This window comes from Argiope bruennichi, chromosome 8, assembly GCF_947563725.1.
Source record: "Argiope bruennichi chromosome 8, qqArgBrue1.1, whole genome shotgun sequence".
Classification (NCBI taxonomy): Eukaryota; Metazoa; Arthropoda; class Arachnida; order Araneae; family Araneidae; genus Argiope; species Argiope bruennichi.
The window spans coordinates 115067306-115175248 of NC_079158.1; the positions used below are offsets into that span (position 1 = coordinate 115067306).

General features: G+C 29.2%; 2 protein-coding genes across 8 annotated transcripts; one reads left to right on the forward strand and one right to left on the reverse strand.

Annotated features, from left to right (window-relative positions):
• Nucleotides 1-2145: 2145 nt before the first annotated feature.
• On the reverse strand, nt 2146-49000 carry LOC129981912 (regulator of G-protein signaling 9-binding protein-like). 2 transcript variants are annotated; one of them, XM_056092968.1, is made up of 8 exons: nt 48925-49000; nt 39243-39435; nt 38216-38382; nt 26940-27079; nt 13089-13233; nt 8888-8979; nt 5462-5523; nt 2146-3978 (listed from the first exon to the last, which is right to left on the reverse strand). In XM_056092968.1, exons 2-8 carry the CDS (start codon nt 39429-39431, stop codon nt 3859-3861), a joined length of 915 nt encoding a protein of 304 aa, XP_055948943.1. In that variant the 5' UTR covers nt 39432-39435; nt 48925-49000; the 3' UTR covers nt 2146-3858. The 2 variants fall into 2 exon arrangements, with proteins under 2 accessions (XP_055948943.1, XP_055948942.1); XM_056092967.1 differs by having other exon boundaries at nt 48839-48983.
• Nucleotides 49001-49497: 497 nt separating this feature from the next.
• On the forward strand, nt 49498-86022 carry LOC129980859 (paired amphipathic helix protein Sin3b-like). 6 transcript variants are annotated; one of them, XM_056091295.1, is made up of 27 exons: nt 49498-49720; nt 60541-60642; nt 63132-63399; nt 63610-63748; nt 64889-65025; nt 65148-65430; nt 65511-65705; nt 66137-66223; nt 67914-68054; nt 69282-69431; nt 70315-70401; nt 71320-71438; nt 72083-72213; nt 73014-73111; nt 73767-73883; nt 74037-74194; nt 74610-74690; nt 75488-75671; nt 76637-76757; nt 77689-77802; nt 78157-78350; nt 78815-78998; nt 79747-79916; nt 80204-80383; nt 81875-82047; nt 82536-82815; nt 85068-86022. In XM_056091295.1, the coding sequence occupies exons 3-27, from the start codon at nt 63158-63160 to the stop codon at nt 85293-85295; spliced, it is 3993 nt and encodes a 1330-aa protein (XP_055947270.1). In that variant the 5' UTR covers nt 49498-49720; nt 60541-60642; nt 63132-63157; the 3' UTR covers nt 85296-86022. The 6 variants fall into 6 exon arrangements, with proteins under 6 accessions (XP_055947270.1, XP_055947272.1, XP_055947274.1 ...); XM_056091297.1 differs by having other exon boundaries at nt 60541-60608; XM_056091294.1 differs by lacking the exon at nt 49498-49720 and adding an exon at nt 56651-56978.
• The last annotated feature ends 21921 nt before the right edge of the window (nt 86023-107943 follow it).

Below are 107943 nucleotides of genomic sequence, written 5' to 3' on the forward strand. Positions count from 1 at the left end.
CTAAACTTACTTCCTATTTATTCTATCAAAATATTTTTATCTTTAATATTTCAAAAATTAGATTTTTTTTATATGAAGAAAAATTTAATATATTCATTAATTCCAACTTTAAATAGTTTTTTTTTTTTTTTTTTCTTTCATGAAAGGGAATTTTTTTTCAAGGTTTGAAAATGCTAATGTTATCTTTCCTATTTATAGATTCAATAATAATTTTTATATGTAAGAAAAAAAAAATGAAACACTCTAAGTTTTCTTCTTTCATAACTGATTCTTTTTAAGTTCTTTTATTTAAATGAAAATTGGATGTATTTTAAAATACTTGCACAATCTAGTGTAATATATTTTAGAATTTTTTTAAAACAAAATATGAAATGAAATATTAATATGTAAAAATACAGTAAAGCTTTATTTAAAAAAGAAACCTTGAATTTTTTTAAAAATTTAAACAATTGATGCAGTTTAAAATAAATTTGTTCCTATCTAATTTGTGGTATAATTTGAATGTTAGACAAAACACTATTAAAATTTTCTTTATAATAATTAAATGGAGAAAAAAAATTTTTATGAGTTACTATGTATTCTTGGTTTGTAATGAGAAACAAAGAATTACAAAATAATGCATATGATAAGCATCAATCAATAATGATTTTATCTAATGAAAACTAGAATTTCAACATTCCAGCAAATGATTTTATGTTCAGAGATAAACGGTATTCTTTCGAAAAGACAATCATTTTGATATAAATAATGAATAACCATAAGACAATAATGGAAGAAGTAATTAAACAACATTAAAAAATTTGCTAAAAAATAAATCTTATAAAATTAATGTTGTCCATCGCTAATTTACAGCTAACAATTATAATTAACAATGAAAGTGCTTTTTAAATTAATTGCTGAATTATGAAACAAGGAAAGCTTCATATTCATGCTGTCTGTCAAATACTTAAGAACACTTAAAATTTGGAAACATTAATTAATTATTTTTAAAGGGCAAAAGAATATTTAAAATGTAGTAATATTGTAGCATTCTTTTTTGTTTGTTTATTTTGATCAACAACAAAAAAAATTAAATGATGGCAACTAAAAGCAAAATAATGTATAACAATAAGTAACCATTCTAAATGTACACAACATATACTCTAAAACTGAAACATACTCTAGGAAATGAAATTAAAATATTATGTAAATAAAAACTATCCAACGAAGTAAACTTAACAAATAGATAACAATATAAATAAATGAATAACAACTCGGTACATTAGAGTACTCTAATCGAACCTCTTCAGTCCTTAATGCTATTTTATAACTATAAAATGAGTAATTCGTTTCAAATTGCCTTTGACCAGAAACGTCGTATTTACAATACAAAGTAAGTAGTCATAGTGTGATATGCGCTGTCCTATGCCAATTGTTAAATGGATCAAAGTATGCTAGTGGGATATGGGCTTAAATTTGATCAAGTGACATCAAAGCGAATCACACAATGGAAGAAAAGTCCAGGATTCCAACACTTAGCTTTAAAAAGAACTTTCTCAATAAAAAAACATTCCCCATTTTAGTTTATTTTGTTTATGAATTCAGAGAATTAAGCTTTATAAAGTGCTAATTGGTGAAGCATATCATTTTGAAATCAGGAAAAAGATAATTATTAAAATCTTAACAGCCAAACTGAAATCTATTATTGGAATGAAAGGCAGAAATTACTAGATGAATGAATTAAGAACTGAGATAAATTCTTTCATAATGAATTCTCTTCTAAAAAGATAAACCCTGAGATCTGACACAATGGAGAGGTATTCTTCATTGTATTTTAATAATCAATCAGTGAATAGTGAACAATTCAAGCTACCTTTTGTTGATCTTATCTGAAATTCTAATGATTTTTTTTCCCGTAAAATAATTTACGATAAAGGAAACTTCTTAAAATGTAATACAAAAAAAGTACGAAATTGTAGGAATAATACACTTTTATAAGAGATGATTTCTTTTAAATGCATATATATATATATATATATATATATATATATATATATATATATATATATAGCTATCTAAACTGAATTAACAAGAGATTTCTAGTAAAATGCTAAATGAAAGAGAGACTACAAAAATGCAGAAATATTTTAGCAATAATTATAATGTGAAGATTTTTTTTTAATTACTAAATTTGGTAGTTTTAGTTTTGGAATTTGGAAGATAATGCTCAAAAATGATGTCCACTTTTATCTAATCACTAAAAATATTCATTTTAATTTACAACAACAATTATAAGCGAAGAAAATAATACTGTGCAAATATTTTATTTTAACTAGGAATTTAAACAAAATAACAGCAAAAATCATTAATAATAGGAAAAAAATTTAATATCTGGCATCCAATTCAGAATTCATGTGAACATGAAAATGAAATAACAAACAAATAGATTTCACAAATGTTTTTACCAGAAGTAATCTGCCTTTTAAGAGATATAAGTCTTAACATTACAAACAAGAAGAAATATACTACAAAACTCACTGCATTAAACAAAAAAGTAGTTCTAAAAAATAATGTGTGAGGTATTAATTGTTACGACATTCCTTCTGAAAGATACCTGCATCATCAGTAATGTTTATCGAGTGTTTAAAAGGAACATGGGAATGAGAGAGAGAGAGAGAGATCTTTTTTTTATGAAGAGTGGGAACCTTGAAAATCCAACAAAGCAAACTTTGATCCACACACATTTGCATATCCTCACCCGATTATGTGAAAAGTTCTACAAAGACTGAGAAAACAAATTCAGACTTGAATACAGGTCCCATGACTAAGATAAATGCAATAACCTTTTTAAAAAAGTAGGTATATATTGGTTATCTCAACTAATATATTCTTAGTTGATATATTCTTATCTTAGTTAATATATTCTGACTTAGAAATGACAGTCTGCACATACTTCTGATTTCCTATTTTATCATGCCCCCCCCCAAATGTTTGATTAAAATCGTTATTTATATATATCAGAAATATCTTGTTTTCAACCCACATCTAGATTTAACTTCTTTATGATGGTTAGTTTATTTTGCAATATATTATAGTCCAATGAATAATAGTCCAGCATTACTTTTTTTGCCTAGTAAATAAAATTTCAACTATTTATCTCTTCTCTACTTATTTAACATTTAATAATCTTCTCTACTTATTTCTGCAATTGTATGTTAATCAATAATTAATTTTTTTTTTATTTAGCCTATAAAAACTACAGAGGCACCATGAAGAAAATATGAAAACCAGTAGTAATTGCACATCACACAAAGAACATCTATGGATAGGTGTCCTTTCCTCTGGTGCTATTTTCTTAGTTTATTTATTTGCCTCAGTTGCTTATAAAAGAATGTTTTGCAAGCAAAAAGTTGTTAAATGGTATTGTATTACACTATATTTTATCAACAAGAACATATAACTAGAGATAACCAATAAATACTGAAAACATTAAAATAAGTTTTCATTTGATCTTATGAGTTATATATGAAAATCTACAAATTCATATTGTAAACAAAAAAAAGAAAGAAAAAAATCTAATCTTAATTCAGACTGTAGGACTATAAAGAGTTCCACAAGAAATAAGACTACTTAATTTTCATGCAAAAAACACAACAGTTTGCAAAGTATTAAAATAAATATTTTTTCCATTTGATCTGGCTCGTCACATCTGTATTTTAGAAAAAGAAAAGAGCACTCTGTCGTTAGATTCATAGGGAGAAAAAGAAAAACAATCATTGTTGTTCTCTAGATGGGCGAGGAAGCAACTCAGAATTGGGAGGTTGCTGGACGGATCTCTTTTCTGCATAATAAGTATAGATGAGGCTCCGGTATCCAGATTCATTGGACCATCATGAAGATCACGCCCATCAAAACTCCCCCTCCAATGCAAGCTACTGCAACAATGGCTGCAATGTAACAAAAGAGGTTGCTACTTTTCCTGAATAATGTTTCTTCGTCCTAAAAAGATGAAAAGAAAAATTATAATTAAAAATGCTGTTTACATGAATGGAATAACAAACATAACAGAACAAACAATTATAGTAGCTGTTTTCATATTTGCATTTAGCTGTATAATATATTTGATATATATATATTAAAAATTTAGGTGCAATATTACAGTTTTAGTAATTAAAATTCTCATAATAGTGATTTGAATTAAACTATGCAATAGCATCAATGACAAATAGGGTGCATGGCACCACATTTGTGAAAAACTTCCAAGAACATTCTTCAAGTTGTCTATCTTAGAAAGACAACTATATAGTGAAATAAGGGATGCCACAGCAAGATTACAAAACATAGCAATATTTTGATAATAATATATATGTAAATTAATTTTTATATACATTTTTATTATATATTTAAATATTAATTTAAATCTATGATAAATGTTTGCCATATTTCTATTCTGTTTATGTGTTTAGCTTAAATTGCATTCAATAAACGTAATACGAAATATGTTAAGTTTGCATAGTTGAATATACATGTATTGAAATACCGCTTAATAAAAATCCCTATATTTTGGACTTTTTTAGGATTCTTGGATTTTTAATAAAGAAATAACTCCTTCCAACATAAAAAAATCCGATATATAAAGAAGCAGCATTGCTTGTATATATCAAATAAAATACCCACTCATATTCAATTATAATCAATGCAAATATACACTCAATCATCCCAAATCCAGCTGATAATGCAAGATGTCTACATTTAGCTTCAATTTAAATAACAACTGAGGTGCCTGTCGCTTTTTACTTTTATTGCCATAAAAAGTAATATTTTTTCATTTCCCTCGAAGAAAAAGGATTGTTTACTGTAAACAGATTATTTCAAAGTTTGAACACTTTTCATAGGCTGCCAAAGTTGCAGGAATTGCCAAACAATCCTAGACTGAATAATAAATGCAAACTTCTCTGTAATGATTGTATTTTGCATTATAGTAAACAATGTAGTAATCTGTAATGCATTAAAAATTATTTATAGTAATTTAAAACAAATAAAACATTTTTTTAGAAAATAAGACCCTGAATTTACAGTATTATTCTGCTTATTTATAACACTTTTAGTGAATTCTATCAGATTTTCAATGCATTAATGCATTTATACTTTTATGAAAGTTTATGCTTCCCATTTGCTTATCCTATACCAAGTAATTCTAGCAGGGGGAAAAAAACTCAAAGAAAAATAATGTCATAATCAATTAGAAGTGCTTCGAGAGAGTGATCCAGAAAAGGAGACAAGATGAAAATACTTTTCGATACTTTATAAATTTGAAAGGTAAATTAGAACAAAAGTAGGAATAACAAAAAATAACAGATTCATAAAAAAAGTCAGTTTGGGATTGCATATTTTATAAGTTGTAATAATTGCATTTTATTCCAAAACAAATGGCTCTCAATGTAACAAATATAATGTTAATTATTAAAAATTAAATACTTACACAATAGCCATCAGGAAGATCACTACCTTCATCTAGTGAGACTTTGCTACCAGGTATTTCCCCTGAAATACAAATACAAAATCAGCAAAAGGACAAGATGCTATTACAATGATATTGTTCAGAATCCGTTTAACAAAATAATGGAATTATCAAAAAATGAAGGTTTTAAAGCAGTGTCTGATACAAACGGTTCATTTGCTTATTACATATTTTCACAATTTAATTCTTATATATCTTGGCTAACATGTTGAAGTTAGACTTGAATGAACATAGCACATTGTCCCATAAATTTATTCGATTTTCACAGTTCTCATTCAATTTTCAAAATTAATACATTTAACAATACAAATTGTTTAGTACAGATATCCTATGTGAAAACTATGGATTGAATTGCAACAAAATTTTTTGAATATGTTTCCACTTGCATCTTTAATCTTGAAAAAGTGCCAGCAAAATGTGAAATAATTAAATTGTATATGCACTTAAGCATTATTACTATTATGTTCATTTGTTGTTGCTTGTACAATCATTGCAGTCATAATTTCTTTAGCTTTTTGCATATCATTTGGCCCTTCTTCAAGGTTTTATTTCACAAGTGCCAGCCACAAAATCATTAATTAGAGATTTGAGACGGACTATCAAAATGCTTTGAGAACAGCAGAAGCATTGTTAATTATCCGGCAAAAAAAAAAAAAAAAAAAAAAAAAGTGCTAAATGATGCTTGACTTGATGAAATTAGGGTCCTAATCACTAATATGATAAAAATTGCTTACTGCACAGTTATAATACAGAAGAATTTTAAATTCTTTCAATTTTATGCAAATTACTAGTGCCATTTTTTCCTTTTCGACCAATATTATATATATAATGTAAAACTTTTTTTTTTTTTTTTTTTGAAGCAGAGTCTTGGCAGAAGAGCGGGACACTTTTGAATTCTTTAAAACTTTGCTTTTATTCTATCCTGGCAGGCATACTCTTCATACAAGTAAGAAGAGATGAGATATGTCAATCCACAGCACAATACAAGAGAGAAAGTGACAGAAATATTTATCTCCAATGATTATATAGTGTGAGATTCTGATAGGGATTTCTTTACATGTATTGATTTAGGTAAGGGAAAAATAGGTATATTTTAAAAGAATTTGTTTAGATTGACAGATTTTTAATCCCTTCACTCAGAGCATGGGAACTTGTCGATTTCAGCAATTTTAGAGCTTGTGTAGCATTAATTAGATAAAAAAAAAAAAAAGATGGAATTGGATCAGGAAATAAGAAAACATTTTAGAATTAAGCTAATATGGGTTAAATTAAGATAAAAATTAGGAAATTAATTAGGATTTAATTTAGATTCAAGATATCATTACATACATATTATATATATATATATGTAATGATATTTTAAACTCTAATTTCAATTCTAATCAATTTGCAAAGTTTTATCTTAATTTAGCCCATGGTAATGTTATTTTAAAATATTCTCCTATTTCCTGATCCAATTCCACTTTCTCTACTTAATTAATTCAAGAGAAGCTTTATAAAATTGCTGAATTGGCTAAATGCTGACACTTCCACACTCTCTGCGTGAAGGGACGAAATACTGCTGACTTTACAAATTCTAAAAGATCCCTGTGTGTCCATTGCTTTTTGACTGGCATGCTATGGAATCCCGATTAAAACATCACAGTATATAAGACAGGGATAATTTGTTTCTTCCTCTTTTTATGCCACTTCTTGCCTAATCTGTTGTTGTGAGTGGACTTGCTTGTCTGTGTCCGCTTGTAAATAAATCATGCTTGCCTTCTGAGAGAAAATAAAGCGAACTTTAAAACTTCAATGAGTCTTTCTGTCTTTGAAACTGCATTCTTCTTCAAACAAAATAATGCTCATATTATATATATATTCTCTCCGAAATTGAAACTACATACTCAAGAGAATATGTGTACAAAATATGCTTGTTATTCAGCCTGTAGTTTTTGCATTGAAAATTGCTAAACGATTCCTCATTCATTTTGATCACAGCAGATATTTGAAAAACATTTCTGTATGGTATTCTCTTTCATATCATAACAGCAAAAGCAAAAAGATAGCACATTTTTCTTCTCAAAATTATTATGTTATGTTATTATAATTATTATGTTAATAATATGCCCAAACTAAATTTTACAGATGAATGTTTAGATGACACACACTACTATATTTGTCAGGTGATAGTGACATCATATGAATGAACCCCATTACATACCAATAATATTTTTAAAAGGTCAAAAAAAAAAAAATCTTACTAATAAAAAATGCTGCAGATAAGATTAAATTTCATAAATTTAATGCTTATTTTTCATAAGCTTTTCGGTAGAATTAGAATACTTACTGAACCAAGCATTTTCAATCTTAAATTTGGTACTTATAATTTACAAGTCAAAAAGTATTTATTATATTTTAGATTTTAAACAATAACATACCATACAGAAATCAGAAGGGGAGGGGAGAAGAAAAAAGAAAAGAAAAAGCAGCATTATGTATCTTAAGATCTTGTGCAAGCAGAGGGTGCAGAAATAACAAATGTTTATTGTTATTTGTGCACCCTCTGCTTGTTACAATACAATAAATAAAATATAAAAATATGTATTATATTTTATTTTTATTTTCTGACAATGCAAATATATAGTGTGTGTCTACTCTAGTTATAGCGCAATAAATAATTTCTAAGTATTAATGATAAGTATACATTTCCAAATGAATAAATGCATTAAATAATACTTTTAAAAATAGTATTACATTATCGAATAAAAAAAAATTACAAAATCTAAATTTTTAAATAAAACCCAGAATTATTGGTTCTAAATAGTTAAATAATTAACATACTAACATGTTAAACAAACAAACAAAACTTTTTTTTTTTTTTGACAAAATTTACCAAGTTATGAAGTTTTGAATTTCATTATTTTACATCAGTCAGCGGCCTTCTCAACAAAGCATTATACATAGATTGGTATATGCTTTCGAAGTGAAAGTGGCCATTCAAATGGTCTAAAATCATCTAATATTATGACATTCAAAGCTTCTTAATGCAGGAAAGTTTTTAAATGCAAGAGTGGATCATTTTTTCCTTTCTATTTGGAGCATTAGTGTGTCAAGAATATTTTATTAACTTTCTTTTATTAAAAAATAGAGATAGTCTAATTTTTTTTAATTGAAAACTGATCGACTCAAACAACAAAATATAATTTTGAATGTCAGTTTGAGTATTTACCAATTAAATGTGTATGTCTATCTTTAAATACTTAGAAATTAGTTACGAGGTCATAGTTGCAGCGATCCTTTTATAACATTTAGCATTCATTAAAATGTTTTCACCAAGCCAAGTACTGTGCACTCACACTCCCTCATAGGACAAATGTACATAATGTATTTTAATGAGCAACTTACCTGCAGGACAAAGAGTCAACAAATCCAAAATTGGACCCAATATTTCATCACGGTGTAATACTACATCTAAGTCATGAACTCTCAGGATTTCACTAAAAAACAAGAATCGGATAGTGAATGTAATAAGAAAGATGTAGTAACCATTTTTTAGGAAGAAAAAAATCCTATTAGCTAATTGGAAGATGATGGTGTATTCTATCAGGAGATAGAAAAGGGAGAGTTGGGATTTAGAACATCTGCCATTTCCTTTACAACTATTGAGCCTATGACAACGATAGTGGATGGAAGATATGCATTTCATGAAAGTTTTAAAATGAGTGCCACATGCATATGTTAAAAGATGGCAGTGCTTAAGACTGGAAACTCACTTTTCGTCCTATAAAGTTAAGCAATTGCATGTATTGAAAAACTTTCAGTGAAAGTTATTCACAACAACAAAGAGATAATTGGGCTAATTTTTAATTACCTTTCTATCTTTAATCATAAGAGAATTATAGACAAATGAATGTTAAAATTTTTGAGCTAGATGACCATTATGAAATTAGGTGAGATTTTCATCTCCACAACATATCCCTTGTTGGTTCAAATTCATTCAAAATTACTCTAAAAGTTTACATAACTTGAGCAGGGGGCATTAAAAAAAAAGGCAGTTTTTGAGTTTTAGAAAAGCAACATATTGGATCAGAGAAGATATGCAGAAACTTTCTAAAAATTGCAATAGGCAGAATTTCCTATAGCATGTGACTTAAAAAGTAAATAATAACTGTATAATCTAAAAAAGATAAATGATTTCTTAGCATTATATGGTAATCAAATTAGTTTAGAAACAGTAAGTAGAGCTGAAGCAACTTAATTTCATTCCAATCTTTTATGAATAGTTTTTAAATAATTCTAAACAATATAGTAGCAATTTTTTTTATACTACGACATTTAAAGAATATGTAGATCGGAAAAAAAGAGTATAAGCACAAAAAAAAGGGGGAGGGAGGAAAAAACAGTAATCCACAGGCTGCAAATAAGAAAAAAACATAATAAATTTTGAAATGGCTTAGTAAATCTTTAATCAAGAAAAGAAATTAATTAATAGAAGGCAATCATATAACTAAACTACTCATATCAAAGAATGATAAGATTATTAGATAAGCAATTAATTCAAAGATGCATCATGAGGTACAACAAGAATATTTAAGCAAAATCAAAGAGTAATTCATATCTTATTATAGAAGGCACTTTTTAATAAATATCAATATACATTCAGAGTCGTACATACTTTTTACTTTTTCAAATATATATATATATATATATATTTATATATATATATATATATATTATATATATATATACAGGGTGATTAAGAAATAACAGCTGGTGTTCGGGAGCTCTGTAGCGTGTTATTTAAAACAGCGAAATGTAATTGACCACCATACACAATAAAATATGCGGTTTCGATTTCTCAAGGAAAAAAAAAATTAATACCAAAACATCCAAACATTCTGGTAGGAAACATTCTGGCGCTGCGATCGAAAACTATATTATTATGTAATTTGCTTGTACGGGTACTTTTTTGACATGACACCGAAGATAAAAGGATGGGTTGCGGCAATTTAACTCATTCTGCAAGAATTCGCTCGTCGATTGCGTTGCCACTACGTGAACGCACCTTATTAGTCAAGTTGTTTTATCAGCGGGATGAAAATGCCAGTGCTAATAATCTTGAATACTGGTGGTTAAAACAGTTACGTAGAGGACCGATGACCATAACTAACTTACGAAGAATGGTTGAAAGATTTGAAACGACAGGAGTTCTTGGTGTGCAACCAGGCTGAAGACGTAAAGGTATCAAGTAGGAACAAGTTGAAGAAGTTGCAATTGCCGTTATGGATCAGGCGATAGCTAATAAGCAGAGTAGCAGAAGTGCACGTTCAGTATCACAACAAACAAATATCCCGTTTTCGATGGTGCAGAAGATATTGCGTAAGATATCCTGAAATTTTATCCGTATAAGATATCACCGATTCACTTATAACACTGATCTGAATCTTGGCGATTTCTAGTTGTGGGGCTATTTGAAAGAAGTTGTGTATCAAGGACACATTCCTGACATTCCTACTTTAAAAGGTCAAATAACATTATGCGTCAGACGAATAAATGCCGATATGCTGCGAGCCCGTCGAAAACCTCGTGTATCTCATGCAATTATTGGAATATCAAGTGGGTGGTCACTTCAGTCAAATTTGTAACTTGCTATAATAAACGTTTTTCAATGGTATATGGTGTGTTGCTATTTACTGTTTCCATTGGCAATTATGCATTCCTTTTTCACACATTATGCTCTTGCAGGGCCATGATTTCCTCTATCTGCGATTTTGGTAATAATTTTTTTTTCACTTGATAAATCGAAACCGCACGCTTTAATATATATGGTGGCCAAATTTTGTTTTATTTCGCCGGATACATAACATGCTACAGGGCTCCGAACACCTCCTGTTATTTCTCGATCACCCTGTGTGTATATTATATTATATATATATATATATATATATATATATATATATATATATGAGAGAGAGAGTGAGAATCGTTTAATCTTATAGTGGTTACAATAGAAGTTTATTAAGACACTTTTAAATTTATCTTTTATATTTAAAAAAATAAAATAAAAGTTCTTATTGATTATAAATGATAAATTCAAGCAAAACTGCAGAGAAAAAAATAATCTATTTTTTAATTACTTAAGTATTACATTTTTGATTCACAGATTTTTAGAAATGAACATACTATTAAAAAAATTATAAAAGCAATTAGAACATCTAATCCAACATTCTAGTCTCCCAAAAACTTTCTCTCGTACTCTTTAATATATGTACTTTTGAACCATTAAATGCATGTCACTGGCATGCAATGAATGTGAAATAGCCCGTTAAAGTTGCAATCTTGGGTGTTTTTTTTTTTTTTTTTGAGACTAATAGCTGGGATATGGTTAATATGCAAGCAAAACCCAGAACTACAACTGTAGTCACAAAATCCCATATCAAATTTCATAATATAAAAAACTTATCATAACTTAAAAAAACAATAATTTGATTATGTTTTTTTAAGTTATTGAGTTTAAATGTTACCAACAGATGATAAACTCCTTGACAAAATTAGTTTCAAATTTGATACCTGTCTACATTTTAAATGTTAAATCTCGGTACCAAATTTCATAAATCTAATTCTTTTCATTATACAGTTATGTTAACTTTATCCGAACAGCTGCTGGACAGACAGACTTTCTCTGAATGGATTTCGCACAAAATTTGACAGAACTCTTCAAATTTGGTATAAAGATCACATGCCAAATTTGGTAGCAATAGCACAAAGCATTTTTGAGTTATCGTGTTTACAGACAAATTTTTGAATATTACAATTTTTTTTTTTTTTTTTACTATCACAATATTTTCCCTTTGTATACTCTACTTTCTCTTTATACCCAACTGCTGAGCTATAATTGTCCAATGCGATATTTCTTGAAACTTCAAGACAATGGAGGGCAGATGACTATTCCTTCTATACCTATAAAGTTTTTTTTTTTTTTTTTTTTTTTTTTACTTAGGGAGTTTTAAACGTAGAAATTTATCGAAATCTCGAAAAATAAATAGGATTTTTCGAGGATTGTAATACCTTTTCTTTGCATAATTTGAAATAAGAAAGTAAAAAGGCATCAAATTTCAAAACAATAAATAAAAAGCTTTTCAAGTAACATTTATTAAATCATTGATCTGATCCATTTATTTATTAAATTAAAACATAAATTCTTGTTTCTATAAGAAATAGTACCAAAAATTGAAATTCCCCAGAAATTAAAAAATTATGTATTCTCAAGGCTTTAAAGAAAATACATTTTAAAACAGGTGTCTAATTTCATTGTTAAACACTTCTGTTTTGAAATGGCAATACTCAACAAAAGTTAACACAGTTTCCAATTCTGTTTTGTTTTATAAAGAGAGTGACATAAAATTAAGATTCAAAATAATTTAATACGATATAATGAAAAGTATTTGTAAAAATCATTAAAATCATCAAACAATACATTATTTCTTTAAAAATATCATAAGAAAAATCATCTTTATATTCATATTATCAGCGATATCTTCTTTAGATATTTTAAACATAAATACAACACATTCAAACAACAGACATTTGTATGACATGCACTCACTTTTCCAGTTCCTGCCAGCTTGTCCTCTCCTTGAAGTACTTTTCTGTAGGATTCGAGTTGAAATGAAATGACGCACTTCTGTCTTTTGTGCCCTCCACCTTCTCGGCATAACCCGTTTGAATGAAATGAGTTTGTCTAGTGCCTTCTGGAATTACATATAACTCTCAAAATGATATTTCCACATAAAATATAAATATTTGATTTTCCATAAACAAATTATGTGCTAAATTATTCAACTAACTGATATGCCTGATATTGATCGGAATGAAAACTTTTTTTAAATCTAAAAATAAATAAAATTTCAAACTTATTAAAGTAGCTTTTTGTTGCAACATCTTTCCCCGATCTTAATTGGCCTTCTCCCATATCATATGACCCTAAGAACATTTTTTTTTTCTTTTTTTTTTTCTGTACTTTGAATCGCCTAGCACAGGGGTCGGCAACCTATAGAAACGGAAGACCAAAAGCAACAGTTTACAAAATTTTCCAGTTTTGAAAGAGCCACTAAAAATTTTCGATTTAATATTATAGTATTTGCTTATATATATATATATATATATTTGATTTTTGATTTAAAATAAACGGCTTTAAATACGGAATAATCTTTATTCATATAAAAACACAAATATAGATAGTACATCAATAGGAGCGTTGGCTTTGTTGCCTTTTGAAAGTTTGATTAAATCTGGCTTACAGCTTGTTGTTTTAAGATTCAAGCACAACTCTAGATTTTAATTTGTTAGTTGGCTTCTAAATTTACTTTTTATTATATTCATGCAAGAGAACGCTTGCTCACACGAATTTGTCGACTCGAAGATCGTCAGCACTCCATATGCCAACTAATTACATCAACAATAAAGGTTATAATGGTTTTTGCTCAAAATTGTAAAACATTTCAATAACTAATTAGAGTTCTTTGCATAAATACCAGAATAATACGTTGCAGCACAAATATAAAAATAGTATAATTATAATTAGTATAGTAATATATATTTTAGCAAAGATTTACATGAAAATTATCAAGATATGTCTTCAGATCCTTTTTTAAACCTTAAAACATCATAAATTAATTGCTCTAATCAAAAACTTATGCTTTTATAAATGAATATAAAAGTATTTATTTCATCTGTTATTACAAATATTGCTAAACAAAAAAATATGAATTTACAGATAATAACTCCAATAACAAATAATTGCTTACTTATCACACTTGAAATGAAAAAAAATTAAATTCAAGATTGAAACATTAATTATTAAAATACCAATAAAATACTTGGTTTAACACAATTAGTTCTATATTAAATGAATTAAAAAGTTTTAAAAGTTTCTTTGCAAAACTGTGAGGCATGCAATTTCTTTTTTCAACTCTTAAACTCTCTTTATAAGCTGCTTCAGGAATTATTATTATTTGCTTTTAATGGGTACTTTTTTCTTTTCAAATTATTGCTTAATCCCTTTTCTTTTTTTCATCTTAGGCTTTTCAATTCTTCCCACTCAAGTTCAATTGTTTTGACACTTTAAATTGACTTATTTCACCATTTGCTTGAATGCTGTCATACGCAATAAGTGTTTGTTCTTTCATAGTCTTCCATAAACAATCTTATTGCTTGCACTTCTTATCATAATGAAACTGCAAAAGAAAAAAAAAAAAAAAACGCCATATCCTTTTTAAAAACTATTTTCCAGTTGCTATGATCGCTTTGGCGACATTAGACTTCAGATACTGAATATAAATGACTGAGAAATCGTCGCTAGCGCACATGTTTAGTGCAAAATGTTCTCATCGGCAATTTCTCCTCATTTTTAGTTATGCTTACGAATTTTTCTGACTTTTCGTTGATATCAGTAATTTTCCGTATGTATATATTATTCCTCAGTAATAAATGTTAGGTTTTTGTTAAGGAAAATAACTAGTTTAATGTAAATTGGTTTAAACGTAATATTTCGGTGTTTGAATAATATACTATATACAGGGTGGTTATAATTAAACTTCCTCTATAAACAGCATCCTACAACGCAAACGGGTGAACGGATTGCAACGAAATTTGGCACATAGACTATACACGAGATGCGCTCACGGAATTTCGAAAAAAAAATTAATATTTCCAAAATGTCCAAATTTAACACAACAAATGACCAAAACGGAATACAGAAACAATATTAACATTTATTGACTAGTTTCTGATCATCTTGTCATCGAACCACATTAAGTAAAGGCAAGGGGGGGAAAATAACAGTACGCTGTTTGGGGGGGGACCAGTTCAATTAGCAGATTAAGAAAATTGCCCAAAAGGAGCAGTTGTTAATTGTGTCCAGGACGATGTAGAGAAAGGTTGCTCCATGTGACCATCCTCATTCCCCAGCAAAATCTCAAGTCGGTGGTCAATGTGTTCAACAGCAGATAGTAACTGTTCAGTTGTGATGCTTCGCACATGAAGCGTTATGGAGTTTCCAACTTTTCCTGGTTTTTCATTTAATTACTCATAGTTCTTGTTCTGGATTGTTAATATTGTTTTTGTATTCCGTTTTGGTCGTTTATTTTATAAATTTAATGTTTTTTCGGAAAAGGAGCCCTCTGGTGGACATTTTGGAATTCCCCCCCACCCGAATTTCCGTGAGCGCATCTCCTGTATAGTATATATACCAAATTTCGTTGCAATCCATTCACTCGTTTCCGTTGTAGGATGATGTTTATAGGGGGAGTACCGAATTTCATTAATCTAATATCTAAAGAATCAAATTTTGGAATCTAAACTAGCATGTTTGACAAATAGATCTCAGAATATGATATACAAATCTTATATCGTTAATGTTCATTTTTTTCTTGTGGCATAGAGATAGACACATGTATTTTCAGCTTAATATTATAGATGCATATTATTACAGAAAAATCCGCCAGGTATGTGTACAGTGATCATTCAATAACAGATATCAATGCATTACGCCACAAGAAAAACTCAAATTTCGAGAAACAAGAACCTCAAGAGTTCACAAAGACAGAATTTGCAGAAACCAAAAACACACTAACAAACAGCAAATCGATGATTAAACAGTAGTACGGCGCAACTGCACTCGGAGTAAAATAAATCCAACTTCCAAAGAGAAAATTCATTAGATTGACTTTAATATTTCATTTTAAATAGATTTTTTTGATAAAACATCGAAAAATCTAGAAGGATCTCCGAAACTCGAATTCAAATAAAGATGTTGTCAAAATTCTTGTACGTTCGAGAATCTTCCTTTTTGTCACCAAAGTGGATCACTAAGTCGAGGGTAATGGACCTGATATCCAATCAGCAATCATTAAAATAAGTGTAAAAGTTTCTTCTATTATGAAAATAACTGCGCGGTAAAAAAATATTACAAACTCATAACAATATATTTTTGACTAGTTTCATGAAAGATAGATTTCGATAAGCTCTAATACTTAATCAATATGAGTAAAAATTAATTTTGCTTTTAATAATCTTATATTAATTAACACTAGAACGCCCGGGATTTCGATTACCTTTAAACGACCGCCGGTGTCGTTTCGACACCGCGATATAAAATATACAAAATAATTGTAATAACTAAATAATTGCAGGACTACTGTTCAGTAGGGTTTAGTTTTAAGACTTTTTAATATTATTTCACGTCATTATCATAGATTATGACTCTTTATATTATAAAAAACTGTAACAAAACAAATTACTTTATCTTTCAAAATGAAATAAAACAATAATATTCATAAATAATAGTATAATAAGCAAAATCGTAATTTTTCTGAGAATGCAAGTTCTTTAATCATAATTTATCGTTTTTTATGCATAATGTTTTGTACATACCTCATTTTCAATGGATACATTGATATTCAATTTTTCCTGTAGATTTTCCGCACACCATTTTCATGCAAGAGAGTACATCACGATTTCACATTTTTTTTTAGTTGTATTTCCATTACACTCTTTAATTTTGCACTTTTTGCATTTTAGCGAATTTGTAATTTCTTTAAATTCAGTATTTATTACTGGAATATTATCAATTTCATCTGCACTTTATTCAGATTCGTCGCAGTCACTTTCACGCAATTTTAAGCCTTCATCGGAATCTAAATTAGAACAAGATAGTTCGCCATCATCCGATTCATTCTCAGAGAGCTCTCGCAACAAATTAATAATTTCACCAGGGTTTGGATCTTTTCTACGAGTCATCGTTTCAGGGTGTCTGCTCTGCACAAAGTTCGAAAATGGAATGCAATTTTTTTATGAACAAATTTATGTAACGAAATACTTAGACACAACAATTTTAGTATAATTGGTTCATTTCCGTCAATAACACTGCATTAAAGGTCAAACAAATGTGCGATAGTACTTAGGAAATTTTGTTTTATTAATGGTATCTACTTTTTACTACGTACTACTACGCGCCCTGGCATAGGGATAGCGCGTCTATCCCGTGATCTGGGCGCATGGGTTCGAGTCCCGGTTCTTCATCTGTTCTGTCTGTGAGATGTGTGAATGTGCCCTCGTGTAAAAAGGGGTTGTGCAAACGAATGTGATGCGTGAGTAGCTAAAACGTACTCTTGGCCCTAGTTGACGCTACTAAAAATAATAGACGCTCCCTCGGCTTAAAATCGCTGATTTCGTCAGCGAGCTTGTCCATGGCAAGTGCCATTAGAAACAACAATAACTTTTTGTTGAACGACAGTTATTCATAATGATAAATTGCCTTGGTGTCGAAACAACAACAGCGGAAGTTCTAGGTGTATTTAGTAGCAAAATCTATCGGCGTATGACTCTGCGTTTTAAAGTGCAGATTGTAAACGCTCGATACATAAAATAAACATTTCTTATTTAGGATATTACGACCAACGATTGAAAGTGTTTTAAAGAAATTAAAATCAAAACAAAAACTACGTCAATTCCAAGTAACAGCGAGCATCTCACTCGTTCTATTTATTTTTACAACATAATCCTCGTTGCCAGATGCAACAGCAGAAAAACAGTTTGATTTAACACAAAATAATATATAAAATATTTTTGCTGCAATTACTTCAAAAACAAACATGAACAATTATAACAATTAAAAAAAAATACAAAACATTAACAATTATTTACAATATTTAGTCACATGTGAACCACAATGTCCTGCGATGATGAGTTGCGTTACTCACAAACTGTTCCTACAAATCTCTCCTAATTAAGCTAGAAACCCAAAACTTTTTCTGTGTAATGACCATGGAAAATGATTAAAAGTCACAAAACATTTTCAAATTCCCAGCAAAAATACGGAAAGGGGAATGTTCGTACCACCTGCTACTTGTTTCAATGTATGGTGTCACACCCTATATCCTGTTAGAAAATACTTCTCTTTACCAGTCCTACTCATACAGAGTAGACGTACTTTTACTTTCTTTGTAATTGTTGCCCTTTATTATCTATGTCAATAGTAATAAATTTATTTTTATAATTAATATGGATTAAATCCATTATTCTCGAACTGTTCACTATCGAAGAATTTATTACTTGCTGGCATACCACCAAAATTAGGTCTACCGCCGCCATAACATAAAATTGGTCCGTCCACGTGCCAGAGAAATAGCGTTATAAAATGTTGCCCATGGCTTTAAATAGTCAAAAAGGTGCATTTAAAACTAAAATCAATAAGATCGAAACCTTCATCAAGGAATTCCAGACTTCCGATGACTACAAAAAGGATACATAAGGAATCTCAAAGATTATTTCAACTAAGTTTGACAACGACTGAAGATCCCAAATTAGAAAAACTCTTTTCATTTTTGGAATTAAGATGTATGCAGCTAGAATCTGTTATTAAACCAGATTTCTCGACAAGAAATAACCCAACAAAATTTAAAATAACCTCCCGTTTCAGTGGAAATAATAATTCTTGTAGAATTAAATCTCTTTTATCCAAAAACAAGCAAAATAAAATATGGGTCATGAATGAATGTAATTTTTATCAACCCTGATATAAATGTGATAAATTTAAAATTCTTTCAATTCTTGAAAGGAAGGAAATTGTTAAATTAAACCATGTATGCAATCGCTGTCTGTCAACAAATCATTCTAACCCCAGTTCTTTTTTCTGTATAAACTGCAAAAACAAAAGTATTAACGCAATGCATAATATCTTACTATGTGAAGATAAATGTATTACTAATCAAAAAATAAATTCTGCAGCGAACAAAGGGTCTGAGTCATCAGTGACCTTGGCTTCCCAAAGCGTTTGTATTAGCGAAGGATTGCTTAATACTGCTATTATTTTTATTCATGGCCCAAAACGGAGAATAAAGCTTAGTTGCGTTTTTGACTTAGTTTCAGACACTAATTATTTAACTTTGAAGGCAGCAGATAAGTTAGGATTAAATAAAATAAAAACCAACTCCACTGTACAAGGCCTAAATTCTGTTTCAAGAATTAATCATTTTGCAAAGGCAGCTGTTTCGATCTTTGATGATACATTTCACTTCATGATGTTGACTTTTTCCTCATTCCAGAAGTAATAAAAATACATCCTTCAAAGAAGATAACTATTTCGGAACTTACAATTCCTCCAGATTGTGTTCTTGCAGATAAAGATTTTAATCAACCTTCAGAGATTTTTTGCTTGTTAGGAAGTGAACTCTTTTTTGATATTTTTGGTCCAAACCAAATAAAATTGCCTAACTGTAACTTCAAATTAGTAGAATCTAAATTTGGATTTATTGTCGCAGGATCGTATAATGATGAATCTTGCTATTAAAATCTTTGTTTCCTTTCAAAGGGTTTAAGTAACTAAGACGACACTCTACGCTCTTTTTGCAAACTAAATTTAACGATGAACTTTCATATTGTGAAAATCATTTTAAAAGAAGGCATATTAGGAAACCTTGTGGTAGATATTCTGTTTCACTACCATTCAAACCAAATATTGAAGAAAATGTAAATTTAGGGATTCTAGAACCATTGCGTCTAAACGCCTTGATCAACTCTGGAGACCTCTAGATCGTGATAACAAATTAAAAGTTCTTTACACATAATTTATTGAAGAATATCTTTCTTTAAATCATATGGAAGAACTTTTGGAATTAGATGAAATAAAATCTGACGATGGATTCTTTCTTCCACACCACGGTGTAGTTAGATCTGGATATCGCGCTCTTCCCTTAGGAGTAGTTTTCAATGGCTCACAAAAACTAATCTAAATATCACCGTTAATGATGTTCTGTGTAAAGGAAGTACACTTCAAGAAGACATTTTCTATAATGCTTCGAGCGCGTAAACATCGTTATTTCTTTAGCTGTGACATATGCCACATGTTTAGACAAATTGAAATAAATCCTTAACAGAGACATTTTCAAAAAATCCTTTAGAAAAAGGGTCCAAATGAACCAGTTCAAATTTATAAATTGAAAACGGTCACTTATGGAACAACACCCGCGTGTTACCTGTCTATGCGAATTCTAAAGCAACTCGCAATGAATGAGAAAGACAACTTTCCCATTGCAGCTAATGTTGTTCTGCACGATGTTTCCTTGGATGATATTTTAACTGGATGCTCTAGTCCCCATGAACTTGTTTTAAAAATCTGAACTTATTCTTCTCTTTAAAAGTGCAGGAATGAGAATACACAAACGGAGTTTTTCGCATGCAAACAGCGAGTCTCTCGATTTAAATTTCGATCAGTTATCTGATGAAACTGTAAAATCTTTGGATGTTTTGTGGAGCAGTTCTTCAGACACCTTTTGTTTCAAAGTTTCTCTTCCTCCTACCAATTCGATCTTCACGAAGGGAGATGTCGTCTCTCAGATCGCACGCCTATTTGACCCTCTTGGTCTTTTAGGACCTGTAATAAGCAAAGCCAAATTCTTCATGCAAAAATTATAGCTACTTAAATTAGATTGGCATAGGAAACTACCTATAGCAATTTTCAACGAATGAACTTCATTTGTCCAATCTTACCGGATTTAGAAAAATTTAAAATCCCAAGATTTGTCTTATTAGAGCATCCTGTAAGAATCACACTTCTTGGATTCACCGATGCCTTGGAAAAGGGATTTGCAGCTGTAGTAAATGTTTCTATTCAATCAAAGAATGGTAACAAAAACTGTCACCTTCTTCGTAGTAAATCAAGGATAGCACCTTTCAAGACTATTCATTCCCGGTTGGAGCTTTCGAGCTGCCTTCTGCTGTCTAAGCCGGTAAACAAAGTTGCGGCTGCACTCAAGACTGATCGTCCAGAAATAACTTTATTCTGATTCTACAATCGCCTTAAGCTGGATAAGGACTTCTCATCTTCTCCAGACATTTGTCGCTAATAGAGTGGCAAAAATACAAGAGTTAACTAAAAACTTATCGTGGCAACATATATCGTCAGAAAATAATCCAGCTGAGCTCCTTTCCAGAGATTTGAATGCCCCAGACTTGGTCAAGAGTGAACTGTGGTGGAAGGGCCCTTATCCTTCAAAGCTTGAACATGCTGAATATTCTCATAACTGTACTGATGACATTAAGAAGGAATTTAAAACTTCTGTGACTAAAACACTGCTACTCTCAGCTGGAATTGATTTATTTCATAATATTGTTTCTGTAACTAATAACTTTTGTAAATTAATTCAAATTCTTAGTTATATTTTCAGATTCATCAAAAATGCCAAGTCACCAAGTGATAAACGCACCACTGGACTTTTTACTCACAAGGCGCTTATTGGAGCAGAGATATGGTTATTAAATACTGTTCAAAAATAAAATTTCCTAGTGAATGTTAAAATTTAATTAAAAGTGAACCTGTATCTTGTCATACCAAACTTGCTTCTTTAAATTGTTTTATTGATGAAAATAATATTATTCGTGTTGGAGGTAGATTACAAAACTCCTCTTTGTCTTTCAATGAAAAATGTCCTATAGTGTTACCAAGTAAGAATGCTATAACTTTAATGATTATAAGATATCATCATAATTGTTATCATAATAAATACTTTCATGTTGGATCTAACAATTTTCTATACCATGTTCGTCGAAAATATTGGCCACTTAATGGTAGAAATCTTACATGCCAAATTGTTCACAATTCTATGATTTGTTTTAAAAATAAACCTGTGATATCAAATCAATTAATGGGTAATTTACCCAATGAAAGGGTAACTCCCACTTCTCCTTTTAACGACTGTGGAGTAGATTTCTGTAGTCCATTTTTGGTAAAATACAAAAATCGGCGTAAAGGAGTACTGAATAAAATTTATGTTTGCATATTTGTATGCATGGTTACGAAAACGATCCATTTGGAATTTGTGTCTGATCTTACTTCACAAGCATTCATTACCTAAATAATTTACAAGAAAGAAGTAAATTGAAATTTAACAAATTGAAATAGGAACTCTTGTTTCAGTTAAAAATGAAGCCCTTCTAGGTACCAAATGGATCACAGGTAGAATTACAGACATTTTTTCCTGGGAAAGATAATAAAATTAGAGTTGGGAATATTAAACTTCCTGATGGAAAAATAACTAAAATATCAGAGATGTTTGTATTGTGCTAATTATTAACTATCATTCTTGCATTACTCCTCAATTTTTAAGGGCAAAAGATATTGCTTTGTACATTTGTTCATTCATTTAAAGCATAATGAATCTTTAAATTAAAAACAATATATATTGAATATTACAGTTTTTGGAAAAATTTTGCAATATAAGAAAGCAAGTCTTTTGCAAAATATGAAAAAAATTGTAAGCAATGGTCAATGTTTATTAAAACATTTTTGTAGTTAAGTTTTGTTAAACGAAAATATTAATAACTTGAAAATAGTCTTGATCTTCTCTCATATAAGTTAAAATAGGGCGTCTCAACATTCCCCCCCCCCATCTCTCGACTCTTTCGAAAAAATAACAGCAGCCCCATCCACTGGCAGAAAAATAAATAAAAATTGGAAATTTTGAATTATGATGAATAATAAAAAATTATATTTTAAAAAATTCTATTACTCAGGAAAGTTTCAATAATCTTTTTTTGAACTTAAAATGTTTTTTTTTTCTTTCACTATTTTTTGTGATCTCGTGTTAGATCGCTCTGAGGTTATTAAATGAAATTGAATAAGCAATGTTCTATGAATGATCTTTGTTTCTTATTTTGATGTCCAACAAATCGATTGAAGTATAGAAAGTCAATGTCATCAATGCATTGTAGTAATTTTTAGGCAAATTTCTAATTATAATTCCTTTATTTAATACTTATTTTCTTTATTGTTTTTCTCCAATAGTAGACTTAATTAAATTCATTTGTTTGCAAACTATAATGAAAAACGAATAGATATTACTTGCATATGAATTTATACACATAAAAGAATTCCGGTAAATGATAATCAAATTATGCCAATTAAAATTATATGGAATACTTTAATTATTCATTAAAATAAATGTGAAATTTTTATTTAAAAAACATATATTAATCAAAATTAGATATATTGATTGATATGTTATACTTACACTATGAGCATTTATTTGACATTTTTAGAAGGAAAGCAAGAAAAATCAGTGGAAAAGGCCACCTACTGGTTTAATCAATCTTTAAATTATAATTTATCAATAACTAAAAATACAAATAAATTAAATTTCTTTAATATAATACAATTCAAGAAGCTTCTAAAAAACGCTTCCCTATGTTCAACCAAAGCTTGTTTTTACAAATTACATACTACTTATGTCAACCGTATGTAGTGTTGGATGGCATTTTGCAGCACTGACACGATGAGAACCTTCTTTTAACACACTGGACAATTTCATTTTTTTACTCAGTTTTAACTTAGTTACTAGTTTATTTTAGGTTAATTTTTTTGCTACATCAAGAAAATGCCTTTTATTATATTAATATTTAATCATTCAAGCTATTATTTAAATGGACACTGTTTATAAATATTGTAATAACTAGGCCAATATCATGAAATATATTGGAATCAGACAAATTATAATCAAGTATTACAAATTTATTTTATAGAATAATACTTTAATTATACCTTAAAACTTCTCAGACCAGTGATCCAAAATAGTAGCCAAGTTGGATATCTGCCAATGACTGTGTAATGTAATTGTATTTCAATAAGATTTCATTACATTTGGGTACATTATTATCTTTATAATATCAATGAATTTTAAAATATTTAACAAATCTTACTTTTTAAATAATTTACAATACTTAAATGATAATTATAGAGCTTTTATGGAAACAACACTTCTATGTATCCTATTTTCCATGTCTACTACATTAAATGCACTTCCCCATATAAGCTCGTTTCTTTGAATTTTTATCATGGTATCAAAGTAACTCTTATTATTAGATATACTTTAATTTTAAATATAAACCAAAAAGAAATATAAAATGTAAGCCAAAATCTGTCAAATAGTATATGACAGATATAATTCAAAATTTGATATGGGTCTATACTTCAGATGCTAAAATTATGTATCAAATTTCATTTACCTAAATCATTTATGTTTCAGAATTTACAGCATTCATGTCAGGGCAGACTGACAGACGATCAACCTCTTGACGGATATGGTTCGAAATTTGTATACAAAAATTTTAATTTTAGATGTTATAGAAAATTTTAAATGTTAGATGTTTTATCTATCTAACTCTTAAGATATTATTTTCACTTGTATTCAGTAAGTCGAACTAAGTACTTCCTATGAATAGATTTTGTTCCAAATCTAATAGAAATCGATAAATTTGGTGTAAAGAGCATCTACTGAATTTCATCCATCTAGTCCATAGTAATTCTGATTCACCATGCTTACAGATCGGCACATAAAATTCCTTTTTTTTTTTTTTTTTTGATGGAATGAGGTTTCAAACTTGAAGGCTAGTCAAAATCTCGAAGTCGAATTTGTTGAAATTACAGTTATTTTTCTTTGAACAAATCAAAAAGCGTAAACTTTTTCACTTTGTACAAGAGAAAGTAAAAAAGCAAAAAATATCTTTCTTATCATTTATCCCTCTTTGATTTGTTTGAATAACCTATAGTGGATTAATTTAGCATCATTCGAATTGTTAGTTTCACACCACTACAGTAATAAAAAAATAAAAAGCAATTGTAAATGCATTTAGAAGATTGTCAGACCAGGCCAAATTATCCATTTTTAAATATATTGTAGAAACATCGTCTTCAGCCAGCAAAAAAGTTACGTAAAAAAGTGTAGCAAATCAGCTTTCAAAACAAGCCAACAATGCAATCGTTGCTAAACAGTGTTTATATTAAGATAATATAAGTAAAAGGAAAATAAGTTTAAATTTAAAATTATTGTGAATCTTTTTGCTATGTTTTGCATGTAACAGAACAAATCGTGAACGACGTACAATCCAACTGGAACCTCTGTATCGATAACATACAGTTGTTAATCATTAGCAAATGCGCATCTCCATGTCGAAACTCAAATTTCCCAAAAACATGTTTTCAATCTCAGGAGAGTCTAAAACGTAGAGATCAAAATATCAAGTTCGATTTATTTATTTATTTTGACGATTACAATACTTTCTGTACCTTCGTATAAGAGAAAGTGATAAATTACCGAGGTCGTATTTTCTGCCCCACCCCTCCCCATCATACTTGCCTATAAAATGTTCAATAAATATTCTACTATTTTGCGTCCGTTACGGTTCCAAATGCTGATACGTACACATCAAACGACAACCAACACATCTACATATAACCCCAATGACTTTTATTTATATTAAGTTAAAAGTCCTATTTTTTAATATGGAATGTACCGTTCAATATCTGGGAATGGACGCAAAACTACACTATCTATATGTAAACATTTGAATTAAATCTTCTTATATTTAAATATAAACGCATATGCTCTAATCTAATATTCTTACATACAAGTCCCTCATGATGAATGCAAAAAGAAAAATGTTAACCCTTCATTGCATGATTTTTTTTCTTTCTTTGTGAAATAAATAATATAAAATAGTTTTAAAAAATTATGATGGAAATATCCATCATCATGGAAATTTACATGTTAAGCTCAGTACAAAATCTTCATTGTCCCTCTCTTCTAAATTTCTCCAATCATTATCGCTTTTATTAGCAAAATAATCTCAGATTAGTTATATAAAAAGTATTCAAGAAATAGACGTTCTTCGCGTGCGGAATTACAAGTCCAAACCCGCTATAATGATTGTGACATTTGACTTTTTTTTTTTTACAGCTACGTTTCTTATTACACAATAGTCAAGAAAAAAGTTGCCAGCAACAACCAATTTACAGTACTGTTTTGAATACAATTTTTTGTTCACTAAATGTTATGATGGAAATGCCCATCATCGTGCAAAGAAGGGTTAAAATGCTGTGTAAAATGTCGGTGAGATATGCAAATGATGGATGTCATTGTGATTGAATTCAAAGACATAATTTGATCATCAAGTCCTATTTCCGTGTTTTGTTTGAGCCTGAATTAAATTTAAAATAATTTTAATTAAGGAAACTGAATTACGCGACTTGAGGCTAACTTCATCAATGATGGGAGTAAATATCCTTTTGAAATGTGTACTAAAATAATAATAAGCCCTATAAAAATAAACATAAAATTTAAAAAAAAAATCCTCAACAAATTTTGACATTCCTTTTATAACCCATGCGGAACTATAATATAAATATTAAAAGGGCTTTTGAACAAAAATATAAAGATCTGATGAAAAATTAAGAGGGTCATCATTACGTTCCCCCCCCCCCCCATATAGGTGATCGTGCCCCTCCATTGAACAAACACTAATGTCACTTCTGAGTACAGTGCTAGAATACAGCGGAATTTTTCAAACAATACAGGAAAAAAATAGGCATTTCAGAACGCTGTAAAAGACAGAAAAAGTTACCCACCTGGGTCGTGGGCGAGAGGAAACAGGTGGTAAAGATTGAGCGTCCTGCGCAGCTCTCGATCTAAAGTGTGCACACAAGCGACCAGCACGCGGCACGACCGATTCAAGTCGTCCATTTCCTTCTTTGGGATGTTTTCTTGTCTTTAAAAGAGAAAGCAAAAATTAGTCAAGATAATAAGTAAGGAATAGTCTAAATAACACTAGTATTGTTACAAATCTATAATTTTGCTTCCCATCACGGTTAGTTCAATTACTGGAAAGACGATTTTACGATCAGCTTTGCTGGATGAAGATCGGGTGCCGAGTCAGTGATCCCAAAGCTTGGCGACAAAGATAATACTGAAATCTTCCTGAATTTTGGTGATAGAGCCAATAGGAACCGAGATATGCCTGCTAGTTCCAGTACCGTCTCTGCCCGGCTCCGGGAACTATAAAAGGCCGGAAATCTCAAGCCGAAGTCAGTCGTGTATTGGATCGTGGAAAGAGTCAACAGCGAATAGTTGGATCAGTCCAGCGAAGAGCAAGCGCTGTGTGAAGCTCAAGCGATTGATGAATTGACCTGTATGCCGAGTCCTGGTGTTTATTATAGAAGCAGCATCGACTCATGTGAAGAGTAGATAGTCGTGTAGTACTGAATCGGCAGTTGAATACAGCTAAGGCGAGGAGACAGTGGAGAATTGCAGGCGTTTGGAGAGACCGTAGAGAGTAGCTACGAAAATTCCCACCTCCTGCAGAATTCTGTCTGGCTGCCTTGGGTACTGTGGTTATTATTACCACTGATTACTACTTGTGGACTACTGTTTGTACTGTAGTCTGTTGCCCGTGTTCGTTTCGGGTGTATATTTGTTTGCGTATTCTTGTCTTCGTGTTTAATAAAAATCGTTGTTTACAATTGAAACCTGCTGGTTGTGTTTCTTCAACGACTAACAAATCGGAGGAGCCCCGAATTCCTTAACAGCATGAATGAAATTCACGATCTGTCCATCAAAAAACGCATCCGAATTCTTTTGATCATATTGTTCATAACTATAATTGTTCATAACTATATATTGTTCAATAAAATTATAAATGCTCAATGCCGTATAATACATTCTCTATAGGTTCCAAAAAATATCTTCTCATGCAAAATATCATCCTCAAAGTTAAATTAACAGAAACTCAATCCCCCTCCCCCATTATTCAGCTGCAACTAATTTTAAATAAATACTCAGACTCTTCAGACTAAAATAGTTCTAATACATATAGCATTTTATACTTTTGGCAAAATGAATGATGAGGTATAAAAATTAAAATTTGGAATTCCCAATGGTTATCATTTTTCCAATATATTCCAAAATATAATAAATATTTGACAATAATTCTTATTTTACTTTAAAATAATTAATATATAAAACAAAAATTGTGCATTTTTAAAAAATATGAAGACACATTTTAAAATTTCAATTGATTTTTAAATTTATAAAATCGATCATAAAGATGCCATCGAAGCAGCAAGATCAATAACATCATTATCCAAAAATTTATCCGCTTTTTTCAAATATTTTTTTTAAATATATAGCAATAGTCAAAAGCTTTCGGATCTGTATGAATTTTGCTTTCGTTGAGGAACATCTTAATGTTACAAGAGAATTTGCTAGCAAAAGGAAAAAAAAAAAAAAAATATGAAGACACATTTTAAAATTTTAATTGATTTTTAAATTTATAAAATCGATCATAAAGATGCCATCGAAGCAGCAAGATCAATAACATCATTATCCAAAAATTTATCCGCTTTTTTCAAATATTTTTTTTAAATATATAGCAATAGTCAAAAGCTTTCGGATCTGTATGAATTTTGCTTTCGTTGAGGAACATCTTAATGTTACAAGAGAATTTGCTAGCAAAAGGAAAAAAAAAAAATATGAAGACACATTTTAAAATTTCAATTGATTTTTAAATTTATAAAATCGATCATAAAGATGCCATCGAAGCAGCAAGATCAATAACATCATTATCCAAAAATTTATCCGCTTTTTTCAAATATTTTTTTTAAATATATAGCAATAGTCAAAAGCTTTCGGATCTGTATGAATTTTGCTTTCGTTGAGGAACATCTTAATGTTACAAGAGAATTTGCTAGCAAAAGGAAAAAAAAAAAAAAAATATGAAGACACATTTTAAAATTTCAATTGATTTTTAAATTTATAAAATCGATCATAAAGATGCCATCGAAGCAGCAAGATCAATAACATCATTATCCAAAAATTTATCCGCTTTTTTCAAATATTTTTTTTAAATATATAGCAATAGTCAAAAGCTTTCGGATCTGTATGAATTTTGCTTTCGTTGAGGAACATCTCAATGTTACAAGAGAATTTGCTAGCAAAAGGAAAAAAAAAAAAAAAAAAAACAAAGCAGTTCTTCCAACGTTGCTTTAGATAAAGAATTTTTTTAATTAATGTAAAGATAAAGGGGGGAAAGATTAAAAAAATCTATAAGTGTAACAAATTTTACTCTGCGTAAAAAAAGTAGGAGGAATCATTTTCTGTAAATTTTCTTTTATATTTTTATCCTGGCTAATAGATTCTTTTGTAGGTTTTATTTAACAATGTTTTCTTTATTTTCATGTAAAAATGAAATAGCCACCTCTATTTATAACTAAAAAGACGAGAATATGCGATTTACAGTGTGTGAAAAAAAGTAGAAGGGCACTACTGCACTTTTTTTATTTGGTGGAATGTGCACGAGTACAAGATTAAGTATATACTTTTTTTAAATCTGTTTTTTCTGAGGAAAACGTATTTTGTTAAAACATTTCACTGATGCTTTAATTTCAAAAAGCCTAGAGGTATATCCTTAAATGATTTTCAAAAGGGTCAAATTGTTGTATATAAAGATGAAGGTAAGGGTATAAGAGAGATCGCTCGTATACTGCAATACCAATACAATTTCTAATTTTATTAAAAATCCAAACAGAAACGGAATAAGAAAGAAGACTGGTTAAATAAAACGAGGTCTTAACTAAAAAAATTAACGCCTCGTGAATGAAAGAATCTTGCTCATGAGCTTAAAAAGAGTAGTGGAAGTGTTGCAAGCCACTTGATGTGAAATCAAGCAGGACTTACTCATGTGTCCAAGCAAACAATATACAACTGCACCCAAAGGTCCAAAAGATTCGTTAAAAAAAAAAAAAAAAAAAAAAAATGGAGGAATCATCCAAAGTGAAAACTGTTAGACATTTAAAGAAAAACCATGCGAAAGTTATTTTCGGATCCGAATTTTACGGTCCTTGTGTTGTTTTTCCAATCCCGTTCCATGATATCAATGAAAGTAAACAAACCGATGATTCGAACCCGACCTTTTTGCGAGTTTTGTGGTTGGCAACAATCGAAATGCAAATCGAGCGACTATTTTAATTTCGGCTCGTGTCGTAGTTTTTAGGAGAAGAGAAGGATAGGGAATATGAGAAATGTGTTTAGCTCTAAGAGGGAGAGCATCGACTGTTTGGCGATGCAACTGTATGTTGCTTCAACATTTTTAACTATGCCGATTAGTTATTTTAGACGGTTCGAATCTGAGGTCTGGTAATGTTGATTTAAGTTTTTATTATTCAACTTATTATTTTGATTGCTCCAGTGACGAGCACATTGACTTTATTCTTGATTTTTAATAAAAGTCATTTTTTTAAGAAACTGCTTTCATCTTTATGCCTTCTTGACACAAAAATTTCACTGCTTGCTTTATTAAAGTTTCGTTAGTTTACCCTAAAGTATAACAGAGTTGATTATGAGCCAAGAAGGATAACAGTTGGTTATAGGCCCAGAAGTTTAACAGAAACAAACACATATTAATAATCGTTTGTCTTGGGCTAAGGAACTAATGTCATGGATCACAGAATGGATTTCTGTGATATTTTTAAACGAAAAAAAGTTTAACTTAGATGGTTCAGACGGTTATCAATACTATTGGCATTATCTGAAAAATGCAGAATAATGTTATTCAACTAGACAAATGGGAGGAGGAAATTTGATGGTCAGGTTAGCAGTTGGTTATGGAGCAAGAACAAGTTTGGTCTTTCTCAACGGTAGGCAGAAGCATTCAGACTACATTAATGTTCTGAATTCTGAGCTTATTCCTTATGGCTCCGAATTAGGAGAACAGTGGATGTTTCAACAAGATATAGCCTCAATCCACACTGCCAATGGAGTTAAAAATAATGTGCAGGTTTTGCCATGGCCAGCTAAAAGGCCCGATCTGAATATAGTAGAAAATATCTGGAAATTGCTTGTTCGTCGAGTATACGTAGTATACGTTCGAGTATACGTCGTCGAGTATACGTTCGTCGAGTATACGGTGGGAAGTAGGACCGTCGAGTATACGTTCGAGTATAGTTCGTCGAGTATACGTTCGAGTATAGTTCGTCGAGTATACGTTCGTCGAGTATACGGTGGGAAGTAGGACCGTCGAGTATACGTTCGAGTATAGTTCGTCGAGTATACGTTCGTCGAGTATACGGTGGGAAGTAGGCTGAATAGCTCTCTGAGTTTCGAGTGACCTCATGGGATAATTTTTATCAAACAGAAATCCAATCTTTGTATGATTCACTTCCAAACAGAGTATTCGAAGTCATAAAAACTAATGGAAAGAGTATTCCTTATTAAAACCGCTTATATTTTATTCTTTTTATAACTGTCCTACGTTTTTTACACGGTTTCAAATGAAAGAAATTTCAATTGTTCAATTTGTTGTCATTTATATTTTATTTTTGAATAGCATGGTAATGATATTAAAATCCTTATTTTAAAAAAATCTAGTGTCCTTCTACTTTTTTTACACTTACATTTCAAGAGAATTGAGTTTGCAAAGTGAGATGATTACAGCTGTTGAAATGTTTTGCGAGATATCCCTTAATCAAAATAAAAGCACGCACACACAGAAGGAAAATTCTATATAATGTACGAAAATATGAAATTAAATGTCTGAATGCATAAAACCTTATTGAATAAAATAAAATGGCAACTACTTGTGTATGGATAATACAGTAAAATAAGAATTTGATAAAATAACTTTCTTTAAAAAATGAAATCAAACAATAACAATATCTCAGCAAATTAACTGTTATTTAATATTCTTTCTGGAATAAATATTAAAAATTTAAAAAAAAAATTCTTACAAACGATTTTAAGTATCATTTGAATGAAATTTGAACTAACATTATGATATTTTTGTTTTAATTACAAAAGAATGTTATAGAAAATATGTATCTGTCTTACCTTTCAGCTGTTCTAAAATCTTTTTAATTAATTTTATTTTATTTTATTCTTGCTACTTCTAGCGACCAATTGGTTTGTCTGGAATATTGGTTTTCCTAGCTGTTAAACCATTAAAACGGAATGAATTTATTTAAAATTGCATGAAAAATATGAATTTAATGGAATCGATCTACTACAAATTATTCTTCATGCAAATTAAAAAAGCGTATACACTACAAAATGAAAGCAGAAGTGAAAATCCAACTTCGAAGTTGATATTAAAAGAAAACAGTTTTTTTTTTATCTTAATTTTAACACTGGTAAAGGAAAATTGAATGATTTGATCAAACAGTGGAAAGTTGTCATTTAAGAATTTAGTTAATAAAAGAAACATTGTTACAGATGTATATAAAATTAAATTTACTAAAATTAGAAAAAAAATTTGCAAGAAAATGAATTTGACATTATTAAAAAGGTAATTTATGGATGTAAAAATAATTTATTTGCTATAATATTTTCAGAAGATATTTCGGAATACCAAAAACATGTTTAATTTTTAATTAGGATCCAAATTAAACTATGGAGTTTGAGAAACTGACGATAATCTTCCCTGTGTTTTTAAGAGCATGTGTGCCAAATTTTATTAAGATCAAAATTTCATCATCATCAAAAATTGTAGTTTCAGTGGAATGTACTTTGCTTCTTCCCAGATTATTACTTTTTCTGAAATAATCGACAAGATCAGCAATTTGCAAAAAGAGCTGGAAGAACTTCAGGATTCTGTGAGAATGAAAGAGATTCATTCCAGAGAATATTGTTGATATAAAAATAAGTGCATAAAGCATAAAGGTGTTTCTTCCAACTCCTCTTTATATCCTATTTAACTTCCCTCTCTCTCTCTCTCTCTCTCTCTCTCTCTCTCTCTCTCTCTATATATATATATATATATATATATATATTATGATTTTATTCTTGTTTATTAAATTTACTGTATTGTATGTTTGTTTTATTTTATGATATTTATTCAATGTAATTAATTATCAATTCAATGTAAAGATTCAACATTCAATAATATTTAAATAATCTATACTTATAATAAAGCTCAATGTGTGCAAGGTCATTTGACATACAGCTATCAAATTTGGTACATGTATACCTTAGAGGTCGGGAATGTGCACCTGGGGTCCCTTTTTTTGAAATTTTAATTAGAATTTTAATTATTAATTAAAAACTAACTTTCCCTCCAAAAAAATCTTCCATTTTCCCCACCGCCAACTTTTCCGCAAAAAAAATCTTCCATTTTCCCCACCGCCAAATGAGTAGGGCTTCAATTTTTTTTTTCTCCCAACAGTCATGAGGCTAGGGTTAACGTTTTTCGGCGGATTATTTCAAACGATTCTGTTTATTTTCTTCATGTTTTATGCATTTAAAATTAAACATTGTTAATTAATCCATGTTTCAGATTCATTCTGAAGTACTTTTGGATTAAAATAACACAGAATAAAGGAAATTAAAAATGTATAATCTGCATAGCGTTACCCCAACTGGCGTAGAAAAATTCACGCATTTGCGTTACCGTAATTGGCGAAGAAAATTCACGCATGCTCATTGTGTTCCGATTGTTGCCATGACAACCATTATCAACGGACGATTTAAATTATTTTTAGGTTAGTTGCATGCTTTTGTAAGTAAATTGTATTTATGTTAGTTATATATTTTTTTTTGTATATGCTTATAGTTTTAAGTACATCGTTTTGTAAGTAGTTTTTTTAAACCTGTTTTCGACCGATTATTTTAAACGATTCATTTTATTTTCTTAGTGTTTGATGCATTTAAAATGAAACATTGTTAATGAATCGATCTGTTCATGATGAATCTGAGAAAATTTTGTTGACAAATTCTTGAGGTATTACATAAATGAAGAAAGATATTCTTTAGTGCCCATAAAGTTTAAACGCTCAGTGACTCTATTATCAGTAATCATATTATTAAAAAAAATGCTTTGTTTCAGTAAAAAATATTATTATATTAATTGCAGATTAATCATTTACACTTTAATTTAAAGCATAAATTCTACGAGGGGTAACAGAAAATTAGAGAGATACATATTACGTTATGACTGAAGGCCTTTATAATATTATGAGTGAATTATATGACTATCAAAATTTGAAGTTTTAAAATATTTTGCTGAAGAATCTATTAAAGTTGGAATTGCATAAAATATTTAATTATTAAAATTTTAACGAACATTAAGATTGGCGAACAGGCTGGTCGCCAAAGGCGGCTAGTATGTAAAAAAGAACATGTAATTTTTCAAAAACACTGCCATAGTCCTTTGTCAAAATGTATCCTTTGGATAAAAAAGGATATGAGAAAGGAAAGAATAAAACGGCACCAAACGAATTAAAAAGCGATGTTAATTAATTATGCAAAAACAATAATTCCATTGAAAATACCAATTAAAATTTTAATATAAGAAATAAAACTACATAACTACAAAAATTTAGAGAAAATAATTCAAAATATTAATTTTTTTTAAAAAATTAAAAGTTTTTAATAATTGATTGGCTAACGTAACATTTACCAAACAATATTTTCATCAACATTTTCGGCAGACATCCCGACATGCGCAGAACGGTTGAAAATTGAACAGAAGCGGTCAGACACGTGACCGTGAATTGACCCCATAGAGTTGATCGTAAAATGGTCTTTCCAACAATGGAACTAACCGTGCTAGGAAGCAACGTTACAGATCCGCAATAATATTTAATATTTTCTTTCAATTTAATAGATTGCAATTAATTAAAAAAAAATGCACGATTATTTTTTTTTTTTTTTGGCGGACTGCACATATTAACACTCGGAAAGATCTTAATACAGTGAAAGTGAATATCTGGAGAGCAGAGAGATTGAGAGACGACTGGAATTCCACGTTTCTTCCAGAAAGTCTGGATCAGGCGTGACAAATGATTCAGAGCATTTCATGATTTGTCGTCGTTCAGAAGTCTGGTCTTTTGCACCGAACTGCATCTCTAAGTTCGGCGTAGCACTTGTTGATAGTACTCTTCTGTTATTGTTTGTTCTTTCGGTGCATATTCGCGATGTACATTTCCACGAATATCAAAGAACATAGTTAGCATCACCTGAATTTTGCATCGCACCTGTCGGCCTTGGAGACTCGGGATGCTTCCACTGCGACGACTGTGCTTTTCATTCTGGGTCGCACCCGCATAACCATGACTCATCCCTAGTAATCGCAGTATTCAGAAACTGTGTTGATAGTGTGCAGAAGGTCCTGCGCAATCTCAAGACGGAGCTCTTCTTATTGTACCGACTGCAGTATCGACAGAAACTTCGCAGGCACTCTGCGCATGTTCAAATCATCACGCAAAATTGTATGTGCAGAATTATTAATGATCCCAACCTCTTCGGCAATCTCCCATACGGTCAAACGAAAATATCTCTTTACCAGATTTTCCATCTTCTCAACAACAGCTGTATTCCAAGGGGTTGTGACCTCCCTGGATGATGATCTCAAACCACCAATGTGCAGCCATTTTTGAATCGCTTAAACCATTCCTTCACTTGTGTTACTCCAATAGGATCGCCTCCAAACACTTGCTGAATCTTAAGAATTGTTTCGCTTTGAGAGTCACTCAGCTTTCGACAAAATTTGATGCAATATCTTTGTTCAACTCGTTCAGTCATCTTGAGAAAAATCAAAAATCTGACGAACACTTTTAACAGCACCTTACTCAGCGGCCAGCAAACAGCGACTGATACACTCGAACACGGAGGGAAAATTCAAGCATGCGCATTAAGTTTTCTTCCACTGTGCACAGTGGAAGAAGACAACTTAACCACTGTGCACAGTAGCGCCTCTCTAGCATCATTACCATACGCAGGAAAATTCAAGATTTGATATTTTTTAGATAGCGCTCGTGTAAATATGTAGCCGTAGACTGATATTAAAAAAAAAAAAAAGGTATGAAAGTTTAAAAGCATTGATATAAACTTTCAAAATTTATACGTTCCGCATTCAAGTGTAAGTAACTTAGTTGCATGTATGACATATTGGAATTCTGTCAAGTTGATCAATAAAATCATTTTCAAATCAATGAATCATTTTCAACTAGGCTGTTCAACGATTAATATGGAATGCCTTATTTTTAATAATCTGGCAATTTGAAATGGCTGAAAAACATGAAATTACAATCTACTACAGCGTGCAAATTAAAAAGTATATATATTTCGAAGTAAAAAATCCTATTTCGGAGTTAATGATTGACAAAAGCATACGAATGAATATTTTAACGGATAACTTTTAATTTTATCATAACATTAAAAAAAAAACATCATCTTGTGCATCAAATTTAATTTAAAAAATTCATTAAAATTTAATAAATACTGCACAGAAATGAAATTAATATTGTTAAAAAGTTAACCTTTTGAGTTTTAAGACAATGAAAAAATCATTTTGAGATAATACTTTTGAAAGATATGAACATCAATTTCCATAGACAAGTAATGGCACTTGCCCATCTGGAGAAGGTTAAGCTTATTTCTGCGCTTGATTAAATCTTTTGCTTTACGTCCATTTTTATCCACTTGTGCTTTAGCATCTTTCCCTTAAGTAAATGAAGTTTTTAGCGACACGGCGGCCTGCAACCGTGCATTCCTTTTAAACCTTTGTGTCTTTATTAATTAGCTAAGCGAAGCGTTGAATGAAATGCAGCTTAAAAACGTTCAGTAAAGCATCTGAAATTCGTACGATGGTTTGATTGTTGCCATTTGACAGAGAATTTGACATTAAAAAAGGACGATTTCTGTGCCACTTAATCGTTCTTATAAATTCTTTTAGGTTTGCCATATAGGCAAAAACTTTATTCTGTAATCGCTATTACTTGCCTATAACTGATATTCATATATTCTTAAACTATTATCTCAGTGGTTCTTGTATTATCCTACAATCAAACACGAATTACCTTTTTAATAATATCAGCTTCATTTCCAAACATTTAAAAAAATTTAATAATTTTTAAAAATTTATTTTGGTTTTAATTTGAAACAATTTTATGAAGAAATTCAAGCTCATCCATCAAAACTTTAACTACATGCTTTTGCCAGTGTTAAAACTCAGATTTAAAAAAATGCCTTCTTTGGACATTACTTCCGAAGTAGGATTTTCACTTTTCTTTTTAATTTGCACACAACTAATTTGTAATAGACTTATTCAATTAAAATCAATTGTTTCAGTAACACTTCAATAACACTTCGAAAAATGTTTTAAAAAATGCATTGTTTCATTGCCAAAAAATTCAACAATATGGGCGAATCATATGGTCGTCAAAAATGGTTAATACTGAATATTATTCAAGATAGTGAAAAGTTTCATTCGAAACATTGCTATTTTGGATGGGAGGGAAAAATCACTCGATACTCTTTGATCAACTAATGGAGAATAAAATATGCATTATTAAAGGATTGCTCTTCCAGACATTGGACTAAACCTCGTGAAAAGAACTATTGATGATGCAGAGGTCATTGCTAATATTTTGCATAATTCGACACTATGAACAAATAGCAGCGACTTGGTTAGTGTGAAACCTTAATTTGAAGCAAACAAAATCTTATCAAAATAGAAGATATGACAAAACCTGTCTTGTTTTCTAAAATAAATCTTGAAGGAGTATTAGGGTCGCAACAAAGAAACTGTGATCTGAAACCTATAGACAAAAATAATATAAACTGGAACTGCTTGCAAATACGAAGCCATGCCGAATTACAAAGAATCGAAATCCATAAACGAACTATTAACTATTTTTATTTTACCATTATTTCAACAAAAGATGTTCCTATTCCATAATAAATTCGCACTTATGCAAATAAAAATTAAATCTAAAAAGTATAGCATATACAAGCAAACATTTTTAATTAATTATGCTTCAGTTTACGAGGAAAAGTAAGGCACATTCATCAAGCCAGAGGAATTTTAATGGATAGTTATATCGGCTATATGGATGCAAAGAATGAGAAGACGACCAACCTTCTCAAGGCCTCAGAGAGTTGCGAGGTGGTGGATACGACTGTGTTGCAGGCCTTCTGCTGTCGCTCCAGAAGCTCTTGTCGCAGGTTGGCTCCATCCACGTTCGTGCCAATGGTCAGAGCCAAAGAATGGTATTTACAGATCTGATGGCTTAGGTCCTCCACCTCCTGAAAAAAAATAAATTGGTATATGATGCAAGCAATACCTCGACTTAGCCAAAGATCATGAGGAAAACTTGATGGAGCCGCCGAAGAGCAACCCCACCTAGCACGATAAAACAAACAATATTTGATGACATTAGACATTTCCAAACAACAAAGAACCATCTAGAGAAAGCGCATATTGGTACAGAAAAAAAAAGAATAGAAAAAAAAAATATTACATTTTATATTACGTTAACTTTTTACTTTAGGTGAGAACTAAAGTCAAGAGCTTTGACAAAATGTCCCGAATAGAAGATTTAATGGCTGGAATTTTTATGATTTCTACGACGTCAAGAGGCATCCATTTGGTAGATAAAAACTAGGAAATTGGTAGATAAAAATCTGAAGTTTCAAACAGAAAATTTGCTATCTGAAGTAGCATTGGAGGAAAAAAAAAATCAAGCTGAATTTTGCAAACGATACCAATGGAAATCTAGTTTCATGAATTTTTAATCCATTCAAAGAATATAGCCGCAATACTAAAATTGAATAAACAAAGGTGCTGAAAGAAATAAAGGTTTCCGAGTTCATATCTGGAATATGCAATACGAATTTTGTCAAAACAAATATTTTATGAATCTTATACAAAAATTCTTTACGAACACAATTAAAACTAATAACTAAAACAAATATTCTGAAAATATGATAAAAATATTGACAGAAGAAACAAGAATATTGACAGAAGCCAATTGACTGAATACTATTGTCACATTCTTCCATAATATTTTCAAATAATTAACCCACAAATAAACTTATTTTAAAAAAAAATTTTAAAAAAAGCCCTGTTTTAACAGGAACGAATAACATACGCAATAAAAACATACCTTGACGACACTTTTTGGGGCCATGGCTTGAGCTATCTCCATGCTGAAATGGTCGATGATCTCAGAGCATTGCGTTGAGATGGAATCGGCCTTAAGAGACAGCACAGGAGGAAGACAGCTGCTGAACGAGGGCAACTGGTAGTTCCGCGCAGCTGGGCTACAAGAGGCTGCCGGGCGGCCATTTTCCATAATGCTGTGAGACACATATCATACATTAATATCCAAAAGTGGAGACCAAAATTACTTTAACGATCTCGCGCAGAAACAATTGTAATACTTTTGTAAAAAATAGTTAAGAACAGACCATCTCAAAAGGGGGGAAAAAGAGGGGACTAATTTTGTTAATAGAAAATCAAAACCTTCGAGATTCAATGCATTGCCTTCAAAAGAAATTGAAATCTCCGATTCTTATCAGAAATTCCCACATTACCTAAACACAAAGAAGCTTTGTGTAATTATGGTTTCTAACCTAAATAATGGAACACGTATTTAATTCGCAGTCTTGGTCCATCTGATATCCAATTTGTTTCTACGTCTTTCACAAACGCCAAATAAGCTTCAAGATGTTTGTCCAGTAGAAAGTAATTAGACATTCAAATTAGCAGTCATGACCGACAGTACAAAACATGAAAAAATAATAAGGTAGATTGTAAAGCATAGTTCTAAGCAAACGTAACAAAGAATCTAATATACTGCTAAAACTGATACTCCACATCATCATTCCAACAACAGCACTTGAAAAACAATCATTAGACATATGGAACCCATGAGCTGGTCTCTTTCTATCATATTCGAACTCTGCCATTTGCGTACTGAGAAACAAAAGCCAAAATACAGCAGTGAAAGTAACTTTTTTTCAAACATTAGAAGTTCAATTTAGGTATTGCTGATCTCACAGTAACGTAATTCCCTGTACTTCAATAGCATCACAGAAAGCTTTGGAGATTTGTTACCTTAAAACCCATCCGCTGCTAAGTCCGTAGTTTGTGAATTTGAATATGCTTTGTGATGCCATATATAATACCAACAGTAATTTGCGGATTATTGCTATTGTGTTGCTGTGGACATTAATACCAAATGCCTTTCACCCACCCACAATTCTCATCCAGAATATTCTCCATTATCTTAGATATTTAAGATTATCTGTAATTGTTCAGCATTGTTGCAAAATATAACCCGTGAACATTATTCGTGTTATTTCAGAGATACTGGAGTGCCGACGCGTGCATCCACGATCAAGTATTCTTGATTACTCATGCAAAGTATTCTTCTTGTTTGATTTTACACTAATCATAGGAATAATTACGACTTGTTAAAATGAGAATGCCTTCAATGGTTAATTTCTGGCAGCTACAGCAGTAAGTCATTGACAAACTGGTACATATTAATGAGAGGAGAATCTCTAATATTTTGATCACTATTTTCATATAGACTAAAAAATTATAGAATTTGAATTTATTAACCGATACTTCCTCCTGTTTTGTAGTGCAAGGCATAATTTTTGGCTAAGTAAACAAAGTTTTTGAGGTAAACAAGGAACCAATTTTTTATTCATACAGTTTTCATGGTCAAAATTGGGAAGTTTTAATAGATAGCTTATTTGTCCAAATTTAATTACGAATTATGGTTATAGTTGTATTCGTTTTCCACTTTATATATATATGTAAGCATATAATTTTTAAAAGCAGAAGGCAGGTTCGAAGACATTGAAGAGATTTTCGATTTCTTGACTTCGTTTTATTTCATCCCAGCAATATGTACAAGCAAGAGCGAAGAACACACACAACATAGAACAACTCAAAGCGAAAAATGAAGGCAACTGGACATTTTATACCTGGTCTCTTATAACATAAGATTTCTGACACGTGTCGATTACGATTGTAATTTCTCACAAGTGGCGACCTTGATAAGAGAAACAGAGGGATCCCTTCACTCGGCACATGGAACCGCTGACGCAGTCATTTTTACAAAGCTTCAGTTGAATTAATTAGAAAGAAAAAGTGGAATAGGATCAGGAAATAAGAGAATATTTTAGAATGACTTTGACGTGGTCTGAATTAGGATAAAAAATTAGGAAATTAATTAGGATTAAATTAAATTTTAAAATATCAATATATATATTAAATGTCTGTTTGTTTAAACCTTATACAATTTAACACCGACGAGATGGAATCAAAGGAAATTTGGCACACAAGTTTCTTAGCACCTTAAAAAAATTAACTATGTCATTAAAAATGTTTTAACATCTACCCACCTCCATAAAAAAATAAAATGATTTTCCATTTTTCAGCTATAACTTCGGAACATACAACGTTTTTTAAACAAATGTGAAAATAATTTTGAGACGAAAGTCAAAGCTATGGTAATACTGCACAGTTTTTCTCGCAAATTTAACAACCGAAGTTAATCTTCCCTGTAGCATAATGCTTTTAACGGGACAGAATTTTTTTCAAAGTTCTCATCGTGAAATAGATATAATATATCAAATATTCCAATATCAAAGCAGATATCGGCAGAGTCTAATTAATCCCAATATAGGGGGTTTAAGCAAAGAAAATTTTACCCTTTCTTTTTCATTTTCTCAATGTCCAGAATCTTTATTAATTGTAATTTAACTTCTATATAAACAGTTTTTAAATAACAAATATCGAAATAGCAAAACATTTGACTGAGGGTCAATTTCAAGATAGAGATTCCATTAACTCGTGTTTAATTTTTTTTTTTTAATTTTTAAAAGAAATTTTAAACAAAACGGTAAAAAAAAATAGAGCTTTTAACTAAATACCCTTAATACAATGCTTGTTAGAGTTACGGAAATATAAATAAGGCACGCTACTCTATAAACGAATTTTAAAACCTTAAAAAAATTTAGGAATAATGCTTCGAAATCTAAGCGGTTCTTGATTTATATAAACTCAAGCACTTAACATCTGTAAATTAAATGAAACATAAAATTAATAAACTCTGAAAATACCCCCCCCCCTTCGAAAAAAAAACCATCGAGGCACTGAGGGAGTTGTCTATTTTACCTAGTTAATAATCTAGCCGTAGATGCCAGGGCAAATATTAAAAAGTTTGATATTCATAGCAAAGTTCATTTCTGAGTTCTAAATTCAAAATTATAAAACTGAATGAGGTATAAATATTTCCATTGGAGGCCTTTAAAAAGGAAGTAGATTATTTAAAAGCTATGTGTTGTCCATAAGATCTCCAACACAATGTACAAACCAATCATTACGTAATTTATGAACCAATTATTTATTTAAAGCATAAATTATTTAATTATTTGTCGCGCAAAAGAAAACAAGAAGTTGTTTCATGTGAAGAATGATTGTTGGAACAAAGAAAAAAAAATGCAAAAGATGAATTTTTCCCAATTTCGCCGATGCTAATATTTTTGAGGCTTCTGTAGATTAAAAAATGATTGCATAAACATCAAAAAATGATTGCATAATTATTCATCTAATTCAATATTTTAAAAAAGCAGTTCTTCTAAAAGGAAAGAAATATACACATGTATTAAAATTTTTCAGAACGTATTCCTCATTTTGCATTTATGTACGAACACATTAGAATTCTAGTGAGTGCTGATATTAAATATATTTTTACTTTTTCATAAATATTATTATTTAAACTAGGCAGGTTTCCACAACAGATTTGATATGGGAAAACTTTAACTTTTTCTATAAATATTTCTTAAGTACTTCAAATTTTGATCACAAATGTTGAAGAATAAGCAGGTCTTAAACCAAACTGATTTCAACAATGAACAAAATAAATAATATTTTGTCAGCAAAAAAAAAACATGAAGATACCAAGCAATAAAAGGCATATAAATTGGTTATGATTTAAAAATGAATTTTTGAATATTATTATTGAAAGAGAAAAAAAAAAGTAACTCAGAGACTGAACCAAACAAAGTCAGTTAATTATATCTAATAATTATTTTGATAAATCCCAAGCATAATGGCACATATTTCTACAGCAACCAAAGTGAAACATTGAATTGATGTGAATTTCAAAAAAAGGGGACAGGGGAGTTCATACTGTATTGTTGAAAAGCGTGTGAACAGAACCAATTAAATGTTGGAATTCTATGTCAGAGTGAACAGGAAAAGATATGGCAACCAGCGGTTAGATTATATATGCATACGATTTAACCTATTTCTTTCTTAGAACTGTTTATGAAAGCTAATCTCAAGTGGACAGTAAGATAGCAAGCAAGAGCTTTAAATATAAATTGTGAAAATAGTATAGACTTAAATATTATAAAACACGCCCATTTCTTCATCCAAAATTGTGTGAAACCTATAGAAGGTAGCACATCATAAACAATATATATTCTGTGTTCAATTTTAACAAAAGATAAACTAACTCTTATGAATATGTACATATAAATCAACCAAACAGAATCATGTAGTTACAAACTTTTTAAAGTATAAAGAAATCTTGTTTTCATAAAGATTATCTCAAGAGACTATCTGACAATTTGGAAAATTCAATGAGAAAGAATTTAATATTTTTACAACCACTTAGAGGGAATGTCAAATTATAAGAGTAGAAGCAAGCAGAGCTTCAAAATATATTTCTTCATTACTGTAACACATTGGCCCCTTTCTCAAAAAAAGTTTTTTTTTTTTTTTTTTTTTTTTAGTTTTCTAATAGTTGTTATTATTAGAAAGCATATTAAAACTTCAATAATTTTCAAGAGTTAAATAAAAAGTATTTATTATGTGCTAAAATAAATTAAATTGCAAGATTATAAATGTCAACAGCAGGCTCATAAAATATTTGTCCCTTTTCTTGGTTCTAATCTGCAATCTAAGATGTACTTAGTTTTCTTTACAGATAATGGCACTACTTTATGGATATTATAACATTAAATCAGAAGTACTTCCTACATGCAAATATTAAAGACAGAATGATTTTTAAAATAATCCAAAAATTTTTTACAAGATCATGTATGAAGATAGAGAACACAATAATTAAATACCGATTTGGAATTCGCTCATTCACAATCTGTGATTTTTATAGTACAGCTACTGAGACAGAAATATCATTCACCCCCACCCCCCGCATTCATGAATAATTTTTTCATTGAAATAAAACAATACTCCATGTAATACAAACATAATTAACTAAATTAAATTTTAGTGCAATATAAATGGAATTATTTTTTTTTTTAATTTCTACTTACATTGAACTTTTATAGAATTGCAAAGGATTTCATATTCAAATAGAAGTAACAAGAAGAGAATAATAAATGATTTAATCTATGCTAATGCCATATGATTAAAACTTTTATTATATAATAATGATGATATGATTATTATAAGATATGAATTTTCTGTCAAAGTTAACAAAAGATATAAAAAAATACATTTTTGAAAGAATGGAAGAGGTGTTATGGATATGAAAACCAAAGAACAAGCTGTCCCTATTTAGAGTGAAATAATAATATTCTTTCTAATATTAATTCCCTTGAAATATATGTAAGTATTTGATTTTTCCACTCTTCTAAGAAAAATACTTTAATAATTTATTTTTGTTTTTCTAATATTATTATGATTTCAAACAATTTTTTAAGTTAGATTTTATTTTGAGCATGATTTAATTTGAAAATATCTTCAGGTCTCCAGCATTTTCTAAGGTTATTTCTTTCCGCTCTTCTATTAATATCAATGTACACAACAAGAATTAGCTACATAATGGATCATGAAAATAAAAGCTGTTTGCGAACACAATAATAAACTACTAATGAAGGGGGGAAAATTATTTCTTAATAATTTGAATATATAATTTTATTATCATATTAGTATAAAGAAAATTTAAAGCATATGAAAATATTATCAAATTAACCATCTTTGATAACCAATTGGTTCACTACAATTAAAATTTTCAAATATTATTACAAAATAAATTACACAATTCTATTCATTGTACTATGCGTCTCCCTAATTTTTTGTCATCTCACTTAAAATGTGAAATTTCATTTAAAAAAATGGGAACTATTAACTTTAAATCAATACAGAAACTAATTTTTTTTTATATTTGAAATGTAAAGAAAAACAAAATCATTGAAGTCCTATGAGTGCTATAGATTTTTTTTTTTTTTTTTTTTTTTTTTTAATGATTTATGTAACAACACAGAGAACTTTTCAATATCAATTTCCTTTATTCAACTGAAAATTTAATGTACTAAAATAAGAAAACAATTTTCAAATGATAATATATTTTTAAACATTTAATTATATTACATTAAAGCATAAAAATGCTTAAAAATGGACACACTCTAAAAAATTTTTCACCATTGCTTATTTATGAAATTAAATTTTAATTCTAAGTGCAATAAGTTTCACAAAGCAAGTTAAAATCATATTTTATATAGAAACCTACTCATCAAAGAAAAATAAGTCATACCTTCAACATCAGCAATAGAAAAAAAAAAGCCAAGATGAAACATTAGTTAATAACAATGAAAACAATTTGATTCACAACAAAGACAATATTGTAAAATATGTTTCAAAATATCTTTAAAAGTTAATTAAATATAGACTAAGGAATTTTACAATAACCAAAAAGGTATCATTAGAAAGATAATTTGTTGATGGTGCAAAAACCATTTTTGTGTTATAATATTTTCAGAAGTTATCGTGAAATGCCAACAATTCAGTTAATTTTTATTTATTTAAAACTTCAAATAAATCACACCAAAGTGTAAATTCTAACTTTTCCAATTATATATATGTGAAATTTAATAACTCTACATCAAATGATCTGGACTGTAGAACTCCTTCGTTTTTATTAGTAGTAGAGCTTTATAGACCAATTTAATCTAAATGTTAAAAGAAATTATTCAACAAATAATATCAAAGGGTGACAGTTTTATGAGTATGCCTGTTTGAGAGGAACAATTAGGTAAATCTCATCTTTGGATAAAGCACCTCGCAAAAGTTTATATACTTAATGATTTTGATTTACAAAAATAGTTTATAGTTTTCTCAAATTATTTCATTATAATTCCGATGTGATTTTCAAAAGTAAAATTTTATTTACTCCTTAATTAAAAATAGTGCAGCCAACTTTTAAAACCGAAAAAAATGTATTTCTGACATTTACTATAAAATACTTAAAAATAGCACTATTAGAATAATTTTAAACTTCAATTAATTTTATTATTTTAAGGATTAAATACTGAAAATATTAACTTTAGATAATAATCAACATTGTCCTGTGATAAAAATTTAAGATAATGCTCAATTTGATTTTCTAAATTAAAATTTACTGCTCTGAATGCAAAATAAATAATACTTTTATAATGTTCGGCGAGCAGGCTATGTTTTAAAAAAATGTGCATCAGAGGAAGATTATTAAATAGTAAAGCAGGTTTATACATTATTTGGAAACATAATTGTATAATATATATTATTTCTGCATTATTTGAAAAATAACTAATATTGTATATAAAGTAACTAGCAGAAAAGTCTACAAAGGAAAAATCTGTTTCCTACATTACAGAACCATAAAACTGTGTACAAAATTTGGTTCATTCAAAATAAAAATCGTAGATTTGCATTTGGTTCAAAAACAACTTGATTGCTTCACAAATATTCTACATCACAACTAAAATTAAAAATGAATGTATATGTGTATTGATGCACAATAAATTTGATACATACTGTGCACTTTCAGAAGCGATTTTTTTTTGTTGTTGTTGAGGGAGAAGGAGTTTTAATTTATTATCAAGCTGAATTTTGTTGTGCAATAATATTTTTGAAAGTTATTACAAAAATAAATTTTACGCTATTTAAAATTTTAAAAAAAATTGTCTTTTTAATGATGCCAATCTATGCATAAATTTTTTCCCTGAATATTAGTTTTTACCCCCTAATTTCTAACAATAGATTACAGTGCTGTCTATTGCTATTTTAGTTTATTTGATATTCAATTGCATGATTTTCTCCCCATGATTTTCTCCCATCATTGAAAATAGAAAGATTCTACTTAATTTCTGAGTAATTTGCAGTCTGAATAAAAAAGTGAAGTTACAATGCTGCAAAATTCCTAAGATAGACGAGTTGGACATTTACATTTTTAATAGCACTATGATGATACGGGATTGGTCTCCATTAGGAAGATGAACAGAACTGAAATAAGACAATTAAAATAGAATGTCTCTGATGTATGACAGTTTGATAGAATATTTGCATGAAATTATATCCAAATAATTTAAATAAAATTAAATATAACTAATATCACCAGCTTATTACCAAATGTGAATTTTAAATAAGGAGCATTATATTAAATTTAGTTACATTTCTAAAATTATATTAGAATGACATAATACTTTCCAACAAATCCAAGAGATGGAATGCAACTATTTCCATTTTATAAACTCAGTGTTTAAGTGTCGTTGAAAAGTTTATTAAATTCAGTGACATTAAAATAGATATATCCATTTTAAGAAACAGAAATTTCTGCACCTTTGCACATATACCAATTGACTTTGATTTCACTATGATAAATGTGAGAGGAAAGACAGGAGAGAAAATATTTACTTCTTACTAAAACAATGCTAAAAAAAAGGGGGGGGGTTTTTTTCGCCTTTTCATTTATTGCAAATTTGGTATTTTTTCAAAATATTATAAATTATTTTTCTAAAAATAAAAATTTTTAACTCTGAAAAGTAAACCATCAAAAAGTGAAAAGCAAGATTATCAGAGATGAACAGAATAGTAAAAAGGTTTCCTGAAGCAAACCATAACGAGTAGCAGAATATTCAAAAGAATTAGATATGAATCTTCAAAAATTCACCTGCAATTTAAAATGAAACACCAAAGGACAATATGCAACAATGTGCCAATGCAAATCTTTAAATTCATTATTTTGGATTTTGCAAAATAAACTTTCCAAAAAATTGTGAGGGGCTTTCCATAATGAAAGGGCATTATAATTTCAGATATATATATAAGACAAACCAATTTATAAATATTTTTAAAATAAAGGAATTCTCTCCAGATGTATTGATTTGTTCAATATGTCTGTCAAATTAGTAGCTATATATCAAAATATAAATTAATAATTGACTCATTGAAAATCTAAAACAAACATTTCAAAAATGGCCGAAGATATTAGAAGCAGCTACTAATACAAATAAGTGCTAAATTCAAATAAATATATAATAAATATCATTTCGAATGATGGCTTTATATTAATATATATCAGACAATTTTAAGCCAAATAAATTCTATAGGGGAAAAATGAGAAAATTAACTTTTGGAAATGTAATTGATGTTTGAATGCTTGTTAAAAATATCAGAGAATTTATAATTCATACAAAATTTCGAATCATAAAATATCAGAAACTTGGGATCTTTATACGAAATATTATCATTATTAAAAAAAAAAATCTAATTCAGAACAAAATAATAATCGTTGCTTGCATTTCGAAAGAGTAAAACAAGTCTTAACAGTAGTATTTAACGAAAAATTTGAAGTTAATTCTTCCTTTTAAATCAAAACAATTATTTATAAAGAGTACATTAATCATCACTAGCAATTATTTATATTCGTTAATTAAAACCATAAATACATACTGATAGGGATATCACACAAAGTCCTAAATCAAGTATACTTCTTAAAAAAATCATTAACTAACACTGCGAGTAAACATAGTTCATACCAAAGAAGACAGAGATAACTACTTATTTACTAATACTTGATATCAGCATTCCGAAAGTACATTCGGCAAACGACGCATTTCTTCAGTTCAATTCGCACCATTCGGAAAAAACCGAATGCCATTAGCATATATCCAGGGAAATGATAAATTACATTTCAAAAATGTAATAAAATACATTTTTACATTACAAGACATTAATTTTTTTGTTCAAACTTACGTTATTATGTAGTATTTTTCTCGATTTTTTGTTATAAAAGCAATATTGATTTTTTTTTTTCTGTTGATAACATTTTCAGATCAATTTTCTGTTCTAAAAGGAAGAAAAAAACTTGCACATATTTAAAATGTCTTCATTTTTTAAAAATCATAATTATTATAACAAAGATGTTCTCACTATTTTATCAGTACCACAATATCAAAACTATTAAGCAATCTAAGTTGTGAATTTCTCTTGGAAATTTTTTATCGAAGAAAAACTGTAGTCTTTATCACTATCATTCGAGAATGAATGCTGAAATTTTTCTTCTAATTTTTCCTTGAAAAATTGTAATTTTCAAATTCCAAATATTCCAATCCGTAAGATCAGACTTGATTATTTGTAGTCGGCGCTGAAGGTTGAAATCATAATTATACAACATTTTATTGGTTGGAATATTTCCAAACATCCTGAAATTCGTGATTGGTTAGTACTACGAGCGTTGAGTGATTATATTTTTGTGTGAGTTACTAGCTTCATGTTTAAAATGTATCATATGGCTATTTGAATTAAAGATTTTAAGAATCGATTGCTTTTGAGGTAAGTAAATGTCCTGTTGTATTCATCCAGACTTTTTAAAAGATACAAATGAATGAAACAATCAATTTTGTAGCAACTTTTTCGTTTCGTTAGCATGTTGTTTTCATTCTTATATGACTTATTTAATAAAAAATTATCCTGTAGTTTGTATGCTTTTTGGCATTCTTAAGTTTGCATTTACAAATTATGCAACTCTAAAATTATCAAAGTTATTTAAAAATATAAATTCTGTTGATAATATATTTTTTTGGAAAGCCAGCGTCTTTAACGAAAAATGTTATTGAAGTTGAAAGTTCGTTCCAGCAAATTTGGGACGATTGTTGTACATTTAATTAAAAAGAATAATTTGTAATCCTTTTTATTGTATTTTTGATGAAGCAATTCATGCTTGATGATAAATGTTAATATAAATAAACATGTTCGTTGACCCAAACATTTCTTATTTCAGTAATTGTAAAATAGGCGAAATAAATCATTAGAAAAGGAAAACGTGGATTTTTATTCTTTTAATATTCTTATATAACATTTTATTTATTGTAATAATAATGTGTCATATCATTTTATTTGCTTTTTAAAATTAATTTCGTTATTTACGATGCTCGTTGTCATTACTATGAATCAAAAGTTTTCAATTGTGAAAATGATTTTTGTCTTTTATTAATCTTAAAATATGCAGTACATTTTCCGAGTTTTATGCTAATTTTTAAAAATATGATTAGTATTTTAAAAAAGTTAAATAATTATAGAATTAGAAAATAATAATGCAAATGCTATCAGATATCAAGAATTATTATGTTTTTAATGAAATCATTTGAGTATGAATTATAAAACCAAAAATTGTTTTATACTTGAAGTATACAAAAATCATTGTGCCTGTTGAATGCCAAAATTATCATTCAAAACACATCTGATGTAAAAATTAAACATTAAATTCTTTGTTCTGTAAATAAAAATCTTTTTATGTTTTAAAGCTGGATAAAATATTTTTAGTTTATTTACTATAATAATTGTACAGATTTTCTAATTTTCAATTTGTGATACATGGATGTTGGGAAAATGCGGCAAGTCAAAAAATAGCTCATTTGTCACCTTACCATTTAGTAGCAATAAAAAAAATATAATAATATTTAAAGTAAATGTAATACGTAACTGAGATTATTGATTAAAACAAACTTTAACAGGAGCAATAAAATTGAAAATAATATTTTTTTTAATTTAGCTGTATTAATATTATTCTCTTAAAATTAAAAAAAAATGTCATTTTTTGGAATATTTTACTTAAAATGAATTTTAGAGATATTTATATGCAGATAGAGACTGAAATAGACTTGATCTATCAATTCTATTCATTATACATACTAGTTATTAAAAACTTGCACATTTCTATCAAATTTTACCATCACCCTCCCTGCAAGCATTAAGAATTTTTTTAGGGTTTTTTTTCAAAAAATATATTTATTTTTACAGAAATGCTAGACCATAAAAAATATCTTTTTTGTTGTTAAATACATCTTACATATAATTAAAAAAAAATCATTAAGCTAAATGTTTGTTCTTACAAGAAATTGTAATTCTTACTTTAATACATATTTATTTCAAGTTCCATCATCATTCACATGAATTCCAAATGATAGTTATACAAAATACATTGTTTGCAGAACTTTAAAAAAATTATTATTAAAATAATGGGAGATTCATTTATAGTTTCCTCTTTTTATCTGTTTGCTCATAAATTAGTAAATTACCATCATAATTGTAGAATTTAGCATCAAAGCTAAAATAGTTTAGGGGAAAAGATTATAAATATTCTTAATCTGTATAAGGGGGACCTTAAATCAAGTTATCCTTAAAATATCAATTCTGATTTTTAATTAGGATCAAAATTAAATTTTGAGATTGATGATGGAATGTCAATTATAAAGGTTTTTGTTATCTTTTGCATAGTCACTATTGTAGTGCTATTTTCATTGATACTTAATAAAAAATAAAATTATTAAAAAAAATGAAAACATTTTGTTAAAATATTATAAATAGATTTATTTAATTTTTCTTTGCTTATCATTAATCAGTACTTCATTTTTGTTTTTCTACTTATGTGAAAACTACTTATATTATTCTGTGAACATTAATTCATTTTTTCCCTAATAGATGAGAGGTAGAATTTTTGCTGTTAAAATCCAGTTCATGAGTTAAAAAAACATGTTAAAGAAATTCTGTCATGCAGCTTGTTCATGATGAGTTTTGTTGAATCATTTCAAGATTTTGTCAATAGTTTTATTCCAAAAAAATTTATTTTAATCATATACTTTCTTGAAGAAAATTAAAAAATGTATATAATGGATATTTGATATTTCATTATTAATTGCATGCTATTGGCAAATATAATTAACAAACATGAAATTTCTAGCAGTTTTTATCTTTTTGCAATTAATGTTCAAGCATCTGAATTTTAGAAGACAGTGTTGTTTTTCATAGTAATTAATATAAACATTGCTTGATTATTTTAAAAATTTGCATAGATGAATGATATAAGTACATTCTTAACTTTTACATTTGTCATTTTTTTAAAAAAAATTCAGCTTAAGAATTTTTTTATTATTATTTCAAAGGTAAATATAAAATCCTTTAGAAAGTGCTTGATTTGTATTGGATAATTATTATGACAATCTCATTTCTTAAAATTATTATTTTTGCATGTTTATTTTTAAATTCTGATGGGAAATTTAGTTTAATATATTTTTCTGATAAAAGAATTACTTGCAATTAACAAAACACTTATTTTAATCAATATACATGTCTTGTCTTCCCTATTACATTTTTTTTAAATAAATAATATGTTGTCCTAGGTAAAAACACTGCAAACTTTAATCTAAAAATGATATATGGACTAGTTCTGCTACTGTACGGTTAAGATTTCAACCTACCATTCTCTAATTAATTAATCATTGATGTAATCAGCTGATTATTTTACTCTTGATTGCCATTGAGAAAAACAAGAATAAGAACTCTGAAGATGGTATTTGAAAATTACAGGTTTTCTCTTGAAATTACATGAAAGCACTATCTTGTTTCTTTGTGAAATCTCGCATATAACAGGATTTTTTCCCCTCTATTCCTTAATCTAAAAGTTAATTAACATACCTTCAATTATATTCTTATTTATTTCTGTTTATTATGTTTTTCCTAATTACATTTAGTTTCAAATAATGCTCTGTTTTCCTGAATTTTTTATTCAATTTAATGAACTATTAATATTTATATCTAAAAATTAAAAATATCAAGGTAATGTTTGCAAAGCTTAAAATCATTAACAATTAAGAAATAAAAAAAAACATTGCGAGATGTTAAAAGATAATGTTTTAAGACAAAATATTTATTTGTATTCTGTAAATACCCATCCACCCACCCTTTAAATCTTCAGATTAGTTAAATTTTCCTGTGCATTTTTGTTCAAACAAGTTTACAGTTAAGAAAGAGAAAAGGAAAAGAATTTAAATTATTTTTATTGGTAAATTGTGGATTTAAATTCTCAGTATAAAATAGTTACCCTTAAGAAGTATTCCTGTCTGATTGAAAAGCCATACTTATTATTTTTACTAACACCTATTTAAAATATTAAATTTAATACAATTTTTTTTTTTTTTTTTTGAGTTGGAAATTAACATGCAAGTTTCTTATTATATATTGCAAATTCTTCTGTAGTAAATCGTGGAATTTACTGTAAACATATGACATTTACTGTAAAATTTAAATCTGCACTTTGTTTTTAAAATATTATTTCTGTTTCTGAATTTTAGTCTTGCTACTAAAATTAAACATTGTGTTTTGAAATATTCTCCTATTTTCAGTAAACACATGTCCTTATTTGGATTTATCTCCTTAACTAACTTAGTTATTCTTATGTGAAAACTTCTTGCAAAAGTTCAGATGTTGTATGGATGATCTTGGTCCTTGAAGCAAGTTGTTGATAGGCTTCCTCTTCAAACAATTATTTATAAAATCAGAAAATTTTATTACAAAAATGTAGCATTTTTATAAATACTTGAACAAGGATTTAAAACTAGGCTAATTTTTTTTTCATAAATCTAACATTTTCAATAATTAATACAGTATTTATTTGTAAAAACATACTAAAGAATGCTATTCAATGTATGTATTCAAATAAATTGCATTATAAAAATCATTTACTAAAAATTAGGAAATTTTATGGAGTTGTGATATTTTTTCAAATTATTTATACTAATACTCTCAAATTGAAAACAGCTTATGTTTTAAAACTTTGATTTGAGTTTGAATATATAATCAAAATTATACTTGGAATCATTTCATCTAAAGGAAAAACTAAGTGAATCTATTAATCCTGCAATTCAATTTTTTTTTCTTTATTATTTCTTTACAAAAAAAAGCATGCATTTCAAATGCTACAGAAAACTGAATGATAATGATAAATATATATATTTGCTTAACTATTACCTAGAATCATATTTATTTATTTCAATGCCACAATATAAAAAATAAAGATCATTTACTACATATGCTTACTTAATAGTGATCAATATTTGCATTAAATATTCTTAAAAGGTACATAGGGGTGTAGAAATGTTTTATTTTAAGGTATTTGGATATTTTAAGATAATTTTCTTAAAATTTTATTCTTCCTTTTCAATATTGTTTATTTATTAATTTTGAATTTTATATTGAACTACCTTAGAAAGGATTTATTTCAACTGAAGCTCTGTAAGTTTGAAATATTTTTAAAAAAAATCAGAGTACAAAAATTCAAACATGAGAGCATACAAGATAATATATTAATATTTTTGTTTAACCTTAATGATAATTTGAAATTGTATATTTATATATATTAAGTTATAATATTCATCTCCTTTGATGGGATATTTTTTTTTCGAATGTGTATTTATTTTAGAAGCATTTTTAGAAAGGGTTCCATATTCAGTGTTTTTTCAGATCAGTATATCTTTTGCTATTTGCAAGATGATTAATACTAATTTTAAACATTATATTCACATAATTATGAATAAAATTTATGCAACTTGAAAGTCTGTATATATCATCAAAATCTTCCAAAATTTTATTTTAAAAAACGAAAGATTTTTAAACATGCAATTTGTAAATTGTCATTTTTTAATCTATGAGGTTAAATTTGGCATTAGTATTGATTTTGTTCCGAATTAAAATGAATAAAAATTGAATTTTATCACCCTGTCTCTTTCCACTAACATACTTCATAAATTATACACTTAAATAAGATTTAATATCGAATATCTCCTTTTAATTCATCGATTAATAGGCAATTAGAAAAAAAAATAGTTTCTCCAAAATAGGGTGTTTTTTTTTTATCCCAACCACATTCTGCCATAATAATAGTTTATATTATTTCCGTGATACTGCATAACAAATTGAAACAACATTTATATTCCATTTAAATTCCAGAATTTCATCACTTCAATTGCTGTGATAGGTAGTTAGGCGAAAATCTTGGCTTTTATTGCAATGCTGGAAAATTACGTGATGGGCTTTCTGTAAAACACTGGTAATATCAAAAAATTTACTCATTTCTTTAGGGTTTGGTGAAAGCATATAAGATTTAAATAAGAAAAGCATTAAAAATGAAGAATACAAATCCGATTTTCAGCCCCACTTCCATTTTTCTCTGGATAAGTCGCACAAATATTACCTGTGACACGTTGTTAGGGTATCGAAGGCTTTCGTGAACCCTGTCATTTTCCCGTTAGGAGAATCTGCGGAGCACTTTCTTGCAAGCTGATCGGAGGAGGAAAAATTGGTGAGTGCGCATGTGTGAAATGGAACATCCTTGTTCGCTTTATTTGAATAGAAACAGAGCGAAAATCTCTATCTGGAACAATGTGCATTTCCGATACCCAACCCAAAAGTTATAATTAAATTTCGCAAACAAAATTTCTGTGATGAATAAAATTTTTAAGAATTTGTTTTTCGTAAATAATTTTTGATTTAAAAGGAATTTAGTGCATCAAATCAAACGATTTGAAATGGTACACAACATTTTATAATCATACTTTTTTTTTCAAAAAGAGACAAAACAAACAGTTTTTTTTAAATTTTTACCTTGATTTTATTCTAATGTAAAACATTCAAATGCTTAGTTTATTGTAAAAAAATGTTACTTTTTAAAGTAATAATTATCTACATCTTTCGGATAATTTCATACGTGCTTAAATACAAAGTGCAAAATCCTTAGATTTTATCAATTAAAATCACCTTTATTTAATAAATGTGATTTTTAAATTGTCTTGATAAAGTAAAGTTTATAGTTTTATGTATAGATTCATTTTGCATTTACTGTTAGTAGGCTTTATTTTTCCATTTTTTTAAGAAGTTTTCGAACATAATTCTGGAAACTTTTTTTTTTTGTCAAAAATTATTGTAAATATTGCTAAAATTTCTTCTCATAAAAATTCCAGAAACAAATTAGAGAAATTTAGGAATAATAGTTAAGAAATAATTTTATTGAATCCTGCACCACTTCTCGTAGAAGTATTTTAGTTAGTAAACTTTATACATATGCAAAATTAATTTCATATTGATATAGTTTCAGCTTGCGTTTACTCAAGTTTGCCATAATAGAATTGTTGGTAATACAGCTGATGTATTATTTATATTAAAGCTATTTTTCTTTCATATTCGTCTATACAAACTTCAATTATTATTCTATTTTCGAACTTTTCAGGTTATTTATAGTATTCTGTTAACTGCTGCACCTCCTATCGCTTGCGTTTGTTTTGTTATCTTTAGGACAACAAACGACTTTTTTTCTTCTTCGTTCTGATGTTTAGGCGTGCGCAATGATCCAACCATTCCTTGCTCGATCCTCTCTTCTTCCTTACCAGACGATTGGCTGTTCGTTTAGTGTACTAGATCGGACCTGACCCACTCGCAGTAGAGGGGGACAGTATTGTGGAAGGAAATCTCGTACCTGCCAGACTTCCACATCACAACAAATCGACATTTTACAATTTTTAATTGCAATTTATATGATCTCGAATAATTTTAGTTTGTAATCTGTTCTTCATCTTACTTTGCCGTTGTTGCTATCGTTTTCTATCAATAATGTAAGTTCCAAGAGAGCTTTGCGTAGCCGTATTGAGGACGATTCCATTGGTAAACTACCCGATGTTTTTGCGTTTTCAGTGCGGCCATGTTTCGACATAAACGTGGTGTCTGATGCTGCTCTTTGCGACTAGTGTGCCGTCTTTTTAAAGTAAGTTATTTTCTTTTCTGTCGTTTCATATCTGAAGTGAATCTGTTCCATGGATTTAATGTTTGACCATGTCAGTGTTTACGTTCCGAAGTCATAAAGTGCCGTCTTGTTTTTTTTTTTTTCTTCTAACATCAATGTCAATTTATATGTTGGTTGTGTTCGTTTCTAAGATTTTTTTCCTGGCAATAGGTTGTAATTCAGCTTTCTAAAATTTAATTACCAAATTGTTTTACAGTTTACGTCATTAAATTTTTAGTACTAGTTAAAATATTAGTTATTTTGTTTTTTTGATGAATTTATTTTTATCCTTCTGTTTTTCTTTTAAAAGGTTGTTGGTATTCCAGATGACGATTTTAAATGATTTATGAAATATAAGATGTTAAGAATTTTACAATGAACTTTTGGGTATTGAAGGCAGTAATCGCGAATAGCGTCTGGTGTGATATTTTCAGTAATGCTCTTTTTCCCAAAAGTTGAATAAATGTACTTTCAGCTTTTACAGTTGATACCGAAATATTTTCAAAATTTTTCTCTTGATTCATAAAGATTTATTGTTGGAAAATAAAAGAAGTTTTAGATTATTTACAATAGTTATTTGCTACTAAAGAGATTTTTGTTTATATTTATTGTATATAAACAAATTTTATATTGATGTCACTGATAAATTTGAATTCCTTGTGATAATATGAATTTCCAATATCCCTGCAGTTTCAGAAAAATGTCTATGAACATTAACATTATTCCTGTGGAATTTTCCCTTATAATAGAAATCTCAGTTTTGGATTAGAATCTGCATCTTTGAGATCAAATGTCTTATGTTTTATATACATTGTGCTTTCTAAGCTTGTAAAGCATTTGTTTTACTATTAAGATTTTTTTTTCGCAGTTTTTTTTATAATGTAATTCATGCAAATGTCTTTGCCTATAGTTATAAGTAATTCTCAATATATGATGTGACGTGTTTGGGATGGGGGGAAAAAGAGCAACTTCTTAAAATTATGAATTGGGCAAATCATAAATACTGAGAAGTCAAATAAGTATAATTAAACAATAAAATGAATAAATTTATACGAACAGGGCTTGATATTAAAAATATTGCAGAATCATTATACAAAAGGACATTGATCAATCTCAAAAGTTATTGTTCAGTGCCAAAAACTTTGAAATCTGTTTTCCTGTTGAAATGTAGCATGTCTTTTATTTTCAATAGATCATATAAAATTTGATAACTTTCCTTATACTAAACTGTTTCTTAAATAATTATTTAGATGAGGGAGGTGGGAAATCTGTGCATGTTTTCCAACAATCTTTTTTAATTGCTATTTGTTTGTAAAATCTCTGAATTAGTTATTGTATTTTTAATGAGTATTAATAGCATTAACTTAAAGTGGGGCTCATGTGATGGGAAACTGTTAAAGGTGAAGGTGGAGCATAGTGTTGCATGTTCTTATTTCTTTTCAGCTGTGAAACAATTCTCTTAAAGTGTTATATCATGAAAATTTAAAAGAATGTCATTTTATTTTCAATTTTAAATGTTTCATTAGTGATGATCCACCTGTAGGATACAGTGGCTGTTGTTTCTTATAAAAGAATTACTCTTTTTAAATTAGACTAGAATTTAAATATGTAATTTGTATTCTTTAAGTAGGTTAAAATAAAATACATTTGATAAATTTACATATAAATTAAAATGTGAGAGATAATAGACTGTTGCATCAACATTACAACTTATATACGTTCTCCAGGCACTAAATCCATCCTTCTTTTATTATTTTGAATGTTTAAATATACAAAACAAAAATATAGGTGGCTGAATATTAAAATAAAATTGCTTATAATGTAAAGAAATATTGTTAATGCCCCATAAAAAAAGATGTGCAAGTCTAAGAATCCACAAAGAAAATGTTTTTGAAAAAATTAGCTAGTTTATATGTTTAATTAAAGGTCCTTAAATGAAAAAATACAGAACTATTAAGAATAATAAAATTTAGCTTGTGAATCATGTGCTTGTATGTTAATTATACAAATTATATATGTAACAATGTGTCCTTTTAATTCTGTAATATTATATTCCAAATGATAAAACTTATAATGAAAAAAAAATTGACTATGTATTGATGATATGGATTATCCAATTTAACTCGATAGAAACTAAAGTATGCTAAAATATTATTCATTATAAAAATGAACCCTAATCGTGAATAAAGAAAATTTAATTACAAACTTAAAATTTAACATCTGGCAGTAGAGATATAAAAATGCAATAATGCAAATTCTTTGAAAAACCTATAGACTTTCTGAGAAACAAGATTGATAAGATGTTAAATAAATTAGAGCTGATATGTCATCTTTTTAAATTTAAATTCATTCTTATCTGTTCAAACTCTTAATATCTTATATTAAAATTTCCCTTAGATCATGTGTTACTTTTAATTTTATATAAGTAAGTAACCTAGTACAGATTAGAGTAATGCCATGTGCTATCAAGAGAGTTTAGTTTGAAATATAAGAGAAAAGGGATGTTTAAAATAATCTTTAAGAGTAAAAGGCCAAAAGAATAAATTACCTGTAAATATTATAACTATATAAATTTTAATCATTAGGAACTAATAATAATATTCTTAGTATTAAAATGTTACCGGGAAATACAATGTTAGTTTTACAATTTATAAATTTATGAAATTTGATTGCAACTTGTATAATCATTCAAATTTCTTCATAATGAAAATAGCTATTGAAATAACTTCCTTAGGGAGAAAGTTACCTATTTCTATGTCTGGGGTAAAGGAGAGTACTATATCTACTGCAATGGTTGTAGTTTTAATTTACCTACAAATAATGGATGTCTTAAGGGAAAATTCTGATTCCAATTGGAATCTATATTTTGCTTTCGAATATATACACTTGTTAAAGTATCATATTTGCTAGTTATTCTATGAATATTAGAAATTACATTATTATTTATATTGGCTTTCCAAGATGGCTTTATTCTGGATGCTAAATTTCTGTAAGTAAGAGATTCAAAGCTGATTTTTTAAAAAGAATTATTAATCTTGATTTTTTAATTATTATTCTTGTTATTAATATTATGGAGTGCTCTAGAAAATGATAGCTGTTCAGCTGCAAGAGCAATATATATATATATATATTTCTTATAAGTAGATACATTTTTATAAAAAATTATTAGAAAATCCTGACATATATATATATAGAAGTCAGGATTTTCTAATCATTTTTATAAAAATGTATCTACTTATAAGAAATATTGGTATATTATTAGTGGGGGGGGTAAATTTAAGCCATTAGAGGTAATCTAGGAATATAAATGGCTTTCTAGAAATATGAAGTTTTATCAATATAAGATTAAACAAAATCCTATATTGAAAATACTTCATATTTGTCAAAATTTTCTCTGGCTTTTTTTTCTTTCTTTTTAATAATAATAAAGGTTGCCATTTTAGGCATTGTATTGTGATTTCCAAGAATAATAAAATTGGGTATGCTTATGTTATTTGATAAAGTTCTGTATAAATGTTTAAAACTTTGCTGTATATGTTTCCAGTTTCTTCTGTCTGCCAGTGCATGCAAATGTGACCTGGGCAGCTCCATTTTTGAGTGAAAAGCTGACACGTAAGCCATGTTCCGAAGCCTAGATTACTTAAGTGTAAGACCACTTTCCATTGGTTATAAGTGGTGTTTTTATATTTGTGTAATTTGCTTTGTATTCAAAACTTGATATTATGTGAAAACTCTTTATTGAATCCCATTAGTTAAAAACTTTTCTTTAAAATGTACAAATCTTTTTTTATGGCTTAATGTATCAAATAAAACCAACTTAATGTGAAATGCAATTTCCCTTAGAATAAATATATGATGGTGGTTTAAGTTTTGATTGAAAAAATATGTATTAATCTTGTCTACCAGAATTGCAATAAAATATTGTTGGCTTTGGAATTGTCAAGAAAGTGTAACAAATCTTTTGTGTCTTTAATATGACTTGCATTATGTTGTTGCTGCAGGTTAGTTTCACAATTAAAGTTCTGTTCTGATATTCTTCTTCTAAATGCTATCTTTCTGAGAATGGAACTTATTATTTTTCTTTTAGAGGATAGTAGTTGCTACTTAAAATTGACATTGAAGTAATGTGAATGAAAATGTCAAAAATGAACTTACTTTAAAGAATTTATGAAGCCATGGAAAATTTTTGTTGCATGAATTTATCATTTTCGATGCACTTCAAAGCATGTTGGCTGCTGCCCTACTAATTCAAAAAGTAGTAATGAAATTGAATATGTACATTGTGTAGAATTGGTTTCTATTTCAATTCTTTTTGTTTAAAAAATATTGCATTTTAATGTCCTGAGATGAATATTCCTTCTATTAATTCTATAAATTAACAAATCTGCTGCAAAAGTAGATGTTGGCTCATGATATCCAAATTTAGAACAAAGGCATTTTGAAACAGTATGAAGATTGTATAAAAATCTGATTTATTTTGAATTTTTCTCTTTTTTTCATAGCATTTTCAGTTGTGTCTACATTTGTATATATTAACATTAATTGAATTCTATTTCAGTTGTGAATTTATCATTATCCTAATAATTTGATTATGCATTTATGACAATTACTCTTTTACTTTTATATATTTTTTATCAATAGTCATTTAATAAAATATCACTTGTAGTTACATCAGTTACTTGCTCCTTTGGCTTGTTATATAGATTCTTTCCTATTAGACTTGCTTATTTTGAGGAATATATATATATGTGTAAAAGGGCTATTCTCTGTCTCTCAAATTCATTTCGTGCCTCCTAGCCATATATTGTTTGTATACTGAAACACACTGCTGAAATGGTTTTGTATACCATGTAGTTCATTTGAGTTTGGTTGAATGTGACAGAAAATCTAATTTTCCCTGAAATTTTCTTTTTTAGAAATAGTCACTTTTGCAGCTACATTGCAAATAAGAGTTAATGTGTTAATACTTTTAAAAATTCTTAATTTTTGCATATATAATTGCTCTTGCATTTGATGCCTTCTGATATTTACCTGGTTATTGGATTGGGTTATATCTATTCTGTTGAAATTTTTATTCTCTGAATAATAGAGGGAAAATCTTACCATAAATTTAAACTAAATGTGAAAGAAAAATTTATTTTCTGGTTAATTTTTTTTCTTTGTATTACCTTTTTTTTTATGTATTTCAGAATTTAAATTTAAAAAAAAAAATCTTTGAATTGAAGGAATTTGCTTAATGCTGAATAAATTTACATAAGTGTAAGAAAAAACTTACTTTGTTTAAATAGTTTGTCTTATGTATTATTGCAAGATAGTTTAATTCGGGGAAATCCCCCTAGTGATTAATAACAATAAATAGGTGAATTTATCTTGCATTGATTAAAATTATAGTTAGCAGTCTTTTATTGAGTTAATATGGATTTAATCTTTTTAACAAAATATATTTATGAAAGAAAATTTTCTATCTGTGATAAGTTACAATATCAATTAGTATGATAATACCTGCAAAAAAGTCACTACAGCACTGCCTGCAGAGCTGTAATGACGCTTTTAAGTAAACTTTATTTTTATGCTTTGTGAAGGATTTTTTATAATAAAATGAAAGATTGTATTAGAGTTTGCATATGAATGAAAAAAGAAGTTAAATCTTTAAGAAATAGCTTACTTGCAACAGGTAAGAGCTTGATACTAAATATTTGTAAAAATTGTTGAAGTATTTATATCATTGTATTTTTCTTCTACTTATAATTTCATAATAAATTATTCTTCTAAGAAAATACTTGATTAAAGTTACATCTTTAAATGGGGGGGGGGGGGATTTTATCCTTTAACTTAAAAATCCTCTTATAATGAGAAATTTTAATACCTTCAGTTCTTTTTGCAAGCAATCTGACTAGGAATTGCTGAAAGTAAATTTTTTCATATGTTCTTCTTAGAGGAATTATTCTTTTTAATATCTTTAGTTTAAGATTTCATAATGTGAATCAGGGTAAGAAGAATAAAATAATAGCTCCAATTGCTTATTTTTAATAATAATAATATAAATTTTAATGTATGTGTATTGTTATTTTTAACTTGGTCTCTCCTTTTTGATCATTCATGATATTTTTTATTGAATATTTGTTTTGTTTGCAGGTGAATTATTTTGTGCGTAAGAAAAAATGCGACGGCACTTGGATGACCACCCTGGTCTGAATAGCAGTGGGGTATTTAACAGCAACAGTAATTCCCAGTCAACCTCTTCCAGCCCCCGGGACATTCCAGTAGCCACAACGCGGGCTGGTGACAAGCCTCTCTCCCGGCAGCCCCTGGCTCTTATTCAAGAGACTGTACACGCAGTTGGGGGATCTGGAAGCACAGAAATGCAAAGTGGCATTCAATTCTCTCTACCTTCTGGCTATCAGTAAGTATCCTATTATTACTTCTTGATTTTTAAAATGATTAATTGAAGATATGGTTTAGTTTGATTTTAGTAAATCCTCTGAGGGTAATAGAATTGGGAAAAATATTTTGTGTGAAGTTAATTTTTCTTTTGATTTCATTTAAAAAATTTTAATTTCACACAAAAAAATAAAAGTTAACATGGTTAGTTTAAAATGTCTTTTAATTCCAGGGCTCGAGTAGCAGCAGCCACCACATTGTCTCAGGGCAACTTGGGTCATAGTCAGCCTCCATCAACTGTTCATCATTCATTGTCAATACAAGCTCACGCCAATACACAGATTGTACATCCCATGCCATCAAACTCTCAAGTGAGTAATTGATTAGAAAATGCCTTAATTAGATTTGAAACAATATTTATCTATTTGAAGAAAATGATACATGAGTGGGTATAATTAAAGAACATCTATTTATTTGTCCTTTTTTATTTGGTCTCCTTTTTAGAATAATCAATTTGAAATAATGATTCCAGTAAGATAAAATATTATTCAGAAGAAGAAATGGGTTGTAAAGCATTACTGTAAATGATAAAGGAAAAGATGTAAAAATGTTAGATATGCTTTAATCTTTTTAATAAGTTTTTCAGCTTTTTTATTAAAACTATCATTGTCATTGTTAATGGGTAGTAAATGCATTTCTTGATTTTTGCCAATACTAAGAGTGGGGGGAAAGGGGGCTGTTATTCCACTGCTGTACACTCATTAGTCTAGAAAGTTTAACTAGCACTGAATAAATTTTAGTTGATTAGAGAAATACCCAAGTTAACAAAATCAAATATTAAATATTACTTTGATTAATCTGTAACAGTATGTTTTCTTATGATAATTAAAAGATCAATTTATTCTAACATTTTCTGACAGTATGTACCAAAAAAAGTATTGCATCTTTTAGTTGTTGCTCTTTATATTTGCAATCCCTTGTTCTTATATAAAAAGTACTTTTTTCTATATAATTGTCCAGAATTTTTTAATTTTGGTCCCATTATTTTAATAATACCTTATATGTTATTTTACTATTAATTGAATAAAAGATAAGTTTTTAAGCTGATAAGACAATGTGAAATATTTTAAAAAAATACTGAACCTCAACCAACCTTACAACACACACACACAAAAAAAAAATTATATAGTATTTGTTAAAATCCCAGAATGTATGTGTATACCTATTAGATCAACAGATATGAGAAATAAATAACAGAAGTTTTGAAGAGCTATTGCATCAGAAGTTACATTTGATTAATAACTCATATTCCTGTTAAAGCTAGTCAAAAAATGGAGTTTGGAATAATTATAAGACTTCCTCTCCCTTCCAGTTGTAGGCTTCTGAAATACATTTATACAGTTCAGACTTCTCTTTAATTTTAATTTAAATTATGGTTAAGTGGTATAGATAAGTCTCTTATTTTTACTTTATTGTATCTAAAGATTTGTTCATCCTAACTCTTTCTATAGGGACATCAGATGCAGTTCCAGAGACTTAAAGTAGAAGATGCACTTTCGTATCTTGACCAGGTGAAGTACAAGTTTGGTAACCAACCCCAGGTCTACAATGATTTTTTGGATATTATGAAGGAATTTAAATCGCAAAGGTAATTTGATATTAATGTTTAAATGAAGCAATTAATAAAAAATTTTAAATCATTCTTTGATATGTTAGAGATGGCATGTAACAATTAAAAGCAATTTTAATACATTAATTATCTCTTTCTAGCATTGACACACCAGGTGTAATACAGCGTGTATCTAATTTATTCCGTGGGCACCCTGAACTCATTGTGGGATTCAACACCTTTCTTCCCCCAGGCTATCGTATAGAAGTGCAGCCTAATGAACAGGTACAGGTCTCAATCCCTGGAACCAATGTGGCTGGGGGTCAGGGGCCGACTTCTTTAACCATCCACCCCACAGGACCACCTAGTACCAATGTTCATCCTGTACCCCAAAGTAATCATACAGGAAGAGCTGCCTCACCTCATGCATCCCCTGTGGCTAAGGTAAGTGATTTATAAACTTTTAATTGTTTTTGAAAATTTTAAGTATGACTCTGTAGTTACCTGAATGGTTTTTTTATTAGCCTCCACCTGTAACCAATAGCCAGTCTCATACCAACTCTCAAAATCAGCATCCCCATCATCAAAATTCTCCTCCTCAGACACAGTCAGGCGCCGGTGCGACACCTGCAACTGGAAACAGTACTACTACTGCCCCTCCACCAGCTAGCCAACCTGTTGAATTCAATCATGCTATTAACTATGTAAACAAAATAAAGGTGAGCATTAAACTAATTTTGTATCTATTCACTTTCAAAAATTAGTTCATGTATTGAAAAACTCCACTTTTTCGATTTCCTGATACTTGTTAAGCATGCTTTATTTTTCCTACCTACCTTGTATTTCTATCAATTTTACTATTTTATATTCATAAATATATCTGAAACAAAAATAAATTGCAAATTTTCCTACTAATGTTTCTTTTGAAATTATTTTATATTTATTTGTATATCTTGAAATAGAATTTAAAATCAAGAATGTGTGTAATTATTTTACTGTGGACTACTTGAAGCATATTGCTTTCTGACTTCTGTAGATGCATGCTGCACAAATTATTCTATTTGAATGAATTTGAACTGCTAATTTTCAAGTGCTATTTGGTAGTTGGAAATTTAATAATATTTACTTTGGTGTTTTATTTTATTTCTAGAATCGTTTTCAAGGTCAACCAGAAATATATAAACAGTTTCTAGAGATATTGCATACATATCAAAAAGAGCAGCGAAATTTAAAAGATGTAAGTTTCTATTCGTATTAGAATTTTATTTGAGTATATATATATATATATATATATATATATATAATAGTCTCTTGCTGATATTTGTGGTAATTAAGAGGATTTTTTAAGCAATCTGATTTGATATTTATGGTAATTTTATCAGTTACCAAATTTTTTTTATGTAATAAAAATAATCATTATGTTTTAAAAAAAAATACTTTTCATCTTAGACAGCCACCTGGTTTGCTGGAATTTTGGTGGTATTCCATTCCGTCAAATGTCTTGTGCACAACTTGAAGGTTCTTGATTTCTATGGGGGGGGGATGCTTTTTTTAGCATTTAATTGTGATATGTATTAAAGCCATGTGTAGATTTGCAATGAAATAAAATTCCAGGATGTATTACTATTAAAAATGTATCCGTCAACGACATTTAGCTTCTAATTTGCAATGACATCACCTTTCTTCACTCATCATATAAAATATGCAGATATTAAACATATTCTTATGCTTTTTACAATGACATAAAATTATTCAACTAGAATATCTGAAACAATGAGATGGGCATGTTTCACTGCTACTCTACTTATTTCTGCTGTGAAATAAATTGAGGAAATAATTTTGCAAAGAAATATTTAATATTGCCAAAATTTAGATTTAAAAAAAAATAAACCTCAATTTTATGGTAATATTTTCAAAGTTATGGAAAATTGCTAAAAAAAAAAACTTTTGTAATTTTAAATTAGTTAAAATGTCAACAACAAGAAAAAAAGATTGTGATTGCATTCCCCTCCCTTAAAAAATAATTTTGTTGAATTTTATTGATCTTCAAACAATCTGGTCTGTAAAACACTAACACACCTACACATTCTGTTTTCGTAGTAGAGATATATAAATCTTTAAATCATAATTCTTTATGTTAAATCTTAGAAACATCACTTTTTTTTTTTTTTTTTTGATATAAAAAATGTATGACTATTAATGGAGGTAATTTATTTTTGTACTATAATATTCTCTTTAAAAACTTACGCTTGATTAAAAATCTCGGCTTTAAAGTTGCCATAGGTTTGATATAAAAATTTAACACTGTATAGAATCATTGTAAGTATTAATCACAAATTTTTTCTTCATGACCAAAAATCGCCATTGGTTCGGATTAAAGATTCCAACTTTCTGTAGAAAATATTATTTAGAAATGCTAAATATACATTATGTTCTTTATAATTGTAAGATTTATTTATTGTTGAAAGATAAAAACAGATCTTTTAACTAAATATTTTATCTAAAAATTTTCTTTATTTTAATTAGTGAATTTATAAATTAATATGCATGATTTCGATTGTTTAACATTTATTTGTAGATTATTTAAATTAGAAAGTTGATCTTGTTGTTAATGATTTTACTATCCAAAGTCTAGTATTTATAAAGTAACATTTTTTTGTTTTTTGGTCAATTCAAGAAATTTTAATTTTTAAATTAGAATGGTGGAGAAGAAAAAATCGTGAAAATATAATTCTGTTGGGTCACTTTGTGTGTGGGCGGTGTGTGTGAAGATGTATGCCTTTAAAAAGTCAGCATTCAGATTTTTTTTTTTTTTCTGGTTTTTTCATCTTATCAATGAATTGACCTGTATGCTTACTTGTATTCAGTATGCAAGTTAATCCTTCATTTATTGCTTTTTCTTATTTTATGTTATTTAATTTTTTTAGGGTGTAAACACCGCTAACAAACCCTTAACAGAAGCAGAAGTTTATGATCAAGTTGCAAAATTGTTTCAAAATCAGGAGGATCTTCTTCAAGAATTTGGTCAGTTCCTACCTGATGCAAATGGTGCATCTCTCATGGGTCTAGTATGTAATTTTTTTGTTTATCATTGGTATGACTGTCTTGGCATTTATCAAAATTCTATGTTAGCATAGTTTGGAAATGTTATGGCAATTTTTTAACAATGTTTAATGTTTTTGATGATCCAGTTTCATCAGCAATTTAGCCACAACTGAATTCTTAGTAATTGGATTTTGAAAATAGCTATTGAAAAGAAAATATAGCATATTAATTCCTTTTTTATCATGTATTATCCTTTACCAAAGGACATTGTCCATCTAGGGCAATCAACTTATAAAAAAATCTTCAGTATTTATACAATTTTAGAATAATATGTAGAAGATATATAATTTAAATCTGTATAATTTTTTTAAAATGAAAATAATTCCAAAATTAACACAAGCATTAAAGAAAAATTAAACTAAGTGTGTGTGTGTGTGTAATACCAAATTATTACAATTTAAAATATTGTATAAAAATAAAACACCTTTATATTTTGGGTGAATATGTACAAAATATTTAGCAGTGTCTTTTTTGTTTTCTACATAAAAAGATGTAGCATGTTTCCTGCATAGTGCCGTATTTTTCATTCACAGAAATATGAGATATTGCTCAGTAGGTGGTGTCCCTGTATGAGGACACCTTCATGATGGCTTGTTTAATACTCACATGAATGCATTTCAATCTTAAACAAAATTATTGATTAATATTTGAAGGATATTGGGAGAATAACATTGATTTATATTTTTGAATTGTAACATGCAAGAACTACATAGATTTAATTCCATTAAGAAAGCTATATTCCTTATTTATAATTTCGAAAGAAGAGATGCTATTTTTCCAATAATTTTTTAGTTTCAAGATAGAAAGTTTTTGAAGAATTTTAAAGTTGAGGTCCTTTTTTGTCGCTGACATATCAGAAGAGGTTAAGATTGCTGTGTTTATAGTTCTCAAATATTATTTGGCTTTTTATGAACTTTTCTTTAAAAAAATTAGTATAACGAAAAAGATAATCAATTTATCCCACTTTTTTAAAGAAAAAAGATAGTTCTAGTTTAATTTATAAAAGATAGTTTTGGGCAAAATTTTTAAATTTAATAAACAAATGCATTGCTCCATTTTATAATACTATATTTAATTTTTTTATGAGATATATCTTTGACATTGGATCAAGTTTCGATTTCATTCTTTTCTACCTTAAATTGTAATTAAATGTTACAATTGAAGTTACTGAATGTTTTGTTGATTTCTAGGCTCCTCAGAAGCCTGCCAATAGTGAACACAATGCAGTTGTTAAGAAGCCATCTCTTCCTGTGAAGCCTCCTGTCCCTCCTAACAATCAGAGCAAACAAATTCAAGGTGTCAAGCGTCCTGCTACCTCTGTACCCTCTCCTCCTATAAAGGTAATGCTTCTTTTTTTTTCAACAACAAACTTGGAATGTTTTCAGTTGTGACTTTAAATAAATGTGAGGACACTCATATCTTATTCTTAAAGATGGAGATTGAAATAAATTTAGATTTTTAGAGAAATTTTTCCTTAAGAATATTACTTAAAAATTGGTTATAAATATTTGAAGGAATATTGCAGTTCACTTCATAATTTTTGAAAATCTTATTGTAATATGCTTCTAAATTGTGTCAACTATTTGACCAAAGGAACAGGAATGGATTTCAAAAATTTTTGGATTCACGAAAGCTGTTTACGGAATAAAAAGAATTGGAGTTACTAATTAGAGCTATGGATTATTATAACTTTTAGTGAGGACCAAGAGGCTTTGTTTTAATTATCTTTTAGAATTTACATAGCTATTCTGGAATCTTGTGGCAATTTTATATCGCATTGAATTTTATTGAAGCAGCTTTTCTGGAAGTCATTTTTGTAGTTCTACATTTTTAAAGTTTAAAAATCCATTAATTTATTTATTTAGCAAATGTTTAAATGCATAGCTACGTTTAATAACATAAGGGCCTTTAATGCAGAATTTTTTGTAAGTTAAATTAAAAGAAGCTATTCTGATATTGAGAATACTTTTTTTTTTTTTTTTTTTTTTTTAGAAATGAGTTTTAAAAAAAAAAAAAATTAATATGCTTCTTTTGAACTTTTAATAATAAAATATCATTTTTCTTATTTTCTATGTGTTGGTATGTGCTTATTTCCTTGGGAGATTTAAAACAAATCATCTATTTCTTTAAATCTTTATTGCTGAAGAAAATTTCTACTATCTATATGTTCTAAAAGATCATTGCTGAATTTTTCATTTATTTTTGTCCTTAACTATTTTATAGAAACCTAAAATGACCAGTTTAAAAGATGTTACTTTGACTGAAGCTGGTAAATATGGATCTCTAAATGAATATGCATTTTTTGATAAGGTGAGTATTGTTTAGTATTTTATAAGCAATTTCATAGAAAATAATATTTAGTACTCTAATATGGAATTAAAAATTGGTATTGAATTTATAATTGATATATTATTTACAGAATGTCTCTGACATCTGAAATTGACAATATGTAAACTTAACTACAATTACAGTCGAAAGATGTATAGACATTTTAAATCAGTGATCGGTGACTTAAAAGTAGTAAAGTTTTATAAAATAGAATGTTTTATTATTAGTATTTAAAACTCAACTGCTGAAATATACCAGCTATATTACTTCATTTGTCATTGTATAGCCTATTCTGTTTATTAATTTTTCCATGACAGAAATTATGAATCTTGAAAAAAATGGTTTTTAGAATAAAAATTCAAAAAAAAAAAAAAATTGTTACCCGAATTTTTTTTTATTATTTAAATATTTGTAAATAATAGTTTGTATTTACATATTTTATTCTAAATTAACTATGAACATTGTCTTAAGGCATTTTGCTATGGAGAATTGTATTACTTAGTTCTAGAATGTTCAAACTTTAAAAAATCTTAGACTTGATTGTGTTTAAGATGTCAGGCTATAATTTTTTTTTTTTCAAGCCTGATTATATATTTTAAAAATTTCTCAATCTAATTTGAAATTATTTTTGATGGTCTTGAAAGATCTGTACTGTAATGCGAAACCAGTAATTATCATTATGTTTCTGTCAAATTTTCTGTATGTTCCATTATTTCTGTTTTCATTTAACTGTGATTGATACAGTCAGGTTTAGGATATATAAGAACAAAATATTAAATAGATATTTGGGCATGAATTGAACTATGGTACTGAAAGTAGACTTATGTATTTGTTTTCCTGTAGAGAGCTGTTTTCTTATCTCTGCTGTATAATTTTTTCTATCGCCATTTTTCTTTTTAGGTTCGAAAAGCTTTAAAGAGTCAGGAAGTTTATGATAATTTCTTGAGATGTTTGATCATTTATAATCAGGAGCTCATCTCTAGGACAGATTTAGTTTTAGTTGTTACTCCCTTCCTTCAGTAAGTTTTTTTTAGCTATAATGTTTCTACTAGATTTTTCAAATTCAATTTACTTTGTACTATAAGTTTTCAGAACATTTATTAATTTTTTTTATATTATATCTTTTATGTATTCAATTTTTTAATAATAATGAAATAACTCCATATTTGCATCAAGCCCAAATTTATATAATATGCACATTTGTTGTTGTAGGCATGAAATAGAATGCATTTGTGTAGGAATTGAAAATTTTATGGGTTTAGAAATTTCAATTCAATAATTGATCTTTTATCTATTTAAGTTCATCTTTTAAAAGTAATAACATTTTTTACTAAGTGATGTTCAAATACTTGTAATAATTTGCAATTACTAATTTTTCATCTCATAACAATTGATTGGAGATGTTGTTATTCCTTAAAATTAGAATGATGAGTATGAAATTTTCAGTTAAAAAATTTTGGAATTTTTTTGTCTTTACTGAAAATATTAACATCAGTAATGTGCCAAAGTTCATTGCCAGAATAGTTTTACAACTCCAATACAAATTTTGTTAGAAATTATCAAATTTATTAGTCTTTATTTTCTACTTAATTTTTCCCCCTTTAATTCTAGCATATCTAAATTGCTTGGAGCTAGATTTCAGTAATCATTTTTTATATTGTAGGAAATATTCTGATCTCTTCAAATGGTTCAAAGAATTTGTTGGTTATAAAGAAACAAACAACGTTGATATAGTTCCTAAAAAGGTAGAAACTCAAGAGCGTGAGAGAGTGGGTGATTTTGCGACAGAAATAGGTAAGGTTCAATCTATTATATGTCTCATATCTAAAATAGGATGAAAACTCATTTAATTTTAATAAATATTAATATGCTGCATTGAATAAACTAATATGTTTATTAATGTATAATATTTAGTCGTAAAAATAATTTTGATTGCAATGTGCTTTCGTTAGGATTGACATTTAAATTTTAAAAGCTAACAAAAATGACAGGCATCATGTTAATTCGTGAATGCCTTTGGACAACATATGATAATTCTTAGGAACAAGTTAGTGTGAATTTTGATGTGTCCAACAAGCAGCATCTGCATTCTTGCTTCTCAGTTTATTATAACTTCATCAATAAATGCCTGAATGAAGATAAAAACTAAAGAGACTGTTATTAAGACATATTTTTATAGAAGAATGAAAAACAAAGTTTACCGTTACAAGAAGAGAAATGCTAAGTATTGGAATGGCTATAAAAAGGTATTGCTGACTTGGATTAAATCGAGGAAGAAACTGGCATATAATACATTTTCTTTTAAATTTTTCAGCTTCAAGCATCAATGTTGTTGTAAGAATAATTCCTACTAATTTTATTTAAGTGAAAGGTCTTGTGTTCATTTCTATTCAATATGGTATTCATGGCAATGGGAAGTGTTTTTTTATGATATTTAGACTATTCAGGTTTTTAAGAAAATTGAATTTATGCTTAATGTAAATGAAACGGCATAAGCACAGTCATTTTCACACTAGTAATGAACAGCATTCTATTAATTATTAAAATTTAAAAAAAACCATTATTGTTACTTTAAAAAACAAAATTCTTTTTAGATTATGCATCCTGTGTGAAATATGGTGCCAGTTATCGGGCGGTACCAAGGAATTATGTGCAACCTAAATGCAGTGGGCGTACAGCTTTGTGTAGAGAGGTATGCTCAGTTTCATTTTGCCCTTTCATCATTTTTTTAAGTATTTAATCAATATTTTCAAGTTACCCAATTCTAAAATTAAGGATTGCAGTGAAATTCTTATTGTAATTTCTGATATAGTTGATGTATTTCTTGGGAGATGGTAATATTTCAAACAATTTTAACTATGCATTTTTAATGTCCCCAAATCTTCTACTGAAGTAAAGTGTTCATGAAATTGCTAGTAACACATGGGTATGTTGATTGATTTTACAGTGTTGTTAATCAGACGTATTCATTCATTTATGTCAACGTAAAATCCACATTTATTTTGTCTTTGCAGTATCTCCCATTTCTGAATTGTGTGATTCTCGCATATTTTGAAAATTGAATATATAATGTATAATTCAGGAAAAATACTGCCAAAATTAAATACTTAAATAGAAATATGTATTTTGATCCAATCTCTGTCTGTTACCATCATAATTGCCGTAGTTGGCTCATGGTGCATAGGCAGTTTGAGAATTTCCAGCGAATTAAATTTTTGAAGTTTTTATTGTGCCTAATTTTATATTTCAATAGATTTGAGAAATGTATTGCATGTGTTAGGTAAATACATTTTAATATGGATACTTTTATTAGTGCATAACAATACTTTTGGTATTCTTTATCACAGGTTTTAAATGACACTTGGGTTTCTTTTCCATCATGGTCTGAAGATTCTACCTTTGTCAGCTCCAGAAAAACTCAATTTGAAGAGTATATTTACAGGTGTGAAGATGACAGATTTGAGGTAAAGTTTGTAATTTGATTGTAATGCTTTATTTAATTTATTAATGCATTTGTTTTGAATTTTCTTTTGTTAAAATTGTAATACTTTTTTTGCTATTAATATATTGAAATTACCATATTAATACAATTGATTCTTTTTCCCTAACTTTTTCAGTTGGATGTTGTATTAGAAACAAACATCTCAACTGTGAGAATCTTGGAAGCAGAAATGACTAAAATTAATCGCATGTCTGCAGAAGAAAAAGCCAGATATCGACTTGATGACACTTTGGGAGGAAGTTCAGCTGTGATTCAACAGCTTGCAATTAAAAGGTAATCCTTTTATAATATTGTAAAAATATTCATTCATGTGTGTGTGTGCATGGATGATATTTATTGCTTATGTATTAAGTTATTTTAAATGTTTATAGTCCAGTAGAAAATAAATAGTAAGCTTTAAAGCTAAAATATTATTTTATATATTAAAAGCTAAATATTAGTTAATGTTTTGTAGAAATTAAAATAATATTCAAAATGATTTAATTTTATTCAAAATATCTATTTGTTGACTAAATTAAGAATTATTGTTAAGTATTGTTTTGCTTATGAATTGGAAAAGTTAGCTAAATATTATGCTGTAGATTCATGGCAAATATTTAAAGTTGTTAAATTCACAAAGGATTTTTTTCCTATTTTCTGTGTTTGTTGATTTAGACCATTTTTGAAATAATTATATTCCTATTTGTAGGGTATATGGTGACAAGGCTCCTGACATAATTGAAGGTCTCAAAAAGAATCCTGCATCTTCAGTGCCTATTGTTTTAAAGAGGTAAATTTGAGTATTTTAACCTATTCAAAGAAGTAAAACTATTCCAATTCGACCTATGTTGCATTAATTTTACTTTTTTAATTTACTCTTTATTTTCCATGTTAAAATTTTCTTTGTGAAAAAATTGCATTGTTACTCTTGAAATGTAAGTTATATCTGTAATATATCTTAATCTATAAGTTATATCTACATAATTGAAGTGGTTTGTATCGTGATAGCAAGAATGTTATTTTGTGATTTATTTCACCTAAGTCCTTAATTTTGCAAAAATTTAAATGAGGGAACATAAGGGAAGTGATTACCATGTGAATTTCTTTTAAAATTCTAGACAGTAATAATTTTTTGTATGAAAATATTAATATACTATTATTTCAAGTGATGATGCTTACTTCTCTTTGTTTTTTCCACTGACCAAAATTAAGGAATAGCGGTATTTGTTATTCTGTTGTAACTAGTACATGAGTGTTATTTACATATTTTCTCTTATACTGCATATACCAGCAGGGAAAACCAAGACAATCCTTTTATAAATAAAATTGATCAAATTTATCTTGTATGAATTTATTTGGATTTGAAATGTACAATTAAGGCTAAAAATGCTCTCAAAAAGGGATTTAAGCTTGAAAATTTGAAGTGTACTACTAATGAACACGAATTAGTTACTTAAAAGCTATTTTAAAACAATCGTTTTTTGTGATATATTTTGAAAAATTAATATTAAAACATAGTTACTAGATTATTCAAAACCAATCAAGTCTGTGACTGTTTGGAATGAATTAATATATATATATTTGCAGGTTAAAAGTGAAAGATGAAGAGTGGCGGAAGGCACAGAAAAGTTTCAACAAAATCTGGAGGGAACAAAATGAGAAATATTATCTTAAGTCCTTGGATCATCAGGGTATTAATTTCAAGCAAAATGATGTAAAGTTGCTTAGATCAAAAAGTATTCTGAGCGAAATTGAAACTCTTTATGAGGAGGTAAATCAATCTTGTCTATATCATTCATTTTATTTATTGGATGACTTATATTTTAACTTTATTATCTTTGAAATTTCCATTTTATTGGTTAAACAAATTTAATATGATTAATGTTTTAAATAAAGATAATATCCATTTGTATTGTATTTTTTAACATTTGGGTTTTGTTTTTAAGATTGCTAAATTGTTTCTGTATGGGCATATTTTTCATATAATACAGTTGAGCGAATCTGAAATATTTTGAAAAATAACTATTCCAATGTGTGATGCAAAAACAGGAGACATTTTATTTTTGAGTATTTAGGTTACATATTGGAAATATTGAAATTAATTATATACCAGATGAAAATATATTTTAAAAAAAAGAAAGAAAATGTCCTTTTGTATCCTCATTCATTTATATACTTGTTAATTTTAACTTCTTTGGGACATTAAATTTGTGTAGTTTACTGACATTCTCACCAATCCAATGCATCTGTTGAAAGATATTACATGGTGAGGAGTCTTCTTTCCTCTTGAAACCTAAATCTTTGCACTTTCATTATAAATTTGTGTGTGTTAACCATTCTCGTATTCATTACCTTAATGTAATTTTTCCTCCCAAACATATTATTTCTCACATGTCAAAAACTGTATCTTTGTGTAATTCAGGGATGAACTCTATAATCCGAGTATTCAGTTTCGTCTGTTGGATTAGATAGAGACTACTGTACTTTATTTAGTATGTAGAGACAAATCTGAAATAACTGAGTTTTTTTATTTTATTTACATGTGTTTTAAGCATTGATTGCATCACCAAAACAATCAGAATTTGTTTAATTTTAACTATGCAATAAATGAAGGTGAAGATTGTTTTTTGTAAAAACAAAGTCTGTGATTAGATACCCATGTGTTAGAGATTGCATACCTTATTTATCCTTTTTCTTTTCCTATATTCTTATACAAATATTCTTTTTGTGATTTAGCGCCATGAACAAGAAGATGGTCAGGCAGAAACAGGTCCGCATCTCAAATTCAATTATCATCATAAAGACATATACAAAGATGCTGCCAACCTTACCATCCATCATGTCAAGAGACAAACAGGTTCATTATATTTTTTATTTAATTTGAATGGTTTTTTTTTAAAACTAGTTTTGATACATTATTGTAAATTTAATAGGTATATTTCTTAGTACCTTAGCTTCCATAAAAAAAATAACAAAATTAAAATTCTGTATTTTATCAAAAAATTGAAAAAATAGAATCTTCACGTTTCAGTATTAGACAATGAAGAGGAATGTATCCTTAAATATTTATACAAATTTTGAAAATGATTTAAATTTCATTGCAATCATTAAATGTATTGTTACAATTTATTAAAATTTTTATCAATAATTAAATTCAATTTGTTGATTGTTTTTATATTTTAAATTGGTGTAAATTATTTTTTTTTTTTGGTATTTTTTAATAGAGAAAAATTACTCCTAAGTACACATTCTCACCATCATCTTAATTATATTTATGACAAATTTAAAATGTTTAGATCAAACGGTTTCCTTTTAAAATTAATGTTAAATGGGAATAGTTTCCTTTTGTAACTATTAAAAATGGTAATTATACAAAAAAAAAATTTATTTAGTTGAGAGTGAACCTAATCAATGAAAAAGTTGTTGTTAACAATGGCCTTTTTTTTCCAAGCAGTGTTATCATATTCATTATTCACGAGTTAGAACAACTTTTAATGTATAGTTGTTCACATTCAATGATTTTGAGTTGGGAAAAAGGTCATGGAACTAATATATTTAGTAACTGTAGGACAAGAAAAGGCTGCAAGTTTAGTCGGGGAATTTTTTTTCAGTTTCTATTGCCATCCTATAAAAATATGGATCGATACTATTTGTAATCAAAATTATTTTAAAATGTCTCTTGGAAACTATTGCTTTTCAATTTAAAAAACTAAATTTGGTTCTGAATGTCGTATATTTTTAAGTAACTTGGCATGCTATTAATAATTTTTTTTTCTTTTTATGTGCAGGCATCCATAAAGAAGATAAACAGAAAATCAAGCATCTAATGCGTCAGTTTTTCCCCGACTTTTTTTCTGTGCCTCGAGGAGACTTATCTGATGATGAATTAGATAAAGATGAGGGTAAGAAATAGTTTTATAAAATTTTCAAGGAAGTAAAATCTATCAATTTCCATATCTTAATATTATTTTTAAAAACTTATATAGCTTATAACAGATTTTTTCCACCAATTTAAAATGCATCTTGTTATGGATTTGACTTTTAAAGAATGAGAACGTTCAAATGTGTGTTTAGTAATTTTAATTCTATTGATTAGAAGTGTTTTGGAAAGTTCATTATCAACCATAAATAATATTTGACAATTCTTAAAAGAAGTTGCATTGAATACCTCTCGTGTTTGAATATTTTTTTCATATATTATAGTGCAGGGTGTTTTTTAGTATATCCACAGGTAAGATTTTATTTTATTTTTGCAGACATGGAAACTGAAGATGGAAATGAAAGTCCTAAGACCAGTGTGTATAGGGATCTTATGACTTTGAATCTTGCTTGTGCGAATAATTACAAGAAAGATGCTTTACGGAAAGAAAGTGAAAAGGCTAGCTTACAACACGATGACAAAGCTTATCCTCCTGATAATGATGAATATCCCTTGAATGATCCCTGTTCTGTAAGTGTTATCTTCAGTTTTTGATCATTTTGATAGTATTTTTGAAATTCAAAATTTGTTCATTCTAGTAATCTGGAATTAAAACTTCAAATAAGGTTATTTTAAAAATGCACCAAGTTCAGGAAAAATCAAGTTTAATTCTATAAGAAAATTAAAATATGGAAATAAATTATCCTTAATATCGGTTACAAAATTCTCAATTCTTTCTTAAGTCTTCTGAAAGTAGATTTTGTTAAAAAGAATTTTGAATAAGGGAATTGTTTTAATTGGGCTGTTGATATATGGAAGCATAAAAAACACAATTTGTATAATTATTTATTTGATTTTAAAACTTGAAAAATGCATTCTTACCGTGTAATCTTGCCTTTTTCAAATGTGTGAATAGTTTGGAAGTAAATAAATTTATTTATTATTTCATTATACTAAAGTTTTAAATTTTTCCCTTTTTTATATATATTTTTTAGACTGAGACTTATTCTGTCATCTTTGTAAATAACCATTGGTACATATTTTTTCGCCTTCATCAAATTCTCTGCCTGCGTTTGTGGAAATTATATGATCGAGCTAGAGTCCTAATTTTAGAGGAACTAAAAGATCAAGAAGAAAGAAAGAAATCTACTGCTCTTGCCTTAAGGCTCAAACCACGAAGTAAGCAACTTCTAAATGCTTGATTTGTATTCCTATTTTTTACACCAAAGATAAAATAATAAACTTCAACTTTTTCAATATTTGCATAAATTATGTGTTAATTTTGTATTTTGTAAATTTTTAATTAATGAAAAACAATTATGTAAAAAAATATATAAAATTCTTTATATAGAAATTGTCAATTAAAAATGGTCAATTGTCATATAAAACTTTAAAAAAAATTTACATGAAAAATTTCTTTATCAAAATTGAATTATTAAAACCTTTATTTTATTTTTTAATATCTAATTCAAAGAATTGTGTATAATAAGGAAATACCCTGTTCCCATTTAGTCAAAAGTGCATTAATTTTCATTTTAAATGAATTGTTTATGCATGTAACTGAAAGAATTTAAATATAAATTAGAAAATGTTGAGTCCAAGAATTATAACATTCTAGGTTCAACTGCTTTTTTCAAAATATATTGTTTTAATGAATGTCAACATACAATTATGATTCTTGATTATAAACATGATAAACAATATATAAGGATGAAAAATAAGATAAATATGGTTAAACTCCTTTCTGTTATTTGTTCAATCTGTGAAATCTTTTCAACGTGTACAATTTGTTTGTAGTGCATTGTTTTTATAAACTTTGAAGTGTGAACATCATGTTCTCATTCTTTTAAATATTAAATGTATGGGTATTTGTTTGGTTCATTTAGCAAATATTTCCTACATACAATATCAATCTGCTCTTTTATAGGTAACATTGATGTAGAGCTTTATTATCAAGCTTTCTTGGATATGGTAAAAAATGTGCTGGACGGTAATTTAGAAAGTAGTCAGTATGAAGACAGTCTGCGAGAAATGTTTGGTATCCATGCATACCTTGGTTTTACTCTAGATAAAGTTATTCAAAACATGGTTAGACAGGTAAGAAATTTGTGTGTATATATTTGTCATTAAGTAAATAAGCAGATGTTAAATATTATTGAGATTTTAAAATTATTTTGTGAAATGTTTTATTTGTAAGCTTAGTTATGAACAAAGCTATAAACTCTTTGTCTCATCTATAAAAAAAATTGTTTTTCAGAGCAATTCATATATTTAGATAATTTGTTTTCTTAAATCCTTAAATAATTTATTATTAATAATCTTTAAACACAGTGATGAAATGCAACAAGTAAATAAACAGGGTTTTGTAATATACCTTATTGTAGCTTCAGCACATGGTGGGAGACGAATCATGCTCTCAGTTCATGACTCTGTTTCTGGATGAATCTAAAAACAAGGGTAATGGAGGTCCATGTGCCACACAACATCTACGGCAGGCAGCTGAAAATGCTTATCAGAAGAAAGCAGAGCAAATGTGTGATGAGAACCTTTATAAAATTATCTTGGTGAGTATCAAGGTCACATTTTATAAACTTTTATATAAGCTATTATAAAAATTGTCTGGTTATGAAATGGTGTGATTTGGTCATTTTCTATCATATTATATTTCTGTAAGTATAAAATTGTCTTTTGCTAGAAATTATTTTTATGTATATCTAAAACATAGGGGTTTTTTTTTTTTTTTTTTTTTTTTTTTTACTTGCATGTTTTAAAATTGATATCAGAAATAAAATTATTCGCCCTTTGATTTTTTAAAAAAAAATTGTCAAAATATTGGATTACGTTCAGTAAAAGTTTATAGAGCAAAAAAATGAAAAGAAAGAAAGAAATTACAGTAGACTCCCAATTATCCGCGCCTGCCGCACAAAGTTTTTTTTTTTTTTTTTTTCCCAAAAGGTGCAGTTTTACAGTTATGCTTTTGTAATTAGATAATACATTACAGTATTAAAACAGTACATATGTATTAATTTTTCTGTGCATCCTTGACGCCTCTCGTAAATACGAAGCACTTTTCTGTTTTCATTAACAAAATGCATTTTAGGTTAGTTTTGAGTGATATACTAAAATATTAAGCGTTAGTTAAACATTTCCTGCTGTTTATTTTACGTTTTGTTGTACATAAAACGATTTTTCAAAGTTGTAATGACTGTTTTCTTTTTTGCTATACCCGTTTTTAGCTTTTTTCGGATTATCCGCGATTTTTGTTATCCGCGGCGGCCGCGCCACCCAATTCCGCGGATAATCGGGAGTGTACTGTACTTTTTGTATTGTACAAACTGTTAAAGTTAGTAATTAATATGAATCAGTTGAGTATTGATTCTCTGTTCACCAAAAAGGCCATAACTACTAGGTTTTGTCTACCATAAGGAATCGGAGTTTTAAGTTGGATATTGTCTAAAAGCATCAATTCTATTTAAAAATTAAGATTAAACTTAAGGTCATTTCTTTATTTTAAAGTTTGAAATATTTTATATTTTGTTATTACATAATATATATATTAATTTGATAGTTAAGATTTAAATTAATATTTTAATAATTAATGCTTATATTATTAGCAAATAGCCTCATCTTTAGGCTTTGGAATGTTATAAAAAATAAAGGATTTAAAAAAAAAAAAAAAAAAAAAAAACTTTTGGTTTATAAAGAGGTTTCTGTTAGTTTGAAAAATTATCTAAATGCTCTGCAAAAGAATAAATAAATAAAAAATCATATTTTTTTATGAATAATGCATATTATGACAAAAAAGTAATGAGACTTTTTGATCTTAAAAAATTCAGATATGAATTACAAGTGTCCCCCCCCATAAAAATTTGAGTATTACTTATTTAATTCGCAGCATTCTGCACGGAAGTAAGCATGACAAAAGATGTAATTTTCATTCTTGTTTTTATTTAAATGAAAGCATTTCTAATGTTTTTGTGTTATTTACCCATTTTTACCATTAAAGAATATTTTTGTATTCTTTTTAATTTTTATGTCCATATTTCTATTTCTAGTTCAAAGAACGAGGCAGGATAACTTTTGAACTGCTAGACACAGATTCTGATACTTCTGAAGATCAAGGTACTAGCAATAAGTGGCATGCTTTTGTGAGAAAATATACGGGTGAAGAATCCTTGGCAAATTTAGTCAAAGAACAGCTTACTAAAAATCCTATATTCCTTCCCAGGTAAAGTTCTGCTGTAAAATTGTCTTCATTGAATATTATAATTTTGATTTTAAGAGTTAATTACTTTTTTTCCCTTGAAATATATAACTGAGATAATTGAAAAATATTATAAATACAGATTAAATTATGTCCTCCATAATTTAATGTAAAATACATCTAGAAAAGGAGAGTCTCGTCCGTTTTAAACATAAACACATTAATTTTAACTTCATTCAAATAAATTTTTGATATTAAATGTTTGTTATTAACATCTTTTTTTAATGTATGTTTATTTTTCTGAGTGCTTTTTTCATTATTTATTTACCATTCACCTTTTCTCATTCTTCTCTTTTATGTTATTTGCATGTTCTGCAAGTTGACTGTTGGTGCGTTAACTAGCTAATTGAATTAAATACAATTTAAGGAATAATTCTGTGTAGTTTCATTGAACAATTTTATGAGACCAGTACGTATTTCTGTAATTGTTACAAAAAATTTCTTATTTCCAGGCAAATCCACAATTGGTGGTCTCATGCGAAAAGCCAGAGTGAGGAGAATCCACGAGAGGATCTAGATGAATCGCAGATTGACATGTCTCGTCTTGAAGATGGAGGTGCCGGTGATGCAGTGCGGGGTTTAGTTGGTCTTAATGCTAAGTACCGGATGAGTAAGATGGCAGAGACACAAGGATCTGTGTGTCGCTTTAATGTGAATTCCTATAAGATGATGTGGATAATGGATAGTGAGAATTGCCTGTATAAGAAAAAATGTCTCACAAAAGCTCAGCAGGTTAGTACTGTTAAATCTTCTTACCATTAAATCAAATTTGTATTGAAACATGGCTGCACTTTAAATAAAGTATAAAGAATATTTATTTTATCACTTTATCTGCCTTTTAAGTCTGAATTTCATGTATTGAAGGAGAAGAGTATATTTATTTTCATTTTAGAATCTTATTTGTAGATAAAAATAATATTTCACTTTGATTAAAAGTAAAATTCTTTGGCGACTCGATTTTTTTTTATGACGATGATGAAGAATTAAATAGTATATAACTAACATTTTTCTGTACAGCAATCTTGTTCTAAAAAAATTGTCTATCTTAATTATTTTATACATTTGATATACCATTTAATAAATAACTTTAAATTTTAGTAAGAATTTTAATTGGTTTTGTTGCAAATTGTGTAAACTTTTGTTGTATTTAAAATTGTTATTCATCCAACTATTTAGCTAGTTTCTGTATGTTAATCACACTTAATTCAAAATTGCAACAATATTTACTCATTTTTAATATATTACTGAGAGCCTATATATAGTTTACCCCCCCCCCCTATTGAAATCTCATTACTCTTTTATGTGCATAAGTTATATTAAGATAATTTTTTTTTAATCCTCTTCCTTAACCTTTGAAGTTTGAAATCCAACAAAAAAAAAAAATGTAGATTGTTTATTTAGACGTAAAAGGGGAGTGTGCAAGTAAAATTTCATGAAAATTATGTCCATCATTTTGATTTTGTGAGTGTTCCATCAGCTGGGACCCAGCACCCCTAGATCTCTCAAAAATGCAACTAAACAAGCATTGCAGTGCATGTGAAAGGAAACTCTCTATTCTATATTTGTGTAACAAATTTACTATAATCCAGAATGTTCCTCAGAATAAGGAGGCATACTCAAATTCACTATTTGAAAATATTTCTTGTAGGATATTGAGTATTGAGGGACTTACTTTTCTGCGTTCATTTCCAGTGCAATTAAATCGTTATAAAAAATAGCTAATAACTAGTTATATATACAATAAAGAATTGTGTAGAATATATACAGAGAGAACTACTAATAAAAATAACCCCATAGGACTTAGGACACCCAAGAGTATTAGTCATTCATTTCTGAAAATTTGAACCCTTCTTTCTCTATAATCCTGCTACATAACAGGATGGGTGCAATGTTCCAGTTGCTAGAACACACCTTACTTTATTTGATTATACATATACTTTCACTTATTATAGAATATTATAAAATAAATTATTATAGAATATTATATAGAATAAATATAAAATTATATAGAAATATTATTATAGAATAAATTATTTAAAATACAGCCAACAAAGAAATATTTTTTTTAAAATTCATCTCCCCCCCCCCCCAGAAAATAAATGCTCAAATTCCTTGAAAGAATAAGCTTTTAAATAGTGTGCCATAGTTCAAAATTATGGGTCTGCTTGATTCTGCTTGTTATCTATTTTTAAAATAGAAAATTAAAAGTGAATCCTAAGCTTACTTCTTCAAATTTATGGTTGAATTTAGTTATTTGAGAAGCAGGGGAAGTTATGTATTTCATGTAGTGAAACATTGCATTGCAAAGGGTTAAACCTTACCAAGTCCTAAATAATTTTTGGAATTATGACTGTTTGACTGTCTTTTTGTGTGCTTATGAATACAATAATTCAAAAGCAGAACTATTAGACACATGAAATTTGTTTTTTACATTAAAATTTTAAGTCTATTAAAATTTTTAACCAAATCCTTCAAATGATTTGCTCTAAGTACCAAGATATATACTCATTTCATTTTATTATTAAATAATGAAAAACATTATGTTCTGTAAATAGAAAGTGGATGGAAATGTATCTTCTACTTTGAAGACAATGTTGGCCGATATATGTTGTTGATATATTAAGTGCGATTTGATTGGAGTAACCCTGATAAATTATCGGAATTTGATAAATCAAGTATATAGATTAAATTCTTTAATAAAAGAACTGCTGTGGCTGGTTCGTAAGTGCTTTGAATAAATAGGCACATAGAAAACTTAACAACAAATTTATTGCAGATTTGTTTGAGTTACTCTACTCAGTAACTCCTTCTCCAAGAGCCCACATTCGAATGACATCACTCTTTTAATTACAGTCGCGCTAGTTGTCTAGCACCATCTATGAACGTTTATTTCCTAACACTTAAATCCAATCATTACAAGAACATTAAAAAATATATGTTTAGTTTATAAGAGATAAAATAAAATTCAATGTTTTCTTTTCCAGTCCCATCAAAGTGTTTCTCAAAGGCTGCACAAACGTTTCCAGACTTGGCATAAAAGGTGGATAAAAGCAAATGTAGATGAAACACAGGAGAAACGCTGCCAGAATTGGCTTTTGGGCCAATGCGAGGACAGTATACCCACAGCTTGTTTGCGCATAGACAATCCTTCAAAACCTCCATACAGAATCTACAATCGATACAAAGCATCACAGACTAGGGACAAAACATGAAACTTTGTTGGTGCATTTCATGTGTAAAATTATCTTTCACCTGAGACTGCCAGTCTACTCATTGGATGATTCATTGTTTTATTTAACTGCAAGATGGCCATTATCATGAGTTCTCTCTCTTCCATATCATTGTGTCTCAAATTTCATTTTATCATTTTGTCATTGTACATGGCATACTTATGGCAAATGAGTGTCATCTCTTGCAAACTTTCATCAAAATCCCGCTGCAGAAGCACAAAAAAATCTTCAGTGGACCATTAAAAGTGCAAGAGATGTTTTAATTTTAATAATGATGGCTGCCAAAACACTATGCCGGGTTTTTTATTGGAAGAAAACAAATATTATTTTTTATTCAGATATGTGCAGTCTGCGTAACTGTGGCGTCTTCTCCCGTCACTGCATCTGTAAGATGTTGTAATTATTCTCTCTCAGATTTTTTTAAGATACATAAGTGACTCTGTAAAATTTATTCCATTGTACAAAGCACTGGCTGTGGAAGATGAAAAAAAGTTGTGAAATATTTTGCATTATGCGGTATTTTTGTACCTTAACATTCTAAAGGTAAGGAAAAGATATTTATAGTTAGTGATGAACGTCAGCCACCAGAGGATTTTTTTATGCCCCTCACCATCTTGTACATTCTCCATTTTCTCAGAACATCATAAATCTGTGTCTTGTTTATATGTTTTGCAATATTGTTAAAATAAAACCTATATTAAAAGCTGGGCATGTGTGATTGAATTCTAGGATTTTCTAAGTGTTTATCCTTTTGTCTTGAAATGAGTTATTAAAAAAAAAAAGTGCCTACTATATTATGTCCATTACGAATTGCTTAGAATATTTCCATAAAAGTTGAATTGTGCAGTTGGTGTGCATATTTAAAAAGAATCAAAACAGCTTTTTTTTTTTTTTTTTAAATAAATATATAACTTTTTAACTTCGAACCAAAGAGAACAATTAGATACAATTTAATGACATTTAAATTAAAATTACTGTCAACATTCATACTTCATTTTTGCAGTCACCAAATAAATGAATTCAGATGGTGTGTTTAAATTATTTTATAATATGTAAATATATACCTTAATAGCTTTTATAATAATTCCAGTTCTTTCTTTTCAAAATCTACATTAATAAATTTTTAAAACATATTCTCATCTTATATAAGTTATCAGCATATTAATTTCCTTATAACTTAGCTCTCAGATGGCAATTTTAGTTGTTAAAAAAAAAAACTAAATTGAAGATTGTCTATAGTTCAACACTCATAACATATCTGGTTTTTAATTGCCTCTAAGGAATAGATGTAAAAAATAGCTTATAAAGTTTTATTCATGCATTGTATCATATTAGTTTTGCTTATATAAGAGTTTTGTAATTGCAAAGATTAATCTTCCTCATTGACAAATACCAATTTACCATTTCATTCAGTTATAAATTAACATTTTTAAATCCATGCCAAGTACAGGTATGGTATGAAACAATAGGAACAGCTGTGAAAAATTTTAATTAGTAAGGAGTCGGGCCACCTTTGGCCTGAATGACAGCCTGCATTCGACATAAGATTGATGAATAAAGGTCTGGAACAAAGTTCATTGGAATTCCCATTCCTCGAGTTCAAATAATGTGTGTGTGTGAATGAGGAAACCGAGCACGGACTTAGTTCTCTGAAAAAAAAATCCACAGAGACTCAATGATATTGAAATCAGGGAACTGAGGACACCAAGTTAGATGTTCCACTTTATCATCATGCACATGTAACCATGTTTAAACACTGTGAGACGTATGAACAGGGGTTTTGTCATCTTGGAACACAGGACCTTCTTCCGGAAAGAGTCTAAAGCATAGAGTGAAGATGATCTCCGAGAATAGTTTGATAATGGTTGCCTGTGATCATCCCCCTCAAGACAATGAGAGGCCCCAATCCACGGGAAGAAATTTCGCAACACACCATCATAGAACTCCATGTTTCATGGTTGGAACCAGGCAGTAACATGAAATGCTTCTGCCGGTGTTCGCCAGACGAACAGAACAGAACCAGATGACTTGTTCCCATTGCAGTTGTGTCCAGTTTAGGTGGTCTCGGCACTACTGTAATCTCATCATAGCATTCCACTCCGAAACTAACGGTTTTGGAATAGCTACTCTGCCATGAATGTTCGCAGCATGCAACTTTCGTTGAATAGTTTTCATGGATATAGGGTTCTGAAGGTGGGTATTCATCTCGGGCTTTTTCTCGTAAATCTTTAATTCTTTCTCGGAATCTTTTAAGTCTTTTGATTTTGGACGACTATCCTCTTCAACACCTATCTATCATGGGCCTTCAACTTCGACTTTCGCCCACTATTGTGCTTCGCAGAAGACATCTTACGTAGGTTTGTGTAGGCTGTCAACGCTTGACACAGTAGTCCTTGAAACACCCACAATTTTGACTGTTCTGGACACCGACGCTCCAGCGAGGCGAGCTCCGATTATCATGAGTTTTTTCACGTCGGAGAGGTCGAACATAATCACGCTTTGCTTACAGAATTTTCTCATGGAATTCTCACACAGCCACTTGATTGATACCTTCTCTCTCACCCTCACTAGATGGCACATTGTTGTGATACGAGGCAACCTTATTGGACGATCGAAAGTTGGCTCATTTATTTTTAAATGGGTGCTCCTATTATTTTGTCCTATACCTAAATTTCCGGCTTCCTTCTACTACTTTTCGGTTTTCTAATAGATCGACCGTAACTTTGTAAATAGCTACTCAGTATTCAGAGCGTGCTTTTGCTTGGAATAGAACTCTTAAAAAAATATTGCTTTGTTCTTTGAGAAATATTTGAAAATGCCTCCAAAAAATTTTTCTCTTCTATTTTTTATATACAGGAGATCCAATTAGATAATTTTATCCTTGCTTTATTCTCTTTGCTGTAAAATATTCTGAGCAAAACATTTTAATGTTAATTATCCAAATTTTGCTTTTTGAAAATGCATTCTTTATTGAGGAAAATGTCTTTTAAAATTCAAAAACCAACTTCAAAAGTTTTAAAGGAAAGGAACTGACATTGTAAAAAACTCATTTCAAAGCTTTATTCTAAAATGGTGTATTCAATGTTAACTATCTTATTGTAATGAATCATCAAATATAGCAGCATTCATGCTCAAATGTGAAATTATGTGTTGGCACCAAATCAGAAAATATTTTCTTCACTGCCTACAATTGGTAACTGCAAAAATAGAAATGCACATTCTCAAGCGATTCAGAATCTGGTTATGTCTTGGATATAGTTTGTCTTTTTAGTATATCCAGATTGTTGTTCACAGTGTTATCATTTTAATGGCTGAACCAATAAAGACAATCTTCAGAATATCATCGAAACGAATACAGTAGGCAGTTTTGTATTGATGATGACCATATGGCTGTACATTTCGAATTGTAGCTTAAGAAGCATGGGATTTGGCAATCATTTCTTCATTAATTCTTTACGAGTGGTAGAGAGGGAATTTGAGCAATAATGTTTCCCATACAAAATTAGCAACTTTGAAGTTTTACAACTTCACTGATATTATGAATGGTGAAATATAGGGTGTTCATTAATTATTGTCGGGGTTTCCGTACCTCATAACTTTCAAATAAAAAATATTACACAAAAATCGATTACGTATTCGTAAATTACAACTCAAAGAATTTTACGTGGCAACAATGCGATCTTAGCGCATTTGCAGTCTGGGTAATTATGACGTCATAAATAAAAATGGCGACCGTGCAAGAAAAAGCAATGTGTGTATTGTGGTTTTTCGAAACTAAATCAGTCATAACTACTCAACGTCGCTTCAGGACCACGTACAAGAAAGATCCTCCTTCGGATAATTCTATCAGACGCTGGTTAACACAATTTCAGGAAACGTTCTACACCGAAAGGGAGCGGGAAGACCGAGCACATACGACGATATGGAACGTTCTCCATAACCGCCTTCAACTGAATGCCTACAAAGTGCAAATTGTGCAAGATTTACATTTTAATATCATTAATACAATTCTTTGAGTTGTAATTTACGAATATGTAATCGGTTTTTGCGTAATATTTTTTATTCGAAAGTTATGAGGTACGGAATCCCCGACAATAATTAATGAACACCCTATATAATCACGCATTCCTACATGCTTTGGTAATTCATCAGTAAATCTTAAACCGCCGTCCACGAAACCTAAATATCTGGATTAAGGGACATGCCAGTGTTCCTATGAAAAAAAAGTGGTCCAGCAGACAGATGCAATACTATTGTAGATGTCAAGATCTGATTTTGTCTGAGGAACATCTTGGAATGTGGTGTTTTTTAAATTTGGCTGATTAGATATTCTATTAGAAATTAGCTGTCGAACTTTCCGCTTCGTATTTATTACAGTATTTGAGCATCTTTCAATTTGGTAGGCGGGCCTATTTTCACATATTCGATGTATGTTCAATGCATCTGTAAATGCTATGGTTCCCTAGACTACTAAACAACTATCTTATGACTAAAAAAATCATATCACTTGGTCAATGTGCAAAATTTATTAACCTAATCTCTGAAGAACCATCTCCCTTATTTGAAAATGGGGTGCGTGTAATAAAGATACTCCATTAGAGAAAGATTTTGATTTTGTCCACTTGTTCTCACAACATTCAATGTGGACAATTCTTGAATATTCTATATATTTATTTTCCCTCGTTCTTTTAAGCGAGGGGACGGAATTAAGCCATACTTAATCAGGGCGAATACCTTCAAAGAGGCAACGGTAGCCTGGTGGTAATGTGTCTGCTTTGGAACTGGAGGGTATCAGGCTGGTGACCCGATTCCACCAGATAACCGTCGTGTAGGCGGGACTGATGCTGGTTAAATCCGTCAAGGTCAAACGTCCTCCCGCTGGTATGGTTTGAAGAGGGGGGGGGGGTGCGAGTTCACATTTCATCTAGAGATGCATAATCCACGATTTTTTTTAATAACAAATAATTTTGCTATTTTTAAATATTTGTTCCAAATATCTGTTATTTCAATCATATTATTAATTAAAAATTATTACTTCGTATTAAATATAAAATTTATTAATTGTAATTAATAATTTAAGTAACGTGTGATTGAATTAATTTATCTATTTCAGCTTACTTCTTAAATTTGATTTTTTTTTCAAAACTATTTATTTAATTTCTTTATTGGAGTAAACCCTTTTCTGAAAAATTTGAATTAAATATATATGTCATTTCTTTAAAATGTTTACTTTAGTTCTACATGCTACCAATAGATGGAGTCAGCAGTAAACAATATATGCAGTCATGTCATAAGCAATTAAAAATGATTGTATGGAATAGTGCATCATCAAATGCAAATATCGGAAAGTAAATATCACTCTCATGAAGTGGAGCGGCGACTTCTAGAGATGCATAATCCACGATTTTTTGAATAACAAATAATATTGCTATTGTTATTTTTAAATATGCGTTCCAAATATCTGTTATTTCAATCATATTATTAATTAAAAATTATTACTTAATATTAAATATAAAATTTATTAATTGTAATTAATACTTAATTTACTAATTTAATTAACGCGTGATTGAATTAATTTATCTGTTTCAGCTTACTTCTTAAATTTTATTTTTTTTCTCAAAACTATTTAATTTATTTATTAGAGTGAACCATTTTCTGGAAAAGATGAGTTAAAAATATATGTCATTTCTTTAAAATGTTTACTTTAGTCCTATATTCTACCAATAGATGGCGCCAGCAGTAAACAGAGTACATGTAATCAAAGTCAATCATGTCACGAGCAATTTAAAATGATCTGTATGGAATAGTGCATCATCAAATACGAATATCGGTCACTCCCGTAAAGTGGAGCGGTGACTTCGCACTTTCCGGTGAAATCACCGCTTCGATAAATTTCAGTGATATGCAATTCAATGATACGATAATTCCAATAACCGGTCCGTTCACTTTCAATCCAATCACAGATTTCTTTCGAGAGCTTCCATTGGACAGATCGTATCGATTCTTACTTTCCAGTAAAGTCAGCGCTCCGGCAAATTTCAGTGATATCGTATCGATTTTACTTTCTATCGTGATCCAAAACCTGTAATCGGAATATCATCAGTAAGATCGTATCAAGGATTTGAATCACATCCCTCTTTGAAAAGTATTGATCACTTGTATTTGTGACTTTTTGATATTGGTTACGTAATAACCGCTCTGAAAGTATTCGTCATCCCTAGCGACTTCACACTTTCCAGTGAAGTCACCGCTCCGATAAATTTCAGTGATATGCAGTTCAGTGATACGATAATTCGTAGAATAGCCGGCCCGTTCACTTTTCACCCATTCACTGATTTCTCCTTTTCTGTTTTGTTCGAGAGCTTCCATTGGACAGATCGTATCGATTGTTACTTTCCAGTAAAGTCACCGCTCCGATAATTTTCAGTGATATGCAGCTCGATACGATAATTCCAAGAATAACCGGTCCGTTCACTTTTCACCCATTCACAAATTTCTCCTTTTCTGTTTTGTTCGAGAACTTCCATTGGACAGATCGTATCGATTGTTCGTTCTATCGTGATCCAAGATCTGTAATCGAAATATCACCAGTAAGATCGTATCAAGGATTTGAATCGCACCCCTCTTTGAAAAGTATTGATCACTGGTATTTGTAACTTTATGATATTGGTTACGTAATAACTGCTCGTAAAATATTCGTCATCCCTAATCTCATTATCTGACAGTGGTTCAAAATTATGAGATCCGTCCCAAAATATAAGTTGTGTTGCATTAAACGGGACTTTGATATAATGAACTGGACCGAATATCTTCAATGGATTGATTATAATAATTTTTATATTATATCAATCATTGTGTCTCGATATTAAATGTTGAAGATTCCGGTATTCTAAATTTTAAAAGCTACCTCTTTGGAATCATAATTGACATTTCTGAAATTGAATAATGATAGTGTTGATTCGCACTTTCGTAGTTTTACTTTCGCATATGTGATGTATAAAATATTGCAATCGTCAAAAAATTCTAATTCGAGATTTTGGCGAATCTCCGCCTTTTAGACCATTGAGTTCAAAAAACGCATTTTTGGTATTGTATCCGTTTCTCTGTCTTTGACAAAAATAACTCAAAAATGTTGTGAGCTAAACGGATTAAATACACTTTGTTCACGCGAATTAACGCCAAACTTGGCAATCTTAAAATTACGGCAACCCCTTTACCCGTCCTTCCGATCGAGTCTTTCAGGGGTTCATTTGAACATTGACCCGCATCTAATCCGAAGCCACCACAGGAACTGTAAACAACTTCAGTTTGTAAGGCTTAACAAAGCCTACCGCAATCAGCCATATATTATATGAACTACTCACCGCAAAAGGAGTGTATACAGTGTAAATAAAGAAGATTAAGCAAAAGTGCAGTCCACTGTTCACTTCGAATCACCACACCTACACGGTCTTTATATGAAATTTGTAGATTTCTATCAAATTTTTAGCAACATCCGTGAGAGAAGAGAAGTAGATAGATAAGATCCGGTGCATAGTTATAACATATGTAGCGTAGATATGTATCGAATTTTTGCCAAATTCAGCAAGTGGTTGACCATCTGTTGGTCTATATTTTCAGAAATATGCAAACGCAATGACTTAAATAATAAAATTTGATATAGGATTTTGTGACTACAAATGTAGTTCTGTGTCAGATTTTTGTTTCATTCGGTTGGAAGAAATATGCAAAACACAAATTCGATTTTCTAATTCTATTAACTACCAAAAAACCTCACCAAGAATCGCATGATAAAATGCTCAATTCACGATAAAGGCTCACATTTCTTAACTATTGCAAGCCAATATCCTGCAAGATATTTTCTGGTGAAACACCTTTAAAAGAGAATATGCAATAAAGTTTGGGAAAACACTCCTGCTTGTTTGTCCATTTAAATTTTCATTGATAAAATTTAAATATTAATTTACTTCTCTTCGTGTTCGCTTACTATTGAAATGCTGTTCCACCCTATCGCAATGTAAAATCATGACATTTACCAAAATGTCTCGGATTCTCTCTCTCGACGATTCAGCTACTAGATATCTCTTCTAATTCGAAAAATAAAATAAATTAAGACATCGTAAATAAATATTTATTACAGACTGATAGCCAAGAGACACAAGCAGAACCCTGCAAATGAAATCACAATGTCTCCTCTTCACTTGTTTAACGAAACATCGGTTGTTATGAGATGTTATACAGAATTTTAATCATATAATGAATTAAAAACAAGATGTCCCAGTGACCGTCGTGAAAATAAAACGCGAATGCTTCCGTTTAAAGCCACATTTAAAAGTCAAATAAGATGAAAGGCCGAAAAATTATTGGCATACCTCCCCGCGGGCATTATGTACCTTTGCTAACAAATGGAGCCGTAAAAAATATTTTGTTCTGAAAGCCACTTGCCCTTATTCCGAAAATTGACTATCTCACGAATGTTCGTCTAAATGTTTTGCACTCATCATGAAAACTGATTACCACTTTAATGGTCACACGTCTAGGCAATCCAACATCGTCAGGGGCCGGCAATATTTTTGAAGAAATTGAAGGGAGGGAAACATTACACAAATTTATGAAATAATTCAACATGTGCGAAATCAACTATCATCATACAGGCATATCTGCATCCTTTCTAAGCTTCACATAAGGCAAGTAGAAATAAACGGGGAGATAAGTTATCGCATCTTTTCGATATATTTTGTATTTCTGGATGAGCTCATATTCAACTCCTGTAATTGTGCTGAATTTAAATCTTCAACTATCATTTTTAATTTCTGATGAACAGCACAACAAGTGTTTTGTTTTCTATTAATAGGTCTGCAAAATTGGGATATTTATTTATGTATACACCCTCTGAATAAAGTTGCTTCCACGCATCTGCTCGCTTCCCTGTAGATCTATCCAAACTTAACTTTCTGACTGCGTAATTTTTTAAAATCATTATTTAGATGCGTTGTTTGCAAATGAATTCAAATATTTTTCAAACAAGTTACAAAATAATAAGATAATAAAAATCTGTAATCGTAAAAATATACACTCTAAACTGAGGAAAACACGAGATGCAATGGGAAATGGACTGATTGCCAAAACGCGGAAATCGCGGGATAAGCAGCTGCAGGTTTAAGGATAGCCGTTGTTTTGAATTAAGAAAATGAAAAAATGTCCAGTGTCAACGTAGGCTGAAGAATTAAGGAAATGCATAATAGTCGCAAGAAATTTAAGCGATTTTTTTTTTTTCAAAAATTTAATTTTAATACTGAGAAATTTAAGAAGTGCAAGTTGTTGCACAATAAACACAAAACAAAATTAAAAGTAGGATTTTATTTCGTGTATAAAATTATAATTATATAACAGATTATTACAAAATATTATAACAGAAGATAGAACGAAGAAGTTCAAAACAAAAAGTCATTTTCTAGACAATTAAAAAGTGATTCTCACTATACTTCCCTTTACACACTGTGTATTTTCTGTAGGCGGTTCAAGGTCGGATTTTCTACCGCGTTACTGGTACCAGACAATCAGAAACGAGGTAGAAAATGTGACCTTGAACCGCCTACAGAAAATACGCAGACTTTGTAGTATTTGCCCGAAGAAATACAAACAACACTTTCAGATAAATTCTCGGGAAAGAAGTTGATATAATTTTCACGAGCATTCTTCTCCCAGTTATGTTGCAAGAAGTCACGGCTCTTTGAGATCATTCTTGGAAATTACACACAGGAGAAATGTATGTGGAAAGGTTTCAATTGTTCGAAACAATCCCTTTGCACTCTGTCACTCATACACCGGAAAAAAAACAATATCTTCACAAAAATTGTTTATAAGGGATATTAGAACCTAACTATAAAGATAGGAGGGACACGCCTCTTTGTATCTTATTTTTCACAATGATTACAGTCATTTTAATGTTCTAAAATAAGCACGAGGATTTGATTAAATGAGGCGTCAGTCAGTATGGGAGAGAAGAGTATTTGCTTGTTGGTTGAATGACGGCATTTTGACTAGATTGAATTTATGGTTTAGTAACTCAAGCATATGGTGAATATATCTTGACTAATGGATCTGAGTCTTCCATACATTTTAATAATTGTTCATGTATGCGATACTAGATGGTGGATCTAACTTACTTCCTGTCGTGGATCAAATATTCTCATATTGGTTTGATTTGGAAATTTGGGGATGGATGTGTTGGCTAATGAGTCATTCTCATCATTTTGTCACAGCTAGAAATTGTTTGGCATGCCCTAATATAGTACTAGCGTAGCATAAAAATAGAACTTTTATCATTTAATTATTATGATCGCAAAAAAAACGGACGTTGAACTATCGTATTTTTAAGTTTATAATCTAGAAGTAAGTTACTCATAATTCGACGGAAAAAGTAAATGGAATCCAGAAATTCCTTAAGTGTTCTGTAAAAATTTTTGTTGAAAGGGCGCATTTGTCATTTGGGCTTCGGAAATGAAAAGTCAGGGATTTAAAAGGTGATTTCATAGCTGATATCCATGCATTTGGACATGCTGTAAGTTAAATCCTCCGAGGGTCGAACTCTTTGGTGTAATTTAGGAGGTTGAAGATGTAGAAATTTGAGGAAGAAATGCTTCTGGCTTGGGTATGGTCCTCATTCGCCTCGCCACAGTTCAGAACTTCATGGTACGATCCAAAGGATGATCTTATGAATATTCCAAAAAGAATGTTAATATAACTAATCTAAGCTTTTAGTTGAATTGCTATGACAAAAATTCCTCAAACGCAAAAACGTCATCTGACCAAACAAGATATTGAACTGGTGATGGAACTAAACTGAACTGACCTCCTATCTTAATAGAAAAAGATTAACATAGTTGTAAGCACATCATGTTTGGCAATAGATTTATTCAGTGGTGTACTGATGTAAGTGGAGTCTGACATAATATGTTTTTTTCACTACCATCTATCCCCCTCAATCATTATCAATACTTTAGAAATAATAAATTAAACCTGAGGCATAATATGATCCCCTAATCTTATTTGATGTTAAAAAGAGATTTAAAAGCATACTTATAACATAAAAGCATAGTCATTGTTAAAGCATACTTATACTATGATAGCATAGTTTCTATGTCACTTCTGACACTAGCGCCCGAGGATCTATGTATAGTTCCCACCGCGTCATTATACTCTTTCTTTTGAACCACAATTAGATGATGCGGTCACAGATCATTAGTGGTAAGATATTTAAAACACGCCGAATTTTGCTCGCATCATTTGAGCTCCTTAGTACATACCAGATCTTTGACAAAATTGGTTCTTAGGACTAAAACTCTGCCAATAGACCACTGCTGCCTAAGAAAAAGATTTAGTTTAGTTTAGATTAATGCGTCATTTTGAAGCTGCATCAGGGCTATTTAAGGATAAATATAATTTAGAATCATTATCAAGTGCCGAAATCGACAATTTTCGATCAATCTGAGCCAGTATCCCTCTCAACAAGTTTCCTCACCACATCAACGAGGACCTTAGACTAGATAGCATAATTAACGTGCATAGCAGATCTTGAGTCTCTAGCCTTCGTTCATTCGAATCCAAAATCTAAACCTTTTTCCAGAGTTTAATTTTAATGAGCGTTTTTAATGTCCTGTTTTGCAACAACACAGAACCAGTTAGAAGATAACTTGGTAATTTTGAATCATATTCAGATAGTGAAGATGTCACATGAGTCTGCAATTCTCTTACAAACATTCTATCCACAACAACTTGAAGATAATTGAACCCTCAGTGTCAGATATAACATGCATGAGACCCAAAAACGTTTGATCTTCTACAGAAATATGATTGTGGACTTGGAATCATCCGGTCCTAAAGGCGAAGAACCCTATTACCAAGCCAGTATGGACCAAAGAGAATAGCTGAAGTTGAAGACTGGCTTATGCTACAGTAAGAAATAAACAGATTTTGCCACTGATCCTTTGAACCAAAGAGAATAAGTAAATTCATTTTCAACCAGTACAATACGGTAACCGCAGGAAACCGATATATATAAAAGTACAACATTGTTCTCTTTACTAATGGGTTCTTATACCCCTTAAAAACAATCTCTCTATATTTGCTGCAGTATGGTTTTTCTTTTGTATGAGTACGATAATGTTTATGAGATTGTTAATTTTTCTTGGATGTCACAAACAAGTTTCTTATGAAGAGAAGTATCCACGTTTTCAAGAAATTACTTCTTCTGAGGTGCTTTGAAAAGTAAAATGGTTCTTCAAGTCTTGGTCTTTTAAGTCTGTTCAGCGATGAAAAAACTTTATTAATGAAGACTCGAATAATTTCTTTGAAATTTGGACTGAAACTTCTAATTTCTTTCCTTTTATCACCAGTGTGAAGTAGAACCCATTATGATGATAATGACGACGATGATGATTTTCAATTTTATTTGAAGTTTGATTAGAACAATCTTATTAGTGGTTCGATATTTTGAATTTTTCTGCATGTAACAAACTATTGATTGTATTGTTAAAGATTTTTAACTTGATAAACGCAACATTTTTAGAAATAAAATATTCATTCTTAAACTCTTGTATCTATTATTGAATTTTCACTTGCTTAATTTTTAATGTTTTGATAATTCAAAGTCTTATCATAAAATGATGTTTCATTAAGTATTCGATGATAAAATGTTCAACCGGGACATATTTATTAATAGATTGTATAGCTAAAGCGAATAGGTGTACTATAACATTTGACTGCATAATCATAAATTACCAGAATGTATATAAATCCGATATTTAAACGAGGTCTATTTTTATACATTAGTTAATGATATTCTATATAATAACTGCTTTAAAAATTAAAGTTGTATAATATATTGGAATTCCTTCTATATAGCTCAAAGATAGTAGAGTGACAATTTCAATCGGCTCCGAGTCACAGTCGTTGATTTTCGATTATAATAACATAAAAACGACTTAAAAATATTGTTCTTATGATACTCCAACCACCCTAAGGCTGGGGATCAGGTTATCCTTTTTGAGTACACCTCCCGGTGCCATTGCCCTAGAACAAAAAGAATGTAATGTTATGTCACTCGTCTGTGATTTGGTAGACTGTGGTTTATTACTCGCTGTTACTTTGAATTGTAATTGACTATAGTTCAAATCTATTGCAAACAACTTGTATTGTTACACTCGCAAGCTATAAAAAAAATTGTTAAATTATAATGGGAAATGCGACCCTCTATCTTCGTCTACATCCAACAGGCCAAAAATAAATTAAAATGTCAATTAAAAACTTTCGGCATTTAAACATTTCCGCTCGTATATATGAAAAATAATATATCACAAAAACACTATCTTAAAATTAAAATTTTTCTGTGACATCAATTCCATTAATGTGCATTAATTTTAGCATTTTTTTTATTAATTAAAATCTTATTAAATAATTATTATTATTTAATTAAAATCTTATTTACTATGATAAATTCTAATAAAATTTCTTTCATCAATTAATTCAGTTGCATGCTTTTGCCAATGAAAAATTCGTCTGTTTATGTAAGAATTGTCTAGAAATACCCTTAACGCTGTTTGGGGTCTAGTCAACTTCTGTTTTGGGTTTTTTTTTCCCCCTCCTTTTTTATGTATGCAAATAATAAATGCGAGCATGAATAAGAATTCTTTATTAAACCCGGAAGTGTTTATGAATGTGCACATTGATAGCCATTTGTTTCAATCCGATTTTAAAGATCAGTTTTAACCCTTTGCACTCGGATGGTGCCTCTCACTCGCCATTCAAGACGGTGCATCATTTTGACGCTTTATTTATTTTTCAATTTTGATTGTTACAGATACCTACATAGTGATAAAAAAGATGTAGACTATTGTTTTGGGGACATCTAACTTAAAATAAATATATATGTATTTATTTTTTGGAGCGATAAACAAGTTCTTGCATTTCCGAGTGCAAAGGGTTAATCTAAGTGTTTATAAACATTATGTAATAATGGAAGTGCAAGCTTCCCATTTTTTCTATATTTTTTATATTAAATTGTAACAAAGGCTTATAAATTGAGATTTGCGGATTTATAATTCACACTTTTGATGTAAATTATTGCTAATATTTTTTTTTCTATCCGTTTTTTCTATCCTATGTCAATTATTGCTAATTCTTCTTCAACTAGCTCTGGACTATTTATGTAGGTATCACTATTTCCAGAAAACTTCCGGGATGACAGTTCTCTGATGTTTAACCAATCACACGCACTGAAATTTTCCGTACTATTTTCCCCATAAATAATTATTTCAGTGTCATCTAAAGAAAAATTCACTATCACTTATATTGCAAAAATCACATTCCTCTATTTCACTATCTGATTCTTTCATCAATTTAGAAAGCTTGGTCTCACTTAAATATTTGGCTCTTTTCGCCATAATGACCTAAAAAAAAACAAAAAAAAACCTATCTAGCAAACCACAAATACAAACGACAAATTTACACCCACATAAACCAATAAGTAATCCATTTTTTTCCAACTCCGTCAAAATATAAATATAAACCCAGACGGCAATCAATCAAGACCTTTTAAATACTGAACCACTTGAAACAACACGTACAGTTGTTTACATGTTTAAGTACCCGGACTAAAAGGAAAGGGGGGGGGGCAGGACTCGAAACCAAATGCACATATGGAAGGTCAATGCTCTGTGAAATAGTGTCGTTTAAAAATTTAAATGAAACATTCGAATCCAAATCGAAATCACGGTCGCGTGATCGTGGGTCCCTTGAGTTGGAAAGGCGGCTCGTTTCATAGATGATCGCGTGATGATGATCCTGAATGGATTAAAAAGACAACAAAACTTATTTAAATATTTTCAGAAGCAATAATCAAAATAAACAAATATAGGTTTATAATATATTCTTTCACTTTCAAATAGAACATAGCATATTTGATAACAGTGCATCCATTTCAATGGCACAGAACATTTCTTTATATAAAATATAAATTCCATATATAACAACAACAATAGAATCAGAAGAATAGTTTAACAAACATTCACATCAAAAACCTTTCATAAAATATTTTTTTAAATATTTAATTTAAACACATGCTAAAAATATATGAAATTATGTAATTTCGGTATTTGAAGACATATCCCATATTGATAATATAGCTATATCTTAATTATATCAAACATATGATTATTCTATGTTGAAAAATTCAGTAATCAGTTGACATTTTGCTTTAAATAAGTAGATTTAAATCATAATTATTGCAATTTCAGACAATAATTTAAATAATGAAAGTAGATTCAATAAACGAAACATTTAAATTAAATATTATACAAATTAAATAAATATCAACACAAATTTTTTTAAAAAATTTATCAGTACTTCACGTTATCGAAAGAGAAAAACAATTCTAAAATAACAAAAATATGCTTTCATTTTGAAGCAAACAGATTTCTCAAACACGCTTTGGATTTCGAATTCCATCAAATCAGAAGAAATTCATTCATAGATTTGTTCTGGATCCGAAGTATCCTCACTATAAAAGAGGAAAACATTATATTACAATTATTAATAAGAATTTTAATACATTTAACAAGAGTTAGAATTTATACATACTAAACGAGCAATATCGAATAAAAAGCATGATTTTGTTATCGAATCATAATAAAAGAATATAACTTTCTGTTCTTCAAATAAGAGACGTGTTTTTTTTTTTGTTTTTTTTTTGTTTTTTTTTTTTTTGTTTTTTTTTTTTGTATAATTTTGTAATTCAATTTATCACAATCCACTAAAATTCATCGAAGTGTCTGTGCTTCTCAGAACAGAATTTTTCCTAATAAACGATTCTTAAATCCTCATGGAAATCCATATTATTATTTGAAAAGTTCAGATTCAGTTCAGATATGCAGATTTCAAATTAGCAATAAAACTGTTTTTAACTACCAGTATATGCACAGCGTTGATCGTCTGCGAAATCAAAATCATAATAAATTAAAGTTTTGAAAACGAAACGAACAATAATCCTTTTAATAAGCATTTTTAGTTTTCTTCCGTCTCAGTGATATCGTGCATGGAGTTGCAAACGATAAAAATAAAAGTTGAAAATAAAGTCTTTTTTTAAGGGAAAAAAAAAGTTTCTGCAAACGATGCGATTAAAATTTCAATTGCTCAAAACAGTCATGGAACATTTAGTCAAGAATGGAGAGACATGGAAGATGCTAGGCTAATAACAACAGTCCAGCGAAAATGTAAATTTGCAGCATAAATGCGAAACAACCTTAAAAATCATTAGACTTTAGCATTTAACTAAAAATCAATAGAAAAAGTAATTCGAATATTTTTATTTAAAGCTAAAGGGAAATGTTTAAGTTATCACCTCAAAAAAAAAATGAAAAAGAAAACAGAATTGGAATATCAAATGTAGGAATTTTACTTTAAATTCTCAACATTTCTTGGGAAAACTGACTATATTTTATACAAATATTATTTTAACAATTCTCAAATTCAGTAAATTACACCGGACGTTCAAATCAAATTTCGTTATAAAGACAATTATTTGCTTTATCGGTTTATTGATTTTCTTTCTACGATCATTAGAAATGATATTCTGAACAAATATGCATCAAAAAACCAATCAAAACAGCACACAATTAAGAATTTAAAAAAATCTACTTCAAATTTTAAAATTTCAGTTTTGAGATGCATTGAATCATCACTCAGCTACTTAGATGCCAAATATTTTGGATTTAAGGGCAATAAATTCGTCGTTCACCATTTATAAAAGGTTTCAAGCAGGCATTTATTTTTGTACTAGCCGCCTTTGGCGACCAGCCGGTTCGCCAATCTTAATGTTCGTTAAAATTTTAATAATTAAATATTTTATGCAATTCCTACTTTAATAGCTTCTTCATCAAAATATTTTAAAACTTCAAATTTTGATTGTCATATACTTCATTCATAATATTATAAAGGCCTTCAGTCATAACGTAATATGTATCTATCTAATTTTCTGTTAGCACCCGTAGAATTTATGCTTTAAATTAAAGTGGAAATAATTAATCTTCAATTAATATAATAATATTTTTTTACTGAATTAAGGCATTTTTTTTTAATAATCTGATTACTGAAAATAGAGTCACTCGGCGTTTAAACTTTATGGGCACTAAAGAATATCTTTTTTAATTTATGTAATATCTCAAGAGTTTGTCAACAAAATTTTCTTAGATTCATTATGAGCAGATCGATTCATTAACAATGTTTAAATTTAAATGCATCAAACACTAAGAAAATAAAACGAATCGTTTAAAATAAACGGTTGAAAGCAGGTTTTAAAAAAACTACTTAAAAAACGATGTACTTAAAACAATAAGCATATACAAAAAATATATAACTAACATAAATACAATTTACTTACAAAAGCATGCAACTAACCCAAAAATAATTTAAATCATCCATTGATAACGGTTGTCATGGCAACAATCAGAACAGAATGCGCATGTGTGAATTTTCTTCGCCAGTTACGTAACGGAAATACGTGATTTTTTCTACGCCAGTTGGGGTAACGCTATGCGGATTAGAAATTTTTAATTTCCTTTATTCTGTTTTATTTTAATTCAAAAGTACTTCAGAATGAATCTGAAAGATCGATTAATGAACAATGTTTAATTTTAAATGCATCAAACATTAAGAAAATAAACAGAATCGTTTGAAATAATCCGCTAAAAAATGTTAACCCTAGCCTCATTACTGTTGGGAGAAGAAAAAAACTGAAGCCTTACTCATTTGGCGGTGGGGAAAATGGAAGATTTTTTGGCGGGAAAGTTAGTTTTTAATTAATAATTAAAATTCTAATTAAAAATTCGAAAAAAGGAACCCCAGGTGCACATTCCCAACCTCCAAGGTATACATGTACCAAATTTGGTAGCCGTAGGTCAAACGGTCTGGCCTGTAGAGCGCCAACACACACACACACACACACACACACACATTGAGCTTTATTATAAGTATAGATATACAAACTAGTCGATTTTCCACTAGTCTGAATTTACATGAATATATATATATATATACAGTGGCTCAAAAAATTGAGAGTACACCTTACTTTTACTTCATAAATCCGACTTTCAATATAAATAACACATTATCCGGAAATGCAAACATGATTTTATTTTTACACATAACAAATGGTTTCATTTAGAGTAAAAATAAAGAAAAATCAACAAAAAATTTCTAAATTGAAAATTTTCAGAAGCATTTTAAATAAACATACGCAGAATTTTGCTTCAAAAAATTGAGAATACACCAATGAAATTTTTGCAATATCACGCATAAAAACAAAGTGTCACTAGTAAATTACATGTCTTTTGGCTCTTATAAGGGCCTCTAAACGTCATGGTACCAATTTGACAAATTTTTGGTGGTATTTGAAGATATTTTACTCCATTCTTCTTGCACAACTTGTTTTAAATGGGTTTTGTTTCTAATTTTGTGTTTTTGAACCCCTTTTTCGGGTATGGCCCACGAATATTCAATGGTATTGATGTCGGGGTACTGTGGTGGTGTGTGTAACTGCTATTTACAATGAAAAAGACACTTTTTTTTGAAGTTGCGTGTATTCTGTTTGGGGTCGTTGTCTTACTGGAAAATGAAATTTCCATCTAAACCCAAATATTTAGCACTTTCCTTTAGATTGCTGCGAAGTATATCCAAGTAAACCGTATCATTTATAATGCCATCTATAAAAATTAAATTTCCTACCCCGGATGAAGCCATGTAACCTCAAATCATCATGGAGTCACCATCATGTTTAACTGTAGGACGTAAATTTTTTGGATCCAAAGCAGTGTTAGGCTTTCTCCATACAGTAAGATGGTTGTCACTGCCAAAAATGTTGAGGTTTCTTTCATTACTAAATATAGATTTCTTTAAAAGGTTATTGGTCTTCAATTGATGAGTTTTTGCAAACTTCAAATGCTTTTTCTGAATTTGCAAGCTAATGAACTGTTTCTCTCTAACAATGCCACATTTATATCCAGCTTGTTTAATGGCATTTAGCACAGTTTCAGCACTTACACTTCTGCCTATGATTTGAAAGGCTTCTGCAGCAAGTTGGATGAACCATATGGTAGCAGCAATCTAAAGGAAAGTGTTAAAAATTTGGGTTTAGATGGAAATCCCATTTTCCAGCAGGGAACGACCCCAAACAGAATGCACGTAACGCCAAAATATGATGTCTTTTTCATTGTAAACAACAGTTACACACACCACCATGGCACCCTGACATCAATGCCTTTGAATATTCGTGGGCCATACTCGAAAAAGTGGTTCAAAAATACAAAATTAGAAACTCAACCCATTTAAAACAAGTGGTGCAAGAGGAATGGAGTAAAATATATTGAAATACCGCCAAAAATGGGTCGAATCGGTACCATGACGTTTAGAGACCATTATAAGAGCCAAAAGACATGTAATTTAATAGTGACACTTTGTTTTTATGAGTGATATTGCAAAAATTTCATTGGTGTATTCTCAATTTTTTGAGGCAAAATTCTGCGTATGTTTATTTAAAAGGCTTCTGAAAATTTTCAATTTAGAAATTTTTCGTTGATTTTTTTTAATTTTTACTCTAAATTAAACCATTTGTTATGTGTAAAAATAAAAACAAGTTAGCACTTCCCGTTAATGTGTTATTTATGTTGAAAGTCACATTTAACAAGTAAACGTAAGGTGTACTCTCAATTTTTTGAGCCACTGTATATATATATATATGCAAGAGAAAGCAAAATATCTATAATTTTACGTCGTACGGACTTTGGATTTTTATATTCAACCCCTTAAGATGTTTTAAAACCCTCGAATTTTATTTGAATTGTAATTAATATTCAAGATTTCGGTTAAGCAAGCAGTCTTATTCTCATCCTTTTGTCTTAAATGTGCACAGTTTGCTTTGAATCCCAGCATTAGAACTTGGTAACTTATGTTTGGTTTGGGGGAAGGGGGATAGGAAGTTTCTAAGTTGATACGGGCAACTTAAAAAAATTAGATTTAAAAGAATATCTATTTTAAGAATAGAAAATCTCAAAGGTTGTTTGGTCTTCAAATCATTTTACCCCAATTTCATATCATTTAGGAAAAGGGAGTGGAGACATAGCAGCTTTTTAATAGAGCAGTTAATCCTTCAAAATGCTCAGAAATATGGGATGCCAAATTTTTTTCGTTTCTGTTTAAGAGTATGTAATTATATGTGGTTCAAATATACAAACGGCTTTCAAATTTTTTAAGATAAGTTATGAGTGGAACTTTGAATTTACGGCTTTTTAACTTGTGAATAAATTGTGGTGGTTCAATACAGTATCCAATATGAAGTTAAAATCTCATGAAGTTTTATCTCAGACATCACATTTTATCTGCAAATATATAAAAATATCTTCAGTAAATATATAAAAAGATTAATTTTTATCTTAGTATCTATCTATCACTAATCGAAATTTACTTTCTTAAAGGTAAAACATTATACATTTTCTAATACAAGAATCATGCGAAATGATTTTAAAAATAAAAATCTTATTCAAAGATCTTACAAATATTGGTAAAATACAAGGTTGTTGAAAACGATTGCATCGATTACAGACTACTATTTCTTCCTTGTAAATGGCGATAAGAAGGGGGGAAAATGCCAACGCAATACAGTAAAAAGCTTAAAATTTTGTTTGTGCTCATAATATTAAACTTATATGTCTTCTCTTGGTCACACCGGCAATAAGGGGTAATTCATTTCACTACCATATGGAATATTCTATTTGCGTATCTTCAGTTCGTCCGTTTACTGTTGCACATGAAAGAATCATTAATACAAGATCTCTGATATAGCCCAAGAAATGGAAACACAAGAAGTAATTTGAAGACACTTATTAAATTTAGACAGCCACTTGCGGAAACAGTGACGGATTTCCGACTAGAATAGACAGAGAGCAATTCACAAGGAAGTGAGGATAAAAAAGAATCTTTTTCTCAATGAAATGGGGAGTCAAAAAGTAAATTGAAGACACTTGCAGAGATTTAGATAGTGACATGCAGAACTATCGGCGGCGTTTCGATTAGGCAGTATCTAGGGTCACTAGGCTGAGAAGGGACGGCAAGCAAGTCAGTTAAAAACTTAATTTTCCTATAAGGCCAAATAAATAAATTTTCAAAAAACACAAATTATATGAATGATAATGATAATATTAATATTTTATCAAGTATAATTTATGTATTTTATCAAGTATATTTTATATGTATTCAAGTATTTTTTTTATGTTTCCTTATTTTCATTTAGTTATTAGAATATTCAAAAACTCCGAAAGTTTGGTCCCAATATTATGGTACATAAAATGAATGCTGAACAGTCTGAAGTCAGAGTAGATAAATAGAAACAAATGTATTTTTACAAAGTGAATAAATTTTTGAAAGTTTTAATAAACAAACAAAAAAATCAATTTAAAGTAAAATAAAATGCATTGAAATATGAAATCTGACCGATTTATTAAAAGAGGGTCCTCATATTGTACATTGCCTTGGGCCGCAAAATATCTAAATCCACCACTGTGTACAAGATTATGTGGCTATTGAACGCGCATTAATTAGGTGTGAACTTGCTTTACAAGGTGTAGCGCGAAATGCACTACTGCACGGATATGGCTAGTGTGACCAAGATATATCTCATAAATTTATTATTATGCATTCAACCAAAATTGTAAGCTTCCTTCTATAGTGTGTACACAGTTTTTCTTTCCATCGTGAGTTACAAGGAAATGATAGCCATTTGTAATTTCATGCAGTTGTTTTGAAAATCCTGTATATTATTAAAAATCTTTTCAAAAGCATTAACAACAATTAAATATTAATTACATTTTGAACCTCGTAATAATAATCCTCTCCTTGAGGTCGATTATACCTGCTGACATACTCCAAGCCGTGGGGACCTTTGGATGAGTAATTCTCGAGATGGGGTAGATCTAACAGGTGTTCTCGGTAATTCATGAGAAAGTAAACCCAGGGTTTCACAATAAACAACAACAACAACAAAAAAAAATCAATTTAGAGTAAAATGCTTTGAAATATGAAATCTGACCGATTCATTAAAGGAGGGTCCTCATATTGTACATTGCTTTGGGCCGCAAAATATCTAAATCCACCACTGAACACAAGATTATTTGGCTATTGAACGCGCATTAATTAGTTGCGAACTTGCTTTACAGAATGCAGCGCGAAATGCACTACTGCACGGATATTGCTAGTGTGGCCAAGATACACACTCATAAGCTTATTATTATGCATTCAACCAAAATTGTAAGCTTCCTTCCGTAGTGTGTACACAGTTTTTCTTTCCATCGTGAGTTACAAGGAAATTATAGCCATTAGTAATTTCATGCAGTTGTTTTGAAAATCCTGTATCTTATTAAAAATCTTTTCAAAAGCATTAACAACAATTAAATATTAATTACATTTTGAACCTCGTAATAATAATCCTCTCCTTGAGGTCGATTATACCTGCTGACATACTCCAAGCCGTGGGGACCTTTGGATGAGTAATTCTCGAGATGGGGTAGATCTAACAGGTGTTCTC

Excerpts from the sequence above, each read along its gene's own strand:
- LOC129981912 (XM_056092968.1), bottom strand. The coding sequence starts at position 39,431 with ATGGAAAATGGCCGCCCGGCAGCCTCTTGTAGCCCAGCTGCGCGGAAC. Across the intron at positions 38,383-39,242 it reads CCCCAAAAAGTGTCGTCAAG|GAGGTGGAGGACCTAAGCCA; the intron begins GTATGTTTTTAT and ends ATTTTTTTTCAG. Across the intron at positions 13,234-26,939 it reads TCCTCTCGCCCACGACCCAG|AAGGCACTAGACAAACTCAT; the intron begins GTGGGTAACTTT and ends ATGTAATTCCAG.
- LOC129980859 (XM_056091295.1), top strand. The coding sequence starts at position 63,158 with ATGCGACGGCACTTGGATGACCACCCTGGTCTGAATAGCAGTGGGGTA. Across the intron at positions 73,112-73,766 it reads GTACAGCTTTGTGTAGAGAG|GTTTTAAATGACACTTGGGT; the intron begins GTATGCTCAGTT and ends TCTTTATCACAG. Across the intron at positions 82,048-82,535 it reads AATCCTATATTCCTTCCCAG|GCAAATCCACAATTGGTGGT; the intron begins GTAAAGTTCTGC and ends TCTTATTTCCAG.